Source organism: Pinus tabuliformis, chromosome 2_1, assembly GCF_031772625.1.
Source record: "Pinus tabuliformis cultivar Carrire ecotype Pingquan chromosome 2_1, CPIR1, whole genome shotgun sequence".
Classification (NCBI taxonomy): Eukaryota; Viridiplantae; Streptophyta; class Pinopsida; order Pinales; family Pinaceae; genus Pinus; species Pinus tabuliformis.
Window position 1 is genome coordinate 25,752,043 of NC_142299.1, and position 144,179 is coordinate 25,896,221.

A 144,179-nucleotide genomic window follows, 5' to 3' on the forward strand; every position below is an offset into this window, starting at 1 on the left:
ATCCTGTATCACCTCAGATTGAAGATGGACAAGCAAATGAAGCATCAGATAAAATCATAGATCAACAAGATCTACCTAGCAAAAGGGAGAGTGCCCTCAAAGAAGAAATTATCAACCTAAAAGCTCAGTTGGAATGTGCCTTCAAAGTTCGTCAAACGCTGCAGGAGCTGAATGAAGAGCAAGAAAAGGAGATTCTCAAACCAAGGCAACAAATGGAAGAAGGAATAAAGTCTGAAGAAATTTTGAAGAAGCAATGTCTGGAAAATGAAGAACAACATCAGGTTGAGGTAAATATCTTGAAAGGCAAATTAGAAGAAAATGATAAACTATCACAATTTCAAGACAGTACTAAGATTTTGGATGACATTCTTAGTAGTCAAAGGTCGCCTGCTATCAAAACTGGTCTTGGTTTTTATGAATCTGTTGAAGGTGAATCTAGCTCACAAGGTGAGATAAGGAACTCTAATGAGAAATATGAAATGCTCAACAAGGAGATGAGAAGACAACCCCGTCAACAGCCAAGGAAAGAAATTCCTCAAAGAATATCTTTTGATCCTAACTGTGGAAGTGATAGATGATTATTTCCTCCGATGAATAATGTTGAATGTTATGTATGTCATAATCTTGGACATGTTGCAGCTAGATGCAGAAGTAGAATGGTTCAAGACCATCACATAGAAAGATCATCACGTTCCAGGTACTTTAAGGGATATTGTTTTTCTTGCAATATGTTTGGTCACAAAGCTGTTGATTGCTACAGAAGGAATATGAAACATGTAAGATGTTATGCATGTAACAAGCTTGGACACATAGCAAAGGAATGCAGGAGAAGATTTTGGGCACCATACCAAAAGGAGAAAACATCATCACAGTTGAAGATATGGAAGAAAAAGGAAGTACAGCCAGAAAGATGTGGCATAGCAGAGTACACAGACATGACAGACTCAGAGGAAGCTGAAAGTGTGGAACATCAGTGTTCTAAATCTCATACGCAGGTATCATGAAGACAAGTCGCGTATATACGCGAGTTAGACGTTGCACAGTCGCGTATATGATGTTCTGAAGAAAAGCAGCAGTACAGAAGTCTGATATGGTTCAGTCACTGTTTGATGATGGCATGACACAGGTTCAGGGGGAGCATATACTTCAAATAATGCATTGTTGGCATTATGGTTAGAAGTCTTTGGTGATGATGCTTATGTGGCTAAATGATACATCTTGCTGGTTGGTCAAAAGAATGGTATTGCAGGTTACAGGGCTAGATGTTGATGCGTGCAGATCATATATGGTGTATGATAGTTGCTGATGACTATCATGGTCTTGATTAGATTGTTGGTCTTTGATTTGTAACCCCACTATACATGGGATGGATGATGTAATGGTTCTTGTTATTGAGTCATGTATAAACATTTGTGTATTCCCACTTGGTTGGGAGATTGATGTATGTATAGATTCATGTTATGCTTTTGCAAACCTTGCATGTGCTCAAGGGGAGCATGGACGGATTGGTACATCTTGGCATATACAAAGGGGGACCTTAATCAGAGATTTCAGCAGATACTCAGGGGGAGTATGGACAGCAGAAAGTATACTAAGGGAGAGAACTTCTTGGTCTGCCCTTTGCCCTTGATGTCAAAGGGGGAGAGTGACTTGGTGTGGTGGTTGCCATCAAGTCCAAAGGGGGAGATTGTTGGCATTATGATACAAGTGTTGTCCTTGATGGCAACTCACTCAGAGGTATGATACAGGTGTTGTCATTGGTGGCAACTCAATCAGATGACAGATCATAGTACAACAGGTCAAGAGAGAGGTATACGCAGGTTAACCTTGATTAAAGTGCGTATACACGCGGGTGAGTAGAACAAAAGGCACGTATACGTGCACACGCAGGTTCATAGAAGGAAAGGCGCGTACATGTTGGAAAACTAAGTTTTGGTCCATGGTATTTGGTCCATAGTATTTTGGTATTGGTCCATGGTATTTGGTCCGAAGTGTTGACCCCAGGTATTGGGTCCAAGGTATTGGTTCTACATGGTTTTGGACCATGGTATTGAGAGAGGCCTAAACCTATATAAGGAGAAGATCATTAGGCCAGGGTGCAAGTGCAAGGATTGAATATCTGATGAAGTGTGAGATCTAGTATGCTGGTTATGGGTTTGTGATGCTTAGCTTGATCTGAATCAAGGATGCACCTATGCGGTTGATGATGGATGATGGATCGGGATCATGAGGCTTGGAATGTATTATCATTATGTGGTTTGATCATGGATAGACTAGATCTGAATTATTGACGCATGTTTTATTGTATGAATGTTATGATTTGGGTATGACTGATGTCTGGAACAGCTGCAAAGTTATGAGTAAATATTTGCAGATCTGTACGCGGGTTGGCTTTGGTAAAAGCGCGTATGTACGCCGGTTTGGTTCATCATAGTAGCGTATACATTATGAGATATGATATTTGAAGTTGCAGTTGGATCTGGTTATTGTTGTAGAGTTCTGTTGTCTGTTCTGTGTTCTGGTGACTGTGTTGTTGACAGGGTTTCAGTGGTTCAGTATTGGGTGATTCAGAGATCGGTGATGCAGGTGTAGTTGATGGGTGTTTTGCAATGGTGATTGATTTTGTGCTTCAATGATATTGATGGGTCCAGTATGAAAATTGGATGAAACATGGCCTTCAGATTATGGTGTTGTGCTTTAGGAGTATCCAGTATGAAAATTTATGAAACGTGGTCCCTGGAGGAAGAAAGAAGATCGTAGCCTTCAGTAGGCCAGCGCCTACATACTGGTAAACATATCGGCTAGTACAAGAGCCAAGGGGTTGGAGCTCCCTTCCAGTAGCAGCTAGAAAACGAGTGAAGGTTGGAGCCTTCAGTAGGCCGGTGCCTACGTACTAGTAAATGGATCAGCTAGTACAAGAGCTAAGGGGGTTGTAGCTCCCTTCCAGTAGAAACTGGAAAACGAGAGAAGGTTGTAGCCTTCTGCAGGTAGAAGCCTGCGTACTGGTATAAGACTGCTCCAGTACAGAAATATTGTAAAAAGAAGTTTCTTATTAAAAGAAGATAGAGATGAATTGCAACAGGTGGTTTTCACCCACATTGGGTTTCCACCTTATATCATGGTGTTCATGTGTGCTTCTTATGTGTGATGATCTGTTCTGTATTTACTGCACCTGTTTACTGTTCATATGGTTAATAATGTTCTGATGCACTCATTGAAGATCAACTAACTGAATCATAAGTTTACTGGATATACGCTTGTTACATTACACACAGTTGCGTATACACACGGTTTGCCTTAACTGAAGTAGCGTATATGAATCTGAATATGGAAATGAAAAAGTTATATTGATTTGATAATACTGATTCACCCCCCCCCCCCTCTCAGTGTTATTTCCAACATTGATAACAGGTTGTTTTCCCATCGTTGCAAGTTGTTCATACTGCAGATGGATGAAACAGGTCACCGACTCGAAAATTGCCATGGTCAACATCATGAGGGTTATCACTTGCAGGTGATTGATTGAATGTATCGGTACATCGTTAGGTCAAGGTGAGAAGAGAGGGAGTTCTACCCTCATCGACTAATTGTTTAATCAAACTTTTGTGGTCCAAAATCTTTCAAGTGGAGAGGAATGATCCAGGAGGATTCTGTTGATTCAATTGCATAAGTGTTCAAGTGTTGTCATTAGTGTTCAGTGTCATCATCAATTCAGTTCAGCATTGACAGTTCAACAGTGTTGGTTATGGATCAGGTTGTTCAGGTAATGTTATGGTCTTCATGGCGTTCAGTTGACATGGGTTTAGCGCTTGGCTATCGACTTGTATTCATCAAGAGTTCCGCCAGAAATGGTCGATTACATGTGTCTTGTCGTATGACTTTGCAGGTTTTGGGTGTCGTCCGTGGCATAGGCTCGTCGTCAGGGTTGTTGTCGCAAAGGTAGCTAGTGTCGACGATGTGTGTGGTTTTATGCCACATTGTCGACGAGTTCGTCATTGCGACAAAAGTGTGGTAAAAGGGTGTTTTTACACCTAATGTAAAACCTAAACCCTAGTCTACATTTAAACACCTAATCAAGATCCTAATCCTAAATCTATGCGTCGTGCATTGATAAACAAATTCAAACCTATTGCAAATGCAAAAAACTCATGTAATAAACCAAACCTAAAGTCCTAAACCTATTTTCCGATGCTAAAAACCTAGCCCTAAAAGTCTAAGTTCCAACCTTGTAAACTCTCGGCCTATTCATTTTACAATGCAAAACATTATAATATAATACACAGTCAACCCTAACCGCGGAGGCAAATCGCGTCGTCGGAGAAGGCCAACAAGTAACAATGTAAACTTTGAAACGGGAACTATAAACTCAAAACGAAAACTCTGGCCAAAAAACCCCAAAAAAACATCAAAAACAGTGTTAAAAACGAAAAGTGTTGATACTCGAATAACACCTTTTTTTTTTTAGGTAAATTTTCAACATGTTTTAAAAATGGCAGTGAAAACCAATTTTTTAGGCAAAAATTATCCAAAAAACACCCTCAAAATGAAAAGTGTTAATGCTGGGAGCACTTTTTTTTCAAAAGTAAAATTTCAACATTTCGAAATAATGGCGTAAAATATCTTATCATGACCCTGAAAAACATTAAATATAAAAAGAAATAATGAAAACATAAAATAAAGTAAAAATTAAAACAATTGAAAAACACAAAACAAAAAAAAAGTTTTAAAAAAATAACAAAACATAAATTAAAAAAAAAAAAATCAATCATAAAAATGTAAAAAAAAAAATACAAAAACAAAAACAAAATTAATGATAAGAATTAAAAAACTAAAAAAATAAAATAAAAACTATAAACAAATAAAAATTAAATATATAAATATATATATATATATATATATATATATATAAAAAATGGAAAAAAAAAATAAAAATAAAAATTATCTTGTAAACCATAAAAGAAAATTGGCAAAAAAAAAAAAAAAAAAACATTTAAAATAAACTAAAAATTAAGTACGTAAAAATAGAAAAATTAAAAAAAAAAAAAAAAAAAAAAAAAATAAGAAAAAACAAAAAAATTAAATATAAAAATTAAAAACAATCTAGATTTAAAATATATATATATATATATATATTAACAAAAAAAAATTAAAAACTACTAAAATTAAGATTAAAATGCTAAGTACTTAAAAAAACAAATATAAAAATATATATAAGAGACAAAAATTAAAAATAAAAAATGTTAAGAGAAGTTATCTCACAAACCATAAAAGAATTTCGAAAAAAAAAAAAAAAACAAAAAAAAAAACAAAATTTAAAATATATATATATATATATATATATATATATATTTAAAAAAAAAAAAAAAAAAAAAAAAAAAACATTAGCAAAAATCGGGGGAAAAAAATTAAAAACAAACTAGTTAACAAAAAAAAAAAAAAAAAACTAGTAAAATTAAAAAAATAAAAAATTCAAGAAAAAAGAAAAAAAAAAATTCGTATTTTTTTATTAAAAAAAAAGAAATGTAGTTATTTTTTATTAAACCTACATTTTTTTATTTACAAAAAAAATATTAAAATTTAATTTATTTTTTTAAACCATCCTTTTTTTTTTAATTATAAATTTTTTTTTAATTTAAAAATATAAATCATTAAAAATATTTTTTTTTAACAAATTTAATTTTTTAATTTTAAATTTTAAACATTATTAAAATTTTAAAATTAATATTGGTTTTTTAACGTTTAAAATGAAATAAAATAAAATTTTCGTGGCCCTCCGCTTCTAGCCGCCCATGGTGGCGTGGCCGTGGGCAGAGGGCCTGTGTGGAATCGCCCGCCCGCCCCCAGGCCGCCAGTGGTGGCGTGGCCGTGAGCGGAGGGCCTGCGTGCAGGCCAGCCCTCCGCCCACAGCCACGCCACCACGGGCAGCCAAGGAGTGGAGGGCCATTGTAATTTTTTTTTTTTTTTTTTGTAAAACAACGTTAAAAAACCAATATTAATTTTAAATTTTTTGTTTTTTAATAAATTTTTAAATTAAAAAATTAAATTTGTTTTAAAAAAATTAAAATATTTTTAATGATTTGTATTTTTAAACTAAAAAAAATTGTTTTAAAAAAAAAATTATAATTAAAAAAAAAACAAAACAAAACAATTTAAATTTTAAATTTTTTTTTTAAATAAAAAATGTAGGTTTAATAAAAAATAATTATTTTTTTTTTAATCAAAAATACGCATTCTTTTGTTTTATTTTTTTAATTTGAATTTATTTTTTGGGTTCTTTTTTTTAATTTGAATCAATTTTTTTTTAAATCAAAAATAGGCATTTTTTTATACACTGTAAATGGCTTTTTATTTTTTATTTATTTTTTTCATTTGAAAAGACATTTTTTACGCCATTTTCATATATTTTTTGTTTTTTTTTTTTTTGTAATTCAAGTTTATTTTTTTTTTTTAATATTAATTTTACTAGTTTTTTAATTTTTTTTCGTTAATTTTCTGTGTTTTTTTTTAAACTAGTTTGTTTTAAATTTTTTTTCCTAGTTTTTGCTAATGTTTTTTTTTTATTTCTCTATTTTTACTTACTTAATACTTACTTAATTTTATATATGTATATTTTTTTAATTTTGTTTTGTTTTTTTTTTTTTTTTCCAAATTCTTTTATGGTTTATGAGATAATTTTTTTTAACATTTTTTATTTTTTATTTTTGTCATTTTTATATATTTTTATATTTGTTTTTTAGAGACAATTATTTCATGTGGATTGAAAATTTAATTAAGGATGTATAAATATGTAGAATATCGAAAATGCAAAATATCGACCTTCTTCTTTAAATATGCAAAACAATAAAAACCTCACTACAAAAGAAATAAAAATAAAAATAAAAATACAAAAAAAATAAAAATAAAAACAAAAACAAAAAAATATGAAGAAAAAGACCACTTTCAAAATTATTAAATTTACAAAATAATTATTTACATTTCATACATTAGAAAATTTAAAGTCAAAAAATAAGTCTTTTAAAAAAAGGGTCTGATGCAGAATAACCACTTTTTTAAATCAGCATGAAAATCATTACCATTCTAAAATGCAATGTACGTAAAAAAAAATTAAAGTGTCAAAAACTATGCTCTAAAAAAAACGTGTGTTCTGCATCACCCCTTTTCAAAATCGGGTCACTTTTTTGCTATCTCTACAAAACGGGTAACAGTATCAGTTCCCGTTTCAAAGTTTAATGTCTTAAGTGAACGTGCAACATAAATCGTCGAGGTATGTCCTAGCAGTTTTGGAGTTAACCGCCAAATAAACCATGTCGGGACTGTGTCATGTGAGCAGGTAGAGGAGAGGTTAGGTGGAGGTTAGCATTTGGAGGTAACCGCGCAGAGAAATCATAACCGTGAACATGTGAACGGTTTGCAGGCTAAGTCACAACCGTCGAAGTCAGCAAACCGTTCGATGAAACAAACTGGAACCGCCAGGGTAAGAACCTCTGTTCACATGCGCTGGCAGGAGCAACTCTGCCCGATCAGCTAACAGTTAGCGGTCAACGCTAAACCAAAGTTTATTTATGGGTTTTTTTTATATGGTTTGTTTGGAATTAATCTAAGGACCATGGCATTAACCCTAAGGTGGCACTAAACCATTAGACCAAACTTTTACACCTATCCAGATCCAACCAGATGCATCTACAAACCAACCAAAGAGGTTATCATGTACCTGTAGGCCTTTAAAAGGCGGATTTGCCTTCATTGAGAAAAGAGAGTGGTTTTTGACTTTTTGTATGCAGATTCTAGAGGTCATAGGCAGTTTTGTTTTCAGAGTTACGGGAGCATCCGGGGTCGGTTTTGGAAACCGTAAGAAGTGTTGGAAAGCTGGTTCAAAGGGCTATCCAATGACATTGATCAAATGTGTCTGCGTGCACATTCAGACTGATCAAATCTCTGTGTAATCAACACCTTCTTCTCATTCCTAATAAAAAACGGTCGCCCATCTTGAAAGCGGACCCAGAGACGTAGTCCATCAGGTACGAACTTTGTCATCAATCTTGTCGTCTAGTATCGTTGTGTTTTTATAGTTTGCACTTCTATTATGCATCATTTTATGTTTAATCAGTTGTCGTAAAGTATTCTTCTCAATCAGTTTACTTCGATTTCCATACTTTCAGTTATCTTCCAAATCATTAATGGCTAATCAATTCTACATCAGTTTTTAATGAATGATCATTTCAGATCACATAATTTGGTATCAGAGCAGGTTGCATTTGTAGAATTTGCCATTGAATGTTAACCAGGTCAAAGTCGCAACGAGGAGAAGGAATCCTTGAGCATATCGATCTAGAGATTGGAAAGCGACGACTCGTTCATAAATCGACCATGTCAGGGTCTGATGCAGGTGAAAACATTGAAACTAAGATGAGTGAAGAATAATTTCAGCAGGCATTCTTGACAATGCAGCAGATGTTGGGAGAATTGTATGAAGACAAGAAGGCGAGAGATGCAGCTTCTTCTTCAAAGCCATCGAAGAAGGACAAAGATAAAGGGAAGACTGATAAACCACCTTCACCTCCATCATCTCCATCATCCTCTTCTTCTTCTTCCAGTGCAGAATCTAAAACGGAAAAGAATCCTAAGAAAACATCTCTTTTGAAACTTGATGTTAAATATGAGTTACATGTTTATGATGGCGAAATGAATCCTGAAAAGCTAGATAACTGGATTAAGCAGTTAGAAGTGTATTGTCGCATTCAGAACATTTCTAGCAATAAAACTAAAATTTAGTTAGTTACACTTAGAATGGGGGGAACAACGTTAATCTGGTGGGAAAGTAAAACTCAACTAGATGTAAAGCATAAAGGAAAAGTCATCTCTTCATGGTCTAAATTTTGAAAAGCTCTTAGAAAACAGTTCTCTCCTTTAGAATACATGTAACAAGCTATTATTGAATTGGCAGCATCTGAGGCAAGGTAAAGGGCAAAGTGTTCAGGAGTTTAGAAAAAAAGCATTGGCGCTTGGTATTTCACTGGATATATGTGAAACTTTGTTAAAATACATCAGCAGTTTACATTCATATTTGCAGCATACTTTATTGATGTTTAATCCTGATGATTTTGATGAGGTGTGTGTTTAGGCCATACATATTGAATCAGGTGGCAGACCATTCAAGTTTTCATCTCAGTCATCCAAAGAGTTGGAAACCAAAGATTCCAGTGACAGTAAGGGGAAGAACAATTCAAAGAGAAAGAAATCAGCGATAGCTCAGAAGGAAAGACCTACTCATTCTCATTACTAGAGAATCGGTCATGATGAATCGAAGTGCTAGAAACTTCATCTAGAACTTACGCCCAAAATTTTCCTTAGGGAGAAGGATGAAAAGAAGGCCATTGCAGTAATCCAGCAAGCTCTAGGTTCAGATTCAGGTGATGAAAGAAGGATAATCGCCATGGTTACGACAGGGAAAACTTCTGACACTAGTTCAAGTTCGAAAACTATTGCATCTTCTCCAAACATAAATCCTTCACATGAGGATAAAAGAGTTGAATTGTTTAACATAAGGATAACTTCTAAGCATACAAAGATAGACACAATGTTTGACAGTGGATCACAGGCAAATTTAATCTCTGAATATTTAGTTAAAAGTTTGGGTTTGGAAACACAGAATCATCCAAGACCTTACCCATTAGGATGGCTAAATAAATCAACTTAGATAAAAGTCACCAAACAGTGTCGATTAAGAAGCCATAACAACGAATTACATTGATGAAGTGGAATTAGATGTAGTTCCAGTAGACATATGTGGAGTTGTCCTAGGAAGTCCTTATCTTTATGATCGTGATGCAATATTTTACAGGAGAGAACATAAATATCACCTTAAGAAAGATGGGGTTGAATTTATTGTCAGGGCACATCAAAACAAAAATCACTTGAATTCAAATAACGTTAATCAGATGAAGCGATTAATAAGTTCAAACAAGAGGTTTGTAATCATGTGTATAAAGGATCAACATAACAATCGACATGATTCTTGTTTAAGTCACAGGTTGTTTTATTTTCAGAGTTACGAGAGCATCCGGGGTCGGATTTAGAAACCGTAAGAAGCGCTAGAAAGTTGGTTCAGAGGGCTATCTGATGACAGTGATCAGAAGTGTCTACGTGCACATTCAGACTGATCAAATCTCTGTGTAATCAACACCTTCTTCTCATTCTTAATAAAAACAATCGCCCATCTTGAAAGCAGACCCAGAGACGTAGTCCATCAGGGACGAACTCTGTCATCAATCTTGTTGTCTGGTATCACTGTGTTTTTACTATTTACACTTTTGTTATGCATCGATTTTATGTTTAATCAGTTGTCGTAAAGTGTTCTTCTCAAACAGTTTACCTCGATTTTCGTGCTTTCAGTTATCATTCAAATCATTAATGGCTAATCAATTCTACATCAGTTTTTAATGAATGATCATTTCAAATCATCGTCAATCTTGAACTTGTGACAAGTTTGGTTCCAGCAGCATGTCATGTTCATGTGAGAAAAAATAAAAATTAGTAGTGTGTTTATGGTTATCTGCTTCGATCAAGATTTCTATGATTTCCGATCTTAATATTAAAATACATTGCATATTCCCACCATGTGGAATTGAGATTTTAAGATTATATTAAATTGTAAATTTGGTTTTCCTACATTATGGTTAGACCCATGGATGTTCAGAGAAGGTGTATCACTAACCCTAAGATTGATTGTGAATGGGGAAAACTGTGTAACCCTAAGATTGATTGTGAATGGGGATAACTGTGTTTAAGATGAGCCAAAACAAAAGCTAAGAAACCTCGGTAACTTTTTCATAAACCTAAGCTTTTTCCTTTTTTCAAAAGCATTTTTGGCTTTATTCCTTTTCATATATATATAAACAATTTAATAAAAAAAAACAATAAATTCAAATAAGAACATAGCACCATTAGTTTAACTAAGAATCTTATGAGAGCTTAGTGGGGACACAATGGCCATATCCACCCTATGTAAAAGTGAAAATTAGAATCAAAGCATCTTGACAATAAATTCAACTAAGAACATAGCACCATTAGTTTAACTAAGAATCTTATGAGAGCTTAGTGGGGACACAATTGCCATATCCACCCTATGTAAAAGTGAAAATTAGAATCAAAGCATCTTGACATATGGAACACATGGTCGTCAATCTTGAACTTGTGACAAGTTTGGTTCCAACAGCATGTCATGTTCATGTCAGGAAAAATTACAGGTGTGCTTATGGTTATCTGTTTCAATCAAGATTTCTATGATTTCTACTTTTTTTATAAATATGCATGTTGTTTTTTTCTGTTTTTTTAATTACTTTGTATTTAAACAATTTGACTTGGATGATGATTTTCTTGTTGAAATTAGGTCATTTTTTTTTCAAAAAATATGACTGATTGTTTCAGGTTTTTTTTATGGTGGAAATAGATTCAGTGCCTTCAAGAACAACTGAAGCACCAAAATTCTGAAACTTAATAGCTATAACCTGGATTTCCAAAAAATTCCATCGGATTTCGTCAAAATAAATGTCAAAAAAACCATTTTTTCCAAGCGAAATTTCTCCTGTTTAAACTATGCTTAGATGTACATTGGGATACTTTAATTCTATCGAAAGTGACTTCCATCCTCAATCCCTCCCTTGACGAAAGTGACTTGCATCCTCAACCCCTCCCTTGACGTCCTCAACCCCTCCCTTGACGTCCTAAAACCTAGAGATAACTAAACCCCACTCAAACCAACTGTTTTACACTACACCTCATAAATGGTGTATATTTTAATTTTATATTTCAATTTTATTTATTAATAAAATTACAAAAAGTTATATCAATGTGCATTGTATAATAACCTATATAACCTATAGACAGCGGGTGCTATTAGTTAGCAGAACAAATTTGGAAAAATACGTCGTGATAAAAACCCTTGAATTGAGAGTTGTTGAAATTATTGATAACAACATGCCTTTATCAAATATATTTTCTACATGCACAGGTAAAAACCAGATTCATTCACGATGGAGTAGCCGGGCAGCCATTCCCAGCAAAAGTGATGCTGTATAACACCCATTTGAAAGCACCCTAATGTCCACCCGATTGTTCGGACTCTCTGCATAGTGTTGATACAAGTGGTGAACAGAAGACGGAACCCCGTCCACGCCTACGGCATACAAGTGCCAAGGTAGACATCGAAGCAGCTTCAAGCCCCCGATTAATGATATTTAACCTCCGCTATAAACAAACGTAGCAGCCAAATGTACTATCTCGAGATTTTGTTTTTATGTTCGGAAGATCGGAACTGCTTGTGCTCATAATTCTCCCTTTAGATATAAATCTGCCAAATACTTTGAAATTCTTCAAGCTTCTCAAATCTCCCCGCTGTTCTGCAAGCCAGATATACTTCAAAGAGATTCTTTACCATGATAAACACATACTCCTACCTACCAAATCAAGACAATCCTTCAAACTTCCCATAAAATAGGGCATATCCTTTCAAGCCAGAGGAATGAGCTCCAGTGAATTCACATGCTTTATTTTTAATGCTTTGTCAAACTATTTGTTGTATGACTCGAACCTAGGTTTTGAAAGTTTGAAGCCAACTCAAAAAAGATTAGATTAGGCGAAGTAATATGAGAATTTAGACTTAATACCAATGAAGTTTATTTTTCGTGCCTTATCAAACTATTTGTTGCATAAGTCAAATCTAGGTTTTGAAAGTTTGGAGCCAACTTAAAAAATATTTAGGCAAGGTAATATGAGAATTAAAGGGAGAGCGAAATTAATTTAGGGGAAGCAATATGGGATTTCAGATTTAGGCCCATTGAATAAGGAGGTAGAGCTTGTGAGGCTCTCTTTATCTGTCCGAGCACAAAAATACCGACAATAAACTAAATTGCTTCCTCCTCAATATCTCGAGGATAAACTAAGCTTCTAGTTGTTAAAATAGTGTTTCAAACCATGCAAACTAGTGAAGTAGTTGCATGAGCAAATAAGATCTAGTCAAATAAGAAAATTTTGACTAGGAAAAAAAGAACGAGTTTCAAATAAGACCAGAATTTGATAAGCCAGTTGCAAAAATTTGGGAAAGAACAATTATTTTTCTAAAGCCTTACTGTTTCTCAAGCAAAATATGTTATATAATTACATTATAATTTTCACCACAATATACATTTCAGGAGTATTACTTGAGCCTCTCCATTCCTCCATTTCTACCACCTTGAAAATTTCCTCAACGCTAACAAAAGACGCGTCCATTCATTCATTTGGCAACTTGGGATTTCATCTTTTAGAATATCATACAATTATGGCCCATCTGGACTTTCTTTTAAGACCGATAAATTGGATTGTGGTCAATTCTGCACATTTGATAGAATATGATCAATGGTGCCAATCATACCAAAGATTTCAGTCTGAAAACTATTTTGTATTCCCTTCGACTTTTTATTGAGTAGACTTCGATAAAAACTTCTTTTATTCAGTAACTCCAGTGACAAAGGCCTTCGTAATTTGTGTTCGAGGATATCATCTTGTCATTCCTCTGCAAAGGCAAAGCATTCAGTTTATAAATATAAATTGCTAAACAAGAGCTAAGTTGTTAAAATTAACATAACCTCTCTTCCCCCTGCTGCAGCTGTATGTATCACTATTTGTTAGTAATCGTTACTTGACATGACTTACAATATGAGACAACTTGAGAGTATTGGAGGTTGCTGTAAGAAAAGTTATCAGAGCCAGTTACAGCTGAGGAGGAACCGAGGGGACAGACGGAACAGAAACCAAACTGGAACCGGCCTGTGAACCAGTCTATTACAAATACATAAAATATGTAAAAGTTAATAAAAATCCATGTACATCAATGTATGCCAAACCATTCCACACAAACATATGCAAGGCTTTCTCATGTATGTATCACGTATATAGCATGTACGGGTGGATATAGAAAAATAGCACCTAGTGCAATACGTATCTGAAACCAAATACATACATGACATATGCAAAGCTTGCTCACGTTATAGCTGAGCAGGTGGATATAGGAACTAGTGCGATACATATTTGAAACCAAATACGTAACATCAAGACTCTAAATGGCCTCTAGAGTCCAAAGGAACATGAAGCTTCCCATCACAATGGTTCCTTGTAGGGTCTTTCACGTTCTTGGGGGCCATGGTAATGACTCAAACTGAAATGAAATCTGCAAATGCAAAATTTAACTTATTCACTAAAATAAGAATCTGTTGCAATTTTATGAGAAACACAAGAGGGGTTTGAAACATTCTGGTCTCAAATCCCCTGCAACGTTTGATTATAAGTGGACCATTGATGTAGATGTCCAAAGAATGCAAGCCCAAGCCTTGCAAGCCATGTGATGTTATGTATAACGGTATCCTAGGCCTATTATGGTTAGCTATGCCCAATTCTTTTAGACTCCACTCTTAGATTCTTTTATGAGCCATGTGATGTTATGTATAACCTAGGTTACCAGAAACGAGAAACGAAATGAGAAACGAGAACGGTACGAGAAATGGAGTTTGGAGGTTTCACGTATAAGAAACGAGTGAGAAAAAATAAATAAAGGTGAACAATATAAAACAAAGCATTAATCATAAACATCCAATGTTTCCACTTGAGAAATTGTAAAGAAACATTCATAAATAGTGATTTAGTTTTAAGAAGTGATAATTTAGTTCAAAATAAAGTTGAACCTGGAATTGTATATTGATTAGATACCAGATCTGGGGAGAGAATTTGACATGGAAAACAATAAATCTGGCAAACGCTAAATCAATCCCCGTAGAATCAAATTTATTGCAGCAGAAATGAAGTTTGATGCTGCATTTTGGTGGGATAATCTACAACACTCAAGAAGAAGGCAGGGAAAAGAGAACATTAAATTTATATAAAACTGAAGATTTGAGGTAGCAACTGACTTTCTAAAAAAAAAACATCATGAGCTATTAAAACACTAAACATGGCTGTTTTCGATGTGAACAAAAGTTGCAATTCAAAGGCAACAGTCAAAGTCAAACAATGGAATAAAATTTTGGGTTGTCAATTGAGCTTTCAGAGGCAGGCACAATCTTTCTTTTCCTAGATTTCTCTTTCCTTCAACCAATCATCCACTGTATTCTTTGCCGCTGTATTTTTTGCCGAGGATATCTTGAGGCGCTCAATAAGAGATGTATATTGATCATAGGAGAGTGTAAGATATTATTGCAATTACTTATTTTTGTTTTGGTCCTGTTATGTGCCAAACAAAACTGATTATCGTTTTAAATCTATATATAAATATAGAATTATTCAAAATAAATAGTAAAAAAAATAAAATGGTAAATAATTGTTTTTATGTTGAAGAACTTGTTTATAAAAAATAATTTTACATTAAAAATCACAAAATAATTTTACATTAGAATTGTTGCAAAAGAAAACAAATTGTGGAAGACCTAGATAGTGGAAAGTCTTTGGGATCGGATGGATTCCAACCAATCCAATGAAATTTTATTTAAGTTTTAAAATCTTACTGGTAACGAGGTCTGGGAAGTAGAAGATTCCAAAAATCCAAGGGAATTTTAGAAGACCCGAATACAAATTCTCAACTCCCAAAACGTGCGTTCAGGACGACATTTCCCGTCTCGTCTCATTTCTACAGCCGTCCCATTTCTGGTAACAGTGTGTGTAACAGTATCCTAGGCCTATTATGGTTAGCTATGCCCAATTCTTTTAGACTCCACTCTTAAATTCTTTTGCTCTGTATAGGATAGGATTGGGGGCTTAGGATGGACCTACTTGGATGCACGGTTTAGAGGAACCATTGGTTTTGTAGGGGTGATTGCACTATGTAAGGCCATCCAGATTCCAGACCATGTACTGAACACACCTATGTCACATTCACATGGTCATGTGTCATAGAATCTGTATGCATTATTTGGCCATCGAGAATTATTAATTTTACAGTTCTCTTAATTTTAAAGTTCTCAACATGGCAGTCTCACATCTCATAAAATTTCATGTCTCAACTCCCAAAACGGGCGTTCAGGATGACATTTCCTGTCTCATCTCGTTTCTACAGCCGTCCCATTTCTGGTAACAGTGTGTAGAACGGTATCCTAGGCCTATTATGGTTAGCTGTGCCCAATTCTTTTAGACTCCACTCTTAAATTCTTTTGCTCTGTATATGATAGGATTGGGGGCTTTGGATGGACCTACTTGGATGTATGGTTTAGAGGAACCATTGGTTTTGTAGGGGTGATTGCACTATGTAAGGCCATCCAGATTCCAGACCATGTACTGCACGCATCTATGTCATATTCACATGGTCATGTGTCATAGAATCTGTATGCATTATTTGGCCATGGTGCATTATTAATTTTACAGCTCTCTTAATTTTAAAGTTCTCAACGTGGCAGTCTCACATCTCATAAAATTTCATGTTTCCCAAGACACTTCACGGATCCCAATGCACAAGGTCTCAAGGTCACAAAAACCAAGAAAGACTCATCATGCTCAGAAAAAGTGTGTAGTTGCCATGGAAATTTTGTCAAAATTAAATTTCTAGCATAAAATAGAAATCTAGGCTTTGACCCCTTGGAGATTTGACCCCTTTTAGTGAGTTACATTTTCCATATTGCAATATCTTCCAAATTACTCATGTTGGACTGTTTTTATTGACATATATTCATTGTCATATCGTTTCCACCCTTAGATCCAGCTTTAAAAGAATATTTATAGGCTTGTGGCTGGTCTCAAAGGGGGTTTAGCTTGCTGGTTTCTGCATTTTCCTGCAATTTTGCAGGTCTGAAGTTGCAAAACAACAAATTAATTGCCCATCTTCAGCCATTTACCAAAGTCTACAGCAAGGTATTCATCTCAAACTTGGTAAGGATTCCTAACACTCAAATTTTGTGCTATTTCAGGACTTATTTTCCAGTGTTAGTTTCTTGTTGGTCTGTATTTTCTGCAGTCAAATTTTCATCCTCAGAAAATCAAGATCTTTAAAATTATATCCTAGACTCCACCATCTAAGAAGTATTACTACGTACTAGTCTATCAGCCTATCTTGGAGGGTATTTTTGTAGAGAATCATCTCATGGCTATGTCGGGGTTGGCCTAAAGAGTGGGCACTTGTGCCAAGGTGACAATGGGCACTTGTCGTCTGTGGTGCCACCTTAGCATCTTGCAAAGAGCTTAGGGGGACCTGCGAATTTGGGCAGTAACACAGCCCACAAACAATGACAAATGAGCTCCAAGCGCACTCCAGCTAAAATTTCTTCACCACACTTACCTTTTCTTTGAATGTTCAATGAGAAAGGAGTATGAGAAATAGAGGGAGAATGGTCATATAAATTCCTTAAATATAGGATTTAAGAAGGGGGATGGTTTTTTTCCTTATTTTTTCATTTTTCCGCCCCTTGGAGCTGCAATGGTCCCACAGACAGTTCACTTTGGGAACCAGTTTGGAATGGTCGGTTTGAAACTGAACAAACCTCCCAGCCCAATTCAGCCACAGGTTCAGGGTCTAGCAGGTCTAGACCAGTGCAGGCCTGCCGGTCCTGAAAACACTTGCTGCAAGGGCTCCTTTGGACCAAATAATTATTGTTTAACGTAAAAGTAAGGTTATGAATCCCTCCTTCAAGATGGCCTAAATATTATGTTCTAATAACAGTACAACCACCCTTAATGTGCATAGGTAAAGGGCGAAAACATAGAATCTAGTTTATCAGCTATGTACAATCTAAATTATCAGATATGTCCCTCGAGGGTCTTCAAAACAGTGTATCACATACCCAATACGGATACATCCCAGATAGGGCTTGGATACCTAGCATGTACAAATATGGCTGGGATACATGGTGGATAAGGCTGTGGTATATGTCGAACACAGCTGGTAGGAAAATCCTAGTATAAAAGTTCAAACTGAAGTGGGACACACCTGGTAGGGAAATTCCAGTAAAAAATGAGGGAGAAGAAAATTAACAAACTGAAGTCTAAAAGTAACAATCCAATGCCTCAGTTCATAGCTGCAATGTGCAGCCTGTTTAGAGGAAAATTTGAGGGTTTGAATCAGTTTTTCATTATAGGTTCATTTCCATCATTGTGGACTGATTCCAAGGAGGTGGGTCTTTTAGCTGCAATGTGCAGCCTGTTTAGAGGACAATTTGAAGCTTTGAAATCAGTTTTCGATTATAGGCTCATTTTCATCATTGTGGACTGATTCCAAGGTGGTGGGCCTTGGAAAAACTATATCGCATATCTGATACGGATACAGCCCAGATACAGCTCCGATATCTATCATGTACAACAATGGCTGGGATACATACTGGATACAGATGATATAAATGTCAGTCACAGCTGGTTTGAAAATCCTAGTTGTATAAAAATTCAAACTAGGATACATGTTGGACACACCTGGTTGTGAAATCAGAGTGGTATAATAATTCTAAAAAACCAAGAGAAACAAGGAAAATAACAAATTGGAGCCTAAAAGTGACAATCTAATGGCTCATTTCACACCATTCACGCAAGTTTGGGCTGTAATTTACATCAATTATGGGCAGCATGTTTAAAGAATTTGGGAGTTTAAAGCATAGTTTGAGAGCATTTATGGGCTGATTTTCATCATTGTAAGTGTCGAGTCTTCCTTCAAAGTATCTTTGTTACATGAATAATGAACCACCTGAAATATACCCTCAAGAAAAAGCGAGATCAACATCATCAGGGACAAAAAACCATTAAAGTATCAAGGTGGACCATATTCAATGTTAGTGGCATAAAATTAGTTCACACAAGCTTTGCCTTCCAATGTCTTTATAGCTCAGTATTTGTAACCAAGTTACCATACTTGTGTTGGGCATGATTATACCTTCATCCCTATTAGGCATTTCCAACCCCAAGGGGGAGGACATTTCACAAGTAGACCCATCAATCGATATGTGCATGCCATAATGATGGTGAATTGATATGTGCATGTCATAATGATGGTGATGGAGTAGGCATGAGTTTGAGGAAAATGACCATAGCCATGGTACCAGCTAGAGGGGGTCCAACATCTCTGACAATTATAAGGAGAAGAGAGACCAATCATGGAGGCATGAGTTACTCCTTTCCTCAGCCTACTTTTACCACCCCCCTAGTGCACCTTTTACTTCAATGATTTATCTTTATTTCTTGCATAGCTTAGGAGACCAAGCTTGCTTTATGCTTTTCCAATAACCCTTAAAGATGTAGTTGTTGCTCACTCATCGGGGTTGGGACATTCAAGAGTTCCATTTAGATGTAGCATGACATGCTGAGAAAATGGGTGATGGTTGATGAGGGGGGTAGAGCTCATGCTAGGATTTTTCCCACGTGCTTACTATGTCCTAGCCATCTTTTGCATTTTTCTTTTCTTTAATTGTGGCTTCATATGGTTCTAGTATTCTTTCAACTGCATCAATCTCTTAGGGAACATTTATGGGCCCTGACTTAGAGATGAGGATATAAGGTACCAGTCACAGTGACAAATGGCAATCAACACAAAATGGATGTGGATAATAAGGGAAACATGGAATGTGGTATGGATTACTTTGGGCACACTACTTCAATCGCTGCCTCCTATTGGCGCCCCTCCTAAAAGGAGAACCTCAAGGGACATCACACTAGATTACAGACAAAGAATAACCTCCCAAGCGAAGCATGGGAACAAAGGTACAATCAAGAGCGGTCAAGCATCCATATTGGCTTGTGAACCATATCAATATGCCCCAAAACATTAAATGAAAGCATATGATTACAAAAATGGTTAATGTACCTTTCGATAGATGACCCACCCTCCTTCATGAACCATACCAGTTGGAAGAGAGCACTAACCGGAGCATAAGTGGAGAGCTCTGATGTAAAGCTATTTGTGGGCCATCATAGGGCTATTGGCTAGCTTGTTATCAAATGAGGAGAAAACTTTTCTCCCATGAGTTACTCACTTTTGTTGGGTAACAATCCTTAGCCCTTACAAAGTTACAAGCAACCTAAAACGCAATGTTATCAAAACTGAACTATTCATCAAACTAGTAGATCCCAAAAATGTGAACTGGACCAGAACCAAAAAAGGGATAAAATTCAAACCAGAAAATAAAATACATAAATATATACATTAAACCAAAAAAAAATCATATGTGCATCCATATAAATACAAACCATTACATACAAATATTCAAAGTTTCTCATATATATAGCAAGGAAGCATATAACCAAAATAACGTCAAGCGCAATCCATCTCTGAACCGGAAACCGATCAAACTGGCCGATTCATTGGCCAAACCAACCAAACCGGTCAAAAAACCCGGTAAACCGCCCTCATTCGCCCTTTTTTTAGACAAACCAGGCATAAACTAGCTAGTTCATTGCCTAGTCGGTGCAAACCCACCATACGCATTCTTGGAGGCTTGAGAGGTGGTTTGGAGGGAAAACAAGGGTTGTTTCCCTCCAAAAACAACCCCTCCAAGCCAATAAAAGGAGGTCTCCCCTCTCATTTGCCTCACACATCTCATTTGGATTTTTTGTGAGCTTCATTGTGAGCTTGGAGAGTGTTGAGTTTTTGTTGGAGTAGTGGAACAACAGAGAGTTTGAGCTAAGCAGTAGCCACTGTTATCTCTTAGAGGAAACCCTGAATGCGGGAAAACCTCTAAGGCAACCTCGAACCTCTTTGAGGTTGAAAGTTGGCCCTTCAACTTGCAAAGGGATCTCTCCCTAAAACTCAACTACTCAAGGTCATTGTAGTAGAAGGTTTGCAATTGAGTCCTATGGCCATATTTATCTAAAAAATGACTAAAATTTGGTTGGGCTATGTGAAAGTTCCACCATTGGTCATGGAGTCTAACCCAATTAAGTTTTATACAAACACAGTTTCTATATGAACACAAAAGCAGGGTAGCATTAAATCCTTTGACACTTAAGTGATTTAGAGGAAGATGAGGAAATTAGTGTAAAGGTTAAGTGAACTACAATTATTAATGCCTAAGAAACAGGAGCATAAAATATGAATCCCAATCTCATACACTCAGTTTTTCAGACATGAGGAAATATAAAACCAAGAAAAAGATAGACAAGGAATTACAACACAAGAATTTCTGTAAATGCTCATGAAGATTGTTTTCATTAAGATTTGCTCAAAAATACACAAGGATGTTATATCTCAAATAAACACCAACCCTTTTTCCTTCTACATTTCTTGCTTATATAACCATTACAATAACTGAAACAGGTTTGTAGCTCAAAAATAATTACAGGAATCTAAAAATAGAAGTATAAATACCTTAGGTACATGCATATGAAAATATCTTTTAAACATATCAAAAATCAAAAATAACTAGTTGAAAATGGCGCTGAGAAAATGTATCATGATTGTATTTCCCTCGTTGTAGATAAGCCTTGTCATCCTCCAAAACAGGTTTTTGTTTTGTTGTTGTCTTCTCGGTCACCCCTGCTGCAATACGCTGATACTGTCGTTGTCAGTCCTTTAGTTGCCTAAACTGATAGTTTTGTTGATGAGCCGACTGTCAGCACCTTTCTCAAATTTTTTCTTTCAGAATGTGCTGACAATGGAAATGCCAGCGCTTTTTGTGCAAAATTCGCTAACAATGGGAATGATAGCTCTCCTCTGTAATGTTCTGCACCTAAACACTAACAGGTGCATGATCAGTGATAGATCAACAAAATTCACTTTAACAATGAATAATCAAAAACCCAAAAAATGGTTATCAGCTTCCTAGCTGAGGGTACTAGCCGCCTCCAAAAGAACGTCCACCTTATCCATCCTCTGCCTCTTGCTTTGTCTGGTTTCCATAGGGATTTTCTTTTTAGTTGCCTTAGCCTTTGACTTTTTAGAACCTACAGTTTTCCCTTTATTTATTATCAGGTCCTTTAATGGGACATTGTCCACATCTATTACTTCCTTGGTGAGATCGGGATTTTGTTTTAACTTTATCTTCAGCCTTAATTTGTTTAAAGGCCTGGTGTGAGGTCTTTTACCCCCTTTGAACATTTGAAACAGGGAGGGTTCTTCTTCATCATGGGGTTCAGTTTCAATTTTCTTTCCCTTGCTCTGCTCTGCTCTGGTGGATGAGTTTCTGCAGGGGAACTCTTAGTGGGTGGCTTCTCAGCATGAGGGGAATTCACAGTAGGAGGAAGATTTTCAGTGGGAGGGTTTTCAGTAGTAGGCTGTCTTTTTAAGTCTGTCACTTCTTCTGGCATAAACCTTAGGAATTGTAGGATCAAAAGATGAGGGAATATCTTTCTCTTTTCAGCTTTGGGTTTGCTCAGTGGAGGTGCCCTGAGAGGAGGTTTCTACCTAAGTTTTCTTGCCCTGTTTGGTACCCTTCTGCCTCCCTCGTTTAGCCTTAGGAGGTTGGGGTTGAAACCCTCCCCAAAACAGGAAATGGCTCCAAGTTCTTCCAACTTTGGCCAATTGATTTTCAATTAACAACTTAATTAAGGCTTTGTGATAAACAAAATGAGGGGATGGGTCTGCCCTGGCCCGGAAACGAGCAACCATGTGCTTGAGACTCTCCAATAAATAAAAACAAGCATTCATTCTTACTTGTCCTACTATATGAGCTAAGAAATGAAAATGGTATAAATTTACCCAGTTAAAATTCCCTTCACACGTGAAATATGACTGGGTAATGCATAGCAGCCCATGCCATTTGTCCTCCAGCCAGGATCTTTGCACCCTTGCCTTCCAGTTTTTGTCTTTGAACTCGGCTTTCAAGAAAAATGGGACATCAATCCCAGCTAGAACGTGACTTCTGAAAACCTTTTCCCCATCCGTAGGCAAAGTTGTAACCTTTGCAATTAGTTCCTTTGTGACCATTAATGAAAGCCCGCCTACCTCCACGCAATGGCCATCAAACCCCTGGGTGAATGCTTGAACCACAACATCATGGTAATCAGTGCATCGCTAGAAAAAAACCTACCACCCAACCCGCTGGAATTGTTGTTGAATATCTGGGTAAATCTCCAGGAGGTCGAGACCTTTGGGTTCATTTTTGTTAAGCTTCCTGCTTTTCCCCATTATCTCTACGGTTTGGCGATTATGCAGATGATAGACCAGGATCCAATGTTGTATCTCCGCCAATTAATTTGAAACGAACAACTCCCCAGCGATTAACTAAGAAAACTTACTAATGACAATGGTGAAAACACTATGCGAGAAAAACAAATGAGGTTTTCAGGCGAAATAACTGATTGACAGATGAAATAATGTTTTTAACCCTTCGATAATTTCAAAAACACATCATATCTCTGTGATGACGGAAAACCTTCCACCTTCAGATTTATCGTGGCCGGGCAATGATTATTGTGTTGTTGACGTGGAATATGTCAGCACGATTCAAAAATCGAAATTCATTTTTTTATTTTAACGATGATACTCTTGTTATCAGTGAATACCTGATAATGCTGACACTCCTATTGTCAGCATATTCTTGCTAATAACTTTCTAAACTTAACAAGCGTTGATATTCCCATTATCAGCATTTCTCCTGTTTATTACAATTTTTTTCACTGACCTTGAAATTGTCAACGTTGCTTAAAAAATTTATAACTTAAAATAAAATGTGATAACAGCTGGGTCCACGGGGATATTGTCGATCATTGATGGCAGCAAGAACCCAACAAACCAGAGGCCTACTTATTATAGAAAAGTTTTAAAGCAATACTCTGACTAACTCTGAATAAAGAAAAAAACCATCTTTCTAAAATATGTTATTTTTACAGACTCTGGGATTTTGAAAACAAAAACATAATTGCTACAAAAAAAAGTATTCTCTGATAAACATTATCAAAACCTTAGGGCCTTCTCCTCGAGCTTCAAGTTCTTCAGAATGCTCATCCACACCTGCAAGTACTTTAAAAAATATGGATATTTACAATGAAATTTGAAACATTCTTTGTTCAGGAAATGTAATGTTTCAGGAAACGTCCATTGACTGGACCTCCTAGCAGCAACACTCCTTCCAGATCTTCTAAAATGAAATTGTTCTTACCACGGAAAGTTGTGATTCTGTATGGACCTTTCTAGATGTTTTCAAACTTCCCATGCTTACCTTTGTCCTCAATGCAAGCATCCCACTTCAAAACTAGGTCTAGGCACTTAAAATCATCTTCTTTTGTCTTTTTATCAAAAAATTTCTTGATTTGATTTTGAACTTCTTGAGACTTTTCATACACCTTCTCTCTATCCTCTTGTACCTCTATTAACTGATTTATCCTCCTTTGCAGATGATTCGATTCTTCTCCTAATTCTTGTAAATATCTCATAACAGGGATTCCAATTGAAACCGGGAATGTTGCATCAACACCGTATACTAACTGAAAAGGGGTAGTACCTATTGACCTTTTAGTACTAATCTTGTCTTCCCACAAAGCAAACTTAAGTTTTGTATGCCAAGCCTTCTTGTTGTCTTCTAACAACTTTTTGATAATTCTGATAAGACTTTTATTTGAGGACTTAGCTAGTCCATTACCTTGAGGGTAATAGGTTGTGGAATGACTAAGTTTAATATGGTACTCATCACAGAATTTTATTAATCTTTTGGATTTGAAACATTGTGCATTATCAATAATAATTCTTTTTGGACTACCAAACCTGGAAAGAATGTTTTCTAAAAATTGAATAACAACGAGATCAGTAGCTTGCCTGCTTGGAAGTGCCTCAATCCATTTGGTAAAGTAATCCGTTCTTGTTAAGATCCATCTGTGTTGTGTTGAGGATGTTGGATGAATTTCGCCTATGAAGTCAAGGCCCCATTGCTGAAATGGTGCTTCTACAGAAATGGGTTTCAAAGGTAGAGACATTAATTTGGCTTTGCCTTCAAACAACTGACATTTATGGCAGGCTACAACTTCCTTTCTGACATCAGAAAAAACCGTAGGCCAGTAGAATCCTGCTCTCAAAATCTTATCAACAGTAGCCTTCCAATAATGATGTCCTCCACAGGCTCCTTCATGAAATTCTTTGATCATTGCTTTGGCTTCATCTTCTAATAGGCAGTTCAATAAGATGCCTTACGGGTCTTTCCAAAATAGATAACCATCCAGAAGACAATATTTAACAGATTTGAGCCTTAAAAATCGAGCTCGAGCTTTATTTGTCCCCGATGGCACTTGTAGATTCTGCAGTATGTAAATGACATCAATATACCATGCACAATTTCTGAAACGGTCATCCACTTTAACCATTGACTCATCCTCTAGAAAATCTGATAATTCCATAATTGAATTCACATCAAAAGTATCAAGATTTGTTTCAGTCATTAGCCTAGCTAAACCCTGTCCTTTGATTAATTTGGTAGGCTTAATTTCCAAATCAAATTCTAACATCTTAGAAATCCACTTCCCCCTCCTGCCATCACTATCAGGCTGGATCATAATACTTTTTATTGCAGCGTCTGGTACATAGGCAATCACGTGAGAATGCAGTATAAAGACCCTGAAATCTTTGAGTGATTTAATCAACGCATATGCATGTTTGTCCATTATGTTGTATTTCAGTTCAACATCTCTCAATGCCCTACTAAAAAATGAAATGGGTTGTTCTTGACCTTCCCCATTCTTCTGAAGTAAAACACCAGAGATGGTGTGCTCAGAAGCAAATGAAAAAATTACAAAATCTTTAGAGAAATTTGGACTAGTGAGTAAAGGAGCTTGACCTAAAGCCTTTTTGATATCACTAAAGGATGCCTTAGCTTGTTCAGTCCATTTAATCTCATTTCCTTTCTTAAGCATGTTTGACATTACCTTCAAAATTTCTGCAAAATTTGGGATAAATCTTCACAGAAAATTTACCTTACCTAGAAATGACTGCACTTCTTTCTTGTTTCTTGGTTGTTCAATCTTTTGTATTGTTGTCACTCGGCTAAGATCTATCTAAATGCTCTCCTTTGATATTATGTGACCCAACAGCTTCCCCTACTTCATAGCGAAGTGGAATTTTTTTTGGATTTAAAGAAACTCCAAACTTCTTGCACTAAATATTTTAAATGAGCGAATTCGGATTTTGAAAAGACAGTTGTATCATCTAGATAAATTGCAACAAACTTATCTCTTTCATCAGCAAAAGTGATATCCATTTCTCTCTGGAAAGTGGCTCCGACATTCATGAGTATGAATGGGATTTTGAACAATGTTGCACTAATCGTTACCAGGATAATTTCGACACGGGGAAAAAATCGAAAAAAGTCGTAATAATCGGGAAAAAATCGTAACATACAAAAATATTCATTTTTTTCCAATTTTTTAATATCTAAACCATCTACAACATAAAATAAATACATTGACACATAAATATGATAAAAGAACTAATATATAAGATGTTTAATATCATTTCTAGTGCTCAAAGCACACATAACAGTGAATCATGTCCTGAATAGTAAGTCCTGACTCTTGAGTCCCAACTCAGCCTCAAAATATCAACAAAAAATATAATAATGTATCTCATGAGTCATAATGTCATATACAATGAAATGAACAAAATAACTAAAGTTTAATACTATTGATTTCCTCTGCCCCTCTTGCGAGAAAATGCCATAGCTTTCCCTTTCCCTCTAGATGTAGAGGTTGGTGCTGGTGGAGTTGGTAGTGGAGTCTGTTGTGCTCTAGACGCTGAAGAACTAGGAGTAGGAGCTATAGGAGGTAGACCACGTCCTCTACTGGTGGCAGGGGTAGCCCGGGCAGGTGGTGTCACCTCCTCCTCCTCCTCCTCCTCCTCCTCCACTACATCCTACACTAACCAATCATCAGCAGACTTCATGAGAGGCCTCTCGGCCTCAACCGTCCATGCAAGAGTGGTGTCAATCCCATCCAATGAGATGGCCTCCATATTAGGTGTCTTCTCAAGTTGCCTCACCCACAATCGAAGATTGTAGTAGACGTAGACCATGTCATTAAGTCGTTGGGACTCCAACCTGTACAAAGATCATGAAATAATAATTATAAAAAAAGTATTGTTTAATGAATTCAAAAATTTATTTGGAAATTTGCAATATTTTAAATTTTTAAGTGTTAACCTGTTGCGCTTCTTGTTGTGTATTCTTCCAAATACACTCCAGTTGCACTCACACCCTGAGGACCTACATGTTTGGTTGAGGATTCAAATGGAAAGCTTTTGCAGAAAGGGTACCCTGGCACCATACATTCTCCACCATGCATCTACAACAAAATTACAAATAAAATTTGAAATAAACATAAGAAAAAAATGGAATTTGAAGAGACAATGAAATTTGAAACAAACTAAAAAATACCTGGCATTTTAATTGTCCTATCAGTCACAACCATGTCAAAGCCAAATGTGCCACCTGCCATCCTATATGTCTCAATTTCTTTAGAGATTTATGTACGTTCTACTAGAGATCGCACCATCCTCTAGACACGGGTTAAGAATCCATCCATGATCTCAGCATCAAATACGAACCCACATGCGTAAGAAAATGCGGGGTTCAAGAAAATCCTAGCAGCATGAATGGGACGATGGAGTGTGTTGTTCCATCGTTCATCAATCACTCCCCATAGGAGGAGTTGTCTCTGAAACCCCTCATCTCCCTTATCATCATAGTAGGCCCGAATGGATTCTTTGGCCCTATCCATGGCCTCATACAAATAGCCCATTGCGGGCTTCTCACCATCAACTAACTGAAGAACCTTTACCAAAGGTTCAGTAACGGCGCACACCTCCTGCACTCCCGCCCAGAAGTCTTCCTAGTATGAAACTAGTCTGCATATGGCCTCTCCCTCTGGTTTGCGGCTCATTAGCAAAGCACACCACTCCTCTGAAAGAAACATTCTCTTTACATCCCACATAGAATTCAAGAGGGATTGAAGAGATATGAAACTGGTGGCAAACCGTGTAATGGCGAAGCGCACCAACTCTTTGTTGTTGGTGAATCTTCTCATCAAGCTAAGCACAGATGTGTGATTATATATAAATTTTGTAATGCTTTAGGATGACTCAACAATATCTTTGACAAAGGAAATTTTCTCTATGTCCTCCAACATCAAATCAATACAGTGTGCAGCACAAGGTGTCCAAAATAAAGTAGGATGCCTGTCCATAAGCATCCTGCCAACAGCAACATAATTTGCAGCATTGTCCGTTATGACTTGGACAACATTTTCTGCACCCACCTCCAAAATAAACACATCCAGCAAATCACATAAAGTTCTTGCATCTTTGAATTGTGCAGATGCATCAACAGATTTGATAAACATAGTCCTCTTGGGACAACTAACCAAGAAGTTTATAAGGGTTCTCCCCTTTTGGTCAATCCAACCATCTGACATCACAGTGCATCCTATTTGTGCCCATGATTCCCTAAAATTCTCCAATATTTTGGTGCAGTCAAGCTTTTCATTTTGAAGAATCCGGCCTCTCATGTCATGATAAGAAGGGATTTTGTACCCTGGACCAACAATTGCAATAGCATCGACAGCGAGCTGGAAAAATGGATTATTCCTTACAATGCTGAAAGGAATATCACTCCAAAGGAGAAATTTTGCCAGCAACTTGTCAGCATGTTCTTTCTCAGTTTTTTTAAGCATTGAACTGATAGATGGCTGTGAACCAGGTGTGGTTCGAGGAACAAAAAATGATGAGGCAGCTACCGGGTTGGTTGATGTTGCAGTAGAACCACTGCCACTTCCTTGTTCAGCTGACTTTTTTAGTTGCCTCTTCATTTCTACTTTGGCCTCTCTAGTGTGGTCTAAAGTTTCCAATGCTTTCATGGCTCTTCGGATGATTTCAGGATTTGTCTTTGTGCAAGGCCCTACATCAAATCCAAGGATTTGTGTAAGGTGATACTTCAATCTGTACACCCCCCGGACATATGGTGCCCACACAACTTGCAAGACAAGTTTATTCTATCATTCGAAGCATCAGGTTCACCAAATTCCCTGAAAGGGTCCAATTTTCTTGGCATGTTTGATTTTGAACTTTGAAGTTAAAAACTTGAACGGTGTTTCGGTGAACCTATGGGAAAATAAGGATTACAATTTAGTATATATATATATATATATATATATATATATATTTTTTTTTTTTCAAAAGGTGGAAAAACCTATCAAACTCAGTTTGTCAAACCAACAGTGAGGACAGCCATCTCTGGCTGCTATCCGCGAATGTCAGTTGACACATCACTGTTATCAAGGAAAACCACGCCACCTGAAATAACCCGCTGGTGGTCCGTAAGGGAGCAGGCTTTCACTCCTGCCAGATGCCTCTGGGTCTTGGGCCGTTAACCTGTTTCCTTACGTCCGAGGAAGACGAGCTCTTAGCCAAGCAGAAGCAGTTTTAGGGCATACTCCAGGCCCATACAATTTAGTATTTACAAGTTACAAACTTACAATTTAGTATTTTACTATTTACATTGTACAAAAACTAAAAAAAAAATTACATACAATTTAAGGAACCCCATTCCAAACCCAACCAAAAAAACCAGAAAAAAAAAATACATTGGACAAATGTCAAAAACCCCATTCCAAACCCAACCAAAAAAACTAAAAAAAAAAAATTACATTGGACAAATGTCAAAAACCACTTTCCAAACCCAACCAAAAACATAGAAAAAAAACAAAAACAAAGTTACAAAACAATGAAAACACAAAATGTTGGTGCCCATACCGGTTTTATGGAGATAATGTGTCTCCTCCTTAGCTCACTCTTTGATTTTCTCCTCCAGTTAATTGGTTCAGCTCCAACTCCAAGTCTGCAAGTCTCCAAACCCCAGCGCACCTTCTGCTGTCCAAATGACTAAAAAAAACGAGTTTTTCCCTTTAAAACACGCACTGTCCGACAGGCCCGCGATTTTTACCGAAAAAATCGGCTATGAAAAAAAATCCGATTTTATCGCCCAATTTTATCGTTGTTTTGAAAAAATCGCGATAAAACGATATTATCGTGATTTTTTCCCGATTAGTGCAACACTGATTTTGAATACATAAATGTGCCCCATGGCGTGGTGAAAGTAGTCTTGTCCTGATCTTTTGGATTAACCAGGATCTAATTATATCCAGAAAACTCATCCAACATGGAAATCCTTTCTGAGCCAACCACTTTTTGCAGAATGTGATCCATTTTTGGTAAAGGATAATTATCCTTCAATGAGACTTTATTTAAATTTCTGAAATCCACGCACAAGCGAATTTCCCCGCTCTTTTTCCTGACTAGTACCAAGTTTTCTATCCAATTTGAAAATCTCAATGGGATGATGATTTTTGCAACCAACAGTCTCTTCACCTCTTTTTCAATCAGCAGCAGCAGCTTTGGATTGATCCTCCTTAACTTCTGTTTGAAGGGCTTCTCATTCTCCTTGAGTGGTATAGTATGTTGGATGACAGTTTTGTCATAGACCTTTAAGTCCTCATATCTCCAAGCAAATACATCTACAAACTCCTTTAACAATTCTGCATACTTCAACTTTTGCTCTAGTTTCAAAGTGTTAGAAACTTTGACCATCTTTGGATTATCTTTAGTTCCCAAATTGTAGTCTTCCATCTCCCCATCACTTGGCAGGATTCTAGGCTTAACTGCCACATCATTTGAATCAAATAATCTCTCTAAAGGAACTAAACCTCTAGGGATTATATTATTACTTAACTGAATTATATCTTGTCCAGCAACAGTATTCAAGAAGACTGTTGTTTCAATATCTTTCTTTGTGGTCTCATCTTCATCTTTGTCAATTGGAGTGCTAAGAAATTCATCAGTTCTTTCAAGAAATCTTCTAATTTGTTGATCATCTTCAAACACCTTCCAGTGCCTAGTATTGTCCGGAATAGAAGGCATATGTCTCACATTGATCTCATATTTTTCATTAGGATAGATAGGAATTCTAAATGCACTAGCAGTTGTTGCTAAAGAGTTTGCAATTTTGTTTTCTTCTCTAGGAATGAGAGAGATTTCATGCTCAGAGAAAAAATTTGAAAACAAATCCCATACCTCATTCTAGTAGGCTCTCATCCTTGGGTGTCTGGTTTGATAAGTGCCTTTGACTTGGTTCACAATTAACTCCGAATCTCCAAAAATATGAATTTTCTTCGATTTCTGCTCTCTTAACATGTTCAGCCCATTAATCAGAGCTTCATATTCTGCCACGTTGTTTGTACAATCAAAATACAATTTGTATGAATGCAACTGACTAGTACAGTCTGGCAGAACAATCCAAATTCTTGCCCCAGAACCCTTCTCACAAGTGGAGCCATCAAAATACAAATTCCAGACTTCATCTAAAAAAGTTTGAATCTGTGTTTGTTGATCATTGACATCAACCTGTTATTATACTTCTCCATCAATACAGAAATCATTAAAGAAAATTTGTGATCCTACCTCTGTATCTACTACATAAATGGGATGATTATCTGGCTGAGTTCTACTGCTTACCATATAGGCCATTTGGACTTCCCTATATAATCTTTTCAACTCACCAAACAACAAGATTGATGCATAAGTCATGTCCATCTACAATGTTCCTCCTAATCTTGTTGCCCAAGACCGAGACAATAACATGTTGAATCTAGCTAGAATATCTGCTACCACTATGTCCATCATTACACTCTTGGCAGGTATTTGTGCCAAAGTTACAACTAGATCTTTTATCAGCCCTAAACATTTTACTTTTCTAGAATCAAATGAGAACAGGTCCTTGTAAGGTTTGGTAATCTGAAGTCCTAGATGGTCCATGACTGATTTTGGCATCAGGTTATGCGAAGCTCCAGAGTCTAACATAGCGTTATGAAGAATCATATCGTGTATGTTCAGACTTACATAGAATGGGGGAACATCATCATTTATGCTAATGACATGTGGACCAAAAACAAATTCAAGAGCATCATCATCTAAATTTAGGGAATCCTGTGAGTTTATATTAACCTAATCACTCTCTGAACTCTTAACCATTGTAAAGATTCTTTTTTTGTACTGTTCATTTCTTAAAAGTTCAGCAAAAGGAATGGATACTTTCAACTTACTAATTTCACTTTCTAGATTGAAAGCTGACTATGTTTTTTCCAATTCTTTAATCTCCTTCTTAGCTTCTTCCACTTTTCTCGCACTGTCCTTCTTAGGCTCCTCTGGTCTCTTCAGTATTTCCTTCCTTGAATCAGCGTATTGCACAGCTGTTGTCTTTTGTGGCGGAGTCTTAATAGGAAGAGTCCAGCCCCTAAGATTGTACTGTGTTTGAAAATATGCTACTGTATTGTTATAGTCTTGTTGTTGTCTTTTGTGGTGGAGTCTTAATAAGAACAGTCCAGCGCCTGAGATTGTATTGTCTTTGAAAATCTACTACTGCATTGTTATAGCCTTGTTGACCACTACGTGTCAACAACCCATAGCAGTACACTCCATTTTTTTCGCAAAAGGGATAGTGCCTGATCGATGTGTCCGTGTCGTCCAGCTATCATCATCAACCTGACTTCCAAGATGTTATGTAAACCCATTATGCATGTGTATAATGTAAATAATCTCAGCAAACCTATGTCAGTTATGTAACAACCTGGGTAAACCTACCTTTCTAGTGACGACCTCCATTCTATGACCTCCATTCTATGACGTTTTTCGTCTCACTGATTCATTTTCGAATAATTGGCAGAGTTTTTCCCTCCAATTTTATCTCAAAAAGCTGGAATGGATTTTGTTGCTAGGATCTTAGGCAAGTCCTAGTGTTCCAGATCGAGTCTATGTAAAAGTAAGTTAGCAATAATCCTAACTATTTGGTTAGATTATTTTATTACAAACTACTTGATTTGCTGGATTATAATTGTGCCGCAGAAATGGGTAATCTGTGCGGGTCTATTATAAATGGATTTTCCCCCTTATGATGTAAAAAATATGAGAATCATGATGTAAAGTGTCTTGAGGTTTAGAAAAATAATTTATCCCCTCATAGATTAATTAATTAAATTTTCTGGCCCAAAATTAATTAAAATCCTAAGCCAAAAATTTAATTAATTCTAAGTCCTAGGTAAATTTAAATTCTCCAAAGGCAAAATTTGTCGGTCCTAAATAATTAAATTTTAAGAGCTCCAAGGACTAAGGTAAATTAATTATTTTGATAGATTTTAAACCTTTGATCCCTAGGGTTAAGTCAAAGTCAAATTTTTGGGAAATTAACTCAAAAATTTAATTTTGTAGATAATTAAAATGCATTTAAATGAAAATTTCGAATTTCCTCAAAAATTAAATATTTCGCCAAATGAGATTAAAAGAAAATTTGATCTTCATCAATGGTCGAGATTACTTTGATGAGAATCACTCAAACTAACTGTTGGAGGATTTATCTTTAAATAGGAAGTCATTTGTTAGTCGACCCATCCGATCTTTGAGTCATGTGCTTAGCAAGAAGCTCTGGTGTAATCTTTTTTTTGAATAATAAAGAAAGACTTTGGAGTTAAATTCTCTGGTGTTACTCTTCATGAGAATGTTGTAAGATGTTTTATTTCATGCATGATTCTTTCTAAAGCCATTGATGATAGCTTTTGAAGAGTGATTTGAATACAGGTATCTTGCTCAATGGCTGGAGTTTGAATAATAATTTAAATTTTAAAAGTAATAGCAGGTATCTTTATTTGTCTAAATTTCATTATTATTTTCTCGCTTTATTTTTAATCGTTGGATCGAGTTTTGCAAGGAAATCTCGAGTTAGATCAACGGCTATTAGGGGAAGTTTTAAGTTGGACCAGCCAACTCCTGATCTGTATTTCTTGAAGAGCCCAGCTAAATTAGCTCCGAGTTTATCATAAGATTTTTTATTTTGCGATGCATGAGGGTTTTGAGCTAGCACCTCCTTTTGAAATTTAAAAAATTTTAATTTAGGTGCAGCAAAATGATAGATTTGGCTTCTTAGATGCTTCAAAGTGTAATTATTGTAATTATCCGACTGGGTTTTTGGGGTTTTTAATTTCATCATTGTATATATCATTAGGGTGTTTTCTTTTTGCAGCTGCAGATCTGAAGGAGAAATTTTATTTGAAGCCAAATCTAGGCCCTGGAGGGTTAGATCTGGCCTCAATATCAATTTGCAGGGACATTTTTTTCAGAAAATTTTACATTCTAAGGGTTTTAAAATTTAAATCTAGAAGTGTTTCAAGGACAAATCTGAAGCAAAAGTGTATTGGTTTGAAATTTGATTTTTCTAGGTTTGTTCTAGGTTTTTTCAGGCTACCATTTGTTGCCTGGAAGCCTCTCTTTTCTCTGTTGCTTGGGGTTCTCCATCCGTCTACTACAAATTTCGAAAATCCTCACTGCGTAACTTTCCCTACCCTCTCACTCCAAATTTTGCTCCGTTCTTTCTCCCTCTCGAGGTGCAAAACCCCTCTCCTCGAGCCCGTCGTCTCTCCCACATCCCTTCCTGCATGCTACCAGCTCTCCTCTCGACCTACAGACAAAACAAAGTTATCGCATTTTTCTTTTCCTTTGCTTGGTTAGGGTTAGGCCCTTTTTAATTAATTCAAGTTCTTTTGTATTGTTTTGGTTACCTCTTTATTTTTTTCCATTTTGATTTTATTTTTGTTTTAACTTTTTATTATAACTTATGACTTTTATTTTTTCTTTTATGTTGTGATTTCTTAGGTTTTGATTTTGTTTTCATTTAAAAATATTCAAAAACATTCAAAAGTTTAAAAGTTCAAAAAAAAATCATTTTTATGACTATGAGATTACTAAGGAATTAAATAAAAAGAGGACCTACACTTTCACATTTAAAAAATTAATCTTTTCAAGGTTGATTTTATTTTTGTTTTAACTTTTTATTATAATTTGTGACTTTTATTTTTTCTTTTATGTTGTGATTTCTTAGGTTTTCATTTTGTTTTCATTTAAAAATATTTAAAAACATTTAAAAGTTAAAAAGTTTTTAAAAAATCATTTTTGTGACTATGAAATTACTAAGGAATTAAATAAAAAGAGGACCTACACTTTCACGCTTAAAAAATTAACCTTTTTAAGGCCTACGGCCCATTAAAAATTTAAATTTAATTAAGCTCTTTTCATTTTTATCTTTGGTCACATTAAAAAATTTAATTAAATATTTGCCACATTAAATTTTTACATTAAAAATTTACCTAAGGGATAATTAAATTCTAATCTAAAGTTCCTTGGTGTCTTTTTGTGTTGTGTAAAATTTTAAAGGAAGATCTCTGTGGTATTAACTTCTCTATAGTCAAACTCGATTAATGTTTTAGAATCATATCTAAAGATTGACTATAGGAAAAAAGATAAATTCTAGATTTGGGTTATTGAAGAAAATCATTTTAAATCTAGAATCATTGCTTAGCAGTTAAATTTCATAGCTCTTCATGGTATTTAATTGCTAGAAAATCTTGCATGATAAAGTTTTGAGCATTTACATTTAATCGTTCATGATCATCACTTTCATCACATTTATAAATTGCTCTAGATAACTTGTTTTCATTTAGTTTATGGTTAATTGAATATTAAGGCACTGGTCTAAAATCATTTCTATCTTGAGGTTGTATTTGTCTTAATTGTTTGATCTATCCATCTCGGTTAACTAGGACTTGTTTCACATTCGTCAAGTTGTTCATCCTTAAGTCTCCTAGAGCTTGTGTTCCACAAGTTTCCTTTATTCATTTACCCCTACAGACTACCCCCTAGGGACTACCGCCCTTGACTTGTCTAGGAGAGAGTCTAAACGGAGTGACAACCCTTACTCTGAGCGTTATCGCGGTGCCTCGACACTTTGTGCGACAACAAGCCCTACAAATAAACTACAAAATTGCAAATGTGAATGTTGTCCTTTTTGCCTGAGCACCCTGCAGAAATGTCATGCTCCTCCTTGGTAGCACACACTTGCGTTTCTTTATCATCTAAGCATCCAATTTGTTGATCTTCTTCCTCAGTGACATCCTCATCAACAAATCCCTCTAGAAAAGGAGGTTGAATAACAGCTTGTTGATATTCAACACCCTTCTGCTCTCTTAAACGATTCTGAGCACCTTGAGGTCTCCTGAAGTTCAGATTTCTCACCTGAGGTTGATTTTCAGCCCTAGAAGGAGTTAGCTTATCAACCATCTTTTCCATCGTCTTCAACATCACATCAAATTTCAGATCAGGTGAAGAAGATGATTCTTCTTTGAACACCACTCTCTTCTCAATTTTCATTTTTGCCTTCTTGGCCAACAAATTGGCTTCTACTCCAATTGCATTACTTTGCATTGCTTCTAAAGTAACAGTGTTTCTCTCCCAAAGTTGATAAGCCATTTTGGCATTAAAATTGTCAAGATAATGCAACAAGGCTAATCCCAGAGGGGGTTTTATCTCAGCTAGAATTGAATTGTAAAATCTGTTAAATCTGGTTGTGAATTCTTGAACTGACTCCCCTAGATTCCTTTTTAAACCTTCATATTCAATTAAAATTTGTAAGGGATTTTTCTTCACCTCCCACCTGGTGAGAAATATTTGTTCAAACTGCTGGAAAGTATTGATACTTGTTGCAAGTAAGGATCTGAACCATTTCTTTACCTCTCTTGATAGACTTTGTGCAAAAAGTCTCAATTTGACGTCCTCACGGTCAACCTCCTCTAAATCTATAAAGTCATTAAGCTTATCTACATGCTGATGGGTTGTATAAAACCCGGTGCCATCAAACTAGATCAAGTGTTGTCCATAATTCAAGGGGAGGTCATGTATCAGACCTTGAAGGTTTAAAGGTGCATATCTAGCAGCCATAGGGTTGGGATATGAAATTACACTGACAGCAGGAGTTTGGACAGCAAATGTCAGAGGCATTGAGACTGTTGTGATAGCAGTTGATAAAATGGGCTTTTGAACATCCACAGAAGACAGAGGAGCCGTTGACGCAAATAAAGATGGAATAAAATAAGGAAAGGTTGAAGATTTAGCCGCAACTACCTGGAGTTCCTGGACTTTTTGTTCTAATTTTTTAAACTGAGACCAAATCTCGAACTCTTGTGGTAATAGCTCTAATTTTGGGATGGAAGAACCAGGGGTAAAGGTCTTTAGATTTGTTGGATCAAGGAAAGCGTCTGGAAGGCTACTTTAGGACTTATATCTGAGTAAATACCTTTCAAATTTAATATCTAGCAGCGAATCCTCAAGAGCTTCAACCTTTGTAGGTAGAGAATAAGAACTTTCCAAGTAGATTGTACTTGATTCCTTTGGAGTTTTCTTCCTGAAAAACTTTTTCGGGCTTGACAAAATCTAGGGTGGATTCGGACCAGGGTTCCTCCGAGTATGAACACCTTTGTGAGCCAAACCTTCATCAATAAGAACACTTCAAAATATAGTCTAGATTCGCCAAAGCAAGCATCTTGCAGCGAAGCTGATATACAAATCTCTATTTTCCCTCAGAGATCTGATCTTCAACAATAAAATCGTTTGGCGAAAATATGTCTTTCGCTCCCCGGCGACGGAACCAAAATGTTATCTCTTAGAGGAAACTCTGGCTGCGGGAAAACCTCTAAGGTAACCTTGAACCTCTTTGAGGTCGAACGCTGACCCTTCAACGTAGAGAGGGATCTCTCCCTAAAACTCAACTACTCAAGGTAACTGTAGTAGAAGATTTGCAATTGAGTCCAATGGCCAGATTTATCTAAAAAATGACTAAAATTTGGTTGGGCTATGTGAAAGTTCCACCATTGGGCATGGAGTCTAACCCAATCAAGTTTTATACAAACACAGTTTCGATGAGCAAAACACAAAAGCAGGGTAGCAGTAATTCCTTTGACACTTGAGTGATTTAGAGGAAGATGAAGGAAATTGTTGACACCTAATCCTCAACGGATGGGTGAACTGGAACGCGATCAGTCATCAAGAAGATGAACTGATCCGTCCTATTTCTGTATATAAATGATAGTTAGCTAATGAATTATATCATCAGTTTTTTCCCTGACCATTCTGGAGTTACCCTGGCCTGACATGGTATCAGAGCACAGGTCCCAGGTTCTAAAAATAGTTGTAACTCCTGCCTCTGTCCCGAGCGCTCCTCTGTCCTGAGCGCTGCTCAGTCCTGAGCGCTGCTCAGTCCTGAGCGCTGCTCTGCCCTGAGTGTCATTAATTCTCTGGCTCTGCAACAGATCAACAGATCATTGAGAACGTTGTAGATTCTTCCGTTGAGGAGATTTCAAAGGAAACCGACGCCGATTTGCAGCACGTTGCTCTCAGAAACATTCAGGTACATTCCCCTGGTATCATCGAAATTCCTAGGATCAATTTTACCCCAAAGAGACTCCGGTTCTCCTGTGGGCTCATGCGTATTTCTGGGTCTAGAGTCTGTAGTTAGAACTAAACTGGAATTTGCTCTGTATTCATACTGCTTGAAACGGGCGTGAGCCTCGGCTCCTCCCCCAAGATGTGCCATTGACTGCAAATTCGTAATTGCAATTCGAAGTCCGCCTTGGCTCTGGCCATTTTAATTCAAATCGTTTTGCAAAGTCCGTCTTCTCCATTGTGGCAGGATTTAGTTATCCTAAGCCTCGCACTGTAATCGATCGAGATAATCTCACACGCAACCTCCGCTTGCAGCGTCGCTCCTCTGCCTCCTCAAACCCTCACCAAACAGCTTTACATGTGATGGCCTTGCAGCTTTGTCCCCGGTGTGATACCTCCGGAGCTGGGGAAACTAGCAAAGTTACAGATTCTATTTGCTCGTTCTTGTAATCTAGTGGGTGATATTCCGGATTCTATTGGCAATCTGTCGTAGAACGAGGCTCATTCCTGTCTGCTACTATTTGGAAAGAGTATTTTTTTTAGTCTAATGTAAACTTCGCAGATGGATAACTTACAATCTCTACATACATGAGTCTGTACAATATCTTATTTCTGATTTTATATAAAAAGGGAACGATCATATCCCTTGACGAAGGATGCAAGATGGTATATTTCAAACTTGATAGCATATAATCTCTAAGATACCACTGAAAGGACATCTACATAGAACGAGGCTCATTCCTGTCTACTACTATGTCGTTTTCCATGCATTCTTGACACGAAGCTGCTGGGATAGTTGAAAGTGTTGAGTATTGTGCTGTATCATTCAAAACATTTATATCATTCAAAGCATTCAGTGTATTGCGCTGTTTTTCAAAGCGTTTATATATATATATATATATATATATATATATACATTAACCACAGAAAGCCGGAAGTGCTAGACAGATGGTGGCACCAGATATGGAAGTTAACTGCATCGCCCAGATCCAAATTATTTTCTTGGTGTGTCCTCCGCAATCGCATTCCCACTGATGAATACCTCAAGCGTAGGGCAGTATCGGGACCCTCGCGTTGTGTGCTGTGCAAAGCAGACACAGAGACCACTGAACACTTATTCTTAAGATGCCCCATTGTTATACAAATATGGCATAATATCAAATTTCACATACAGTACTTGGGAGACTGGTCTGGTACAGACCTTATCAGCGCTTGGATAGATTGGGGGAACAAACACAGTGGCTCGAAAATTGTAAACCTCCCTATCATTGTTAACTGGTCTATTTGGAAGTCCAGAAATAGAATGATATTTGATGGATGGGAGGCTAGGTGGCCTCTCGTTGAAGCTGGCATCATCTCAGCATACAACGAATTACCAAATCCTCCTCCCACAAAACAGCGACGGCCGACCCCTCCTCCCAATATAGACATGGGCTCGCCATGGGCTTATTTCGACGGGGCTGCAAACGAAAATGGCTGCGGAGGGGGTATCATTTTACACATATCCTCGAGGCACTTCTTTCATATCAAAGTAGGATTGGGGGCTGGCACAAACAATTATTCTGAGCTCATTTCTCTCCGACATCTGTTACATTTTGCACTCAGTCACCAATGCACCAGCATCAACATATTTGGCGATTCTCAGATTGTTATTAACTGGGTCAATAGAGATACCACATGTCACTCACACACTCTAAATGTATTGCTTGATGAAGTATTTATACTAAAGGATGCTTTTAACTTTTTTCACATCTCTCATATATACAGAGAACATAACCAGACTGCTGACAAGCTTTCCAAGGAGGCCGCGGTGATGGAGAATGGGTTATGGGAAATCACTGAATTTTTGGATCAGCAGGAGCAGAAATACTACCATCGGCCATATATAGACCCGACATATCCTACTGCGGGTCAACAGGCGACATAACAAAACAGTTTTATGAGGATTTGACTGCACAACTTGATATAATTTGAAATAGATTGAGGATTGCCAAAAATGGCACCAATTTTGCACAATTTTTGAAAATGTAACAGACAGATATACAGCACAGGTATGCAAATTTTTTGTGAAAATGTACAGAACAGTTGGCATATGCTTCAAAGCATCTACATATGTAATCTTTCATATTTATAATGAAATATTACGGATTTTTCCAGTGGAAAAAAAATATATATATATATATATATATATCATTCAAGGCAGTTTTCAAAGCATTCAAGTTATATCAGTCAGAGTGTTTTATATTTCAAAACATTTGTAGTGTTGCATAATAAATTGATATATTGAAGTGATATATTAATACATTAAAGTGATATATTGAAGTGATCCCTTGTGCATTTTTTCAAAACATAGTAGTGTTGCAGTGATATGTACAATGAAATGCTGATGCTTTTAGCAAATATCAGAAGGATTTGAAGGCTGTAACATAAGGATTTTTTATCAGCAGAAGTAATTTTTACAGAATGCATTCAATCATCTCTATGGTCGGAATAGTTCTCACTGGCAAGGAGAACTATTCTGAATGGTCTCGGATGGTAAAACACACCCTCATCTACAATGAGTTGTGGAAAGGAGTGTGTGTCAGAGAAGAAGACAAAGACCCCGTGCAGCCTACATCAGATAAAGAACTTGTCATTTGGGAAAACAAGAACAGCAAAGCCTATGCATTGATCGCAGCATCTGTAAATGAAGAAGTCGTCATATTTCATCCTATTCCACTGCCTTTGAAGCTTTACAAAAGCTGAAAGAACTCTATGATTCACATTCTGCACTTGAAGTTGTTCAGCTCATGATTAAACTCTTCACTCTTGAACTGAAAAATAATGATCCCCTTGCTCTTGCATCTGAAATAAAATCTATAATGCATGATATTAAATCCACTAAGGTTGAGCTGGATATCTCTCTTATTGCCTTTCTCAAAGCACTCTATCCTACCTACTCCAATTATCTTGAGTCTTTACAAGCAAATGGAAATCTTAAAGACATAACCTTCGAGTCTCTTGTGAAAAAGTTTGCTGAAAGAGAGAAAGCCTTTGGAAAGAAAACAGTCCCTGAATCTTCTGAAGAGACTGTTTGCCTTGCTCATAAAGAAAAGCATCCTGTTCAAGATTCTATAAGAGGAAGAGGTGGACGAAGAGGAAGAGGAAGATACTTCAGAGGCAGGGGGGGCAGACATTCTCAAGCAGAAAAGGCAGATCTGCATTGCATTCGCTGCAAACGAAATGGATCACATGATGCTTCTACATGCAAGCTACCATGGGACAAAATTGAGCAGAGAAGAAATCAGCAGAAAGGTAAAATTGATGACACAGACAAAGGTAAAGCACCTGAATCCGCTCACTATATTGAGGCACAATGTAACATTGGAGTAAATGAAGATTTGTTTAATGCTTCACTTGCTTCTTCGAAAAATGACTGGTTGTTTGATTCAGGAGCAACCTGTCATATGACTCATAGGAAAGATTTTTTTGAAGATTTCACTGACAATGTTGATGGAGCAGTATACTTTGCAGATCAGTCAAAAATCAAGCCATCAGGGCTTGGCACAATCAGGCTTAAACTGCCTGGTCTTCCAGACTTTCTTCTGGATCATGTTCTATATCTCCCACAGCTCAAGAGAAACTTGCTGTCCCTGGTCCACATCCGCCAGCAAGGTCACTCCATTCATATGTTTGATGGAAAGCTTGAGGTAAGAAAGGCATCTGACCACTCACTTGTCATGAGGGGTATAGAAGAAGAAAGACTTCTTAAACTGCAAGGAACTTCTGCTCACACACAACATTTCTCATATATTTCTCATCATGAAGAAGGTACACTTCCATCAAGTTTATTATGGCATGCTAGATTTGGACATTTAAACTATGACAGCCTCCGCTTATTAAAGAAAAATGGTGTTGCTGGTTTGCCTACAATTCCTAGAAAACATAAGCAATGTGATGCTTGCATTCTAGGAAAGCATAGCAAACAGTCTTTTCATGATTCACATTCAAGAGCACATAGGAAGCTTGAACTCATTCATTCAGATTTATGTGGTCCAATGCCTGTTCCTTCTGCAAATGGAAATAAATATATCATGACATTTATTGATGATTACACCAGAATGTGTTGAGTTTATTTATTGAAGAACAAATTTGATGCTTTTCAAACATTCAAGAATTTTCATAAGTGGATTGAAAATGATGCACAATCTCATATTGGGTCTATTCGCACTGATAATGGAAAAGAATATACATCAAATGAATTTGAACACTATCTTCGCCAACATGGGATTAAACATCAAACAACTGTGCCTTATAATCCTCAACAGAATGGTGTAGCTGAAAGAATGAACAGAACAATTTTGAATATGGTACGATCCATGCTTTTCTTCAAAAATGTAAAGATAATGTTTTGGGCTGATGCTGTTCTATGTGCTGCTTATATAAAGAATAGATGTCCATCTAGTGCTATAAGAAACAAGACTCCTTATGAATTGTGGTATGGACATGTTCCTTCGGTAAAACATCTCAGGATCTTTGGTTCCACCTGTTATGCTTTAATACCAAAGGTACATAGAAACAAACTTGGTGCTAGAAGTCGTAAGTGTATCTTCCTGGGGTATTCAAACACATCTAAAGCATACCGTCTCTATGATGAAGTAAATAAAAAGTTTGTTGTATCTAGAGATGTCATTTTTCTTGAATCATCCAAATCTGACAGTGTTGTTGAGCGACAACTTGATCGCTTGGATAGATTCACAAAACCGAAATCATTTCAAGAGTTTGATAATCAGATTCCACATCTTGAAGGGGGGATTCCTATACTAGATCAACATGTGGAATCTTCTTCTGAAGAACAATCTCCCCTGCATGACACTCCAACAACGAATGATGCTTTAAGTGATGTAATTGATAGAATTGGGAGACTCAATCTTGATTCAGACCCAACTCAATCAACAGAGCAGCCTGGACCATCTCAGAAAGGTCCCCCAAAATGGCTGACAAAGACACTTGAAAGTGTTCATCCTGATGAAATTGGAAAAACAGGAACCAGAAATACAAACCGACAAGATGGAGGTGATGTAGATAACTCTAATTCACCTGTTGATATGGATGTTACTTATGATTGTGAATTGAACTTGTCTACAGATTTTGAACCAACTTCCTTCAAAGAAGCTGCTTCTCATGATGAATGGAAAGAAGCGTTGCAGAAGGAGTATGATGCCCTCATAAAGAATGGCACTTGGAAGCTGGTTGATCCTCCATTTGGAACCAAACCAATTGGCTGCAAGTGGGTCTACAAGAACAAATACAAAGCTGATGGCTCACTTGACAAGCACAAAGCTAGGCTTGTGGCAAAAGGTTTTGCACAGAAGGAAGGGGTCGATTATGAGGAAACTTTTGCCCCCACAGCAAAATGGGCCACCATCCGGACACTCTTTGCACTAGCTGCTCAGAACGGTTGGAAAGTCCATCAAATGGATGTAAAAACTGCATTCTTGAATGGAGATCTAAAAGAGAATGTTTTTATGTCCCAGCCTGAAGGATTTGCTGTGAAAGGACATGAACATAAAGTATGCAAACTTGTGAAGTCCTTGTATGGCCTCAAACAAGCACCACGAGCCTGGTATGAAAAACTAACTGAGCATCTTCTGAAACTCAACTTCAATCATTTTGATCTTGATGATGCAACTTTATTTGTCAAGAAAGTTGGCAAAACAGTTGTATATCTTGTGGTATATGTAGATGATCTTTTAATGACAGGAACAATGAAAGCTATATTGCATCCATAAAGAAAGAATTAGGAAAAAAATTTGAAATGACTGATTTGGGCTATGTTCATTACTATCTTGGCATTGAAATAACCCAACATCCAAAATCCATATTTCTTTCTCAAAAGAAATACATTGGAGATTTGTTAAACAGATTTGGCATGACAGAGTGCAATCCTCTTTCTACTCCAATGGAACAAAACTTGAAGCTCACATCTATTGAAGGAAAGGAATTTGAGGATGCAACAAAGTATAGACAGCTTGTAGGAAGTCTCATCTACCTCACTACTACCAGACCAGACATTTCATTTGCTGTTGGAATCCTCTCCAGGTTTATGCAAAAGCCTTGTGAGGGACATTGGTCTGCTGCAAAAAGAGTTCTAAGGTACTTGAAGGGAACTCAAGACCTTGGAATCAAGTATAGGTGGACGACTTCAACTTGATTGGATACTCTGATTCAGACTTCGATGGAGACAAAGAAACTGGGGTATCTACTTCAGGATATGCTATGAGTCTTGGATCAGGAGCTGTCTCCTGGAGATCACGCAAACAATCAGTACCAGCAGATTCCACAACAGAAGCAGAATATGTGGCAGCAGCTGAAGCAACGAAAGAAATTGTGTGGCTCAGGAAAATTCTTGAAGATTTGCAGGTAAAACAAATACAATCCACTCCACTCATGATTGATAACACCTCTGCAATAAAGTTGGCCAAGAACCCAAAGTTCCATGATCGTACTAAGCACATCAATACTAAATATCATCTGATCCAACATCATGTTGAGGCCAAAACAATCCATCTCCGTCATTGTTCCACAAACGAACAAATTGCAGACATCTTCACCAAAGCGCTTGGAAGAGAAAAGCTTGAAAGATTCAGAACGATGCTTGGACTCACCAACATCCCTTCAGATTAAGGGGGGGAATGTTGACACCTAATCCTCAACGGATGGGTGAACTGGAACGCGATCAGTCATCAAGAAGATGAACTGATCCGTCCTATTTCTGTATATAAATGATAGTTAGCTAATGAATTATATCATCAGTTTTTTCCCTGACCATTCTGGAGTTACCCTGGCCTGACAGAAATTAGTGCAAGGGTTAAGTGAACAACAATTATTAATGCATGAGAAATAAAGACGCAGGAGCATAAAATATGAATCCCAATTTCATACACTCAGTTTTTCAGACCCAAGGAAATAAAACAAAGCAAAAGACAGACAGGGAATTATAGCACAAGAATTTCTATAAATGCTCATGAAGACTATTTTCATTAAGATCTGCTAAAAAATACACAAGGATGCTATATCTCAAATAAACACCAACCCTTTTTCCTTCTACATTTCTTTCTTATATAAGCATTACAATAACTGAAACATGTTTGTAGCTCAAAAATAATTACAGTAATCCAAAAATAGAAGTATAAATATCTTAGGTACATGCATATGAAAATATCTTTTAAACATATCAAAAATCAAAAATAACTTGCTGAAAATGGGGCTGAGAAAATGTATCATGATTGTGTTTCCCTCGTTGTAGATCAGCCTTGTCATCCTCCAAAAACGGGTTTTTGTTTTGTTATTGTCTTCTCGGTCATCCCTATTGGAGTACGTTGACACTACCGCTGTCAGTCCTTTAGCTGCCTAAACTGATAATTTTGTTGAAGGGTCGATTGTCAACACCTTCCTCAAACCGTTTCTTTCAGAATGCACTGACAATGGAAATGTCATCACTTTCTGTGCAAAATTCGCTGACAATGGGAATGTCAACTCTCCTCTGTGTCGTTTTATACCTAAACATTGACAAGTGCATGATCAGTGATAGATCAACAAAATTCACTTTAACAGTGAATAATCAAAACCCAAAAAATGGTTATCAGCTTCCTAGCTGAGGGTATTGGCCACCTCCAAAAGAACATCCACCTTGTCCATCCTCTACCTCTTGCTCTGTCTGGTTTCCATAGGGATTTTCTTTTTAGTTGCCTTAGCCTTTGACTTTTTAGAACTTGCAGTTTTCCCTTTGTTTATTATCAGGTCCTTTAATGGGACATTGTCCACATCTATTACTTCCTTGGCGAGGTCAGGATTTTGTTTTAACTTTATCTTCAACCTTAATTTGTTTAAAGGCCTGGTGTGAGGTCTTTTACCCCCTTTGAACATTTGAAATAGGGAGGGTTCTTCTTCATCATGGGGTTCAGTTTCAATTTTCTTTCCCTTGCTCTGCTCTGGTGGATGAGTTTCTACAGGAGAACTCTCTGTAGGTGGCTTCTCAGCATGAGGGGAATTCACAGTAGGAGGCAAATTTTCAGTTGGAGGGTCTTCAACAGTAGGCTGTCTTTTTAAGTCTGTCACTTCTTCCGACATAAACCTTAGGAATTGTAGGATCAGAAGATGAGGGAACATCTTTCTCTTTTCGGATTTGGGTTTGCTCAGTGGAGGTGCCCTGAGAGGAGGTTTTTGCCTGAGTTTTCTTGCCATGTTTGGTACCCTTATGCCTCCCTCATCTAGCCTTAGGAGGCTGGGGTTGAAACCCTCCCCAAAACAGGAAATGGCTCCAAGTTCTTCCAACTTTGGCCAATTGATATTCAATTAACAACTTAATTAAGGCTTTTTGATAAACAAAGTGAAGGGATGGATCTTCCCTGGCCCGGAAACGAGCAGCCATTTGCTTGAGACTCTCCAATAAATAAAAACAGGCATTCATTCTTACTTGTCCGGCTAGATGAGCTAAGAAATGAAAATGGAATAAATTTACCTGATTAAAACGCCCTTCACACGTGAAATATGACTAGGTAATGCATAACAACCCATGCCATTTGTCCTCCATCCAGGATCTCTGCACCCTTTCCTTCCAATTTTTGTCGTTGAACTTGGCTTTCAGGAAAAATAGGACATCAATCCCAACTAAAACGTGACTTCTGAAAACCCTTTCTCCATCCGTAGGTAGAGTTGTAACCTCCTACCTCCACACGGTGACAGTCAAACCCCTGTGTGAATGCTCAAGCCACAACGTCATGGTAATCGGTGCATCGCTGGAAAAATTCCTCCCACCCAACCCACTGGAATTGTTGCTGAATATCTGGGTAAATCTCCAAGAGATCGGGACTTTTGGGTTCATTTTTGTTAATCTTCCCGTTTTTCCCCATTATCTCTACGGTTTGGCGATTACACAGATGATAGACCGGGATCCAATGTTGTATCTCCACTTGACTAATTTGAAACAAATAGCTCTCCAGCGATAAAATAACAAAACTTACAAATGACAATGGTGAAAATATTATGCGGGAAAAACAAATTAGGTTTTCAGGCAAAATAAAGATTGACAGATGAAATAATGTTTTTAACACTTCAATAATTTCAAAATCACATCATACCTCTGCGGCGGCAGAAAACCTTCCTTTCAACACGTACCTTTCGCCTCCAAATTTATCGTGGCATGACCCGGCAATGATTATTGTGTCGCTGACGTGGAATGTGTCAACGCAATTCAAAAATCGAAATTCAAATTTTTATTTTGGAGTTGATACTCCCATTATCAGCGAATCTGATAATGTTGACTCTCTTGTTGTCAACGTATTCCTGCTAATAAATTTCTAAACTTAACAAGCGTTGATATTCCCATTATCAGCATTTCTCCTGTTTATTACAAAAAAAATTCGCTGACGCTGAAATTGTCAGCGTTTCTTAAAAAATTTACAACTCAAAATAAAATGTGATAACAGCCACCACGCCTCCAAAAGCCAAGGACACTGCATGGGCCCATTGTGATATGATTGATGGCAAAATTATCTACAAATATTGCCAAAAATCTATTGAATGAGGGGCTATTAACAGGTTCAAGCAACACTTGGTTGGGATAGGAGGCCATGTAAAGCCATGTGGAGCACCAAATGAAGTAATAGGGCATATTAGGGCAAAATACCTTCAAAAGTTTGAAATTCAAGTCACTGAACCAGTAGAGAAGTTTGTGACTCAAGCAGTTGCAAAGTTTGGGAGTCGAGACTCAACCAACTAAATTTGATCATGATGAGAAGTTTCAAGTGATAATGTTGATCACTAATATCATATATGTTGACTTGTATTAGACCAGTGGCCCCATAGCTTCTCGGCTTTGCTTTTGGACTCTAGAGGCCATTTAGAGCTCATTACTTATATATTTTGATGTTGATATGTATTGCACTTGGTGCCATTTTGATATATTCACCCTTACATGGTATATATATGAGCAAACTTTGCATATTTTGTGTCTATTGGTTTGGAATCATGGTTCTAAATCTTAAAAATAGTTTTTTCATTAAAAATTAATTATTTCGTGTTGTTTAAAACTAGTTCATTGAGATCTAATTAATCCTAGTTTGAAACCTGATTTATTAGGTGGACCGGTCCGGTCACCAGTTCCGGTTTTGAATACTATGTGACAAAGGAGTTCAAATATCAATGCCAACAACATCAAGGTGCATAGTCAGGTTGGTGCTCTTGATTAAATGCTAGTTCTATACCCTCATATATGACAAACTCTAATGCAAACATTGCAACTCCCACCAATCCTGAAATCTTGAAAATTGTTAATTCTACTAAAAGTTCTATTTTCTCCACATGAAATCCAATGAGGTTCGAACCACTCTCAAACATCCCAAAACAATTGATGGTAATGTTAAAAATTTATGTAAACAGATGAAAGGCCAGCCAATTTAGTACCGAACTGGTCTTTTCCAGTCTATGGCATTAATTCAGACCAGTTTTTGCTTGAAAACAATTAGACTAGCCAGTGCGGTTCAATCTAGTTCAGTTCTTATAAGACTTGGTAAGTTGGTACAATGAGCACTTGTAGGCCAATACATGTGAGACATTATACTATTTAAGGTCAAAAGTGTGATGTTGCTACTCGGATGAAATATCTCGTTCTTTTATTTCTATTCAATCATGTTCTTCCAATTCTTCCATCAGATACATGATGATCTAGCCTCACTTTACTCGTGAGTTCTTTCAAATGACTTAGCCATGGTATATCAACTCCAATGCCTTACATCCTATTTATGCACTCGCAAATGGTACTTCATGCATGATCTTTATTTCAGTTTTTTGTTATATTCTCATATGTGGGTTTCTTGGGTTTCTTGCTTAGACATGGTTTAATGGTTTCTTGCCTAGCTGTTAATGTATAAACATTGAGTGTGATCTAGTAACCCTTCTTAACAATAAATATTTTTATTATTTTGTCTCATTGTACCATGGAGGGACATAATTGTTGTGATATCCCCAATTTCCTAAATTGCTCAAGTGTAGCACAATTTTGACAGTTTTGGCATGGAGACTGTTTTTGGTGTTTGGGGCTTAGGAAAGAATGGGAAAATCACATCCTTAGTGGAATGTGGGGGCTACCAAAGGAGGCAATTCGATCCTCAAGGGAAAGGGGAGGCAAGTTGGTGTATTGTGGGAGCCACCAAGGGGCACACATAGGCTAAGAGTATATAAGGCAAAAAGGGAGGCATTTAGGGAATCTTTTAACTATCTCACTTACACAAGTCGATCTCTCTTGGAGTTGTTTAGCGCAGGAGTTGGAGTGTTGTTTAGCACAAGAATTTCAAGTGGAATTTCACCCATCCTTCAAAGAACTTCGATTGTCTCCCTAGTTGGGACAGAGAGGAGTCCACATATAGGCTCCTACAGGGCTACATTGCAGCAAAATATCCAGTTCTGCGCGCTTCCTAAGTGCAAACGCAGTTCATGTGGCACATTTTTGTTAAGCTTTAGTAGGTTGGAGGAGTCGATTATTTGCAGGAGAATTTTACTATTTGGTGTCGGAGTTTTGGTGGTGATTTTGCAGGGCTGGAGTGAGGCCATTTTGTGGGTCGAATATATCTTCTTTTGGCAGTGCGCAGAGGTTTCGGGGCAGAGTCTACGCAGGTGTAGGAGAAGGGGAGATTTGAAGAGCCAAGGGCTAAGAGAATCTAGGGTTTTTGGAGACAATTCCTCAATATAGAGTGGAGGCTTCAAAAGTGGTGGATTTGGGGGTATTTTTGGAGCAGTATTTCCCAACAGTGCATGTAGCCATCTAGAGAGCCACCTGCACCTCTTGGAAGGCTTTTCCATCACCCGAAATCAGCCCAAACCCTTTCTAGTTTTTTGTGGGTATTTGGAGGAGAAGCCAAAGCTGAAGATTTAGAATTTTTTGAGAAATAAAGAGGGCAGAAACTCCAGTTCTAGCTAGCATTCAACAACAAAATTTATGGGCAATGTGCATTGTTGTCGCACAAAGTGTCTAGGCACCGCGACAACGCTCAAAGTAAGGGTTGTCACTCTAATCCTTACTCATTTTGTTTAGACTCTCTCCTAGACAAGTCAAGAGGGGTAGTCCCAAACGTGAATGGATGGAGATAGCCTGTGGAACACAGGGTCTAGGAGATTTTAAGGATGAATAACTTGATGAACTTAGAACAAGTCTTCGTCAATTGAGATAGATAGATGAAAATAAGACACAACCATAAGATAAAATTGATTATAGACCAGTGCCTTTATATTGAGTTAACCATAGACTAAACAAAAACAAGTTACCCAGAGCAATTTATGATGTGGCAAAGAGACGATCATGAACAATTAAATGTAAAATGCTCAAAACTTTAGCGTACAGGATAATCTAGCAAAATAATCTTTCTCCAACAGTCAATGTGATTTTTCAAACATTTATCGCACCTTGACAATAGAGAAATTAGGAAAAATTAAGATTTTGCACTTAACACCAAGGAACTTTAGTTTAACAATTCAATTATTCCTTAGGCAATTAATTGAATGGTAAATGAAGCAATCAAAATCTTTAAATGTGGCTAAAAATTAAATCAAAAGAGCTTAGTCAAAATTCATTTTTTACGGGCCCCAGCTCAAGTCCCCCCTTTCGATTTATTTCTTTTGAGATTCTAAAGTCACATAAATGAAAAAAATAATTTTTACATTTTTTTAATTTTTTGACTATTTTTCTAAATATTTTTTAAATGAAAATCAAAATAAAAATAAAAGAAAGGAAATAGGATAGAAAAAAATTTAAAAAAAAAATTAGAAATTTAAAAAAAAAGAATTACAAGTTAAAATAAAATCAAAAAAGAAAAAGAAATCAAATCAAAAATGTAAAGCAAAATAAAACAAATTGAGAAGTCGAAAATAAAAAAATAAAACTTTAGCAATTTTCCTTTTTTAAATGAAACAAAACAAAAGATGAAAAGTTATAAAAAAAAATTAAGAGAAAAGCCAAAACAGAAATCGAATTTTAAAAAATGAATCTAATTAAAGTTTCATTTAAATGGAATCAAAATTTTTAAAAGGAAGAACTAAAGCTACAACCCTAATCGTGAATACAATAAAACAAAAAAAAAATGAAACCTAAAAATAAAAATCGAATGTGTTTTGAGTTGTTTGTGCGTGTGTACAGGTTGGACCGGCGGCAGCAAGGATGTTTGCAGGTAGAGGAGCCTAGGTGGAGGAGCAAGGACGGATGTTCGACAGACAGCGAGAATGGAGCAGCGGTAAAGGACGCGGGCAAGAATGGAGATGAAGGGTTACACAGCAAGGGAAGAGTGAAGGACTGTGTCTCCTACACGGATCTGCAAGGTCGCGTGGAAGGGAGAAGGCAATGGCTGCAGAGCAGGTGGAATGAATGTGTAGGGACATGGCAGGTTTGGAGGGATAAGGGAGGACAGCGAGGGCAGGTGAGAGAGAGAGAGAGAGGGTTTGAGGAAGAGGAGAAAAGGGTTGCGGCTGGTAGAGGAAATGAGGCAGAGAGCAGCGGAAATGGCAGCAGAGAGGAGGGTTTGGGCAGAGGATAAAGAAATCCAAAATTTCCAGAAAACCCCAAAATGCAGACAAAAAAAAATCGAAATTTTCTGGAGGGGAAAAATGCAGCAGACAGAAAGGAAAATGGTAGCCCAATAAAACCCTTAAAAATTTCCCAGAAATTTCTGATTAAGTTGATATATTCTGCTTCAGATTTATCAGTGAAACCCTTATAAAAAAAATCCAGATTTAAAAAAAAATAAAAAAATTCAAACCTTTGTATCGCAAACAAGGTGGATAAGATCTCTGCAAAAATGATTTTGAGGCCAGATCTTACCCTCCAGGGCCTAGATCTGGCTTCAAATCAAACTTCTCTTTCAAATCTGCAACATGTACTTAAAAACAAAATCACCCAGAACCCAGATATACAAAAAAAAAACCCCAGAAACCCAAGTCAGAAAACCAAAAGAATTAAAAATTTACAGATCTATGCACAAGAATGGTAGATCTATCACATCTGAAGAGTATGAGTCCAACTCTACTCCCAAATCTAATAATCTAAGGCTCTCAACAGCGAGATATATCAATTTCCCACAGAAAAATTAATTTTTTTAAATTTTAAAGGAGGTGCTTAACTCAAAACTCTTCGTATATCACACATAAAATCTTATGATAAGTCCAAAGCTAATCTGGTTGGGCTCCTCAAAAAACACAGGTTGGGAGTTGGCTGGTCCAACTCAAAACTTCCCCTAACGCCCAAAGATTTAAAAATCAAGATTTTCCTGCAAAACTCAATCCAACCATCAAAATAGAGCGAGAAAATGATAATAAAATTCAAATAAATAGAGATACTTGTTATTACATTCAAAATTTAAATTATCATTTAAACCCCAGCGACTGAGCAAGATACTTGTACTCAAATCACTCTTTAGAAGCTATCATCAATGGCTAAAAAAAATTATGCATGAAAACAACACATCTTACAGTATTTCCATGAAGAGTAACACCAGCGAAATTTAACCCCAAAGTCTTTCTTTATTATCCAATAAAAATTTACACGAGCTTTTTGCTACCCAAAGATCACATAGGTCAACTGACAAATGACTTCCTATTTAAAGATAAATCTTCCAACGGCTAGTTCAAGTTATCATCGTCAAAGCAATCTCAACCGTTGATGAGGATTAAAATTTATTTTAATCTCATTCATCAAAATATTAAATTTTTGAGGAAATTTGAATTTTTCAATTAAATGCATTTTAATTAACTCAAAAATAAAAAAAATTGAGTTAATTTCCCCAAAAATTTGACTTTGATTTAACCCCCAAGGACCAAAAGCTTAAAATTTAGCAAAATAATTAATTTACCTTAGTCTCGGGACCTTTTAAAATTTGATTTTTTAAGACAGACGAATTTTGCCTTTAGAGAATTTAAATTTACCTAGGACCTAGAATTAATTAAATTTTTGGCTTAATATTTTATTAATTTTTGGCCAGAAAATTTAATTAATTAACCTACGAGGGGATAATTTATTTTTCCAACCCTCAAGACACTTTACATCATAATTTTCATATTTTTTATATCATAAGGGGGAAAACCCATCTGTAATAGGCCCTCATGGACTATCCATTTCTGCGACACAAATATAATCCAGCAGACTAAGCAATTTGTAATAAAATAACCTAACCAAATAGTTAGGATTATTCCCAAATCACTTTTACATAAACTCGATCTAGAACACTAGGACTCGCCTAAGATCCTAATGACAAAATCCATTCCGGCTTTGGGGTAAGACTAAAGGAAAACTCTATCAACCATTCGAGAATGGATCGGTGACACAAAAAACCTCCCAAAATGTAGATCATCACCAAAAAAGTAGGTTGACCTAAGCCATAACATACATGACACGGATCTGCTGAGATTATTTGCATCATATACATGTAGAACAGGTTTACATTATAACATCATGTAGATCAGGCTGATGATGATAGTTGAATGACACAGACACTTAGATCAAGCGCTATCCTTTTTGCGAAAAAAAGTGGGTGTACTGCTATGGGTCGTTGACACATAATGGTCAACACGCAATACCAATTTGGAGTCGTTTCCACATTTGGGTCAGCGAAATTCCACCAAAGTTTTGCATAGCTTGCATAGCAAGCCCAGGTTCCATTGTTCTTACCCATTTATGTACCCAGAATTCCATTATTAATAAAATGGCTCAGTTGTTCCGCTTATTTTCATTTGTGTTCTGAATTATGCACTTGGTTTTTAAATTTATATTGTTTTTCGTAGTTCATTGTTCTTTTATTTACTGTAAATTTCCTAGTAGGAATATTATAGTGGTGTCAGAGCATGTTCTTGCTCAGTTGTGGCAATAGGAACTAGTGATGCCACCTTGTTTTGGGGTGTTGTCTTTCACGAAGGCAAGGGCCAAGGCAGAAGAGTATGTGGCAGAGACCAAGGGCTTGACCCTTTCTCAGTTTTGAAGTAGAATTCACCAGAAAGCATGAGAACTAGGAAGAAGAAAACCATGCAGAATGAAGAGCATCCTTAACAGGGGGCAAGGAACCGACAATTGCAGAGTTGGCCAAGCAGCAAAAACTCATGATGGATATGCTAGCGCAACTGGCTAGTGTGCAGTTGCAGAACCAGGGCAGGAAGGATAATAGTGGTGAGGGTGGGGGACCAAAACTAGTGAGGGGAGCCATACACATCCATGCAGAAACCAACAAGAGACCGCGCCTGTAACTGGTAATCGTCCCACTATGCCCCAGTTTGCCGATGGGCCAGCGGGAGAACTAGATTCATTCGCAACTCTATTAAGGTCCTTTTCAAAGGGGATTGATGAGTATGATGCGTTGGACCCCAAGATCAAAATGGCTATGTCTTTTGGGGAGTTTTGTCACCTAAAAGAGAAGCACAGAGGTGGAGTTGGGTCATCACACAGGGGAGGTCAGCAGAACTAGGATGTGCAGAGGACAGTGGAGAAAATAACTCTCCCCAGCTTTGATGGATCAACCAAGAGTTCGACAAGGGCATGGGTGCAGAAGTTGGACACCTACTTCCGACTTAACCCCATCAGGGAGGCAGATGTGATTAAGTTCACCACCTTGCACCTGGATGGTGATGTGCAAGAGTGGTGGTACCACAGACTAATCACTTTGGGTCATGCCGCCATTACCTCCTATACAAAGTTCACTTGGAGGCTCATAGAGCAGGATGATAGGAACGACCTAGAGTTTCACTTTCGGGAGTTGGCACATTTGAAGCAGAGAGGCAGCGCAGAGGTCTACATGGTGTAAGTTCTAGAGGGAGGTTGTGATGGTTTCAGATGTCTCATAGGTGAGGTTGATTATGTTGTTCGTTTAGCGACTCGAAAACCTATGGCGTGGATGGGTGAGGGATTATAAGCTCGTGACTTTGCAGGATGCTATTACCTGAACTAAGGGCATGTTACACGCAGTCCCCAAGACTAGAGCACCTCCCAGACCTACCTTTCCTTAGAAGGGTAAGGACACCAGACCTCCTCAGAGGGAGTTGACAAGATGGGGGCAGCTTGATGATGAGACCAGGAGGGATCTCCGAAGGAGGAAGCTTTGCTTCACCTGTCAGGAGCCATGGGCCCCAGGCCACAGATGTACTAAGGGCAAGGCCCATTACATAGAGGTATTTTCAGATAGTGAGCCAGAGGAGGAGATAGAGCATGAGGCCATTAGAGAGGAGGATGAGCCCCAGGACACAGGAGGAGACACGAGTTTCACAATGCCCACAGGAGGTGTCATTGCTTCGCTTATAGGGGTCCCAAGATACTTGAGATTGTGAATCAGAGGCACTATTCAAGGGCAGCAAGTATCTGTTTTTGTAGACAATGGGGCCACCCACAGCTTTATTGATGCACAATTGGTAGAGCGGAGAGGGCTACACACAATCCTTTGAGGGCTTCTCAGTATTGGTGTCAGGGAACCAGACCATGTAGTGTACCAGATATGTCCCCAAGCTGACCTTGACTATGGGGAATTATTCAGTCATCGACCATTTCTTTGTGATGAAAGTGCCAGACACCAATGTGGTGATGGGTGTCCAGTGGTTGTACTCTCTTGGGCGTGTCACTACAAATTATAGGGCACTGGAGATGGAGTTTATGGGGCCTGATGGGAAGAAGGTAGTGTTGAGGGGCATGCATTCCTATCCACCATAGGCAGTGTCAGCTAAGCGGATGGAGGCAGACTTGCAACATGGGGATATAGCATGGGAGTGGAGCTCAAGATTTCAGAGACAGGGGCCCAAGCACGTCAGCCACACCCGCACATTCAAGCAGTATTGGAGATGCACCAAGCAGTTTTTGGAGACATTTCTCCAGGTCGTCCTCGAGATAAGGGATTTGAGCGCACTATTGAGCTAGAGGAGGGGGTCCACGTTGTCATCACTAACCCCTACAAAGTTGCTAGCCTTGGGCCACATCAAGTCGAGTTCTAATCCCTTTGCCTCTTCTATGGTGTTGGTGAAGAAGGACGAGACTTAGCATATGTGCATTGACTATCGGGCCCTTAATAAGAAGACACTGAAGAATCAGTATCATATCCCATGCATAGTTGAGCTAATGGATGAGCTAAGAGGAGATAAGTATGTCTCTAAGATAGATTTGTGCTTGGGATACCACCAAATTCGGGTGAGGGAGTTGGACATCTTGAAGACTGCATTCTGGTGTCACTATGGCCACTTCAAGTTCCTGGTTATGCCCTTTGGGATATACAGCCAAACTTGGGAGGAGCATTTACAGCACTTGGAGGAGGTGTTACACATCTTGGAGGACCAGTTGTTGTACACAAATATGTCCATGTGCGAGTTTGGCCTGACAGAGATGTTGTACTTGGGCCATGTGATTGGAGAGGATGGGGTACAAGTTCACCAAGAGAAGATACAAGTTATTTTGGATTTGCCTACCCCTAGAGGCGTGACAGAGCTAAGAGGTTTTCTGGGTATACGTACATACTGCAGGCGATTTGTGAAAGGGTTTTACAATTTGTCGCACTCCTCACATATCTCACCAAAAAGGGGACGTTTGAGTGGTCTAATACAACACAGGAGGTTTTTGAGCGCCTCAAGGTAGTGATGAGTTCCTGCCCAATCTTAGCACTACCATATTTTTCACAACCCTTCATATTAGAGTGTGACACATCAAGAGAGGGCATTGGAGCAATTTTAATGCAGGGTGGTCATTTTATCGCCTATGAGAGCCGAAAGCTCCATGATTATGAGGGGTTATATTCTATATATGACAAGGAGATGCTGGCCATAATGCACGCATTGGCCAAATTCCAACAGTACTTGGTGGGTAACCAGTTCCACGTGAAGATTGATCACAATAGTTTGCAATATTTCTTGGAGCAGAAGGAGCTCAACGAGAGGCAACAGAAGTGGGTCAGTAAGATCCAAGCTTATGACTTTGAGATAGAGTATGTCAAGGGGAAGCACAATGTAGTGGTTGATGCACTCTATAGGACACCCTCAACACTCTCTCTCATGGATGTTGCGCAGGATTGGAAGGCATGACTCCTAGTAGAGTACTCTAAGAACCAGCAGGCATGTGAGATTTTGGATGGGACCTTTGGAGATGACAAGTGCAGGGTCATGGATGACATCATTTACTACAAGAACTGGATTTATCTAGTTCCTGGTTCTCAGCTTCGGGAGAAGATCTTAAAGGCAGCACATGATTCACCTTTAGCAGGGCATCCAGAATTCCTGAAGACTTATAGGATTGTCAGAGAGCGTTTTACTTAGAGGAGCCTCAAGAAAGATGCGCTACGATATGTGCAGGAGTGCAGCACGTGCCAGAGGAATAAGGTAGAGCACACACACTCGACAGGATTACTTCAGCCTCTACCTATTCTGGAGCAGAAGTGGGAGAGTATCTCCATGGATTTCATCACAAGGCTTCCAATTGTTCAAGGACGAGATTGCATATATGTGGTGGTGGGCCGATTGATGAAGTTTGCCCATTTCTTTGATATTCCAGCCCAGCATTTAGCTTCACAGGTAGCTGAGTTGTTCTTTAGGGAGGTGTTCAGACTCCATGGTCTCCCTAAGACCACTGTTAGTGACTGGGACAGCAAATTCATGGGGGCATTTTGGTAGCAACTCTTCAGGCTGGTGGGCACAAAACTCACTCCCAGCACTAACTACCACCCTCAAACAGACGGTTAGACAAAGGTGGTGAACAAATGGTTGGAGAGCTACTTGAGGAATTATGTGATAGGGCAACAATGAGCATGGCTGAAGTGGCTACATCTCGGGGAGTACTGTTACAACACCACCTATCATATGTCCATTGGTGTGTCCAATTTTCGAGCTCTTTACGGTTATGATGCTTTATCTTTCGCTGACATAGTGTTTGGAGACAGTATGGCCCTAGAGGCCAAAGATTGGATGCAAGAGAGCCGAGAGATACTAAAGGCTCTGAGGGACACTTTGCATACCACACAAAATCAACAAAAGTTTTATGCAGATTGCCACTGAGTTCAGAGGCAATGTGAGGTTGGGGACATGGTCTATTTGCACCTACAACCTTACATGCAATCAACTATCAAGAAGACGAGGGCTGAAAAACTCAAGCCTTGTTTCTATGGACCATACAACGTGACCAGGTGTGTAGGGGAGGTGGCATATGAGTTGGAGCTTCCAACAAGAAGCAAAGTGCATAATGTGTTCCACGTGTCTTGCCTGAAAAAGGCATTGGGACAACAGGTAACATCTTCAATAAAGCTACCACCCTTAGATGAGGAACATTTAGTACTGGTTCTTGAACCCATCTTAGAGGTGAGAGAGAGGAAGCTCAAGAACAAGGTCATCAGGGAATTCTTGGTCAACTGAAGGGACTTTCCTGAGGAGGATGCTACATGGGAGGGTGAACATGTATTGCAACACCCATCATTGCAATTGCTTGAGGACAAGCAATTTTTAGTGGGGAGGACTGCGATGTCCCCAATTTCCTAAATTGCTTAAGTGTAGCAAAATTTTGTTAGTTTTGGCGTGGAGACCATTTTTGGCGTTTGGGTCAGGAGAAAAAGAGAAAATCACATCCTTAGTGGAATGTGGGGGCCACCAAAGGAGGCAATTTGATCCTCAAGGGAAAAGGGAGGCAAGTTAGTGGATTGTGTGGGCCACCAAGGGGCACGCATGCGGCGAGAGTATATGAGACAAAAAGGGAGGCATTTGGGGGATCTTTTGACTATCTCACTTACAAATTTGGAGAGTTGTTTAGCACAAGAATTTCAGGCGGAATTCCACCCATCCTATAGAGAACTTCGAGTGTCTCCCTAATTGGGACAAAGGGGAGTCCATTTCCGGGCTCCTACAAGGCTACGTTGCAGTGGAATATCCAATGTTGCGCACTTCTTGGTCACAGAGGCAGTTCGCATGGCACATTTTTGTTCAACTTCAGTAGGTTGGAGGAGTTGGTTATTTGCGGGAGAATTTTCCTACATGGTGTCGAAGTTTTGGTACTGACTTTGCAAGGCTCGAGTGAGGCCATTTTGTGGGTCGAATTTATTTTTTTGGCAGTGCACAAAGGTTTCTAGGTAGAGACTACGCAAGTGTAGGAGAAGGGAAAGACTTGAAGGGGCCAAGGGCTCAGAGAATTTGGGGTTTCTGGAGACAATTCTTCAATATAGCATGGAGGCTTCAGTATTGGGGGGTTTGGAGGTATTTTTGGAGCAGTATTTCCTAGTCGTGCGTGTAGCCATCCAAAGAGTCACTTGCACCTCATGGAGGGCTTTTCCATCATCCAAAATCAGCCCAAACCCTCTCTGGGTTTTTGTGGGTATTTGAAGGAGAGGTCATAGCTGAAGTTTTAGAATTTTCTGAGCAGTATAGAGGGAAAAATCTCCAGTTCCAACTAGCAACCAGCAGCAAAATTTATGGGCAGTGCACATTACCAGTTTGGAGTCATTTCCACATCTGGGTCAGCGAGATTCCAAATGGGTTTTGCATAGCAAGACCAAGTTCCATTGTTCTTACCCATTTATGTACCAAAAATTCCATTATTAATAAAACGACTCAGTTGTTCTGCCTATTTTCATTGGTGTTCTGAACTATGCACTTGGTTTTTCAATTTACATTGTTGTTCCTAGTTCATTGTTCTGTTATTTATTGTTAATTTCCTAGTAGGAATACTACTAAAGATCAAGTTGAGTTAGCATACTATATATCTTAAACATACTTAAGAGTTTCCATTTCCATCCTTCCCTTTCCACTCCCATCTCATTACATAAAATGATATTATTCCCACTCATGTTTGATTTATCATGTGTCAGCCAACAAATTATAGTCAACTGAAGTGAAAAACAGTGTAAACCGAAGTTAAATAAAGCCAAAAAGGTTAGAGATAAAGAGCATGATTAGATATATTATGAAGCTAGAGCTATGCCAACTCATTAAAAACGCCCATCACTCAAGTCCTATGTTAAAAAATGCTATTTAAAGAAAGGACTAAGAAATCAAAGAAAAAATACAAAAATTAATAAATAAATAAAGTGTTGAGTGGATAACTCTAAGCAAATCCCCTTCTAAAAAGCTTGTGTGTGTAAAATAAAGATTTCTAACTCTTGAATGTTGAAATTTGGCAGCTCATGGAGAAATTTCCTCCTTGAGGAAGCCCTCCTCACTCTAAGGAGACCCTACTAGCCCTTGGAAGAATTTAATTTGCACAAGAAAAATATTATTTTTAATATGGAACCATGTCTACACAAAAAGTACAATTCGGCTTGGAAGAGGAAATTAGACCCCCAAGACCACATATAAAAAGACATCACTTGGAAGCATCATCACACATTCATCTCTTCATCTCTTGGTTTGATTTGACCTCAAAATTGCAAGTCCTAGTTCTCACACGTGCAAAGGAGAAAGAGGCACTTTTGTTGACCAACGCTGACTTTTTGTTTGGGACTGTTTTGACCAGTGTTGACTTGGAAGAGTTTGAATTGATTTGAGCAGGGTTTGACAGCAGGACTGCTAAGGTTTGACCACAAACTTTCTCTCTCCTTTGACCAAGAGTTTTAGTGCTACTTTCACTGGGTTTGACTGAAGGAAGAAGGCCACGCATTTTTACTGATTGGCCAAACTAACTGGGAGTTGATTTGACCATTGACCAGGTAGGGTTAGGGTTGTGTTGACTGCTATTGACTTTGACTGAAAATTGAAAAATTGAAGTTTGACCAAATTTGACTATTTTGCTCATCTTTGATAGGATATTGGATTATTGATTGGAAAAGTCAAGGCCTTGACCTTTCACTCATTGTTGATGTACTTGAACTATGCATCTCTCTGTTGAACATTTGATGATTGTTACCGCTCAAACTAGCAGGGTGCCTAAAAGGGACTCCTAAACGGACAACTGCTAGGTCAAGGGAAACAATGGAGACTTAGCCCACTGTCACCTCAGCTAAGACTCCATATTCTTTACAAACTTTCAACGTGTTGAGAAATCTAGGGCATGAATAGTCAAAAGATTTCTCATCTTGATAATTGTTGGTGATATAATTTTTCTTAGCTTATAGTATTTTCCTCATTATGTTATTATTGTGTTCTTTTCATCAAGACAATTACCAATATGCACAATAAAAGACAAGTGACACTGTATGTAGGCTTGTCAGCCAGCGCCACAACCTCTCACCTCTTGACAGGAAAACCCGATCAAAATTCTTCTTCTAGATCTTCAATTGATGAGTACCAAGACCATGACAAAGACCCTTGACTCTAGTATCCTCCCAAGTGTTGAAGAATCTAGAGCAAATAAGTGTAGTGTGATTCTTCGTTACTTGATAACAATTTGTGGAGTCTTTTTAATTTTTCTTGTTAGCTTAATCTTCTTCTTATTATTATTAATGCATGTGTGTGTACTTCATCAAATTGCTATCAAAATATAAGAGCAAGAACACAAGATGGTGGCTCTATGCCAAGGCCAAAATCTCTCTTCTCTTGAGAGGAAAACCCTTTAGTAAGTTTATCTTATCGAAGCTTCTTATTGATCAATACCAAACCCTAAACCCCTGATTTGAATATCCTCCAAGCACAAGTCAAGTCCTTCTGGCACTTTGTTTCTTCAACACTTTCTCCTTTCGACACTTCGACCTCCTTCTTCCCGCACTTCGTTCTTCTCTCAATTGTTGATAGACCTTGTTACACTTGCTCTAGAAGAGACATCTTTTGATAAGTCCCTTCACTTTTGCTGGCCAGCCATCAACTTTCAAGTCTACGGCCCCAACCCTATCTCTTTATCTGTGGTTCAATGCGCGCCATATGAGTGGAGTCTGCAGCTTCACGTCGTGAAAAAGATTTGGGTGAGCGACGTGACATAATGATAAGCCTATCTCTTCATCTGTGCGCCACATGGGTGGGGCCTGCAACTTCACATCGTGAAAAAGATTTGGGTGAACGAGTCGACAGATTGAATGAGAAAAATGTAGAGAAGGTATATGGAGTGCAATTTCACCACCATTCATTGAGAAAATAAGATGCTCACAGCCTGAGAATAGACAGCACTACGGACAAGATGCCCTATCATTTATATTCCACCGGCACGGCTTTGATATCTTCGACGACCCCATTTATTATTCCTTTGTTAATCATTAGTGATAAAAAAGTGAATGTTATTGTGTTAATTGTAAATCAACCTTTTTTTAATTTTTATCTTTTATTTATGATAAAAATAAAAAATAATGAGATAAATTTTATATATATATATATCTTGAAGGTACAAAAAATTATTATTATTTATTTGTTAATTATTAAAGAAGATGTTATTGGGAATGCTATTATTGATTGGTATTTGTGAATGTGCATTAACTTATTATTGCTATTTGAGAAAAAACGTATCACTTAAAATAACATAATGATGGTTCTAAAATCTGAAAAGTTCACTCCTATCACATGCCCTATTGATCTTGAGATGTTATTTAAATTTCATGAAGGCAAATTCTAGCCACTCTTTTTATTTTAGACCTTAATTTAGTTCAGGAAAATTTCAACTTAATTTCGACCTCCTTCTTCCCTCACTTCGTTCTTCTCTCAATTGTTGATAGACCTTGTTACACTTGCTCTAGAAGAGACATCTTTTGATAAGTCCCTTTTCTTGTGATGATCCCTTTCTTCTACTTGACCAAATGAGCTCTTTCTTCAAGGTGTAGGTGCAGACTTGATATCATTGTCCTGCTGCCCTAGATTTCCGCACGTGTGGTTATTTCCTTGATATGGTAAGCCCTTTTCTTCCTTCACTTGAGTGTCCTCCTTCGCTTGATTAGGAGACCTTATAGGTCTAGTTTCCTAGCCCAATTAGAGAGATATGCCAACTGTGGGATTTTGATGTTATGACCACAAGCAGCCTTCCCTGTCCTTGCACGTGTGACTGTAGATTGCCCTAGAAACAATCCTTTAAGATTCGGTGTTCTTCCTTCCTTCGATGGTGCACTAGAGGCTCCCTTTCTCATCTCTTTTTCACCCTTTACTTGCTCATTTGCTGCACTGATTTCAAAGGTAAGTGAGTGCATTTTGGTGGAGTGGACAACCTCTATATATAGAGGATTGTCCCTACTTTTAGGCTGACCTATTGTGCTTGCTTTGGATGGCTTCTTTGGTGGTGTAACATGCTTGAAGGAGCTTCTTTGATGGTGCCTTTGCATAGGAGGGGACTTGACTTTGCTTGGAGGTATTCTCTTGACCCTAATACATATTGTAACATGCCCTTAAGACCTTCAATATTTTCCTTTTGACTATTTGACTCACCTATAGCACTTGACATGTGTTAGACCTATTTCAATGAGCAAGAAATTCATTGACATATATCATAAAAATAATATTTTTTTCTTGAGTAAGTACAAATATCAAAAGTACCTTTATGAAGACCAAACCTAGTTACATTTCCTTCAACACTCCCTCTTAACTAGGGAGGTATTCATACAATATTACAAGGTGTTTGGCTATTATCAATCTTGAAGAACTCATATAATTGAAACCGAATTTGCAATCCATCTGTTATAGCATCATATCCATCAGCATTGTCACAGTGCAAGGCCTTGACTAACAGCTCCATCTCTTCATGAGATCATGAGCTACAATGCACGCGAGACCAATGATTTATAGACACCTTCATCATTGTCTCTCAAGGTACATACCCACCTGGGTGTTCTTTGAGTATGACCTTCTAGGATTATTCTTTTCTTAGGTTCCCAACCCTCAAAGAATATCGGTCCTCTTGCCTACTCTTGTCTTGGATGCCCTACACATCCTCAAAGAGTATCGAATGCCAGATGATTACCCAATCCTCCCATTCTTTCTTCCCAAGTGAAAACAAGAATGTTGTGTCTATCTTTTGTCTATATTTCCATTCATGGCCTTCATCTAGACTTACGGTTGTTAGTCCTGGTCTAGTGCATGACCCATGAGATGGAAAAAAAAAACACAAATGTCACTCCTTTGTAATCAGGGGTGCTCCAAAACTCCCTTTTGATCAGGGACTATCAAAGCTCCCTCTTAACTAGGGACTCTTTCATTCATCAACAACTTCTTCTTCGTGGGTCCTTCAGCGGCTGGATCTCCTTCCTTTCTTTGATGTCATGGAGTCTTCGTTCGAACTTCTTCTAAGTAGAGCACTACCCATCAATCACTTTCCTTCCTGGTTTGTCACGTCATTGCTTCCTTCGTGGAAAGTGGCTTTCTTGTCATACATTAGGTATTCTTGTCATCTGGCTACTCTTTGTCATCTGTCCATGCTTCGGAATACACTTCTCATGGATACAATGTTGTACTTGCTTGTTTACATGCTTCGACCTAGTAGCCCATCATGACTTCATCCTGATATTGCTTCAACATTAAATGGTGCTTTTGCTGGATGGTTTCTTCATCATGACATTTTCATAAGGTAGAATCAGTTATTTGCATCTTTCATATCTCCAAGGTCTTCATAGGTGTCAAGGGTCCTTCGTTCCTTTGTCAGAGTTGTTCTGCCTTCTTTCAGGAGATATATTCAATGGTTCTTTGTCAAATAGTGATTCTTTGTGATCATGGTGTTCTTCACATGCTTGATCTCTTTCTTCATTTGCTTCTTCTTGGATAGACTGGTCAACCACGTTATGCTTCGTGTGAGAGCACTTCTTCATTGCTTGCTTCCTGGACTAGTCAGCAATCTCATACTCATTATGTGAACATATCCTTTTGTTGACCTTCATTGCACTGTAGTAGATGCCTTCGAGCATGTCCTTGGTGAAAGAGATTCTTTCATACTTGATCATGCAATAGAACTATTCCCATGACTTAATAATATACATATGATAATATGACTAACCTTTGATGCATACATACCTCAACTTGATTCTCCTTTGATCTTCTTAGCTTCATTTGGTTGTCCTTGGTGTGGCCCTTCTTGCTTCATCTTAGCTTGCCTGGATATCATCCTTTTCTTGAATCCCATGAATAGGATTCCCAATGAGACATTTGATTTGGTTCATGAACCTTCTTTTGAAAATTCCATCATAGGATCTTAAAGACCCTTGCCTTGCAAATGTTTCTTTTCGTTTGATGATGGAGATCTTCTAAGATTCTTAATCATGATCAATTTTCATCGTGGATGAGGTCCTATACTAGATATGTTCCTTCTACATGAATATCTTGAGCTATATCTACCATGCTCCTATATTCTAGAAGATATTTCTAACCATGCATTTTGTTCTCATTATAAATGCTACTTCTTCATGAGTATCTAGAACTCTATGTACTTCATGCTTCTAGATTCTAGAAGATGTTTCTAATCATGCAATTTTATTTTTATTCCTACATGCTCCTATCCTACTCAAAACCTTGAAAGAAGACTTGAAGTAAAGAGTTTGACTTAGTCATAGTAGAGATCTGAAGGATCTTCCTTCTTTTGCTTATTTTCTTCTTCTCTCACCTCTTGAGTCATGTGAGCTTCCCTCTTTCTTTTGTTGTTGTTGTCCCTCTTAAGCTTAGGACAATTCCTTTTGTAGTGTTCATATTCTTGAGATCCATAGAATTGGATTTTGGACATGTCTTTGTTGTTTGTTCTTCGTGGACCAAATTTGCCAAATTTTCTCTTTCTCTTGGCCATGGTAGCAAATGCTTGCTCCTTTGATCCCACATATTCCTTTGCTTTAAGTGTAGTTTCCTTTGTCCTGCATAGAGACCACATTTCACTAAGTGTGGTTGTTTCCTTCTTGGCATATATGCTTGATGTGAAGTTGCCCCAATCCTCAGATAGAGCACATGACTTCCCCAAGCTCTTGAAGTTGATCTCTCATTTCAAAGATTTTCATGAAGTAGGGAGATATTCCTTTCTTTGTTATCTTTATCTTGTACAATTCATTCCTTAGAGATATTACTTCTCCGGTTGTGGATACCGAAAATAGCTCTACTAGCTTATTGTAAATTTCTTTTGATGTTTCAAATTTTGAGACATAAGGAATGTGAGTCTTTGATTGATTCTATTAGAATCTTTTGATCTCTTGTCTCATCCTTATTGTACTTAGCTAAGGCTTGGGATTGTTCCTTAGCAGGGATAGTGATATTCCCTTTGACATGTTCTAGGAGTTCATTCTCCTTGAGAAGTAAATTAGTCCTCTTCTTCCATGCAAGAAAGTTATCGGTACCTACCAATTTGTTGCTTTCCTTGCAAAAAGACATTGATGTATATTCAGAACGAGACATATACTTACTTGATAGATTTTGAGATGTAGTGGATTTGCTTTCTCCTTGAAGACTTGATGGCTTGCCTTCCTAGGAACTTGATGTTCTTCAAGTTGCCTTCTCCAAGTGGAATTGCTTGATGAAGAGATTTGCTTGATGACTTGTCGCTTGATGTAGGTCCTGCTTTGATCTACTCTTCTTTGTAGGTGCCTTTATGTGAGGCTCTTCTTCTTGCTATGTAGTCTTCCTTGATGAATGATAGGTGATAGGCCTTCTTTTCCTTGAGTAGATTTGGCTTGATGCTTCAACCATGTAGATGTCTTTCCTCGATGAGTGTTCTTGAGTTGCCCTTTCGTTAATGTGTCACCTTGCCTCTGATACCATGCTAAAGAATCTAGGGCAAATAAGTGTAGTGTGATTCTTCGTTACTTGATAACAATTTGTGGAGTCTTTTTACTTTTTCTTGTTAGCTTAATCTTCTTCTTATTATTATTAATGCATGTGTGTGTACTTCATCAAATTGCTATCAAGATTCAAAACATAAGAACAAGAACACAAGATGTTGGCTCTCTGCCAAGGCCAAAACCTCTCTTCTCTTGAGAGGAAAACCCTTTAGTAAGTTTCTCTTATTGAAGCTTCTTATTAATCAATGCCAAACCCTAGACCCCTGACTTGAATATCCTCTAAGCACAATTCAAGTCCTTCTGGCACTTTGTTTCTTCTACACTTCCTCCTTCCGGCACTTCGACCTCCTACCTGCACTTTGTTCTTCTCTCAACTATTGATAGACCTTGTTGCACTTGCTCTAGAAGAGACACCTTTTGATAAGTCCCTTTTCTTGTGATGATCTCTTTCTTCTACTTGACCAAATGAGCTCTTTCTTCAAGGTGTAGGTGCAGACTTGATATCATTGTCCTGTTGCCCTAGATTTCCACATGTGTGGTGATTTCCTTGATATGGTAAGCCCTTTTCTTCCTTCGCTTGAGTGTCCTTCTCCTTCGCTTGATTGGGAGACCTTATAAGTCTAGTTTCCTAGCCCAATTAGAGAGATATGTGTTGAAATTTCTAAGTATTACGCGTTAGAAATTTTATATGTATTCTCCTGGTTTATTTCTCCTACTTGTTAATTACAAACAAGTTATTTAAACATATAAACATCAAAATAAACACAATACAGTCTCAACCATATACAGATCAACAGTGGAAAGAAAACAAACACACAAGTGACACCATTATTTTTGGACAATCGTCTCCGAAAAAACCCAATGCAGGAAAACTGGTGCAACTATTCTAAGGTTTTATTATTATGCAGTATTTCCTTGAGTACAACTAGGTGTCAAACTGGCTCACCCGACAGAGAAAAACAACCAGCAGTAATACCTCTCTATTCGGAAACAGTTATTCAGAAAACCTGTCCCACAAAACCCTCTTCCGCAACTCTGAAGCGCTACGCTAGCCCTTTTGGCCTCTGCGTCAGCCCTCTGAGGCATGGCGCAGCCTCTGGGACCCTCTACGTTACTCCTACAACCCTCTGCGTGGATGACGCAGGCCCTCTGGCCTCTACGCTATCTCTGTTGGGCTCTGCGTGGCCTGCTTTGGCTGGTACATCTCGCTCTCTGCCTCTACGTTGGGTTCTTGGCACTATCTCTGCCTCTCTGTCCAATACTCACTGCCCCTCGCTGCTGATCACTTATTTGACTTTGCTTAGCAACCCCTCTCTAGAAAATTGAATGACTGATCACTCTGGTGTGTTCTCTAACTAACCCTCAAGCCTCCTCTTATATTATTTCTATTGGTCCTTCAATGGTCGAGATTACATCTCTAATCAACGACTAAGATTAGATTTGGCTTGATCCATGTCCTTTAGAACCTTCTAACCCAGTTTTACATTAATACCCATTAATATTTTATTTTTCCTAAGTTTAGACTTGGGAACTCCATTAAAAATATTAATTATTTTAATATCTCCTTAATCGGGTAGAACCTGCTCAAACCATTTCTGGGTCTTGGAGATCTCATGTGCTTTAGCCTCTCCACCAATTTTCATGGCTAGAGCACATTTGATGCTACCCCAAATCAACAATATGCCAACTATGGAGTTCTGTTGTTAAGACCGCAGGCAACCTTCCCTATCCTCGCACTAGATTGCCCTAGAAACAGTGCTTTAAGATTCAGTGTTCTTCCTTCCTTCGATGGTGCACTAGAGGCTCCCTTTCTCGTCTCTTTTTCACCCTTTACTTGCTCATTTGTTGCGTTGATTTCAAAGGTAAGTGAGTGCATTTTGGTGGAGTGGACAACCTCTATATATAGAGGATTGTCCCTCCTTTTAGGCCGACTAGAAGGCCGACTTGAGGACAGTTTGCAAGCCGACCTATTGTGCTTGTTTCGGATGGCTTCTTTGGTGGTGTAACATGCTTGAAGGAGCTTCTTTGATGGTGCCTTTGCATAGGAGGGAACCTGACTTTGCTTGGAGGTATTCTCTTGACCCTAATACATGGTATAACATGCCCTTAAAGTCTTCAACATTTTATTTTTTACTATTTGACTCACCTATAGCATTTAACATGTGCTAGACCTATTTCAATGAGAAAGAAACTCATTGACATATATTATAAAAATAATATTTCTTTTCTTGAATAAGTACAAATATCAAAAATATATTTATGAAGACCAAACCTAGTTACATTTCCTTCAACACTAAGAACCTTGTCACTAGCCTTGATGCTCTACCTCTTCCCTTTCTCGACTTTCTTCTTGATCTTGAACTACTCTCCTCAGCTCCTTCTAGAGAAACTCGGTCTCTATACTTCACACTGCTTCTTCTCAGCTTCTCTTAGAGAAACTCGGTCTCTATGATCTTACTGACTTCCTCTAGAGAATCTTGGTCTCTAGATCCCTATCTTGGTTACCCAGAAGAATCCTTCCTTTGTTGCCCCAGAAGAAACTCTCCTCCGCTTGCCTAGAAGAAACCTCTCCTTCACTTGCCCAAAAGAAACCTTTCCTTCATTGCCCCAGAAGAAACCTCTCCTTCACTGCCGCATAACAACCTCTCCTTTGCTTGCCCAGAAGAAACCTTCTTTACTTGCCCAGAAGAATCTCCTTATCACTTCTTCGCACTTCTTCTTGACCTCTTCTTCGAACTTTTGTTTCACCTCTTCTTTGTACTTTTGCTTGATCAAATGAAAGTCGAGTTGCTTGACTCTAAGTGAGGCCGACTGTGGCTATATATACACCTCCACACATGTCCTTTAGGCCGACATGTTCACTAGTGTTTAGGCCGACTTCTTCTAGCATGTTCTTCTATCGTTGTAGGCCGACTTGAAGAGGATAGGTGACAAGGTCTTCGAGGATACTTTACATTGACAAGATTGACCTTTTACAAAGTGTAATATGACTTCATTACATGACAATGACCCTATCATTTTATGACTAGATGACAAATAATTCTTAAAGACTCCCAATGGGAGTCTTGACTCAAAAATAAAATCTCTTGCTCATGAAAACCATGAAACAAGCAATACAATAAATTTATTTTTCTTCTTTACATCTCATTACATAAAATCATAATTACATTTCATTATGAAGACCGAACCTAGTTACACTTTTCAACACAACAATGGGAGGAGACTCGGTATATAGAAAGTCACTTGTGAAGGATGAGTCAACAAATAGATATGAAGTGACCTTAATGATCATGTTCCTAGAAGTGGGGTCAAGAATGCAGCTTACTCGCTCTTTAAGCAAGGTACAAAGCTTTCTAGGAGGAGGTGAGGATTTAAGGGTTGGGTTGATGGGATATGACTTGTGAAGTCCTAATCCCTAAAATCCTTATTGAAATTGGTATCCCAAGTGGTTCTTAAAGACTTAACTTTTCAAAGGCATGGGACCACACGAAACTAAGTGCACCCGACCTAGGTTAAGGGGAGAGAGTTTAGCAATCAATGATGTTCTTAACACAGACAAAGAAGGGGAAAGGATCAAACCAAGAATTTCCACTTAAAGGTGTCAAATTCATCCTATGAGGTACTAGCCTAGGGAACACCAGGGCAAAGTTTGATCTCAAAGCTAGAGCTCGGGATATCTCACAATCCCACCATCAGAATTTCTTCAAATTTGGACGAGACCTTGAAGACATACCAATACAGTAGAGGCTAAGAGATCAAACTTTTTTAATGGCCACTTTGTCGGAAAAATGATGCCCTAGGTGACCCAACTTGACTAGACCTAGAAGAGAAGGGGAGAAGGTGAAGAAAAATGTTCTTTAAGTGATCACCTATTGGTAGACCAGTGCCTAATCCCTTGAGGAGAATGGAGTCTAGGAGAATGATGAGAAAGCACTTCATTTCTCAATCAAGGAGACCTAAGGACTGCTTCATTTGGCCTTCAGGGCAAGAATAAGTGACCTAAAACCTTTTATACTTTTCTTTGCAAAAAAAGATGGCTTATCAAGATAAATTCAATGGTCAAATTATCTCTAGGATGTTATATAGAAACAATAATTCCACAATTTCTCAATTATGCAATGCAGCAATTAGCCCTAGTATAGAGAAAATCCCATTCAATGCATATGACAAAGTGAAAAAAGAATAGCATTAAATGCGTATACTTACATGTAAGAGAACATATCCAACCATCAACAATTTGACAATAAAGAAGCTCCAAGATAAGATACTCCAATCCAAAAATCAAAATTCATCCATGCTCCAATTCATCCTCCAAGAAAAAGTGTGAAATTCTCAAGAAAGAAGAATGATCCAATCCAAAGCTATGATACAAATGAATTCATGTCTCTCTTATTTATACACTCCTTGATACAAATGAATTCATGTCTCTCCTATTTATGCACTCCTTAGGAGTTCGAATAACCTAAATTTAGCTTACATTAGCCCATCAACTAAAATAATGTGCAAATAACTATCTATTGGTGACAAGCCCACCAAACTAGCTCATAAATAAAATAATAAGCCTCCCAAGAGGTCGAATAATCAATAATGCATGTCGTTGGGCTCTTTAAGAGACCTGATGATGTCCATAAGTGCCAAAATGATGAGTTGGTCTTCCAAAAGTAATGGATAAGGGGTTGGCCCCTTGTTCTCCACATAATAAACCTGTGGTGCTCCCAATGGTTGTGAGGGCACACAAGTGACCTCATGGGTCTCCAAGTAAGTCGAAGATGTATGTAGACCATATGTAAGGGCTCAGATGATGGTGTAAGTGATATCACATCAACATACAAGTCCTGGGTCATCTGCCAAGTGCATGGTACATTTGTGGAGTTAGCTGGGCAAAGGTGAACTACGTGCATCTTTCTCGTCCAATAGGTGAATCTCGAGCAATCTTTGAGCATCTTTGGGGATCCATGGAGTGTTGTCTACTATTGTGGAGGCCCATTGCTCTCAACACACACCCTACATGTGCCAATGCAACCCTTAGGAAGGTTCGAACGTCGTATAGGGAAACCAAACCCAAGATGGAGACCACCTGCAATCCTGCATAAGATCCAATGTGTCCCCTAGCCTTCTAGTACAAGTCATCAAAGAAATAGAGTAAAAGAGCTTACAAACCATGGACCACAAGTGGGGACTTCATAATGGCATGCCTTTCCATAATGGACTTTGGCATGTGCTAATGTCTCCAAGCTCCAAATGGGGTTAACCAAGTATCCTATTAGGTGGCTTCTACTTCTAAAGGGGATAATATGTCCAAGATATATCCTTAAAAAGGTGGTGGCATGTGATAGAGATGAATGGAGTAGGGAATTAAAAGGGGCAGCCCTGGGCCACATGCTGGGGTACAAGGGTAGTTACTAAGAGGGAAGCCCACACTTGGGTATATAATGTATAGGAGGAAGAAATCTGGTACATGAGGTGCTCTGGCCTATAGAACCTGTAGGAACCAGGGTGATGACCATGATGGTGGGGTAGAGCTCATGTATTGACTTTTGTCCACAAGGTAAATGTGTTTATCACGGCCACCTTTTGCATTTTGTGGTACATTTTCATGTTGAATGTGGCCAATTATGCTTTTGCTTTTCTTTTTAATTGCATCAACCTCTGAGGCATCATTCCAAGCCCGAACCAAGGTGTGGGCAAGGGGAAGGGAAGAGTTAGCCCTATGTGGACCCAGTGGAGGAATGTGGACCCAGGTGGGGGAAATGATCAATGGGTTTATAATCAGTGGAAAGGGGGGAATATATGTAGATGAAGGAGTGGGACCACACAACCAAAATCAGGGTTTCCCATGAAATATCGTCTCTAAATCACAATGGTCAGTAAAAGAGATCCCACAAGACTAGAATCCAAGTTTAATACCCAAAAGGGGTTTAGGAAACAAAAGCACAAACCCAGCTCATTCTTTCCGCCAAATCCCCCCATTAATCCATGCCCAGAAATGTCCATGATAAGTAAACTACAATACTCAACTACCAAATGACAAGGCATACATTTAGGTTCAAAAGGTCCGCCTTCAAACATACGATCATGATAGGTGAGTGAGGGACCACATGGCTGGCTCAAGTGGCGGAGAAATGGCACAATGAGTTAGTTGGTGGCTGCAAGAAGTTGTTGGCTTCCAGTTGAGGATCGTCTTGGAGAAAAAATTTCTCTTAGGGATATCACCCATAAAATGGTGGGTAACATTTGGCTCCAAGTAGGACGTGATCTCTCGAACGAGAGATCACGAGAACTCCATCAATTACAATAAATTAGAACCCCAACCCAAGTTAAAAAAATAAATTACAATTTTATTTACAAAATATACATGGGTTTTTAAATGGATTTTGAGAAAGCAATTTTTTCAATATTTTTTACTTGAAAGAATGGCTAAAACGCTTCAGAAAAATTAGTGATCACCATAGCCCAATTAAATCCACCATATAAAAACTAGAGATCCAAGCAATAGTGATTCTTGCCCAAGTTTGTGAACTTGAAGGCCAAAGATTGAAATACCTGCAAGCACTATGAATTTATCTCAAAATAATTTGTTAGATCACATGGGGAATCAAACCAACTAAGATTAGCCCAAAACTATCAATAGTAGGGTTCTATCTCCATCTAATGATAAAAACAAATCTTACCAATATTCAGCACAACATAGAGATGCCCGTAGTCAACACATACCACAAACCAATAAGAAAGAACACCTTGAATTGCACCCCAAAGTCTTTTATTATGGTAAAAAAATACTTCCCAGCGGGACAATAGTTTGCACAATGCTTCAACAGCTATTCTAGCCAGAGATCAAGATGACTAGAGAATCAAATGACTCTTTAATTTATAAATAAATCCTCCAAATGGAAAAATAAAAGCTAGTTTCTTTGATCCTTGTCAAAATAATCTTGGCCATTGATAAATACTTCAAGATCTATTAATCTTCGCCCTTGATTTCTTATTTTTGAGGAATTTTCGAATTTATCATTTAATTCCATTTTAATTAGTTCAAAATTAATTATTTAGAGCTAATTTCCTCAAAAAATGACTTTGACATAACCACCAAGGTCCAAGGGTCCAAATTTTCTTGAAAGAGACAATATTTCCTTGGTGGAGGACCTTTAAAAATGTATTATTTCAAGAGCCATGAATTTTTCCATTTGGAGAATTTATTTTCGTAGACAATTTAATTTTGACTCTAATTAATTAATTTGCTAGCTTAAGATTTAAATTTATTTTGCCAAAAGAATTAATTAATTTACACATGAGGGAATTAATTATTTTTCCAACCCTCTAATACATATGATTTTTCATTTACAAGACTCAAAGAGGGAATACAAATTCGTCTTAGACCCTCAAAACACACAACCCATCTACGACTCAATATGATCTAGTAAACCAAGTGATTTGTAATAAAATAATTTGGCCAATTAGCTTAAATTATTTCCAAACCACTTTCACATCAAACTTGACTAAGACACTAGGACTCACCTAATAATTCGACAATAAATTTCACCCTAAATTTGGGAGTTTACGCTAAAGGGGAAAACCTCTTCTGATTAGCCATGTCAAAAAACACAGGTAATCAGTGAAGTTAAAAAACCTCCTAGGATGGAATTCGTCATCAAATTATAGGCTTACCTAGGTTGTTACATAGACTCATGGTTTTACTAAGATCATTTACAATATATAACTTGAAGAATGGGATGACTATGACACATGAACGATTGATATGTGATCCGATCCTTGTTGAAAAATGTTGGTACTCCTGGTTCCCTGGAACTTTGACAATTTGAGTGCAATAGGTCCCAAGATGAGGTTATATTAAGGTTTCCAAGAAGCTGCAAGGACAAAGTTGTTGGATCAAAGTTGCAGGTCGAGTAGCAGTGGTGTCGCTGGCAGTTCAAAGTTGCAAGGAAGAAGCAGTTTTGTACAGAATCAAGAAAGGACTTGAGGAAAGGCTGACTTCGTACTGGGAGAAGGACTTGGTCTAGGGATTGGGTCTTTGTATCTCATTTGAAGCAGATTCTAAGAAGAGAAGAGTTTCTGGGTTTTTCCTTTGGAGGGTTTTTGCCCTAGCTGAAAGCCTATATTTGTGTCCTTTGTTGTTATTGTTTCTTGATATTTTTTGATGAAAAGATCTAACTAAAGAACATCAAGAAGATAACTAAGATTCACAAGCAAGTATCAAGGTTAAAGAAAATAAGTTTAATAGTTGCCACTTTACATTTTCTAACAATAAGCATGGTTGATAAATAAACTTCATCTGCATTAAAAACAAAACATTGCTAGGTTGCCTCTACATTTTAACTTTTCAGCTGATAGAAAATTTTAACAAGCATTCACACATAAAATGAGACACTTATTTTTGGTCAACTTTGACCCTAGAAAAACCCACAAGGTGAAAACTAGTGTGAAGGAGATTTTATTTTTTTCCTTTCTCAGAGAAATTTGTACAACATTAGCTACAAACTTAGAGTTACTTATCTCTCCCTGCATTGTCTCGATTTATGGGCCATTGTTTGACTTGGACTACTCAAAAATTCATGCCACTGACAGCACTTGACACCCACAAAAACAGAACCATAGTTCCAGCAACCTCTGCTTGGAAACATGTGCCACTAACAGCCTCCTTTAGCAAAAATCAGATTGTCATGCTCAGTGTTTTGCCTAGGAATGCGTGCAAGCTTCCTCTCTAAAATTTGGGCCTATTCTCCTCAATTTCAACTTGACACAGCGTTAAAAAATCATGAAATCTCCTTGAAAACAGTATTAAACTCTGCCCTCACTGTCTCAAAGTTCAAGCCTACTAAACAGCGTTCTCAGCCTCAATTTTTGTGCTAGTATCTCTACACACTAATTTTGGGAATGTGTCACTCCTTTCCAGCGTGAAATCTCGACCCTATCTTGAAGCTTGAGCTATTGTAGATCTAGTTCTCCTCAGCAAAATAGCTCTCACAGTCTTTGTCTCTCCTCAAATTTCTCTTAACCTCCTTGAAGCTCTCACAACCTCATTTCCCCTCTTCTCCAAGAATGCTCATGAAGAATGAATAACATCTCATGCCATTTTCCCTTTTTAGTTCTCATTAAGATGAGAGAACCCTAACCCTTTTGATCAAGGGTTGAGATTAGATCTCAGCCTTCTAGATCAATGGTGGAGATCTTTTCCTTCCCTAGTCACTTTATAACTTTAAGTTGTACCTTGTACCTTTTTTCACATAAAGTCACTTTAAAAACATAAAGTGACTTTAATATTATAAGGTACCATGTACTTTTTCTCATAAAGTCACTTTATAAAAATAAAGTGACTTTAATGATATAAAGTACATATTATTAGAGTACCTCATAAAGTGACTTTAATAACTCATAAAGTCACCTCACATGACTTTAATAACTCATAATGTCACTTGCAAAAAAGGTGTTCTCATGTGTTTTCCTAGGCAAAAGGCAAAAGCACTAGGAAACACTTCCTTGGTACCCTTTTTCTCAACAACGTTCGTGTATTGATTGCATACTGAGCAACAAGAACAAGAAGGAAATATCAAGATGGGTATGAGTCAAATATAAGAGGCTACCAAATAATTGATGGTACAAAGTGGTATCAACCCCATGTGTAGTGCAAGTGGCAAAAAGTTTGACTCCAAAATAAAAGGGAGAAGGGGATGGTTTGCAATCTTCCATGTGAAAAAGATGAAGAAGGTTGCATGCATACTTAGATTGGGAAACAGAAATTCCTTCCTTTGGTTTGGAATACTCAGAGGCCAAGGAAATAGTTATATGCATACATAGATTGGGAAATAGAAATTCCATCCTTTGGTTTGCAAAACTTGGAGGCCAAGGAAACAATGCAAATATCCTGAATCTATCATTTCAAACTTCTTCTTAAGGCTTGACGTCACATGGGTTAAAAATCTAGGGTCACTACGAAAGAGGATAAGGTCATCAACATAAAGAACAAGGATTATGAGATGGTTTTCAACTTTCTTGATGTAGAAAGTGTTGAAGAAAGTGACTAGTGTTGGTCTTCATAATTATATTTGATGAAAAGAAAGAAAAATAATTTTTTATCATAAAAGAAAATTATTTTGAAGCATGGGTTTCATACTCTTTTATTTATTTTCTAGGTCAATGCCTCCATTAAAGGCCTCTAGGTTTTGTCAAGAGTCAAAAGAGGTATTATCACAATTATTAGACCCTTCCTGGGCTTTTGTATCATGTAAAAGGAATTATTTTTGAGTCAAAATGTCATTTGTCACCTCCACTCCAAGTTGACACTGTCCTGATGAAGTCGGCTTGGATTAGGGCTACTCGACCCAACAAAAGCATTATAAATAAAAGTGCAACTTGACCTATTTGGCATCATCTCACTTACAAGATTGATCTACAACTTTAGGGCAAGAAAAGAAGAGCAAAGAGCAAGGAGAAGGAAGAAAGAAATTTTTGGGCATCTCTCTCCCACACGTTCGAACTTTCAAAAGTGTAAGCAGGCTGAAATTTCAGAAGTGCAGGCAAGCCGAAATTTCAAAACTGCAGGCAAGCCCGAACTTCTGAAGGTAGGGGCTGAAATTCTGTATTGAAGTTGTATTTTTCAAGCTGACACTTGAAGTCTTTGGCAGAGATCATCTACTTGAAGGAAAGGTCGACTTGGTGATTAGAGGAGGTCTTTGTCTAGGTCAAAAGGTTCTTGGATTGTCTCATTTTGATTTGAATCTACTAGTGGAAGAGTTGTACTGGGTTTTCCCATGAATAGGGGTTTTGCCTTGGTTGAATGCATATATCTTGTGTTCCTTGTTTTTGTGATCTTCATACATTCTAATTTGGTAATTGCTTGATGAAAGATAACATAATAAATAAGTAAAAGAAGCCAGCTAAGGTTTACATTGAAGGCAGCTAGAAAAATCACTAACTCATGGTCATTATCAAGATTGCATGGTCATCTAGAAACTACAGGGCCTATGATATGAGATTGAAGAATTCCAAATTGAGTACAGGAATTTGAGTTCAAGGTATAGTAATTCAAGTTCAAAGGTAAAGGAAAGGTACAAGTTCAAGAATCATGGTAATTTGAAGTTCAAACATAGAGACAAGGATAAGACAAAATAAGGACAAATACAAGAAGTTTGTTCATAATAGACAAGTCTAAAATTCTAAGAGTGTTACACAGGTCCGAAGGTATATCACTGTCACAGAGTGTAGTTAATATAAGGACCAAAAAGCGCCACCCGAAGCTACAGTGTTATGTTCATGTCATCCATTCGAAGCTACAGTTGAAGAGCCATCCGAAGTTATTGTTCATGTGTTCATCCGAAGAGATTTTTGTTCATCTGAATTTTGGTGTCACCTCAGAAGGAACGAAATAAAAGTTTATGTGCAAGTGATTAAAGGGTGACAAATCCAATATTTAAAAGACTAGTTACAATCCTAATCTCCAGCAAAGAGCCTCTTAAAGAGAGGAACCAAGACCAAGTTGTTGAAAAATGTAACTAGGTTCGGCCTTCATGAATGTATTTGAGTCATTATGTAATGTACTTGTCAAAAGAATGAAGAAGAAAAATTTTATTATTATCACAATGACTTATTAAAGCATGGCTTTCATGCTTGGGTCATCATTGTTTAGGTCAAAGTCCCCATTGAGGACTTCTAGGATTTATTCTGAGTCATTAGAGTCATTGTCCATTTAAAGAGACCCTTCTTAAGCTTTTGAATCATGTAAAAAGATTTATTATTGAGTCAAATTAGGTATTTGACACCTCCACACCAAGTCGGCCTCAAGAAGATCAAGTCGGCCTCAAACAAGGAAATTCGACCTCACCTCAAGCCTATATATACAAGGAGATCGAATTCATTTGGAGTACTCCCTCAATCACTCACAAGTTCGATATCCAGAAGAAAGAGCTAGAAAAGTGTGAAGGAGGAAGAGGAGGCTAGAAGAAGTGCGAAGTTAGATAAAGAGGAAGGAAAAGAGAAAATCGAAATTTTGGGCTATCTCTCTCTATCTAGTTTGGGTTTCTCTGGGAGATCGAATATTTTCTTGTCTGGTCAAAGTTGTTGTTGTTGCCATCTGCTGGGTCGAAGTGCTGTTACTTCAATGTCGAAATTTTGGATTGAAGTTGCTGACTTGCTGGTTGGAGGAGTGTTGTGTCTAGGTTGAAGAGTCTCAAGAAAACTATTGAAGGCAGAGATTTTGACTGCCTTTTCTCCTAGATAGGGGTTTTGCCATGGCAGAGTGCCTACATCTTGTGTCTTGTGTTTTTGTGATCTCCATGCACATATAATTTGGTAATTGCTTGATGAAAGATAGTATAACAAATAAGTAAAAGAAGCCCACATAATTCACAAGTAATTATCAAAAAAGAGAAATCTAACCCTAATTCTACTAGCATTGATTTCTCAACACAAGCAACATAAAGGCATTCTTAACAATCATTGGAAAACCTTACTACAAGCTACTATCATCATAAGGACTAGCGTCAATGTTGAAAAGGAAACCTATGCACAAGGGAAAGTCGAGCCTTCACAATATTATAATAATCAATCAGAATGAATCTCAAATATAGAGCTCGTTGAGCAAGCTTGGCATCTTTGTCTTAAGGAAAGTGTTAGAAAATTAGAAAGGCAGAAAGATTTCCTTATACTTAATAATTACTTGTGATGTTCTTAACTTCTTATTAAGTTTCTTTAGAGCTTCTTTTTTTTAGTTCATCAAGCAATTACCAAAGCAATAGCACATAAAACAATGGATATCAGATATAGGCTCACAACCAGGGCAAAACCGCTCTCTAAGGAAAAACCCAGTCAGTAATTCTTCCTTCAATAGTTTTCCAGAGATATTCCAAGACTCTATACCTTGAAACAAACTTTCCTCCACACCAAGTCAACATTCCTCTTCTCTTGCAGATGATACTACTTGATCTAGCAGCAGCAGCAGCACTTTCTTCAACCCAACAACTTCAACCTTGCTATGGAGACTTCAATTTTCACTGAAAGACTTCAATCTTCTCATAGGAACTTCGATTTTGGCCCGATATAGCTTCCTAATGCAGCAGCACCCACAACCAACAACTCCGACCTATACTTTGATCTGGCAGCAGCAACATACGACAACTGACTATGGCATCAATAAGAAAACTTTGTTCTTCCAATCCAGGGCACGAGAGAGAGATAGAAACACCAAATTTTCTTATTTCCTTCTTTCCTTCTCCTTGACCAAACTCACACTTCCTTTTCTTCCTCCCTCTATTTCGCATTTTTTCCAGCGTCAAGAGATATCGAACTAGCTTGTTTAGTGAGTGCTTCAAATGGAGTTCGAACTGCTTCATGTATAGTCCTTTAGTGAGGTTGAATAGCCCTCTTTGAGGTCGACTTGATCATCTTAAGGCCAACTTGGTGTGGAGGAAACATAATTCATATTTGACTCAATACTAAACATGTTTACATGATTCAAAAGCCCAAGAAGGGTCTCTTTAAAAGTACAATGACTTTATTAACTCAGAATAGATCCTAGAAGTCCTCAATGGGGACTTTGACCTAACACATGATGACCTAAGCATGAAACCCATGCTTTAATAAGTCATAATAATCATAATAATTATTATTTTCTTTATTCTTCTTTATTCTTTTGATAAGTACATTACAAGATGACTCAAATACATTTAATGAAGACCAAACCTAGTTACATTTTCCAACACTCCCTCTTAACTAGGGAGGTATTCATCATATACAAGTACAAGGAAGATCTCAACTATATGAACCATGAAGAACTATAGGCACGCAATGCCATGGACTAGATTCCTAGCCATGGCAATCTATCCATTGGTCTCTCAACAGTTTAGGCATCGCAATGCCATGGACTAGATTCCTGACCAAGGTAATCTATCCATAAGATGGACTCAAGCTTTCAGCCTCTCTAGGTACCATCAGGCTTACATGTTAACCATCAACCCAGGATCTAGGTGTATATCCAAAAACAGAGCTCTATAACCAACACCACCTTTCCAACTTTGGGACCTAGACATAAACATAGTGTCGGCCAAATGTCCTCCCAAGCAATGCTTCACTCACAAAGCCTCAACATTCCTTGATCCATAAAATCAAGGATAACCAATCTCTCTCAATCAAATTGATTGGTAACCAACATGCTATCAAAACCTTCGAGAGGATTCACTTGAACAAACACAACCCCAATCAATAATATACTTTCACATGTACATAATCAAATACAAACCTTTAGGGTTTTTTAGACAACAAATATTGCTCCTCAACATAGTAGGACTATCAATCGAATCTTTAACAGAAGATTCCTTAGTCATATGCTTTTCTTTCCTACTTTATATATAGCAACATATCTTTCAAAATGTATTCTCCAATCAAAACTATGTTATGCCCTCCCTCTCAACCAGGGAGCATCCCTTTATCCGGGCTCCCTCTTAACCCAAGAAGATCAACTTCTTTACTTTGACATCGGAGAACCTTTAGTGGCTTCCAACCATTTCATCAGAGTTATCATTGCCATCACTATTCACATCATGCTTATTGATGAACATCTTCACCATATTGAAGATTATGTACCTACACAACTTAGATAGCAAGCACAACCAAATCTCTAGAAGCATGAAGTTAGCCATATCAGAATTACGGAAGCACTTCAACCTTATATATATCAAATACCCAAACTTAATTTCAACATCTTGCTAGGGACTTTGTCATAAACCCTAGGCTACTTCATAACAACTTACATTATATCTAGGGTTTCAATGTTTCTTCCAAAGGTATGACATACCCTACTACAACATATAGAAAACCCTAGAAACAATTCAAATATATACAGATCTACAAAGCATCTAACAAATTTCAAAATTAACATGTTAGACTTCTCACTAGGGTTTCACACAAATCCTAGATTTCATACATGAGAATTAATCAATCAAAATCAATCACAGCTTAGTCATCAACATGACCAGCTTCCACTAGGGTTAGTTGCAAACCCTATATTTTTCAATCAAACATCAATCACAACTAAAACTCAGATAACAATCTTACACAAATCTCAAATTGTCACATATACATCAGAGATTTTTACTTCTACTAAGGTTTAATTCCAAAACTGTAGAATTTCACAAATATTATCATCCTAGAGAAACAAAACTTTGACTAGGGCTTAGTTCCAAACCCTAGGATTCATGATCATCGATAAACAGGTCAACTCATACATCTAAGACTTCATCATCAATCATAGGCATTTCATATTATGTGTTAGTCAAACCCAACTTCACAAATATCAATAAGAGTTAGACATACAACAAACTTGATTAGACTAGGGTTTGATCGAACAAACACACATTCCAAGGAAATTATTTCTAAGACATTATCATGGCCTTGCTTACACATTCCACCAAACCCTAATGAGTTAGGGTTTTGATATAAGAACATAGCAAACCCAAAATTACCAACACTTCAAAGGTTCGGATTTTAGACTTTATCATTCAACCCTAACAACTTAGGTTTTCCTGATCATACCAAAATCCCAAACATGACATCATTAATAAAACTTCAAATAGCATCACTGGAGTCATTTGTAGGCTTCTTTACTTTTCTTTTGACCAAGTCTAAAACCTTGTTCTTTTCAAGGATGAGGTCAATCCACTTCTTCCAAGACCTGTAGTTTGAGGCTCCTTCAAGTTTGTTCTCTCCTTTGATTGAGCTAGACATTGTCTTTGAATTCTTGTTTGGGTGATTAATCCTCAGGTTGAATCTATCCTTACCACACTATCTCTTGTTGTTTCCTCATTTTGGTGAAACCCTAACCTTTAGGGTTCATTGTAAAACCCTAACCTTTCGATGCTTAGGGTATGCTAATGATGAAACCATAGTCTTCTTAAGGTTTGGTTATAAAGTTCAGATCTCATAATGAAATCCTACTCTTTTGATGTTTAGAGTTTTGGTAATGTTATCGTAAAACCCTAGCCCTTTTAGGGTTGGATGAATTAGGGTTCAGAATTTATAAAAAAACCCTCATAATAGTTAAAGTAAGGTCCTAGGAATGAAACCCTAGGTGTCTGTGCTACCATATGATTTCCTAGCCTAATTAAATTTGTTGTATATCTAATTTTGGAATTTGATCTAGGGGTTTACGACAAAACCCTAGTAGAGATTGATATTCTAGGGCATGATAATGAAACCCTAGATGTAAAATGTTTTCATTGTGATTGAAGTCTTAACTTGTTTTAGTCGTTTAGTCTTGATGAAGAAATCTAGGGTTTGTAACAAAACCCTAGCTAAGATTGTTGTAAGAAGGCTAATGCATGAAGAGTATAACCTTTTTTTATTGTAAACCTAACTAGATTTAGGTTTTGAATATCTAAAGTTTAATTGTTTTGATGCTCTTATTATATGATGCTAACTTTTTATTAATAAAGTTGACTTCATGCTCTTGTACATACATATTTGTGTTTGGTTGTACTTGTTATTGAAGGTTTGCAGGTACATAGTCTTCAAGATGATGAAGATGCTTACCTCATATTTGATGATAATTTGATGATGATGTTGAGCATGATGGAAAGAGGGAGTTGTGAGAACCTCGATGACATTAAAGTTTACATTAAATTTCTATAGATGACCTTGTTGCCATGTGAAGGAATGATGAAGTTTTGGAAGGTCTAAATTCTCTGATGAATTGTTGAAACTTGACGCAAAAGGACGGGCCTGTGTGACTGGAAGAATAAGATAGTTGATGGACTTGTCCCCTAGTTACTTGGATAAAGGAAAGTGTATATCTCCCTAGTTGAGAGGGAGCTTGAAGAGAAGTGAATGACTTGATGAAAAGGCCATGAGGATGTTTGAGATCGGAGAATAGCTAAAGCACTATTGATGGTTATTCGTGATTGATAAAGTTGTGAACAAGACTTGGATGTTTTTGGAAGAAGTGTTGAGGCTGAGTTGGGTGTTGCTAAAGAAGTTAAAGAAGAAAGCTTCTGACGAAGATGTGTTTAATATGATGATGACCTAAGCAGCATCAGTATATTTGAGAAACCCTAAAGGTTTGAGCTAAACATACATAGATATATATATATATATATATATATATATATATATTGAAAATTTATTACTAATTAGGGTTGTGATTGTGCAGGATCTCTCCATAAAGAAGGTTGAATATTTTTGGAAGCATGCTTGGATTGGTGGATATATCTGATTTAGTTTATAGGGAGAGATGAAGCTTTTTGGGACAACAACACACTTGGGAGGACATTTGGATGACCTGTGATGATGTCCAGATCCCAAAGTAGGGAGGGTGGCATTGGTCTTAGAGCTTTGACCTCAGATACGCACCTATATCCCTGGGTTGGTGTTAGAGTGGAACTCTGATGGTACCTAGAGAGGTTGAACCTTGGAACACACCTTGATCCCACCCGATTAGATACCTTGGTCAAGTATCTAATTTGTCGCACTGCGTGTGTTGTGACTCTTCATAGAGCATATCTTCTTGAGATGTTCCATGTACCGATGTATATATGTAATTATGAATACCTCGTTAGTTAAGAGGGAATGTTGAAGAACGTAACTAGTGTGGGTCTTCATAATTATATTTGATGAAAAGAAAGAAAAAGAAATTTGTATTGTAAAAGAAAATTATTTTGAAGCATGGGTTTCATGCTCTTTTATTTATTTTCTAGGTCAAAGCCTCCATTGAAAGCTTCTAGGTTTTTTCAAGAGTCAAAAGAGTCATTATCACAATTATTAGACCCTTCTTGGGCTTTTGTATCATGTAAAAAGAATTATTTTTGAGTCAAAAAATGTCATTTGTCACCTCCACACCAAGTTGGCCCTGTCCTGATGAAATTGGCTTGGATTAGGGCTATTCGACCTAGCAAAAGCAATATAAATAAAAGTGCAACTCGACTTATTTGGCATCATCTCACTTACAAGTTCGATTTGCAACTTTAGGGCAAGGAAGAGAGCGAAGAGCAAGGAGAGGATGAAAGAAGTTTTTGGGCATCTCTCTCCCACACGTTCGAAATTCAAAAGTGCAGGCAAGCCAAATTTCAGAAGTGCAAGCAGGCCGAAATTTCAGAAGTGCAAGCATGCTGAAATTTTAAAAGTGCAAGCAGGTCCAAAATTTTGAAGTTGGTGATCGAAATTCTGGATTGAAGTTGTATTTGTGACGCTGACACTTAGAGACTTTGGTAGAGATCATCTACTTGAAGGAAGGCTGACTTGGTGATTGGAGGAGGTCTTTGTCTAGGTCAAAAGGGTCTTGGATTGTCTCATCTTGATTTGAATCTACTAGTGGAAGAGTTGGACTGGGTTTTCCCCTGGATAGGGGTTTTGCCTTGGCTGAGTGCCTATATCTTGTGTTCCTTGTTCTTGTGATCTTCATACATTTTAATTTGGTAATTTCTTGATGAAAGATAACATAATAAAGAAGTAAAAGAAGCCAACATAAATCACAAGTAATTATCAAGAAAAGAGGAATCAAACCCTAATACCTACATGCATTGATTTCTCAACAGAAAGTGAGGTCAAAAATTAAAATAACATATAGAGAAGTCGGTATTAAGAAGAAAACTATCCATTTTTGCTCACCAAGCTCGAGAAGCTTGTTTAAAACCATACAGAAATTTCTTAAGGCAGAAAACAAGCCTGGAGTCACTTTGAATGTAGCCAGGAGGTTGTTCCATGTAGATTTCTTCTTGTAGATCCCCATGCAAAAAAGTGGGTTTGACATTGATATGATGGACCTCCCATCCATGTGAGGGAGCAAAGGCTAGAACAAAGCAGATGGAATTCATTTTGGCAACAGGGACAAAGGTTTCATTGTAGTCAATTCCTTCAACTTGAGAGAATCAGTTCTATATACCTATTTACAAGTTTTCCTCCTTTTGGAACAGTTCTATATACCTATTTACAAGTTTTCCTCCTTTTGGAAAAGGTACAAGTTCCCAAGTATTGTTCATATTTGTGTGTTAACAGCACTATGAACTAAGCTACTAAACTTTTGCATTCAATAATATCTCACAAACATTTATTAGAATTTAGAAACAATGAGAACCAAAGCATTAGGATGACAAGATACCATAAGTCTATTTCAACAAAGAAATGTGTTAATAAAATTATGAAGGAAGTTTACATATCAAAAGCCTAGCCACCAAAACAGAAAAAGAAATGTTTAGATTGATGCATGAGAGAAGAAATGAATGAGAAAAACTTGCCTTTGCTCCCTTGATGGCCGACAAAAACAAGTCCATACTCCTCAGCCATCTTAAACGCCAGATTAATTTCATCATTGCTATATTCATGGAGCGCACTATCTGAAGTTGTTACCATTTTGGCAAATTCCAGGAAATATTTTTCAAAACCACCAGGAGCACATGAGCACAGCATGTATGCTGTTCTATTTGTATTATTTTCAAATGTATGTTGAACAAAACGAGGAATATGAAGAAATGAACCCTTAGTAGCACGAAGTTCTTGTTCTCCAATAATCCACATCAGTTCACCATCAAGCATGTAGTAAGTCTCATCTTCCTGCGTGCGAATATGTTTTGGAGCACCCCTCCCTGGAGGAACCATCACTTCATAGAGGGAATAAGAATCACCCGTTTCATTTCCTAGCGCTTTTAATGTAACCAGGATTCCAAAAAACCATAAATTGATCCCTTCACCTAGAAGCAGATTAAGGCATCACATAAGTTAAGGTGAAGTAATATCATTATTATCCAATCACTGACATATTATTAATAGAATGTGCAATTTCAGAAATATCTCTGCAAAATTGCAAATGTAAACAAATAGGATGTTTTTTTAGCAGCATAAATAGAGCAATTAAGGATGATAGCACAATTATGTTGTCATTTTAAAAACGTGTATTGTTATATTCCACCTATAACATGTGCTAATTGAAGCCATCATCCTCTCAGCATACCCCACACATAGGCATAATTTCAACCACGTGAACAACATTTCTTTGCAAACACCTCACACATTATGCCGTAACCAACAGAAACAAAAGTCGTGACATAAACATTATCAATGCTGAAAATCCCCCATTGCAGAGCTTCTTGATAAAGAATGAACTCAATTGAAAAGTGTAACATCATACGACACCTATGTCTATAAAAAGCAAAATAGTGCTCAGCAAAAGATTATATCCATATCAATTATCCATGTTGCTAAGCTTAGAAGCTGGAAATAGACAACTAAATTTAATGATCAGATGGGTTGTCAAGGTTCATGGGTGTGGGTCCAGAAATGGGTATGCCGTCTTTGAAATTCATGTTCTCGTGTGTGCAGGGGCATCTCGCATGTGTGCATATATTATCAAAGTTACAAGTATTTTGAAAAAGGAAAGACATGAGTGGCATTTTGTTCACATGATTGGCATTTCTCACGTTTCAAGATACAAGTAACTTTCATTTTCAAAGATTCCTTTTTCCTGCAGCCTGTTCCTCCCATAAATTTACCATGTACATTTCATTTCCATTGTACTGGCTTGAAAGGGCCTTATGCATTTGAAATTGGATCCAGAAAGAATTAAAGGGTTTAAAGAGATTACTCCACCCAAATGTCAGAAAGCACTTCAGCTGCATCCAGAAAAAATTAAAGGGAGTAAAGAGATTACTCCACCCAAACGTCAGAAATCACTTCAGTCCTCCACCAGCAAGATCAATTTCATCAGAAGATTCATCCCCAATTTTGCCAAAATGACCAAACCATTGAACAAATTATTAAGGAAGTCAATTATAAATGGGATGCAAGCAGCAGGGCAGCATTCGAAGACATCAAAGAAGCCATCGTAAAGTCTCCAATTTCATAAGCCCTGATTATTCTAAGATTTTTATTGTTTTCTCTTTTGCTTTTAATGATACCATTGCAAGTATACTTCTTCAATATAGTTAAAGAGGGTGAAGAGCAACCAATCACCTTTATGAGAAAGATACCTAGAGATGCACAATTGAAGCATGCAATCATGGAAAAGCAAGCCTATGCCTTAGGCAAATCACTCAAGCACTTCAAAACATATGTTGGCTACAACAAAGTGATTTGTTATGTTCCACATACTGCAGTAAGGACATATTGTCTCAACAGGATTTCCTGGGGACCAGAGGCACAGAGGCAAGTTGGTAGCAAAAATACAGGAGTGGGACATTGAAATCAAGCCAACCAAGCTCATCAAAGGGAAAGGTCTGGCTCAATTAATGGTAGAAGGAAATGAAGAGTCCCTTGGTTTAAAAGAAGAATCATGTGCTTTAGTCTGTGCAATAAGCAAAGAATTGGAAAGGATTGGAAAGGCATGATTAGTATAGAGACATCATTAGCAATTATGTAGAAAGAACAATAACATTAATATTGCAGCGGAACATAAAGGAACAACAGAAGAAAAGCATGCACAAAGGGGACACTGGGATTTAGGTCAGAGACTAGGGCGAAACCCTACAAGAGGGAAAACCCATCCAAATTCTTTTTCTATTAGATATTCATCAATAGTTCAACTGAGATACAAAGTACAATGAAAATGAAATACAATAATCACATCAAGCCTCCTAGGGCCAACCTAGTTCAGTTCACAACTCCGTTTGTGAACTGAACAATCTGACCATTGTCTAGTGTCTTCATTACTGTCATCGTGAATCATATAATCATAAGAGTAGGAAGACTGATGTAGAGCATATGCTTCACTGTCACCTTACACCATAGGTCATACATCAAGTATCATCATAATATCTGTCATATGAACTAGGGTTATTGTCAAATCTTAGAGTGCCATCAAGAGTATTGTAATCACTGTCATACCAGATGTCATGCCATATTAAATGATCACTGTGAAACTATCAATAGGATTATTCTCATACTTCATTATAGTCACGGACTGTTCATACATCTAGGTTAGATGCTACAAGACACAGTTACATATCCAGATCATATCAGCTTACTGCCAACTCAGCGATATCACAGATATATATTCATAGAGTCATTAATAACAAGTAGAACCTCATTTAGTCAACAATGCTATGCCGAAGGGTATACCATGCTACAGAGAACCAACTTACTGCAATGTTGAACCACAGAACATCTCATGCCACAGAGTATGACTTTCAAACTTACTGCAATGTCGATCCACAAAGTATAACATCTCATGCCACAGAGTATGACTTTCAAACTTACTGCAATGTCGATCCACAAAGTATGATTTGCCAATTCACTGTAATGTAGTGCGATGCTACAGGATAGTGTAATGTCTCTGGAATTGATAGCAAGCCATAATTTACATATACAGGCCACTGCATTATGAATGTGAGTTACAGACGTCACCAATGTTGCAGGAACCCCCCCCCCCGGATCTAACCCCCGAAGCGCGGTCTGTACGGATGCGTCCAGGAAGCACCTCCCTGGAACGCATTTCGGACTGATAATGACGCTTCCTGGAAATTCCGAAAGCGTCCCTCCGAAACACGTTTCGTACGGCGCTTCGAAGGCCGAATTGTACGGTTCTTGTACCATTCCGTACACGCTTCGGAAAAGTGCGCCGTGCGGCTTTTCTAAAATCAGTTTTTTTTTTTTTTTTTTTTGGTGAGTTTGCTTGTTAGGCATGGGTCCACCTTGGGTTAGGGTGAGGAATGAAGGCAAAAAAAATATAAATATAGCAGATGCTCCATCATGGATGAAAATGAAAAATAAAGGAGAATGTCACTTTTACTTAAATTTTTAACATTACCATGAAATGACTCATGATGTTTGAGAGTGGTTCCAACCTCATTGGACTTCATATGGAGAAAATAGAATTTCATATCCTATTCAAAATTCAGTAGACCAGTTTTTAGGAATTCAGAATCAATGGGATTGTGGCATTTCATTGGATTATATCAAGTATGAAGGTATGCGATTAGCATTTAATCAAGAGCACCAAGCCCTATATGTACCCTAGTGTTGGTGGTGTTAATTGTTGAACTCCTTTGTCACGCCCTTAGCAAAAAATTACCTTTCAATCAAGTCAAAATAATCGATCAAGCATGTTAAACTTTTTCTACCATATTTTAAGTCTTGGATTAGGTAGTTTGATCAAAATTGGGCAATGTTGACTAATATCCCTAGACAATCGAGGTAAAGACAAAGGCTAGAAAAGAAGAGAAGAATCTAGATTCTAGATGGTTGATGCATCTAAATGGTTGATGCTCGAATAATTAATCATTAATGTACAATGGATGTTATATCTATCTTGATTTATGCAAAAATATGCATGTTTTCATGTCTTCTACAACTAATTTGGTATTTGGGATGTTTGTTTTGAGTATAAATGCAAAAAAAAAAAAATATATATATATATATATATATATATACAGCAGACGCTTCGCTTCCTAGATTTTTGGAAAATGACGCTTCCGCGTCCCCACTTCCAAAAAACGTCCCCGTTTCGTCCCCGCTTCGTGCAACGTTAGACGTCACCCAACGAATGATTAGGGAATGCGAGATACAAACAGAATCGAGTCATTGTGAGCAAGCTTCAACAGAACCGAGCCTCTTATTTATGTGAAAGCATCAACAAAACTGAACCACTATTAATGTGTGATCATCAACAAGACATTGCAAGCCACGAGCCATAGTATAAATGTAGTCAACAGAAGTGTGGTGCTACAAAGCATAGTCAACAAAGAAACAATGTCGCTGGAAAAAACCACGAGCCATAGTATATATGATGTCTCTTGAGATAATATTAAAACCATTTTAATTGTAGAGCAACTGTGATCGTAGAGCCACTATAATCGTAGAGCCATTGTGATCATGGAGCCATTGTAATCGTAGATGAGAACCAATGTAGTATGTAAAGTGGGCCCCTCAGAGAAATGTGCATCACACAGAGTTAAGTGTGCAACTGAATAAAGTGAACCATAGAAGAGTACGTGAGCCACAACAGAATTCATTCAACAAACCCACGAACCATTTCAGAATTTAGTCAATGAGTCAATACGATTCATTTTATTCAAAGAGATATATGAGTGAATCTTCAAGGCTTGATAATTTATACAATTTGATGGGTTCCCCTTTTGTGGGGCAGACTTTGAATTTGGAGGGAGAATTTAAATTTCCCTTTTAAATATATTTTATTTAATGAATAATTTCCACATTAATAATAATTAGAAAAGTGCTCAATATATTAATATTTCTTTTTTATCCATTTGATTTCTTCTTTTGACCTATATAAATTCTCTTAAAGGTAGATCGGGCTTTCCTTGGGGTAGCTGGGTTTCCCTTTGGGAAATTTATCTCGGAGCTGCCCAAACTTCAATGCTCCCTCTCAGCTAGGGAGAAATTTCCATCTACATCTTAAATTTCATCTCGGATGTACAAGTCTCAATTTAAGCAAGCATTTGGACTCATCTAATAGAAGAAGAATTCACATCCAACAGCAGGGAAGATCGATCCTCCAAACCCTACTAGTCTCCAGGTCAAGTCCCGTGATCTTCATATCAACTACATCAATAAGACACCCATCTCATCTCATCTTGTCTCAACTTATCTATCCTTTGAAAATTAGCAAAACAATGATGTCTCTATCTAAAGAAGAAGAATCATCATAGGGAAGCTTCCGGCTACCACCCTATATCCAATCGACAATAGGTAGGATACAACTTACCATGGAAGGTAACGATCACAACTATCCTATCATCAAGACAATAGGCAAGATACTACTTACCATAGACGATAAGGATCACAACTACCCAATTGTATGTTAATCATCCCAACTTGACCCTCAAGGGTCAATGGTAGAACACCTGCATCCTTTCACTTGGGCAGGATAGCCCAACTTACTAGTGGTAAGAATCACATACACCCAAGTCTTCTCAACCATTGGCCAGATGGAAAGGATAATCCCAACAAGCCCATCTTGTGGGTAGGATGCCAACTACGGTATACTATGTCAATGGTAGGGGAAGATAGCCCAACTTGTCATAAATGGCAAGGATCACGTACACCCTACAATGATAATAAGCAGGATAGCCCAACTTGCCATGGAAGGCAAGGATCGCACATCCTATTGTCCAGAGATCCCTCAACCCCAGGACCTCTCTGGCTCAATTCCTCACCCTGGGAACTCAAACAAGGGGGAAGAGCATAGCTTAGTGTTCTCAATCAGCCATGACCCCTTCCTCTCATCAGTGCCTTCACTAGGCTTATGGTTGCTAGTCCTGGCCATAGTGCATGACACCTAGAGAATATCGTGTCAACCACAAGTTTACACGCTGCAACACAAGGATCCAATTGTCTGCCTACTCATCAATCAAAATTTGATGAAGTCTCATCACTCATTTCTGCACCATACCCTGGATATAGTGATATCTGATCTCAAAGTGCTTGGACCTGTCAAGGAACATAGGATTCTTTGCATGTCAAATCCCACAATATGTCATAGTATATCATAGTTGTGCCCAACATATGCTCAAACAACTCTTCAAAGAGTTTTCTCAACCATACTGTCTCGCAACCAGTCATGCTAGCAACAATGCACACTGTCTCTCAAAGCAACAAATTTCTATGCCAGGAAATCATCCAGGAAACCAGGGCAGACCAAAGGCAGCAGTTGGATGTGCTCTTCCAGTTAACAACATTCTCAGCATCAGTGTATCCATAAAGTCTCAAGTATTTGGCAGTGTGTCTCAGTTCATGAATGACTACATTGTCTAGGTATCCCAATACCAACTTTGCAACATTCCAATATACATATCCAGGCTCTATATGGCTCAAAGAACATACTGCAAATCAAAAATCCATCTAGTTGTTGGCTCATCGTGGAAATCCATCAAAATTGTATTTGAAGAGGAGGCTCTCTCAACTACTTAGTGTAAATCATCATGCCAAGTCTTTGACATCATACTTCCCTTAACAAGGAAGTCCTCATTATCTCTTTGTTACACTTCTAATCTCAAGAAGTGGATCATCTTGGTTTCAAGATTCAACTTCCTCTGGCACTGAATGCTGAGATAATCTTGATCCTATTAGTAGATAAAATCAAATATCAAGGACATCCCTCAATCATGAACAGAGATCAGAGGTTGCATCAAATGTCCATTATTTCAAGCATGCCAAGCCCAAGGGAACTGCTAGAGTCCATATGAAGTGTTGTCGTTCTGTATTTTTGAGGTTGAGGGAGTAAACACATTGGACAGCATCAAAACCACTTTGGAAGCTGGGATCCAGCCCTGCCAGCTTCAAAGAGGGATCTCTCTGTTTAATTTAGCTTTGTTTTTATATGAATTTTAGGCTAGTTATGACAGTACTTGTTTGTTTTGTTTGAAAGGTTTGGTTGATTTAAGTGTAATAATTCCATTGGGCTATGAAGTCTATAAACTAAACTGGATTTTGCATCAATTTTTGGAGGAGTTCTCAGAAGGCAAGCTAGGATGCACTAAATGGATCTTTTCAGAATTTAAATGAATGGTGGAAAAGCAAAAGTGAAAGGTTCAGTAGAGACCAAATAGAAATTAAGAATACTTTGACCTAATGTTGCACGAAGCGGGAGCGAAGCGGGAGCGAAGCGGAAGCGCGGAAGCGGAAGCGGAAGCGCGGAAGCGTCATTTTCCAAAATCTAGGAAGCGAAGCGTCCGCGGAAGCGTCTGCTATATATATATTTTTTTTTATATTTTTTTGCATTTATACTCAAAACAAACATCCCAAATACCAAATTAATTGTAGAAGACATGAAAACATGCATATTTTGCATAAATCAAGATAGATATGGCATCCATGATTCCATTGTAGTTACTAGTATGTACAACACTCATCTATATTCTAGCTATTACAAACATACATCAAATTTTTAAGCATATTATAAACATAAAACATAAGCATATTATAAAACATAAAACATAGAGCATATTATGATTTATCTAGCAAGTGAGCAACTGTCAACATTTGTCATGTCCAAAATTCAAATAATAATGTTTACAAAATATGTCACTTGGTCACCGCCAAGCCAAAAAGGTTCAAAATTCAAATTCACAAGTCTACAAGTCTAATGAGTAATCTATGACAAAAAGTAGTAGATTGTGAATATATCTACTAATCTCTCCTCCTTCCACCACGAATAGAATGTGGTGGCGGGCCTCCACGTGGTGGCAATGAAGAAGATGGTGCCTCTGGAAGTCGTGGCACTGAAACTGATGAAGAAGAACGCCTGCTGTTGGTGTTGAACCATGGAACCTAGGAACCAAGGGACCAGATGGGGGTGGGGTGTGGCATATCAACACGGTCATCATCATCCTAGAATCGCTCACCTTAACCTCACCCTAACCCACCCTAACCTCACCCTAACCCACCCCCTTAAGCTTGAGTTAACATAACTTTAAAAAAAAAATTCGTTTTTCTCCCTTGGGTGCGCCCCTTTCCGCCGAAGCGTACGGAAGCGTGCGTGAAGCGCACGCTTCCTGCTCCGAAGCGCCACGCTTCGGCGGCCCGAAGCGCCGTACGAAGCGCGCTTCGGAGCCGGCGCTTCGGAAATTCCAGGAAGCGCAAAAAAATTTACGAATCGCGCTTCCGAATTTCCGAAGCGCGCTTCGGAGGGCGCTTCGTACTGCGCTTCCGTACGGGGCGCGCTTCGGAGCTTCGGAGCGGGGGGGGGGGGGCGCTTCGTGCAACACTGCAGTTTGACCTGACTTCAGTGGAAAACATTAAAATTAACAACAGCCAAAATAGGGCGCTCTAGATTAATTCAATGGAAAACATTAAAATTAACGAATCCTATGTATCACAGTTTCTATTGATTAATTTAGATTCATAATAAAAAAGAAAAGAAAGCACAACATTTAAACAAATAAAGACAAGAAACACATCACCATTTAACACACCACATGAATCCTGTGAAAGGTCCCTGTATTATTGATGCTCCAGTACTTCAAAATTACAATATGTAGCATAAATTACATTCAGAAATCAACCCTTAATACTTCAAACAGTGAAGTATTTATAATAAAAATTACAATAATGTTTTACAAAATCATTGTCAAACTGACAGTGTATTATTAGCCTAATTACAAACTAATATCATCTAATCTTGGCAAAAGAATAGGCCACGTAGGCTATTGAGGAAAGCGGTGGCCCTATTTGGGTGGTTTCAGTTGCTGAGTCATCCAAAACAGAATGTGATGCTGAACTGAATCTTGCGCTGGAAAAATCTTTTACTGCTCTTGAGTTATTCCTTAGTCCAGTAAATCAAGTAACTCTTCCCATCTCTTTTCATCTGGCACTGTTAACTTTGTCACCCTGCGGTAGATTTCATCTACCTCTGTATATTTAGCAAAAGTTGGTTTCACGATAAAAATATGTTTTACCTCATTCTGCACATGGAAGTCGTTTGACATGGTCTCCAGAAATGCCTTTGCTATCATACTCCCTTTGATTCCACTGAACTTAATGCTGCTTTTGGCTACCTCTTTCATCTTCAGGATATAGTCCTCCTAAGTGATCAGCTTGTCATTGATGACATAGATATTGGGCAATCCCTTCTGCATTAAGGCTTCAATCCTGTTTGTAAATCTGTTCACCTGCAACTCCAAGGTTTCACACCTTTCCTCCAACTGGTCAATCAGATTTCTCTTAGTCAAGACTTTCTTGACTTCCAGAATGGTGGCAGTTCTGTCACTGACTCCCACTTCCTCCAACTCATATCTGGACTTTGAATTTAAGAACCTGATAATATTGGCAACTTTTGTTGGCATTTCTCCCAGTTTTTCCCTTCCTTGCACAATGGTCTCAGTGGCCTTCTCTATTTCTGTTCAAATATAATTTGGATAGAAGGCCAAATCTCATTCATTGAGTCAACTATGTTCACCCAAATTGTTTCCTTGGCTTGGGCCAAGGTCTGACCAATTGAAGTGTCTCTCTCTACCTGGCGCAGCTTTTCCAAAAGTCTCTGAGATTTGTCCAATTCAGCAATCTGAGCAGCTTCAGCTTTGGCCTTCTAGACTTCCAAAGCTTTGAGTTGGACCTACAAGGTCTCAATTTCCTTTGACTGCAATGACATGTTTTGCAGTGTTTGTGTTACTTGTTCAGCACTAGGTGTCTGAGTTGAAGTGGTAGGTGCAGTAGTTGCTCTTGTTGATGGCAGTTGAGAAAGAGGTACATCATCCAAGGGAACAATAGCCATCTTCAAGCTGTCTTCCTTCTCCTTTATCAGCTTTTCCAACTCTGCTTCCATCTGCCTGATCTGTATGTTTTGGTCAATAATCAGTTTCATCATGTTTGCTTTCTGAGCTTCCCCTTCTTCAATGTCCTTGGTCATTGGATCTTCTGTAGCTGGCAGCTTTAGTTGTTTCCTCAATGTTGTAATGTCCAAGTTCCTTTTCCTAATAATCTCCTCAACAGCATTGACATCTTTAGGGTCATACCCTATTTTGATCACCAAGTCTTCCAAAGACTTGATCCTGTTATCTTTGGCCAAGGAGGAGACCTTCTCCATCTTTAACTGTGACTATACATTTGCAAAAGAAACTTGCAATTTGGATAAGGACATGGCAATATTAGTCAGAGTGGAGGATATCATCTCACCAGTTTGTTTGTGCATCTCCATTTGATCAATGGGATGTATGTCCTTTGTACTGAACTCAAAGGTGGTGCTCTTGTAGTTAGTTGTTGATTTGGGCTGTGAAGTCTGGGCCTCAAGAAAGGCCATCTGCATTCTACCATGCTCAGTATCAAACACTGACAGAAGTCTACTTTGTGAGCTGGAAGTCTGCTTCCAGAATTGGTTGTAAGTGTTGTTCTTCAAGATTTCATTCTAAGCTTTATTTCTTTGTACCTATCAAACATTGTCTTCTCTTTTTCTGTTTGGACAGTGTGTGATTCTAACTTAGTCTCCTTATGACCCTGTGAAGATGAAGGTTCAGAAGGAGATGTAGTGAACTTGGTGGTTGTCGGTGGTGAATCTGTGATGATGATAGCTTCATGTTCTTCAATCTCTTTGTCTACTTCTAGTTTGTGAGTCACCTTGGGCCTCTTTCTGTAATTGAATCTAAATTCTTTGGCTTCACTCTCGGTTGTAGATGATGACCCTTCCTCCCTCCGCCTTTTGCTAGATTTTTCTTGAGGAACAGGAGTCTACAAACTGGAAGTGGACACAATCTGCGCTTCAGCTTCCTACAGGTATTTTCTACCCATTCCAACTGATTGGCATATTGTTCTATGTCTGGCCTAGAAGTATAAATGTAGGGAGTGCTCTTATTGTCCACTCTGAGTTTTGAGATGATGCTACATGGGTCATAAGACCATGTGAAGCTCAAGTTGAACTTCATTTCCTTCAGTATCTTATCTGCCTCCTCACTTGTTCTTGTGTTGCACACAAATGGGCCCACCTGTGTTTAATTCTGAATTGTGCCTTCTTCTTGGCCACTACAAAGTGTATATCATCTGAGTTCAACATCTGCCTGATATACTCCAATGCAAAGATCCTCATTGGGAGGTACTTGGGGAGTTTATAAGGGGCCAATTCACATCCATAGACTCTAATCTCTGTGTAGTTTTGGTACAGGTACCAATCTCCGGTCTTTGCTTGGTCTAATAGATGCAGTATTCGTTTGATCTCCTCACTGATCCTGGGCTGCACTGTACTGTGGAGAATGTTCATAGCTGGATGAACAAAGTCTTCTATAAATTGCTTGTAGGTGAATTCTTGTTGTTCTTTCATGACCAATGAGGTCCAAAAGATCATTGGTTGTTGGTCCCCTGCATCATCCAATTTCTGCAATGCAAAACTGAAATTTTTTGCTTGATAGTAGATGAACATGTAAATTAAAACAGAGGTGTAACTGAACACCTGCTCTGTAGGAAACTTGATGAACTGCTCATGGATATTGTCAGCCAAGAATTGACTAAAATTGAAAATTGTAGAGGGCTTGCTATTTGTGGAAAATGTGGAGAGGAATCCTAAAATGGGCTCATCTACCCACTGATCAAAATGATAGCCTAGAATGTGAGAAAGAATGGAAATAATCTGCTTGGCCTGATCAGGGAAAATGGAAGAAGGATAAGGAGGATTCTTCTTGGGCAATTGGGCATTCTCTGGCAAGAAAATCTCAAAAATTCTAGCTCTGGTGGCAAAATCCAGCTTCTAAGCAGAAAGGGGCAGCATTTTCCACAGAAGGGGCCAGCATCATTTGGTCAATAGATTTCGCTGTAATGGTGAACAAAATGTCACCTGTAGGGGCAATCATGGCTCTTTGGGCAGGGACATAACAAGCTTGGCATCTTCTAGTAAATTATGGGGCTTGAAATGTCACAAGAAAGATATAGTGGGGGAGGTTTAACTCCCAGAGTCCTATCTCATCAGTCTTATCAGTGTGCTTATCCTCTAACCAAAAATATAACTCCAGGAAATCACAGTCACACAAAGTTTCAGTTATCCTGTAATCCCTGTCTGCTAACGGGATGTGATCTAGGTCTATAGAAGATGGAATTTATGGATTAATGGCCTAGTCCTGAGTCTTAGTTTTAGGAGGCATGACTGTAGCAGTTTCTGAACAAAAAGAATACACAAAGGAGGCTTACCGGGCTCAGAAATGATAACAGTCTGTCAAGCGAAAAAGAACAGGCAGGTTAGTGAATGTCGGAATCCTAGTGGCGAAGAAGCTCTGATGGAGATCGCTGCAAGAAATTATGAATATCAGAAGAAAATGAGAAGTGAAAGATTGGCAATGATGGGCTCTAGATTTATTTAAACATTTTTTACAGAGTCCCGTTGGAAATGGCGCAAGACCATTACTGAACGGTTACCGGGAAAAATTAAATGAGAAACGAGTATTAAGCGAGAAGGCATTTAATTGGAGCAACGGTCTAGACAGTGGCAGGCGAAGAGTGGTGGAGGAGGAGTGGTGGGCATGGCAGGAACGGATACGCGATAGGCGGTTTCCAGACGGGATGATGGGCAGTAAGTGGTATCGGTGGGGGAGGGGTGCGAAATCATCACAACGTGCCCCGTAGGGGGTAGGGCTCGACGGGAGAAACCACCTTCCGAACCCCCCTCTCCCCCCGACGGTAAAGGGAGAATGCGAAGGGTGGCCCAAAAAAGGACAAGGGTCGTGGATGGAGTGTGGGATCGAATCCCAAGGCGCTGAAAGCCGCTGACCTTTAACCATAAACGACAAGCATTTTTTGTCCTTGTGCACTTTTTTATATTAGCTATGCAGACATAAGATAAGCACGAGTAATGAAGGTGGGAAATATTTCATACATATCGCACTTTGAGTTTTCAAACTTTGGATAAGGTAAATATAATTTCGAAATATATTATCCATAGTATGTACATTTGCCTTTTTGCTATACTCTCAAAATTGGGATAAAATTTTCATAGGCAAATTATTTACTCAATCACCTAGTCTACCTACCCTTAGCTAGACTAACATTTTTTATTTTTGTCTCCAGGTGCATTATACTAGCAAACCCTTTTTTATTTTCTTTTATGCAGAAAGAAAAACTATTTAATGTATCCCTTATTCCTCCTATTGACCCAGATTAAACAGTTGGACCAATGTCATTTTCTACCTAACTAATGATTTACCCAGATTGAACTGTTGGATAAACCTTTATTCTCTATCTAATTTACTAAAATTTAAAGAAGTCTAATCATGATTAAACAATATGATTAAACTAAAGCTAATGATTGTGGCATTTTGAACAAGCTACACACAACTTTATTTTACAGACATGAAGCAAAAATCTATGTATGAGTAGTGGCATTTAGACTTGCAACACTTTCAGTATTATTCTTTTTTTTCTTTCTTTTGGTGGGGTTCAATCTTTTCCTCTTTTTCAATATTTTTGTTTTTCTCTTTATTTTTCTTCTTTATACCCTCTTTTCATTTTTTATTCTATTTTTTTTTAATTGGAAATCATTAGCAGATTGACAAGTATTTACAAAATAGGATTCCTGAGATATAATACTCAATTTCCTTGAGATCCTATAAATTATAGGACCCTAACATGAAGCATTCTTCATTCTGCAATCATGGGTCTATTACAAATGCCACTCAAGATCTTGAGATAACTGCAAAAATGCTTCTTCCTTAAATACATCATAGAGGAAGCTCACTGATAATAATGTGTTTGCTAGGATCTCATCAGAGTATATTTCTTGTAATAGTTTGAATGATATCGTGGAAGCATCAAATACTACTACATCTCAATCATCTAGAATGGTCCTTTCATGAAGGACATATCACTCTTATGTTGTATTCCATCTACTCCCTCTGAATAGGAAGCCTCTTCAATCAACCAGTGAAATGGAAATCCTTCCTCTGAGGTCTTGAGCTCTTGTCCATTTTCAAGTGCCACTCTAATCATGGGACGGTTACACATCTTCCTCAATCTCGATATAGAGGAATTAATCCTCACATTCATCAGATAAACTTGTGACCACAGAACAAGAGCAAGAGCAATTGAAGTAAATAATCATAATGAAAATGTCCCTGGTGATGAGGCAAGGTTGTCTTTCTTTCCTAGATGTAAGAGTGGCTCCTTCATTTTCTTGCACCAGCTCCCTTTTGGAGCTAACCCTTCCTACATTGCTCTACATCTTGATGATTCTCATCCTCATCCAAGAAGTTAGTGAAACGATCAAAATACTCATGCAGGAAGAATCACCAATAATTGAAAAGAATAAATTAACAAGAATAGTAACACAAAGAAATGATATGAGTATTGAAAGTACTTATCTTTAATGTAGATTGGAGGAGGGTCACAGCTCCCTCTTGATCCTTTCTCCCTCTTAGCCAGGAGGTATCACTATCCATCGATCATATATCAATATCGTCTTAAGAAGAGATGCATTATCACGAATACCACCTGTATCCTTTATCTTCTTTCATCATCAACCAAGTCCAACCATCCTGTATACGATGACCACCGAGTCTGCAGCATGCCCTTCTCCTAGGGTTTCTTTGAATCTATTATGGGCTTCTCACTGATCAAGCCATATTAGGTTTTTTCTGAATCTCACAGGTACTTGAATAATTGAATGGCATCTTACAATTCATGTCATATCGTGAATAATTTTGAATCATACCAGGCCTATTTCATATTAAGGCCACTCCTAGAGTTTCTTCCAAACCCTAGCTTGTACTTACAAGAGCAAAAGGTCTCCCTAGGGTTTCCTTCAACAAACCCTAGCATTCTTTTAGGTCTCAACCATCTTCATTTACTTCCATCATTGGTGTCTTCAAGAGGGTGTTCTCAATGACTTTTCCTCAACCTAACTTTGGTTCCATGTTAATTTTTCTAGAGACTACATTATTCTTTGTTGTAGATAATTGTATTTTGAATTTTTTCATCATTTACATATCACATTCACCCCATAACATGTTGACATCATTAGCAATTATGTAGAAAGAACAATAACACTAATATTGCAGTGGAACATAGAGGAACTGTTGCCACACAATCTACCAGGGGTCCTATGAGGGGTACCTAAGGGACAACTACTAGACCAAATAACAACAATGGGACAAAGACCCATTGTCACCTTAGTCAGTGTCCCGTGCTCTTTACAGACTTTCACCGACGAGAGGAGTCCTGGTAGGAAGGAAATCACTAGAACTATAATGTCAATGATTAGGTACGATGTGATTTCTAAATCCCATTCAAAGGAGAGGTTCAGATAATGGTGTCTACTTTAAAAGCAAGGTAAGGGCTCTCCAAGAAAAGCTTATAGGGAGGAAGCCTGGACCTAGGGGGAAAACTTGAAAAGATAGTCAACACAAGGGATATACCTAGATCAGGATTCCTAGGGAAATAGAAGGACCTCTCTTAGGGTTTTGTGAGATGACAAGTGTACAACGGTTTGGGACCACAAGAGAGACCTAGGAGAATCCAAGCGAGGCCTAACGTTTGAGATGATCATCAACAATATGACTAGGTCAAGCAAGGATGAGAAGAAGGGTCAATGAGAGGTGAACTCTCATCGAGTTTTTAAGCGCAATAGACCCTTGATTCTACCATTACTAAGAAGGAACCTAGACAAATTTGGCCTTATAGCTAGGGCTTAGTATATCTCCCAGTCCAACAACGGGATTGGCCTCAAAACTTGAGGGCTTCTAGAAGACTCACCAGTGCAGTTGCTTGCCAATTTTCTCTAGAAGATGCTCACTCTAATCCATTTTGCAAGGAGGCCTAGGCAATTTCTATGGTTCGGGCAAAATTTAAAAAAAAAAGGTGAAAACGAAAAAAAAGTGAAGGTGATCCCCTGGGATTAAACTAGTGCCTACTCCTTGGGGAAAGATGGAGCCAAAATGACCTTGATGAGACAACTTCGATTTTTTAAGGCGACCTTTTACCGCTCAAACTAGCAGGGGTCCTAGGAGGGGATCCTATAGAGCAACTACTAGATCAAGATCGCTCCATTGTCACTTCAACTAAGGCTCCCTGCTCTTTACAGACTTTCATAGATGGAAGGAGACTCAGTATAAGGGAATCACTAGGAAGGATGGATCTATAAATGGATAGAGAGTGATTCCCAAGGCCTATTCACAAGAGAGGCTCAATTAGATAGCTTGCTTGCTTCAAAAGCAAGGTGGTAGGCTCTCTAGGAAGGGCTAAGAGGATTCTTGAGTCTAGGTTTGGAGGATATGCCTTAACAAGGGGCTTCCTAGACCTAAGGATCCTTATGGATAAAAGGCTTCTATGTAATCCTTGTGGGATTGGAGTTGCAAAATTGTGGGACCACACAGAGCCAAGTGGACCTAAAACTAGGTCAAGGATATGGAGTTGATCAACCAATGAGGGGCTTGACCTAATTAGGGTAGGGAATAGGATCAAAGGATTAATTTTCTTTTGAGATTTGAATGTAATGATCCTAATGAGGACACTAACCCAAGTCAATCTAGGCCAAGAATTGGGCTCGTGGTTAGGGCTTGCTATATCTCAGGATTCCACCGTTGAATTTGCTTCAAGCTTGGAGGACCTCTAATCAAAACCCCAGCACAGTAATGCACCAAAAATCGAGGAGATTGGATGGCTAGAATGGAGTTCGATTGATGCCCTAAGAGACCTATTAGGGCTAGGCCTAAAAAGAGAAGAGGAAGGTGAGAAAAATAATCTTTAAAAGTGATCACCAGTGATTGGACTAGTGCCTTGCCTTTTGGAGAGATGGAGTCAAGGTGAATTTGTGATTTGGAGAGACTACTCAATCAAGGAGACCTCTAGACAACTTCGCATGGCAATTAGGGCATGAGAGTTGCTGCCAAAAGATTTTACACTTCGATGCACAAGAGATAATGACTTATCAAGGTGAATTCAACAAAATTTAACCTCTAGAAACATTCATTCGTTATATGACACATGTAATATATTCAACACTACGATAGATCAAAAATTCCACAATTTCGCATAAATTAGAGGCAATTTTAGACCTAGATAGCGAAAATCCCAGCAACATTCATGTGAAAAGATAAAAGCAAAGAATAGACATGAAGAGCACATACATGTACAACAAGTATATCCAATCCAAATCAAGACAATTTTGAAGCTCCAAGACCAAGAAGATAGTATCCAAACATCAAAATTTGTCCATGAAACCAAACTAGTCCTCCAAAAGGGAATGTGAAATTCTCACAAGAGCTACTAAACTCGAACAAGTGATGATGAGAGGAATGAATGAGCCTCTCATCAATTTATACAAGCAGGAACGTTTTTTGGAAGCAGGGACGCAGAAGCGTCATTTTCCAAAAATTTAGGAAACGAATCGTCTACGAAAATGTCTGCTATATATATATATATATATAATTCTTTTGCATTTATACTCAAAACAAACATCCCAAACAGGCGGAAGTGTCCAAAACAGGCAGAAGCGCGCTTCCGAATTTTAGAAGCGTGCTTCTGGGGACGCTTACTGTACGAATCCGCACGGGACGTGCTTTGGGCCTTAGAACCGGGGGGGACGCTTCCTGCAACATTGGCCTAATTGGCCTAATTGAGTGCCAAATAATAAAATAATGTGCAACAATAACATTCCTTGGTGACAAGCCCACCAAGATAGCTCAAAATAGAAAAATATGCCTCACAAGAGGGAAAAATGGTAAACATGATTAGTTGTTGGGCCATTAAGAAGGCCTAATGGAGTCCAAAGTGTGCCAATGTGCAAGAATAGGCTCCAAACATACTGCAAAAGGTGGTTGGCCCCTTAGTATCCAAGCATGTCACATGTGGTGTCCCCAAGTGGGTGTGGGGGCACAGTGACATCCTCATGGGTCTCCAAGTGTGTTGATGATGCCTGTCAACCATCTGTAAGGGCTAGGATGATGACATAATCCCTCCCTTTGTCTCCTGCAATGAAACACATCCTCATCTGGACCCTGGAACTTCTGCCAAGTGTGTGGTACAAATGTGAAGCTGACTGGGCATGGTGATCGAGGTGCATCATCCTCATCCAAAAAGGTGGAACATGAGCAATAATTAAATAGTACTGGGGATCCATGAAGTGCTCTCTGCTATGATGGAGGCCCATGGATCTCTACGCTCACCCTACAAGTGCCAATGTGGCCTCTAGAGGGCTTGGACCTCGTATTGAGAGACCAAAGCCAAATGAAAACCCACCTGCAATCCTACATAAGATCCAATGCGTCCCCTTGCCTTCTAGTACTACAAATCATTAGAATAATAAAGTAAAAGAGTTTACAAATCATGGAATCAAGTGGGCACTTCATAGTGGTATGCCCTTCCATAGTGGGTTTTGGCATGTACAGATGTCTCCATGCTTAATAAGGGGGTTAACCAAGGACCCTATTAGGTGGTTTCAGCCTTTAAAGGGGGTGACATGTCCATGGTACATCCATCAATGGGTAGGTGGCATGTGATATAGTGATTGAACGAAGTGGGGATCAGGGGAAGGATCCAAGCCACATGTCATGGTACAAGCGTAGCTATAATGAGGAAAGCCCACACTAGAGTACATTAGTGTAGGAAGGAGGGAGCAAATTGTGGTACATAAGTTACCCTGACCTTTGTTTTTCCACCCTTCTTCATATGCCTTTTTCCTTTGATCGATTTTTCTTCATAACTGCCCAGGGCTCCAAGGGACGAGAGCATGATGTGTAGGATATAGTAGTAGGTACCCCCTTTTAAGGTGGGGCATTTCATTGCCCACCAGGGTTTGGGGCAATCATGGGTTTCTTAATGTGGAGGGGGCTCATCTAGGGCCTATAGGAACCAGGGCGATGGCCATAAATAAGGGGTAGAGCTCATGTTTGGCTTTTGCCAACGCGCTAAATTTGTACGTCCTGACCATATTTTGCATTTTGTGGTATATTTCCTGTTGAAAGTGGCCAAATTATGCTTTTTCTTCTCTTTTAAGCTGCATCAACCTCTGGAGCATCATTCCAAGCTCAACCCAAGGTGTGGGCAAGGGGAGGGGGAAGCTAACCCTATGTGGAACCAATGCACACGTGGACCCAGATGGGAAAAGTGATGAATGGGGTTAAAATGAGCAGAGGGGAGCGATGTAAATGGTGTCAGGAAACAGGACCATGCTACCAAAATCGAGATTTCCCATGTAGTGCTAGCCCTAGAGCTATTAGTCAGTGACGGAAATCCAACAGGAGTAGGATACAAAGCTCACCACCAAATCGGGAAGAGGAGACAAGAGTACAGACCTAGCCCACTCTTTCTGTCGAATCCCCCCACCAATCCATGCCCAAAAGTGTTCATGATAAGTAAGCAAAATCACTCAACCACACTAATGAAAAGCCATACCTTTGGGGTCGAGAGGCCCACATTCAAACATACGATCATAATAGATGGGCGAGGGATCACATGGTTGGCTCAGGTGGCAGAGTTAATGGCACATCGAGCTATCTAGTGGCTGCAAAGAGCTATCGACTACCAGATGAGGACCATCTAGGAGAAAACTTTCTCCTATGCATACTACCCACGAGTGGTGGGTAACATCTAGCTTCAATTGGGACATGAACTCACAAAAGAGTGCACAAACATACTCAAACAGGAGGTCATGAGAACACCAGCAATCTTTTGGGACCGCAGTCCTGTTACCTGCACATATCAACGACCAAGCACATGGGGCAGCATATTTTTGTGGTGTTTGATGATCACCCATGCTTATTATTAGGCCCTAAAATCAACCAGAAAATAAATTTATGCAATTTTAACCTAAATGCATCTAATTGTTAAACACACATGGGCAGCAACATAATCTGAAAGATAAAACATGAGAATACATTTTTATTAACAAGAGATATACATTTATAGTACATATTGTGACCGTTTGGTTCCACATCCCAAGGTATCTTGGACTCCTTTTGACTATTCGGCTTCCACACTAACCCATTGAGGATTAGGTGTCCAACATTCCCCCCTTAATTCGAAGGGTTATGTATGAGTCCAAGAAGAGAGCTGTAATACAAAATGTGCAAAAATGCATGGCAGCACTAGGCTGAATGTGCTCTCTGAAATGTTGGTATAAAGGGCGGTGGTTTAAGGATGACCACCAACACTGGAACGCTTAGTGCAATTCCTGGAACTCTTCCAAAATTGTCAAGACGCTGAAGTCTTCTGCTAGAGGAAGTGCTCCTATTGTTTTGAAGAGGGAAACCTTCAACCATGAAAGGGAGGTCTCACCCCACATAAAAGGGAGAACTTCAACCTGAAAAGGGAAGTCTCAAGCTGTGATGGTTTAAGGATGACCAACAACTCTGGAATGCTTAATGCAATTCCTGGAACTCTTCCAAAACTAGCGAGAAGATGAAGTCTTCTGCTAGAGGAAGCGTTCTCAATTTTGTTCCTGGAATTCTTTCGAAACTGGCGAGAAGCTGAAGTCTTCTGCTAGAGGAAGTGTCCCACATTACCAACTGAAGGCACGTTCAGGAGCATCTTTGTCTCTGGCTACAACTCTGAATCTGGTATGGCAGGTTATGGCTCAGGCTCGCTTGATGTGGCTTTCAAGCTTGTAGATGACCATCATTTCCCCCCTGTCAGATACAAAGTGAGATGATGGAGGAGGCTCAACTACAAGACTGTTCAATACTCTACAACAAGTTCTAACATGTGATTGGAATATCTTCTTGGTTGTTGATGCCCACTGCCAAGAAGCGATCCATCCAAGATGAATCTTTGTTCTTGCATGATGTTTGTTTCTGAAGCATCTGTTTGAAGAATGACTGGTTTTATGACAGTGCTTACATGGATGAAGATCAAAACAATGATCTTTCAGATGACCAACTCAGTCACAGTGTTGGCATTTGACAATCTGTTGTTGTTGTTGTTGCTATGGAAGAGGGGCAGAATTTGGAACAGCTGGAGGTGAATTGTCATGAATGAATCTAGCACTCTAAAACTGAATGGACTTTGAGTTGTCTGGAATATGAAAGGACAAGTCCTTGTCATATCCAAGACTAGTCTAGTGCTTGTTGTGGACAAGTTGTTCCCAAGGTTTGATGATGGGCTTGGGAAGTGCAGACTGAGTTTCTGCATCTGCATGTACAATTGCTACTTTATGGGAGTCTATTTCAATCTTCTGAATAGAAACAGGTTCAGAATGACTCCTCTGTTTTAATTCTTCTTGTTGTAGCTGAGATTCGAGCTGCAAAAAAATCAATTTTCTCTTGTGCATTTTGTAGACAGACCTGAATGTCTGTGAGAGAAACTTTGTTGACTTTTAATGTACCATGAGTAGTAGATAATATCAAAGTTTTGAGGAACTCTAGTACTTCATTGATTCTGGCCATTTTTTTTTTTGCTTCAATGTCAGATTTACACCTTAAAAACTGATCACAACTACTACTTAATGTAGAAAAGTAATACCCACTCACAGTACACAGCAATATCCTTTATAAATGTGCAGCAAATGATCAGTGTGCAACCAGCAAGCACCAATTACAATCCATATATAAATAAGAGTTTACTCATGACCAGCAGCTAAACTTTTCTCCACAAAAGATTACTTTTATTTGTCAAAACAATCACAGCGTTTATACAGCCCACCAAACTCTTTATGCAGCAGTCGAATCAAGGAATCAATGCACTATAATGAGTTTTAAATACAATGCCACAATTGGGGCAACAGCAACTACAAACTTGCTTGGATCCTTCAAATACTCCTTCACTTTCAAAGCAGAAATGAGGGCTATCAAACTTCAACAACTATGCTTTGACTAGGGTACGAACAAATATTCTCTGATCTTGCCACTTTCTTATCTGTATTAATTTTTTTTTTATTGGGAAGCCTTTGCAACAAATTTCTCAAAAAATCTGACACTCATGAATATGAATAATCACGAAGTTGAATAAGGGAAAATGTAAGTCATTAAAAACAAATGACCATTATCAATTTTTCACTTAAAAGCAGAGTAAATTTTGAAATTCCGGCACTGGCTGTGTTTATTGTTCCCCTAGCAATGAATGTTCTGCAGTCATAGAGCTAAAGATCGCCTTGTAGAATTCTCCTTTTGCACGATACTCTCTAAAAAGCATCTGTTTGTTTGTGGATGATTTTTAATTGCCAAGGCACACGATTTTCTGCTCTGCATATCAGAAAATCAGTTCGTTTTTCCTCTTTTTGCTAAGGCATAGGGAACGAAATATCACTTTGCTGCTGAGTTAGAGAGACAAGCACAGAATTTCAAAGATTCATCCTACTGTGTGCGCCCTAGCTCCCAAGTAGTGGCTCTATTATCTCCAGATCCGTGGCTACAAATTAAATTAGTAGTAGGAACTTGCTAGAAGAGCCACCAACGTCGTTGCTGGAAAAGCCATCCACAAAATGTTGAAGAATAAGGTCACGAATCTCGGAAACTGCCCAAAGGCCCATAGATTTTCCGCTCTCAGACCTACAATTTTTCAACTCTGAATCTCACAAATTTTGTAGCGCTAGAACCCTCGATTTTACAGCTCTAGAATACACGAATTTGATACTGACTCGATAAGCTACATAGGAAACTGCAAATATTTACACGATATGTGCCATCACTGTATTCGCACCATAGTTCGTCAAACCATAAGCAACATTCTTGAATGCATCATAGGTAGTGCATACACTTACCAAACGTAACCACACCAAACACACCAAGTGGCATAGGCCACCAATCAACGTGCATATACCAAACGACCTTAAAAAATAATTTAACACACAAGATACACACAGTATGAACGAGTGAGCAAGCTAATACGGTGGATGCATGTGTATAGAATGACCCTTACAATGTAGTAACCAACCGTTTTTTTAGCCACAACACCACTACACTGCACCAGCGTGCATTCAACATTTAACCAACGCATAAACAAAGGCTTGAACGCACTGCAACAGGTCTTGAGGTATATACCATGCGAAGTAAGGCGGACAGCGAGGTATGAGGCAATATGGAGAGTGGTATGATGAGTGGTATACCAGCATTCAATATACAACCATGCACTAGATGCCATATGCAACACACCAGTTCACAGTCATTGAAAATTGCAGGATTTGCTCACATCGGTCCACCACAATATCATTCAACGCAGAATACGTATCGACCTCCAAAAACAGTGTTTAAGGACACATACCTCCAGGAGGCAGTCTTTAAAGTCGTTAGATTTGCGTCGATACGCATGAACTATATGCTCACAAACACCCACTCAGTAGACAGAAGACAGAGCCTTATTTGAGCCTGTTTAAGGATGGGAATCACTGTTTCATGCTGCCAAAAATCGTCACTCAAGTCACAGGTTCAAAACAAGTTGCTCGGTATGGGTCCAAAATCCGTGGTCTAAAGTCTTTAAAACAGCTTCGACTTCGGCTTCGTATAAGATGCAAGACTGTAAGTCCAGTGGAGAAAGTTTGCCTAGAAAGAGCTGCCAGCAAAGAGCACCGAATTCTTCAATTATTCGCTCAGCCATTTCATCGACGTCCACCTTTAAGAACATCAGCGTTCCTACCACAGTGTTCAGCGTTTACTTAAAAAACGCACATGACAGAGGGCACAATCTAGATAGAAGGCACAGTCTTGACAGAAAAACGCATATATGACACTGCCACAGAAGGCGCAAACTTGACAAAGAAACGGTCAAAGGTGGTGGAAGCAGAATACGTTATAGCAGATGTGCATGAATTTCGATTAGGCACAACAGAGAGATAATCCAAGGAATCGACAGAGTAAAAGCAACAAATTTCTGACTGTCGCTGAATTAATGGAGTGTTATGGACAGTGAACAGAAATGTCATCACTGATATGCACATAGAGGCCACAAAACAAATGGCTCAAAATGGAGCAGGACCAGCAATCGCCTGCTCTGATACCATGTTAAACACACAAGGGCAGCAACATAATCTGAAAGATAAAACATGAGAATACATTTTTATTAACAAGAGATATACATTTATAGTACATATTGTGACCGCTGGGTTCCACATCCCAAGGTCTCTCGGACTCCTTTTGTCTATTCGACTTCCACACTAACCCATTGAGGATTAGGTGTCCAACACTAATATATCATGATAATATCATATGATGTTAGTTCTAATGAGAAAATCAGCATGCAATGCATCCTACCTAACATGCATATTACATCATACAAGTACTAAGTGTAATCATAGAGCCAATGCAACCAAGACATTACTAGATCAATATAAAAACATTTTGCCCAATGATTACTTATGTAGCAAATCTGAGAGCATGGACAGAAACAATCATATGGAGGGTCACCAGGGCAGGAGGTGGGAAAATAGAATGCCCATACATGGAGGATCATAGGAGAAGAGGGAACAAAGGGATGCAATCTACTCCACAAGATCCCCTTCTCTAACCAAAAGATAGAGATGTCAAAAATCAAGCTCATAAACTTTAGATGGATGGCAGCCTCGGCCATATCACTTCCATCATGGTCCTTATCATTTATGTCATGCTTTATTGCCACTATAGGTCATGATTAGTAGGAAAGGGAGACGGATGAGTTGGAAAGACACAACAAGCAGGTTGCCCATGATGTTCATACTTAGAGAGATGGAGGATTCCTCATTATTAGTGATAATGCAAGAGGGATTGAGGAAGGGGTCCACATAGGACTCAACTACAACCCCAGAATTGTGAGGAAAGACAAGGGTCCTATCGATATCATCGTCATCGGTGTCATAGATAGGGTCCTTGTCGAAATGATTTCCACAGACCTCCCATTTTCCTTCTTTAATATGTAAGTAATCGTTGATATCAATGTTTGAAGGGGCTATGGGATCACCTTCTCCAAGGTCTTCAAAGGGTGGATCATCAGAGATACTATCCTTGGAAAAGGTAGGATTAACCTTAACTTCATTCTTTATAGACTCACCCTCCCTATCACATGTGCTTTCAGAATTATCATCATGCCTGTTTTCGTCATGTGGACCTAGGGAGGACCCTCTTTCCTGCCCACCATCTAGATTCCCAAGGTCATGATGATTCTCAATGAAGCCTTCCTCTAGAATGTTTAATGCAGGGCATGCTTGAAAATGCCTAAGAAAGCCTTCAAAGAACTTTTCAATAGACGAGATGCTCCTAGGTTCGGGATTATGCAACCATGAGTTATGGCCATGGAGAAGAACTCATGAACAATAGCATAAGGACATCTTGGTGGACCACTTTCTCCTTTGAAGCATGCGCAATAAATCTTTCTACATGATCAACTGTGGACAGTGGATCACCAAACATGGGGACCCCGCATACCATTCTCCTTGTGACATGATCAGGGTGCCCAGGGATGCTAGTGTTGGTAATGTTGGCATTGATGTCAAATGGTCATGATAAGGAAACTTGTTGTCATTAAGTTGATTGATTAATGTTGATGAATGTTGTTGATGTAATTGCAAAGGCTAAAAGTGATGTGAAGTGCAAAGGCTATGATAATCAATGTGAAGGTTGAATATGGTCAAATGGAACATAAAATATTGAGACACAAGCTGAAAAATATATGCTTTCATTGAACAGAAAATGTATGATACAAGATAATACAAATATGATCTGTCTCTTGTAATCATTACTAATTGAGTTGTTTTATTTCAGCTCTATTTTATATTGCAATTTTTTTTTCAGAACTGAAAATGAAGAGATTGTTGATTTTTGAATAGCTTGGGAGGTACTCCAAGCCCTAAGGTTCAGGGTTTGGAGGGTGGAACACCACAAGAGTCACTTGTGGGCTTGGAGCCCAAGGTTGGCGTTTTGTACCCAAAGGAGTTGGGCCAAAACCATGAGACATATGAGCATGAATCCAACGCTTCAAAAATCACTCAAATAGGAGCTCTAGATCATGAGTTTTGAATTTTTTAATGTAATTGTTGAGTTTTGCACATGTATGGTCAAGTCAACGTAATGTTTAGAAGGCTAATGACAGTTGTACAAGCCCATGAAAAGACATTCAATAGAGCCCTCCTTTAGTGTATAAAAAGGAGGTGTATGTGAGATCATTTCTCACATCCAAAAGTGCAACATATAGCAAGAAGGGAGCTTGCATAAAGGGACTATACCTCTATTTGGTTGCCATAGATCAAAGGGCAGCTTCAGCGAAGATTAGAAGAGCACTTGAGTGTCTTCTTGCGAGTGTTGAAGGTCGTGAGGGTTTACGAGCAAATCCAAGTGAAATAAGGGGTGTTTCTATGACTACTTTGGAGTAAATCTTGTGTGGTAGCCTTTGTTATGCCTAGCCATAAATATTTGTTCCATTACAAGTGGTCGCAATGCTAGTTTGAGCATCTATTAAGGGAGTTGTGGTCCTATCTCAGGTTGGGAGCTAGGTTGTGTGTGTTGGAGAGGGTTGGAAGGCCTAATCCTAGGTTGATTTCTCTCTAGGAAGGCAATGTTAAGGAGCAGAAGGTGGACAGAGGTAGGCCGTAGCTATGGAGAGGGATTATGGGTAGTAAAAGAGGGTTGTATGTGACTGTGAACATGCCCTAACCATGTCATCTATGACAGCAGAGAAGCAAACCTAGAACAGTGAGCCAAAAGGTATGGTTGCTAGTGTTGGATCCTAGTTTGTGGATCAGTTTTGGATCGGTTTTAGTGCAGCCTGTGGAAGCCAAGGAGGGAGGGCTAACATGTTGGTTAGAAGCCCTGACCAAGGGGCAGTTTCCACAGTGAGGATCGGTGATTGGACAGAATTATATGCAGACTGTGGGAAACATGTGTTGGGGTTGTCATGAGTGTTAAGAAACGCCAACTAGGAGCAAATTTCACAGTGAAGTATTGGGTGCCATTAGACTGGTGGAGGGCAGCGTATTAGCGACCCAAAGTAGCCCTTGACAAGAAATCATAAAGTGACATTGACGGCAGAGGGCAGAAAGGGAAAACAAGGCAGCGGAGGGAGACAGAGACTCACTAGGCTTGCGGCCTAATCAAGGAAAGACCCTAAGAGTCTGTGGCAAAGGATAAGGGGCAGCAGCAAGGGACTAAAGCCGTAAAGGCTTAAAGGAAGAGCTAAGTTGCCGGAAACGGCTACCCTAACCCCCAAAACGGCGTTTTCCCGTTTCAGATCCGGATCCTGGAACGAAACGCCAGAAAAACGTTTTGGTGCCATTTTTTGTTTTTGGATACGGGACGTTTTTTTCAAATGGCGTTTTTGTAGAAAAAACGTGTCGTTTTAGAAATTTGAAAACGTTTTCTGAAATTCTGAAACGTATTTGGAAAAATTTTAAATGTTTTACAGCAAAAAAACGGTTTTGAAGTCTGCCCGCCGGGAACAGCAAACTTAAAATTGAAAATTGGCTGCACGACTAACTTATATAATATACGCATTACTAAACCTAACTTACCTAAGCTATTTGCTCATGCTGCTACCTTATTCATAAGTTATAACCCACCATTTACTTGCTGCTGCGTTGAGAACTTAAGTCGTCGTTGAGATAGGTTGTTGTTGCTTGCTGTTCAGTAACCAGTTTGGCCACCACGGAGAGTTGAAACTTGAAACTTGAGAGCCGAGTTGAGGACCCGAGACTCGAGAGCTGTCTGCGTGAGGTATCAAATATGCTATCTGTGCGAGGACCGTTTGAGTTTTCAATAATATGCAATATGCTCGGTTTCAAATTGTCAGTCGAACGTCCAGATTCCAGAAGGAAAACACCATGTTTAAGTTTAGTTTGCCATCGGCAAATACCAGATTTATTTCGTTTTATTTGAAGGCCGACCAAAAGCTGCAAAACCCATATTTTTGTCTCCCAACACGCTTTCTTGAATTGCATCACACAAACCTGTGTTTGATTATGCTTTTGCAACTTTACTATTGACTGCAACTCTTTCTAATATATGGTGCAAAGGATTTTGATTCTTCTAATGCAATTTTAACGTGAACTTATCTATTCTATGGCGTTAACATTAGCTGCTATCTTATCAATTCCCCTTTCCTGGCCACTAGTGTCTCCCTGGCCTCCTTCAACGTGTCACTCATCTCATAGTCTGACTCTATTTATAACAAGACTTTAGTAAGATTTCATTCCTTAGATAACCCCACAAATCTCCTGGGTTTACAGGCTCACAAAATCTATGTTAGTCCGAGTTCTCATTCCCTGCATTCTTCGTTGCCCTCTTTTCCAATTTAATTTTTTTCTTCCTTGAATTCTGGAGGAAGTGTATATTCTGAATTGAAAACTTTTTCACATGGCAATAAAGCCAAAAGAAGGAAAACTGCCTCGTTTGTTTATTTTTTTGCTTCAATGTCTTCTTATTGTCGAGGGCCAATGGGTTATTGTAGTTCTATTATGCAAGAAATCACTTAGTCTAAATTGTCTGATTGACAATTTCGAGTTATCCTTGTGTTACAGACCCTAGCACTACTTCCCAACTTGCGAAAAATAATGTTGGGATAACTCTTCTAGACATTAACACCATGGTTTCCTCAATCTCAACTCCAGGCCTGATAACAAAATTTCATCATTTCAAAACATGAACAAAGAAATGAAATCTGCTTATTGCTATGATATTTGGGCAGGGTTTCATTGGCTCTTCTAAAGCATGAAACAAATATTTTTCAAGATATTCACCACTGGGATGTGTCATGCAACTGAATTTGTCCTATCCTCTGTCATTTAGCTATTTCAGAAGACAGAAACTAAGAATCACGGAGCACTACAAAATAAATTAACTTGTTAACTTCCATTCGACTGTTGAAAAAGAATCAAGCATAGGCAACCTAGTTAGAGAAGTATAACAAATAACATTGGACTAGAAGTTCTTAATTATCAGTATCTCGCAATGAATTTTCTAGTGACCATGTTGTATGCAACCATGTTGTATTTTTAATATATGATATATTGATATTTGTCAATTTTCTTTTTCAGTTTCATTTACAGCATCATCATCATCATTCATGGCAACTTCAAGTTCAGCCATTCATGAGGCAGAGGAAGTGGCACATGAAATTGAATCCACCCCTGGGCCTAAAGTTGATCCAAAGTCACCACTTTGGAAATATGTATCTACTGTTGGGAAGATCCAAGGAGGTGGATCATTGGCATGGGTTTGCAGTGAGTGTAAAAAGGAGTATAAGGGATCATACACACGGGTTAAAGCACATTTGCTTGCGTTAAAAGGCAATGGGGTTCGAATATGCAGTGGCCCACCTAAAGAGAATGGGGCAGATGGAAATGGTTTAAGCAAGGTAAAAATTGCAAAATATCAGAGAGAACAAGATGAGGCAGATGCTAAAGCAAATGAGGCAAATCCTACCTCCCATTTAAAACACCCAACAAGGTTGGGAGCATCTTCATCAAAGCCTCCACTTCATTCTCATGGAATTGTTGGTTCAAAGCGGTCAAATTTGGGACCGCTTGAGAAGAGTTTTAATAATGATGCTCGAGAGATAGCAGATGCAACTGTAGCCCAATGCATTTATGCAAATGGCCTTCCCTTTAACCTTGTGCGATCTCCTTACTGGGCAAAGATGGTAAAAAGTTTGAATGAAGCCCCAAGAGGGTACAAGAGCCCTGGATATGAGAAGATATGCACCACATTGTTGAGTGCTCAAAAGTTAGATTTGGAGGCTAAATTAGCCCCCATTCGTGATTCATGGCTCAGTTCAAGGGTGTCCATCATTTCTGATGGATGGAAAGATCAAAGAAATAGGCCTTTGATCAATGTGATTGCTCAGAGCCCACATGGGTCAATGTTTTTGAACGCAGTGGATTGTAAGGGGCAGATGAAAGATTCTCAATTCATTGCTAACATCTTGATTGAAGCAATTGAATTGGTGGGGCCTAAAAATGTTGTCCAGGTAATAACTGACAATGCAACGGTGTGTAGAGCAGCAGGCCTAATTATTGAAGGCAAATATCAACATATCTTTTGGACCCCTTGTGTTATACATTCATTGAACCAATGTACCTCATGTTGAGCAAATTGGGGAAGCAATTTGAGTGAATTCGAGTTATTTTTGCAGAGGCAAAAGAAATTCAAGCCTTTATCACAAACCACCACATGTCCCAAGGCATCTACAGGGAATTTGTTAAGTTGAGCTCCTTAAAGTACCTTAAAGTTTAAACTTTAAAGTTTATTAAATATTTCATAAATTCTAATTTCTGACTCTAAATTCAAATATCTAAATTGGATTCTCAAATGTCATGATTCATGAATCATAATAGGTTATTCAATCAAATTATGATTTTTAATTTGTTGAAATTTGAAACATTGGCAATTTGACACTTGCAGGTTGCTAAGACTCGATTTGTTTCTCACATCATAGTCTTAACAAGGCTCATGCAGGTGAAAGATGCATTACAATCAATGGTATGCAGTTCTCTTTGGAATCAATGGAGGCAATCCCAATCTGATGTTGAAATTTGGTACCGGAGGACAGGTGGTTCCCTAAGGCTTTGATCTTTGGCCTAGGGAAAAGTGTCCAAAAGAATTTAATTTTTCTCCAAGTGACTTTATAATTTTTATAAAGTTAACTCTAATTTAAAAGTGATTTTAAGTGATAAAGTTACTAAAGTTTAATTTTAAAGTGACTTTAATAAAGTCAATGTAAAATTAGAAAGGAAAAGTGACTTTGGAAATAAATGACTAAGTGGGTCTTTATTAAAGTGGGGTGAATTAAAAAATAGAAAGTGAGATTTAAATGAGCATTTAATCTCAACCATAGATCTCAATCTATTTCAGCCATTGGATTTAGTGGTTACCCAAAAGTCACTTAGGGTTGGATTAAAGAAGGAAAAGGAGAAAAAGGTCATTCATTCTTTCATGAGCAGATTGAGAGAGAGAGAGCAAGAGAGCAAGGGAGATTTCTGGACAAGGAGGAGAAGGAGGCAGCAGCTTGGCACCCATTCCAAGGCAGCATTTGAGCAAATCTGTACAGCTGAGTTAGAGCACAGCGAGGGTAGATATTGGGCACGCAAATCTAGAAAGGCCGTACTGCATTTTTGGAGCAGGCCCTACAGCGTTTTAGCAGGCTGTACAACGATTTTCAACAGTCCGTACAGCAGTTTCCAGGCAGAACGTACAGCAAAATTTCTCACTGAAATTTGGCACGCTTTTCTAGGAGGTCGTACAACATTTATTGTTGTTCTGTTTTGTTGTAGCAAGTTTTTCAGCTCGCTGTAAGGCACGAATAACGAGATAAGTTGTAAAATTTGCTTGCTGATTTTTGCTGAAATATTTCTCATACTGTAAAAGCATTTTCCAGAAATAAAGAAAAGCTCTCGAACTGGTTTTCCCCAAGAGTTGTAGGGGGTTTTTCCAGGGTCACCTTGACCAAAAATCACTGTGTTTAAATGTGTTAAAATGGCTGTTTGCACCTGCTGATTTTTTTATTTCTGCACTTTCCATCATTCTGTAAAATTTCCAGAATTTGTGTTTTCAACAAAAAAAAATTATTTTTTCAGTTGTTGAATGTATGGATATGGAAAGGGCATTTAACTATATGGGAGAAATAAGGTGAAACTGAAAACCGGGGTGGGAAATGAGAAATTTTTACATGGTATCAGAGCTTGAGTGCTGAAGTGCAGTTTGGGACAGCAAGGAGGAAAATTACAGCCTGCTGATTTTTCACTCAGAAAATTCCAGCAAGCTGATTTTTTCAAAAACAGCAGTTTTATCTTTACTACAGCAGTGCTATTTTCAGTTTTAGGACAGCAGGATGTCATTGGGATTGAGGGTGAAGGATAGGCTGGATGGGCATAGAAATTACAGCGTTTGGAAGGAGAGAATGCAAAATATCTTTGAGAAGGCAGAAGTCTGGGACATCATGGTGCATACCACACAGAACCCTGTTGTTGTGCCTACTGATGCTACTCAGTTGGCTGAGTATAATAAAAAGAACAACAAGGGTAAGAGACTGATTCTAGACAGAGTCAAAGACCATTGCATTCCTCATGTGAGAGGAAAAAGAAATGCCCATGAGATGTGGACAGCATTGTCCAATCTCTACCAGAGAACCAATGAGAACCGAAAAATGGTCCTGAAAGAGAAGCTGAAGACTATTAAGATGGGTAATGATAGTGCAGCTGGATATCTCACAAAGATTACTAATGTGAGAGATGAGTTGGCAGCAATTGGAGAGGTCATTCCACCCACTGAGTTGGTGTGGATTGCAGTGAATGGCCTCCCCCGTTCATGGATGAACTTTGCTGATGGGGTTTGTGCACGTGAGACCCTTCCCACATGGGAGAGGTTTTGGGATGATTGCATTCAGACAAAGATCAGGAAAGGTCAGCTTGGGGCAGCCAAGCCAGTTGAGCTGGATGAGGATGTAGCACTGTCGGCAAGAGGCAAGAAAGGCAAAGGGTAGAAACAGGCTTCCACAAGCAATGGTGGAGGCAAAGGCAAAGGTAAAGGTAAACAGGGTAACACACAGAAGGACTATTCCAAGGTGAAGTGTTGGAATTGTCAAAAGATGGGACACTATGCAGTTGTGTGTCCGGAGAAGAAGAAGAAGAAGGGGAAGAACCAGAGCGTGGCAGCTTTAACAGAGGTTGAGGACTTTGCAGATCGTTTTGACCGGGAGTTTGGGTTCACTGCATGTGAGTCCTTTAGTGCAGGATCCCCTGCCACACAGGTTCAGAGAGAGCATGCTTTTCCCTCGATTAGCGGAGCATCTTCGGGTATCTGGTATGTGGACAGTGGGACTTCACGTCACATGACAGGTGTCCGTGAGTACTTCTCAAAGCTTTCAGAGAGTGACACTGATATGGAGATAGTACTCGATGATGACAGAGTTGTTAGAGCAGTCGGTGTGGGGACACTGACATTTCAGAGGGAGTCCAAACCTCCCTTGAAGGTGTCAGATGTTCTTTATGTGCCAGGGATGAGGAAGAACCTCATATCCGTCTCAGCTTTGGAGAACAGAGGATATGAGGTACTATTCAGAGGAGGACAGGTGTTGATGTATCCTAGGGGCACTCCAGCTGATTCAGCTAGAGTGATAGGTGTACGCCATGCAAAGGTGTACAAGTTTGCATTCCAATCCCTTTTGGCATTGAGCAGTAGTACCGACAGCAGAGCTAGCAGTTCTGAGCTGTGTGAGATTTGGCACCGCAGGATGGGACATATGTATCATGGAGCCTTGAGGACCTTGCGGGAGATCACTACAAGTGTGCCAGATTTCAGTACTGATCACTTTGATACTTGTAGAGGATGTGCGATGGGCAAGTTTGCCAAATCCCCTTTTCCCAGCAGTGACAGCAGAGCGACTAGGATACTTGATTTGATTCATTCCGATGTGAGCGGTCGGATGTCTCATGTTTCCTTGAGTGGATATGAGTACTATGTTTTATTCATTGATGATCACTCCAGGAGGACCTGGATTTATTTCTTGAAGACCAAGAGTGAGGTCTTCAAGCGGTTTCAGGAGTTTAGAGCTCTTGTGGAGACACAGACAGGTCGGAAGATCAAGACCCTGAAGTCGGACAATGGGGGAGAGTACACCCTTGGAGAGTTTGTTGACTATTGTGCGGAGGCGGGCATCAGGAGGGAGTTCACTGTTCCTTACAACCCCCAGCAGAACGGGGTTGCGGAGAGGAAGAACAGATCCATCGTAGGGGCTGCCAAAGCCATGTTACATGATCAGGGGTTGCCATTGTTTTTGTGGGCAGAAGCCTGCAACACAGCTGTTTATTTGCAGAACAGGAGTCTGCATCGTGCCTTGGGGCACATGACTCTGGAGGAGGCTTTTTCTGGGAAGAACCCTGATATTGGTCATCTTCGTATCTTTGGGTGCATTACATACTCCTACATACCCAAGGAGAAGAGGACCAAACTAGAGCCCACCGCAGAGAAGGGTATCTTTGTGGGCTACAGTGAGACCTCAAAGGCCTTTCGGATTTACATTCCTGCACAGAGGAAAGTTGTTGTCAGGCGGGATGTGAAGTTCGAGGAGGATAGGGCCTTTAGGAGGTCATGGGAGTTAGAGTATCTGGATCAGCCAGACCCTCAGCAGCAGTTGAGTCAGTCGCAGGGATCCAGTGGGCAGGGATCAGGAGGATCCGGAGGTACATCTATGATGATGCCAGGTCCGTCAATGAGCAGTGGCTCGACGAGCCAGAGGGGTGGTGCTCCGGGCAGCATGCAGAGCAGTTCACTAGGGAGTCCACTGATGGACAGTTCACACGGTACCTCAACTTCTACAGGTTCAGGTGCAGGCGGGAGGACAGCAGACAGACAGTGAGGAGTTCAGGCTCCTAATGGTGATGAGGAGGAGGAGTTTCATTCTCCAATGGGAGAAGCATGCCCAGGTGGCTTCAGGACACCTTGAGAGATGCCACATCTGTTGCTGAGACTAAGAGGCCGGTCAGAGAGAGTAGACCACCTGAGAGGTTTTATAGCTATATGGCAATGGCTACCAGCATCCTTGACTCTAAGCCTTCTAGCTATGAGGAGGCAGCCAGCCAGCAGGTCTGGAGAGAGGCCATGCAGGAGGAGTATTCTTCTATCATGAAGAATGATGTTTGGGAGGTGGTGTCGAGGCCTGAGGGCAAATCCGTGGTTACTTCCAGATGGCTTTACAAGGTAAAGCATGTTGCAGATGGCAGCATTGAGAAATTCAAAGCGAGGTTTGTGGCTAGAGGGTTCTCCCAGGTAGAGGGAGTTGATTATGAGGAGACCTTTGCTCTCGTGGCTCGATATACTTCGATCCGCTCCATTATATCGATAGCAACAGAGATGGGTTGTAAGATCCACCAGATGGATGTGAAGGTTGCATTTCTCAATGGCTTCATACAGGAGGAGGTGTACATTGAGCAGCCACAGGGCTTTGAGGTGCATGGGAAGGAGTCCCATGTGTGCAGACTGAAGAAGGCTCTTTATGGCCTGAAGCAAGCTCCCAGAGCTTGGTACTCCAAGATAGATACATACTTGCAGGGGATGGGTTTCACAAAGAGTGAGGCAGATCTGAACCTTTACTATATTGTGATAAGTGAGGAGCCTCTCATTCTAGTGTTGTATGTGGATGACTTGATCATTACAGGTGCAGAGAGACTCATAGAGCACTGCAAGAGAGATCTTGCGGCGGAGTTTGAGATGAAGGACATCGGCTTGATGCATTACTTTTCGGGTTTCGAGGTGTGGCAGGAGGAGGGGCATTTCTTCCTGAGGCAGGGGAAGTATATTGTGGACATCCTTGGCATATTCCACATGGAGGATTGTAGACCCATGTCGACACCGATGATCACCAACTAGAAGAAGCTTCATGCTTGGGATTCCGAGTTAGTGAATCCCACATTGTACAGGCAGCTAATTGGTTCCTTGATGTATTTGGTCAACACTAGACCAAATATTTGTTTTGCAGTCAACACGATGAGTCAGTGTATGTGTGAGCCTAGGAAGGTTCACTGGGTGGCTGAAAAACACATTTTGCGGTACTTGCGAGGGCAGTGGATTATGGTCTGGACTACAGGTAGGGGGATGGAGTGAGATTGGCAGGTTATACTGATTCTGATTGGGCAGGTTGTGCTTCTGATAGGAAGAGCACTTCAGGGTGCTGTTTTGGGTTGGGTTCAGCAGTAGTGTCATGGTTCAGCCGGAAGCAGCAGTCAGTAACATTGAGTTCAGCGGAAGCAGAGTATATGGCAGCCAGTCTAGCTAGTTGTGAGACCATCTGGCTTCGCAAGATGTTGTTTGGCTTATTTGGTCAATCGTTGAGACGTTCAGTGATTTACTGTGATAATCAGAGTTGCATTAAACTCACGGAGAATCCAGTATTTCATGACAGGTCAAAGCATATCGGGATCAAATATCATTTCATCAGAGACTATGTTCAGAAGGGAGCTATGAAACTTGAGTATATTCCCACTGATGAGCAGGTTGCAAATATTCTTACCAAAGCCTTACCACGGGGCAAGCATGTCTACTTCAGAGACAAGATGGGTGTGGTGAGGAACACCTTCCTCAGTAAGAGGGAGTCTTGAAATTTGGTACCGGAGGACAGATGGTTCCCTAAGGCTTTGATCTTTGGCCTAGGGAAAAGTGTCCAAAAGAATTTAATTTTTCTCCAAGTGACTTTATAATTTTTATAAGGTTAAATCTAATTTAAAAGTGACTTTAAGTGATAAAGTTACTAAAGTCTAATTTTAAAGTGACTTTAATAAAGTCAATGTAAAATTAGAAAGGAAAAGCGACTTTGGAAATAAATGACTAAGTGGGTCTTTATTAAAGTGGGGTGAATTAAAAAATAGAAAGTGAGATTTAAATGAGCATTTAATCTCGGCCATAGATCTCAATCTATTTCAGCCATTGGATTTAGTGGTTACCCAAAAGTCACTTAGGATTGGATTAAAGGAGGAAAAGGTCATTCATTCTTTCATGAGTAGATTGAGAGAGAGAGCAAGAGAGCAAGGAAGATTTCTTGACAGGGAGGAGAAGGAGGCAGCAGCTTGGCACTCATTCCAAGGCAGCATTTGAGCAAATCTGTACAGCTGAGTTAGAGCACAGCAAGGGCAAATATTGGGCACGCAAATCTAGAAAGGTCGTACAACGTTTTTGGAGCAGGCCGTACAACATTTTAGCAGGTCGTACAGCGATTTTCAGCAGTCCGTACAGCAGTTTCTAGGCAGGCCGTACAGCAGAATTTCTCACTGAAATTTGGCACGCTTTTCTAGGAGGCCGTACAGCATTTATTGCTGTTCTGTTTTGCTGTAGCAAGTTTTTCAGCTGGTTGTGAGGCACGAATAACGAGATAAGTTGTAAAATTTGCTTGCTGATTTTTGCTTAAATATTTCTCATACTGTAAAAGCATTTTCTAGAAATAAAGAAGAGCTCTCGAACTGGTTTTCCCCAAGAGTTGTAAGGGGTTTTTCCAGGGTCACCTTGACCAAAAATCACTGTGTTTAAATATGTTAAAATGGTTGTTTGTACCTGCTGATTTTTTTATTTCTGCATTTTCCAGCATTCTGTAAAATTTCCAGAATTTGTGTTTTCAGCAAAAAAATTATTTTTTCAGTTGTTGAATCTATGGATATCGGAAAGGGCATTTAACTATATGGGAAAAATAAGGTGAAACTGAAAACCGGGGTGGGAAATGAGAAATTTTTACATCTGATAGAGCACAAGCAATGAAACGGTTGGTTGTTGATGATGAATGGTGGGATAGGGTGGAGTACCTCTTGGCATTTACTAAGCCAATTGTGGATTTGCTCCGTATGTTTGACACAGATATGCCTAATCTGGGAGAGGTGTATGAGGGCATTGATTCCATGATAGAGAAGATAAGGTTGGTTATAAATGCCAAGGAGAATGACCCGGATGAAATCTTTTACAGAGAAGTAAAAGATATATTGACCAAAAGGTGGAACAAGATGACCACCCCATTGCACCTTTTAGCCTATGCAGTGAATCCAAAATATTATGCTGCAGAGTTGCTATGTGACCCAGAAAGAAGCGCACCAAATAAAGACCCAGAAGTCGCACAAGGATTTAAAAATGCTTTTAAAAAGCTTTTTGTAGATCCTGAAATTGGGCTTCGGATTCGTGCACAGTTTTCTCATTTTGTGGGATCAGAGGGTTGGGGTTGTGATATTGAATGTATGCGGGACAAGAGCAGATTAAGTCCAATTAAGTAGTGGAATTTCTATGGTGGGGCACTTCCACATATCCAAAAATTGGCAATCAAGATCTTGTCACAAGTTGCTAGTTCCTCTTCAGCAGAAAGGAACTGGAGTACATACGGCTTCACCCATTTAGTGAGGCGAAACAGATTGGGCTCTAAGAAGGTTGAGGAACTAGTGTATGTTCATTCAAACCTTCGCCTTCTGTCACACAGGAGAGATGAATACAAATTTGGGCCCACCAAATTATGGGACGTGGAACCAGAGTTAGCTGACTTGAATATGACATTGAATGCCATGTCTCATATGAATTTGTTTGATTCGGAGTCACCAATAGGTGGATCTTCAAGTGGACATGGCAGCAATGTTCCCAGTGCCACTTCTAGAGAGGATGTGGAAGTGGAACATTATAGTGGCATGAATGAAGACATATTTGATGATATGTAAATGTAATTTATGATGGTGTTTAAACTTTTAACTTTTAAACTTTTGAACAACCATATGAATTATAATTTATGAGTAATGATAGTAGACTGCCAGTCATAGTTCATTTTGTACTTTGTAGTATGTACTATGTAGTAATTAGTATGCATTATTAATTTTGGTAATGATGGTGTCCGTGTAACTTGTCATGTTGATAACTTGATGTTTGAAATTTGAAACAAAAACTTGATGATATGTTGAAACTTGAAACTTGAATCATGAATGTTTTAATAATCGTTAATGATGTTGACAATGTTGAATGCTTATGGCATATGTTGAATTGATGATGATGAATCATGATAAATCATAGATGATAATCTAGATTTTGAAATATGAATGGTAATATGAAATTTTTATTTTTAAAATATATATATATATATATATGCGCCGTTTCCTGCCGTATCGTATCCAGATTTTTTGAAAATTTGTCGTATCCGTTTCAAACCCCGTACCCGTATCTGTTCCCATATCCGTTTTCTGGTAACTTAGCGGAAGAGAGGAGGAGAGTTGTCATGGGGCAGCGGAGGAAAAACAAGGTTGTCGTGAGCGGGAAAAGGAAGATGCAAGGGAGAATAGGGAGCAGGCAGGGAAGTAGGGAGTAATAAGGAAAGAAGATGCAAGGGAAAAGGTTGCGGAGAGGGCTCGTGTGAAAATTTCTGAATCTTTACAAACAGAAATCCTACAGCAGTCACTGGTTTAGCATCTCCTACTTGTTGTTTCATTCAACAAGTTATTTAATTTATAAACAATGATGAAAAACATTACTGCAGGCTACACTGACATACAGATCATAAACTGAAATGATAAATGAGACAAACACATAAGGGACGTCGTTATTTTTGGACATGTCCCCGGAAAAACCCAATGCGGAAAACCGGTGCAACAGATAGAGTGTAGTATACCTAGGGGGATAATATGGGGTACAAAGGGAAGTACCCAAGGGAATAATGTAATAATGGGATGGGCCATAGTAATAAATAAGGTGGTTAATCCATATCATGTAAGGGACCACAAGTAGTTAACAATAATGTAATAAGCCCATGGTATTAGATAGATGGTATTGAGGGAACCATGGTAATGACCCATGGTATCGTATGTATGAGGCCTATATAGAGGTTAGAGACTCCCCATTTAGAGATGTCAAGGAATATTGTATGAACAGGGATATGACCTGTGGAGTGTTCTCCTTCCTTAAGGAGTGAATGTATGGTGTTGCCCTACCTTAAGGGTTTGATCAATAAAGAAGCATTTCTATCTATATTCAGATCTTGTTCTTTCTTGGGTTTATTTCTTCGCATATTTTGTATTATGGTATCTTCTCGCAGGTCAAGAGCATAACAAGTGGTATCAGAGCACTTTCTTGGGCAAAGTGGCAAAAAAAATTTATTTTTGCAGAAAATTTTTTGGCCGGCAAATTTGCAGATCAGATTTGTACGTTTTGGTGCAAAATCTGCAAAATCTAATTGCAGATCTGGATTGTTTGTGAAAAATACCCAAGTTCAAAAAAAAAATCAACCGAATCGGAGTCTGGATGAAGGAGATATCGCTAATCTAAAAATCAGTGGTGTTACAGACATTTTTCGGGGCAGCGAGTTTGAAAATCAGATCTGTATTATTTGGGGCAAAACCTGCAAAATCTAATTGCAGATCTGGGTTGTTGGTAAAAAAATACTCAATTTGAAAAAGAAAATCAGTCAAATCGGAGTCCGGATAAAGAAGATCTCGCTGATTTAAAAATCAATGTTGTTGCTGACATTTTTTGGGGCGGTGAGTTTGCGGAGCCGATCTGTACGTTCTGGTGCAAAATTCGCAAAATCTAATTGCAGATCTGGATTGTTTGTGAAAAAATACCCAAGTTCAAAAAAAAAAAAAATCTGTCGAATCGGACTCCGGATGAGGGAGATATCGCTAATTTAAAATCAGCTCTTTTTTCAAAAAAAAAATGGTGACGGCGGAACAGTTGCAGTGCGAATCGGAAATTCTAGTGCCTAGATCGGGATTTCTATCACAAGGGAAGATGCAGAATGGTCATTCCATTTCCGAAAACAAGTCATAATAAAGATTCTGAGCAATATTGACTAAACTGCGACCACTCTAAATTTTCGCCAAGTGAGTGATTTTTTTTTCGTGTCGTCTAGCAAGATGTTTTTTACAGGTACAGATAATGGCCCTACTATTGAAAAATTCATAGAAAGAGAAAAGTCATTATTTCAAAAAAATTGGAAAAGTTTCCTAGCGCTTAGTATGAAAGATGAGGCTACCAGATGGTGGTTCTCACTTGACCGCAAGAAGTTGTCCAAACTTTCAGATGAAGAATTTGAAAGTCATTTTAGACAAATGTCTCACGCTAGAAAACAGGAAAATGAGACATGTAAGGGCCTATTTTCTACTAGTATCTCCTTATTGCAGGTTCATGGATTGATTCAGAAGGAGAAGATGATTGTGTCTATAAATCCTAGCTGCAAGCATAATTTTATCAATGTTAATTTGGCAAAAAAATTGCAAGTTCCAACAAAACACATTGAAAACACACAAGTTGATGATGGGGATGTTCAAGTTTATAAGGATTTGAAGTTTTCTATGGATAAATATGTGTTGCATGGTGATTTTTATACTTCATATGGATAACATGGATGTTGTTTTGGGATATCCTTAGACGGAATCTGTGGGTACTATCAATATTAATGTGCAGAAGAAATTCCTGAAGCTCTGGTATAAAAGAAGAAAATTACATTACAGGATATTTTCATCAATAAACAGGTAGAGTCCATGGAGGCTGATGCAGAAGATGTTCCAGGGACTGACATATCAGGTGATGAGCCATTGATGGTCGACAACCAAACACAAACATCAAACCAGGTACCAAAAAAACAGGGAGAGGCTGAAGCAGAAAATGTTACACCAGATGAGGACTCAGTGGTTGAAGTAATATTGGAAGATAAGAAATAACAGCATGCATCATAACAGGTACCAGATACCCATCAGGATCCATTAGGTGGTGAATTAAAGAAAGATACATCATTGGTTAACACTTCAACATATCACCACCCATGTCACCCCGCAAGAAAACAACAAACAAGATGGCAACGAATTAGCCATAAGGACAACAACCCCCACATGACAAATAGAGAGGAGCGAAGATCCACCTGCTACACATCAACACAGAAAAGCTGCCAGGGTCAACTTCCATCTCAAGCGAGCAAGGCACCAGCTGGATCGAGGGCTCACCTTTCTCTTGGATGGCTAGATGCACGTGCATGGTACCAGTGGACTACTATTTTCAGTAGATCTTATTATTGGTGTTCTTCCCATGTTTCGGGGACAAAACATGTTAAGGGGGGTGGAATGTAGTATACCTAGGGGGGATAATATGGGGTACAAAGGGAGGTACCCAAGAGAATAATGTCATAATCGATGGGCCATAGTAATAAATAAGGTGGTTAACCCGTATCATGTAAGGGACCACAAGTAGTTAACAATAATGTAATAAGTCCATGGTATTAGATAGATGGTATTGAGGGAACCATGGTAATGACCTATGGTATTGTATGTATGAGGCCTATATAGAGGCTAGAGACTCTCCATTGAGAGATGTCAGGAAAGATTGTATGAACGGGCATATGGTTTGTGGAGTGTTCTCCTTCCTTAAGGAGTGAATGTATGGTGTTGCCCTACCTTAAGGGTTTGATCAATCAAGAAACATTTCTATCTATATTCAGATCTTGTTCTTTCTTGGGTTTATTTCTTCGCATATTTTGTATTTTGGTATCTTCTCGCAGGTCAAGAGCATAACATAGAGGGTTAGTACTATTAAGCAAGCAGAATCTGAGTACAACATGTTGCCTCTCACACCAGTTAACCTTTCAAAGAAATCACAGCAATGAGAAATACATTCGAGGGTTTACCTTGTTCCCCAAGTCACAGCTGATCCAATGAGTAATCTAACCCTCTAGAAAAACACTGCGAAGTCCCTACGCAATCACTGTGTGGGCCAACATATTGCCTCTAGAAGACAGCGTTACCCTTTCTGGTGGATCAATTTGCTGAGTGAAGTTTGTCGTTCAGCCCTCCCGGCTCAGAACCTTGCTTCCTCAGCGAAATCTCGAACTACTGACGAATACCCTGCAATGCCATTGCAAGAAACCCTCCTGGCCTGCGTCAGCACTGCATGAGCCCCTCCTGCGCTGTGTAGGCCTCTGCGCTGCCTCTCTGCCAACTCTTTGGCTCGGAACTCCTTTCCGATCCAAATATCTGCTTCTGCCCCTCTCACAATAACCTGGATCACTTGTTCAATTTTCTCAGCAAACCACGCCCTAGAATAATCGAACTGACTGATCAACTTAGTGTATCTCTGTTAAAATTGGCAACCAAGGCAAAACTTCATGTGGGTCATCTTATTCATGGCTAATAATATTTTTATTAGATTCCTCTCGTCGAGAGGTGTAGGATTGATATAAAGATCATCCGATTCCAATAAGTATTCATGGAGATATGAATTTATTTTGATTATGGAATTATTATCAAGCCGACCTACAACTCATGTAGGCTCAGAAGCCCAACAGTCGCATCTATTCACCCACCAACGTTGTGTATAAATATAAGAGGACTTTTCTCATTTGGACTCACTCATCTCATCACATCTCTCTCTCTCTACTACGCAGATATGAGTCTCTTCTCTACTGCGTTGAAATGGGTCTCTCTCTCTCACACATGTGAAGCCGGAAGCTATTGAAACTGAAGCTGCAACTGCAGAAGTAAAGATTGACTTGCGTGGCCTAGAAGATCTTCTCATCTGAACTGCGCTATAGGTTCATCTGAACCTCCTCTGGAAGCCGAAACTTTTGGTGGTGGAATGAAGTCAATCCGACTGTCGGTTTGTGAGATATGGTCTGCCCTAGTTTGATAATGAAGCCGCTAACGCTGATGCTACTGATCTAGGGTTTGCTACTGCTGATATGAATCAGATTTATTGTATTATTTCTCTCTGCTGAATTATTGAAGATAAAAGAAGATTTGATCAAAGGGTTTCCCCACGCATTGTGGGGTTTGTCCCTGGCTAGCCACCACATCTTGTGTCTCTTGTCTTGGCTTGTTTTCTGTCGATCGTTTAATGTTCTATCTGCACTTTACTTTATGTACATGTGATTGCTAATCGGTGGAATATAATAAGAAAAAGAAGTAAACTGTTATAAGCATAGAACATACCATAATTTAACATGGTATCGGAGCTGAGGTGAAGACAAAGCCCGAGCAAGAGCAAGAGCAATCATTGAAGAGAAGATTGGCAAGGCTATCCTAAAAGAACTATGGGGTCCTCAACACTCTTTCCTGCCGAAGACAAGCTCCGTGAGAAAGCTAACTATCACGGATGGAAGATGTCTATCAATCTAACCCTTGAAGATCACGGAGTGCTGGACCATGTAAGAGGCAATATTGTTAAGTCTTCATCAAATGCATCTGCTGCTGCCTGGAACAAATGGAAAAATGGAGAAGTCAAAACAAAGAAGATCATCCGGGACTCTATCGACAAGCGCTTGGTGGCCTACATCTCTGATCTAGACACCTCCAAGGAAATCTACGACAGACTAGTGAGTTTATTTAAAGTTAATGATGCAAATCAAGTTTTGTTTCTTAGAAATAAGTTGAGGGAAATCAAGAAGGGTAAAGATGAAAGTATGCAAGCATACTTCTTAAGAATCACCGAGATCAAGAATGATCTCCTATCTATTGGGGAAACCATTACTGACAGAGAAATGGCACTCACAACTCTCGGAGGATTACCATCTGAATGGTATGTGTTCAGGACTACTCTTCTGAACAATAATGTAATTCCTAGTTTCGAGGAATTAATGGCTAGATGCATTCAAAAGAAACAAGGGAAGAAGAGCAAGAAATGCCCATGCCTAAAGGTCCTCCTGCTGCCTTTTCTTCTCATGCTAAGAAAAGAAATAATTCCGGGACTAAATCAAAAGGAAATGCTGGACCTAAGGGTGGAAGAAAATGATGATGTTACATCTGCGATAAAGAAGGTCACTATGCTAGGGAGTGCCCTGATAGAAAGGACTCACACCGGGATGATGATCAAAATCCCTTTGATGGCAAATCAAAGGAATGACAAATTCAACAACAAAGGTAAGAGGAGAGCTGGGGATCGAGGAAGAGGACAACCATTCAAGAAGGCTAGAAAGTCCAGGATGTATTAAATGCACATGACCTCAAAAAGAACCTAGCGTCCATCTCGGTAATGGAAGACAAAGGCTATAAGGTAACCTTCAGCGATGGTAAGGTACGCATATGGAAAAATAATGTTAAAGATGCTTTCACTCCTGGGTTTCGAGTTGATTCTTTATATCAAGTCGGTGGAAGTCTGCTAGGTGTCATGTCTTCTGACACATCTCTTCAGTTCGAACTTTGGCATTAGAGGTTTGCCCCCCTTCATTATAAAGCTATACTCGGTGTAAGACAAATGGTGTCAGGGATGCCCGCATTTTGAGTAGAGAAAGGAGGTGTATGTCCAGGATGTGCCGAAAGAAAGCTCAAAAGGGGACCATTCCCCTCAAGCCAAAGCAAGACCTCCGATATATTACAATTGGTTCACTCAGGCATACCTGAGGTTGGCATTAAGAGGGAGACTACTACACTACATACTCTTGAGCAGAATGGTGTGGTGGGAAGGAAGAACCGCATGATGATGGAAGCTGTTCAGGCCATGCTACATGATCAAAGACTTCCGATGTTTCTATTGGCTGAAACTACAATCACCGCCGTATATGTACAAAATCGATGCCCTCATCAAGCATTGGGTTTTAAGACTCCTGAAGAAAAGTTCATCGCAAGGTGATCAATCTTCCGACTTTGAGGAGCTCTCAAGAAGCCGATACCAGGGAACCGAAAGAAAAGGATGATGAATCAATGCCTGATGTAGAAGAACCCATAGATCCGATTGATCCTCCTCCATATGAGCCTTCCTCTTCTAGGAAGAAGCCTTCATGGCTTAAGGAGTTACTTGATGATGCTGAAGGACATGCTGCACCCCGAGGAACCTTTCGTGAAAGTAAGAAACGTAACAGATATCAGGGATACCTGACCATCATGAGCACGATCATACAAAATGAACCTTCATCATTCTCAGATGTCATCAAGCATTAACTATGGAAGGATGCTATGACCATAGAATATGAGTCTATTATGGAGAATGATGTCTGGGAAGTAGTTCCCAGACCCTAGACAAGACAATTGTTACTTCAAAATGGCTTTACAAGATAAAGCATGCAGCAAATGGAAGTATGGAAATGTATAAGGTTCATTCTGTTGCTCGTGGTTTATCCCAGAAGGGAGGTATAGACTATGATATTTGCACCTATTGCCAGATATACGACCATCCGCTTGATCATAGCCCTTGTGGCTTCACAAGGATGGAACCTACATCAGATAGATGTTAAGACCGCGTTCTTGCATGGTTCTATCAAATAAGAGGTCTATGTGGAGCAACCTGAAGGATTTGAGATTTATGATTGAAAATCTCATGTATGCAGGTTGAAGAAGGCTCTCTATGGGCTGAAGCAAGCACCCTGAGCATGGTATGAGAGGATCGATAGCTACTTGATGAAGCTGGGATTCACTAGGAGTGAAGCTGATCCTAACCTTTACTTTAAGGTTGAAGATGACAAGCCTCTCATACTGGTGTTGTATGTGGATGACCTCTTTCTAACAGGCGCAAACCCTCTCATTCACAAATGTAAGAGGGAGATGGCTTCTGAATTTGAAATGAAGGACCAAGGACTTGAAGTGTGGCAGAAGCCAAGGGAAATTTTCCTATCTCAAGGAAAATATGTGGTAAATATATTGGAAAGATTCGGTATGATGGACTGCAAGCCTGTGACTACCTCGAGGATCTTAACTTTTAGAAGTTATATGGTAATGATGTCGGACCAGACTTGGGAAATGCCTCTGAGTTTCAAAAACTCATTTGCATTGATGTTCTTGGTGAACCTCCGTCTGAACATATGTTTTGCAGTTAGCATTGTGAGCTCATATTTGTTTGAGCCTCACTAGATTGATGCCAGGAATCTTCTGAAATGTCTTCAGGACACAATCTCTCATGGATTAAGATACAATGCCGGAGATGTGAGACTACTTGGATATACTGATGTTGATTGGGCAGGCAGTGTGGTGGACCGGAAGAGCACTTCCGGGTACTGTTTCACCTTGGGATCTGCTACGATATCCTGGATGAGCAGGAAGCAGAAGTCGGTGGCTTTGAGCACCGCTGAAGCAGGATATATTCTTGCTCGCATAACCTCGTGTGAGGCACTCTGGTTGCGAAAGCTCTTCAGTGAGCTATTTGGATTTACATTGGATACCACTGTGATTCTCTGTAACAACCAGAGGTGGGATTCGATTATTGAGGAATCCCTTATTCGTCAATTGCTCCAGCAGATAGACATCATCTGGGATATGGTAAGTTGATGAGCAAGGAAGCTCCATCACATTAAGATGATGTACAGGTTGATACACCTTGTTAAAGCCCCGAGGAAAGATCTAATCTGTGATTTTCCCAAACGACTTGGAGTCGGCAAGAAACCTTTGTACAAGGGTCCTGCATGTTGCATACATTGAGCTCTGGGAGCTCTAAGGGCTTGCGGTTCCTACTGGAGCAACATATGACCACAGGGTGACTCACCATCCCCTGGTGGTGCACACTGGAACAAGATGATTCGCTCTCTTATGGGACAAGATGATTCGCTCTCTTGTGGAACAGGATGATTCGCTCTCCTATGTAGCAGGATGATTAGTTCTCCTGTGAGGCCTGGATTGATGTGTTCTCCATGGCAATTGTAGCAGGATTGATTTGTTCTCCTGTGAGGCCTGGATTGATGTGTTCTCCATGGCAATTGTAGCAGGATTGATTTGTTCTCCTGTGAGGACAGGATTGATTAGTTCTCCTGTCGAGGCATCCTACCCATGCAGTCTGGGACTCATGGGAAGTACCTCTCATCTGATCAATGAGCAGGGAAATGAAGTTAGGGACCATAGTAGTACCAATGGACGCATCGTTGTAACTACCGTACTCCCTACGCTAGGATGACCTCCATTGATCTGGGATCAATGATACTGGTCTGGGACCAGTGGTAGGAGTTGTACCATACTATGACGCTGACTTCGGGTCGGTTGAGATTGGTCTGGGATCAGTGGTACATACTCTGAGACTGACTTTGACTCAGTGGAGGATGATATTGGTCTGGGACCATTGGAGTTGTACTCACTATGACGCTGACTTTGGGTTGGTTGAGACTGGTCTGGGACCAGTGGTACATACTCTGAGACTGACTTTGAGTCAGTATGATACATCCTCGATCATTTCTTCTTCTTCATAATTCGGACAAAAGCAGAGTAGAACAGAACAATGCAAGAGCAGAGCAGAACAGAACAAAACAGTACAAATCAGTGCAGGGCAGAACAAGACAAAGCAGAACAGGCAAAATAGAGCAGAGCAGGGCAAGGGTTAGGCTCAATGTTGCACGAAGCGGGAGCGAAGCGGAAGTGTTTTTTGGAAGCGGGGACGCCGAAGCGTCATTTTTCAAAAATCTAGGAAGCGAAGCGTCCGCAGAAGCGTCTGCTATATATATATATATATATATATATATATATATAAATATATATATATATATATATATTTGCATTTATACTCAAAACAAACATCCCAAATACCAAATTAATTGTAGAAGACATGAAAACATGCATATTTTTGCATAAATCAAGATAGATATGGCATCCATGATCCATTGTAGTTACTAGTATGTACAAAAATCATCTATATTCTAGCTATTACAAACATACATCAAATTTTTAAGCATATTATAAAACATAAAACATTTAAGCATATTATAAAACATAAAACATAGAGCATATTATGATTTATCTAGCAAGTGAGCAACTGTCAACATTTGTCATGTCCAAAATTCAAATAATAATGTTTACAAAATATGTCACTTGGTCACCGCCAAGCCAAAAAGGTTCAAAATTCAAATTCACAAGTCTACAAGTCTAATGAGTAATCTATGACAAAAAGTAGTAGATTGTGAATATATCTACTAATCTCTCCTCCTTCCACCACGAATAGAACGTGGTGGCGGGCCTCCACGTGGTGGCAATGAAGAAGATGGTGCCTGTGGAAGTCGTGGCACTGAAACTGATGAAGAAGAACCCCCTGCTGTTGGTGTTGAACCATGGAACCTAGGAACCAAGGGACCAGATGGGGGTGGGGGTGGCATATCAACACGGTCATCATCATCCTAGAATCGCTCAAAAAATTCATGCAAAAAAAAAACACTAGTTAACAAAAAAATTAAAAACATGAATTAGAGAAATGCTTTATAAGGGAAAATTGGAAAATTCATACCACAATGGACATACCTGGATAAGAGCATCCTCTAATTGCTCTAATCGCAACACTCCATCCTCCAAATTGGGCTCCTCTGGATTCTTGTCCCAAATCAACAAGTCTTTATTAGACTTTGCATCTTCACAGTAATGGGACAACAATCGCAAGTTGTAATGAACATAAACCAAGCTCTCTGCCCGGTCTAAATTCAACCTGTTCCTTTTAACACTGTGGATGAAAGAATAAGAGCTCCAACACCTCTCTGCAGAAGAAGTGTTTACCACCTGTGATAGCACCCGCAATGCCAAACTCTGTAGAAGTGGAGTACCCCCTCCATGCATGTTCACACTCAAGAGCAGAAAAAGTCTCTCGATCTTTAATTGCATGCATGCTCCCAAATGGACCAGTGTTGAGCGTATAGTTGCTCACCTGTCTCCGTACCAATGCAGCCTCCTCCTCATCAGGGATTAATTTACTCAATGCAGCCATATATTTTTGTGAACCTCTTGATCTTGGTGTGGTTTTCTCCTGCTTCCCCCCCCAGTGCTGGTGTTGAAAGCCATGATGGATGATAGTATTTAGGTGTCAAAACATATGCTAATGCATGCAATGGAACATTTAGCATTTCCCATCGGTTTTCCACCTCTACACGAATATAATTGTACAAGGTGGTATCTCTAGGCTCAACAATGTCTTTAATCTGCCCCAACATGCTATCCATTTGCTCATACACCTCCCCAATTACTGGTCGATCTGAATCTGCAAACTTGATCATGTAATAAATTGGTTTGGTGAATTGCAAAACATATTTAACCTATCCCCAAAAGTAACTGTCAAGAACAGTGTCCTTGACTGCATTAGCACCATCTATGTCAGTGTTAATTTCATCCCATGTTTCAGCACACACCAGATTAGTTAAAGCTTGTCTCACCTTCACTAGCCGCCTAAAGGTGAGGTAATAACTAGCAAATCTTGTCTTTGCAATTTTAAGCAATTGCAACTTGGAGTAAGTGCCATAGAAGTAGTTTACCCTTGTATGCCCTGTGATGAATTTAATGAGCTGCTTCCCTCTCCTGTAAACCTCAACAATCCACCCACATTCTTTGTGTTTCACAATATCATGCATCAAAAGGTTCAATGTGTGAACCAGGCACCCAAACCAAAAGATGTGTGGATGAGTACGCTCAATAATTTTTCCTGTTGCCTTACAATTTGCTGCATTATCTGTGATCACTTGAACCACATTATTCGGACCAACATCTTTGATTGATTTCAATAGGAGATCTGCAATGTTTTGTGCAGATGCAGTGATGGAGGAGGAGTCATGACATGCAATAAATACTGCACCACTAGAAGAAACACCAAGAACATTTATCAAATGTTGGTTTCTAATATTTGTCCACCCATCTGATACAATGGATACCGCAGAATCTACCCACTCATTTGTAAAACGTGTCAAAGCTCTTTGAACCTTAGCTTTTTCTCTTTCTAATAACACTGTTCTAGCTTTCTCATAGTTGGGGGCCTTGTATCCTTTTGGGGCTTCATTGATGGCCTTTACCATTTCATGCCAATAGGGAGAGCGAAGCACATTGAATGGTACACCGCAAGCACAAAGAAAACGGACTATCTTTCCATCCACATCATCCCTCCCAGCAACATTAAGGAAATCCCCTATTGTTCTTCTACCTCCAGAGCTTGCAGAAGTACCATGAGGAGATGAGCAACTACCAAATTTAGAGGTTGCACTTGATTCAGAATGAGTTTTTTGTTTCTTGTTTTTTTGTTGTGCAGCCATCTCTATTTGGATGTATTTTCTTCTTTCTTCAGTTGAAATGTTTGGGCAAATTTGTACCCCCAGGACCCTTTTTTTCATCACTGTCCAGCACCCCACAAAGATGCCTCCTCAGACGGGTATATGAACCACAATATGGTTTTCCTCCATGACAACCATGAGGGCACACAAATTTGTAAGATCCACCACCCTTTCCCCCATCAAGTTTGGTCACATAGTTCCACAAGGGTGTTGATGTAGCTTTCCCATCTTGTGTTTCAGTGTCCCCTTCAGGTTCATCCCCTTCCTCTTCAAACCCTTCCTCCTCATCATACATTGGGTCACTCCTATTAGGACCATCACCACTATCCTCTTCTGTTTCTTCCCTTCTATTCCTATTCACCTTTGCCATCATTAAAACCAAGAGTAGAATGATACATAGAAGCCAAAAAAACACCATCTTGGAATATGGATATAGGTGGTGGACAACCTGTAAATAAAGGAGCAAGTAGAAACAATGGGAAAGAGTAGGAGAGGGAGGAGAAAAATACAAAAAAATTGTCAAAAAAACAAGGGAGTTTGGGGTTTGAACTTACCTCTTTAGCTCTTGTAGATGAAGTCCTCCAAGCTCTTGCTCCAAGCTCCTCCTCCTCCTAGCTCCTCCTTCTTCACTCCTCCAAGCTCTCCTCTCTTCTCCTCTCCTTTCCTCTCTTCTCTTCTCCTCTCCTCTCTTCTCTTCTCCAACTCTCATAAACTCAAAGTGAGAAAATGAGGAATGAATGGGGGCTTTATTCTTTTCATTCCTCACCTTAACCTCACTCTAACCTCACCCTAACCCACCCCCTTAATGCTGAGTTAACATAACTTAAAAAAAAAATTTAAAAAGAGTGTCTTTTTCCCTTGCGCGCGCCCTGTTTGGCCGAAGCGTACGGAAGCGTGCGTGAAGCGTGCGCTTCCTGCTCCGAAGCGCCGCGCTTCTGAGGCCCGAAGCGCCGTACGAAGCGCGCTTCGGAGGCATGGAAGCGGCGCTTCCGTCCGGCGCTTCGGAAATTCCAGGAAGCGGCTTAAAAAGCCGAAGCGCCGCTTCCGATGAAGCTTCCTAGGCGCTTCCGTACGGGACGCGCTTCGGAGCTTCGAACCGGGGGGGCGCTTCGTGCAACACTGGTCAGGCTGTACAAGGCAGTGCATTTGATGGATGAATAGTAACGACCGATAGACAGATTGCAGATGAAGTTTTCCATGGTTGAGAGGGAGTGTTAAAATTGGCAACCAGGGCAAAACTTCATGTGGGTCATCTTATTCATGGCTAATAATATTTTTATTAGATTCCTCTCGTCGAGAGGTGTAGGATTGATATAAAGATCATCCGATTCCGATAAGTATTCATGGAGATATGAATTTATTTTGATTATGGAATTATTATCAAGCCGACCTACAACTCATGTAGGCTCAGAAGCCCAACAGTCGCATCTATTCACCCACCAACGTTGTGTATAAATATGAGAGGACTTTTCCTCATTTGGACTCACTCATCTCATCACATCTCTCTCTCTCTACTGCGCAGATATGAGTCTCTTCTCTACTGCGCTGAAATGGGTCTCTCCCTCTCACACATGTGAAGCCGGAAGCTATTGAAACTGAAGCTGCAACTGCAGAAGTAAAGATTGACTTGCGTGGCCTAGAAGATCTCCTCATCTGAACTGCGCTGTAGGTTCATCTGAACCTCCTCTGGAAGCCGAAACTTTTGGTGGTGGAATGAAGTCAATCCGACTGTCGGTTTGTGAGATATGGTCTGCCCTAGTTTGATAATGAAGCCGCTAACGCTGATGCTACTGATCTAGGGTTTGCTATTGCTGATATGAATCAGATTTATTGTACTATTTCTCTCTGCTGAATTATTGAAGATAAAAGAAGATTTGATCAAAGGGTTTCCCCACGCATTGTGGGGTTTGTCCCTGGCTAGCCGCCACATCTTGTGTCTCTTGTCTTGGCTTGTTTTCTGTCGATCGTTTAATGTTCTATCTGCACTTTACTTTATGTACATGTGATTGCTAATCGTGGAATATAATAAGAAAAAAAAGTAAACTGTTATAAGCATAGAACATACCATAATTTAACAATCTCCAACTGACCCTCAAGCCTCCTCTTATACTTTTCCTGTTGATGAATCAACGGTTGAGATTAACTCCCTAATCAACAAAAACAGATTTGGTCCTCGTCTCTTAGAAGCTTCTCACCCATATTTTTATTAATACTCGTTAATATTTTTATTTTCCTAAGTTTAGACTTAAGAGCCCCATTAAAAATATTTATTATTTAATAAAACACAAACCGGGTGGAATTTCACAAACGATTTCTAGGTTTTGGAGATCTCATGTATTCTAGCCCCTCCACAAAATTTTGGAGCTAGAGCACATCCGATGCTACCCAAAATCAACACTACCTCTTAGCGAGAAATGTGCTCTAGCAATACTCCCCAAATAGAAGTATCACACTGATCCACGGCATCGGTCCTCTGTGCTGCTGATGCTTGGCCTGATACCTTTCATCCACTGCACTGCTGCAACTTGTACTGCTGCCCATGACACTGCCACTGTCACTTTTGCATCGGTACTGCAACTCCCTCTCAATATGTTGCATCATGTTTCCCATAGCACTACCACCGCTAATTGTTGCACTACAACTCAGTTGCTGAGAAGTAAGCAACTGAAAAGTCACCCAAAAGCTAACATGTTGGTCAGTCGGGATACCCCATGATACTGAAGCTACCTCTGCTACTAATCTGTGCTGACCCTCTTATGCTACTGCACTATTGTTGCATCTGCACTGTGCCTCCCGCACTACTCAACATTCTACTGCGTTGCTTCAAACTTTGGCACTCTAGCTCTTCCACAGTCGCTCCATCATTCCTCGCACCAACTGACTCCCATCATTCTGCTTCTGTCATTAAGGGCTCCCGTAGCCGTATGTGATCCAAGAGTTTGGGCACCTCAAGGATCCAGCCCCTGTGTAGTCCTAGCGAATACAACTCAATGTCGCCCCACCTCTTCTCTAGAGGTGCATGAGCACTCATGGTGCAATCCTCATCATTGTCCTCCTTGTCATCTTTCGCTGGAGTAGCCTTTGAGTTAGACTTCTCTTCCTTGCCCTTCTTTTGAGAGCACTGAGTGGTGAAATGTCACAGTTCCCCACATCTAAAGCATCTGACTTTGGTTATGTCTTTCTTTTTCCTCATCTGTTGCCCTTGTTGTCCCGCTGATGCGAGAGTTGCATCCTCCTCTTCTTCCTTCTTGACTCTGATTCCTTTGCCGCTACTTCCCGCCTTAGTTAACCACCTGATCTCTTCATGTAGAAGAGTTGCCCACATCTCCTCCCAACTAGGAAGAGAAGCCCTGCCCAAGATGCTCTGGACAAAGGTCTCTCAATCCTCAGTGACTGCATTCAGGGCAATCCTGACCATGAACTCAGGATCTGCTATAGACCCCACGGACGTCAGCTGGTCTCGAATCCCTTACAACCTAAGAAGGAAGGGATCGATTTCTTCTCCCTTCTGCATTTGATATTGTCTCAGCTAGTTCTCAAGCAACATCTTTCGTTGAATAGTAGTTCCCTCATACAAGGTGGTCAAGGCCTCCAACATCTCCCTTGTTGTGTCCTTTTCAGCAATACGTGGGACCACATGATCCTCGACCCCGTCTAAGATCATGCACATCGCCTTTGCTTGAGCCTCCTCATATTTCTTGAGAGGATCAGCATCAACCAGAACAGCAACCACCTTCAAGGCATAATCCTTGATGCGATTCTTGTCCAAAACTGCCAAGATCCTAGACTTCCAAATGACAAAGTTGGATGCTCCATCCAATTTGTCCTGATCCCTCAGTCCATTAACTATCGTCTCTGCTCAAATGAGTATCGAACAGGTTCTCTTCTCCCTCTTTCGCTGATGCCCAGCAAAACTCGGATCTGGATTTCTTTGGCGCTAGAAATCCTCTAAGGAACAAGTTCCCTCTAGACTCCCTTTGAGTCCTGATTTCCTTCACGGAAATCCTTCTGCCAAACAATGTCGAATCACTCCTCTCCAATCCTCCTTTGTTGCTGCTCAGCAACCTGGACCTAGATTTCTTTGGCAAGAAATATGTTAAGGCAGTGACTCCCTCTACCTTGGTTCCAGTCTCCTCAAACATTGTTCTACACCAACAGCAACAGCGTCCCACCAACACCTCAGATCTGATCTGCACTGCTCCCTCTACCCCAGCAACTGAAGAATCTGAGCTCCTCGGGCTCTGCGCAGTCACTGCGTGAGCTAAACCAGCGCCTCCTGGCCACAGCCTGACTCCTTCTTGGTCCAGAAAGATGACGTGGCTCTTCATGAGCCTGATTTTCCCCTCTGTTTCTGCGCTGGCCTAGATAGCTGACACAGTTACTGCGTCACCCTCACCTGGCTCAAAATGATGACGCAGGCACTACGTGAGCCTCTGTGTCACCTCTTTTGCATTGCGTCACTCTCCCTCTACGTCTCTGGCTCTAAACAACGCTGTCACTTGGGACAGTTGACTCTATGTAGCAGATTTGTTGGATCTCCCAATGATGGCTTCAATATCTTATGATCTGCAATGCTCTGATACCATGTGAAAATTTTTGAATCTTTACAAACATAAATCCTACTACAATCACTGGTTTAGCATCTCCTATTTGTTATTTCATTCAACAAGTTATTTAATTTATAAACAATGATGAAAAACACTACTGCAGACTACACTGACATACAGATCATAAACTGAAATGATAAATGAGACAAACACACAAGGGACGCCATTATTTTTAGACAACACGTCCCCAGAAAAGCCCAATGCGGGAAAATCGGCGCAGCAGATAGAGGGTTAGTATTATTAGGCAAGCATAATCTGAGTACAACTGTTGCCTCTCACACCACCTAACCTTTCAAAGAAATCACGGCAACAAGAAATACATTCGAGGGTTTACCTCGTTCCCCAAGTCACAGTTGATCCAATGAGTGATCTGACCCTCCTGGCAAACACTGTGCAGTCCCTTGCGCAATCACTGTGTGGGCCAGCATCTTGCCTCTAGAAGACTGCGTCACCCTTTCTGTTGAATCGATTTGCTGAGTGAAGTCTGTCGTTCAACCCTCCCAGCTCAAAAACTTGCTTCCTCAGCGAAATCTCGAACTACTGACGAATACTCTACACTGCGACTACAAGAGACCCTCCTGACATGTGTCAGCACTGCGTGAGCTCCTCCTGGGCTGCATAGGCCTCTATGTTGCCTCTCTAATGCCACTGCTACCTCTCTGCCACGTACTCTTGGCTCAGAACCCCTTTCCGATCCAAATCATTGCTTTTGCCCCTCTCACTGCAACTCAGATCACTTGTTCGATTTTCTCAGGAACCATGCCCCAGAAAAATCGAACTGACTTATCAACTTGGTGTATCTCCAACTGACCCTCAGCCTCCGCTTATACTTTTCCTATTGATGAATCAATGGCCAAGATTAAGTCCCTAATCAACGGCTAAGATTAAAACAGACTTGATCCTCGTCTCTTAAAAGCTTCTCACCCATATTTTTATTAATACCCATTAATATTTTTATTTTCCTAAGTTTAGACTTAGGAACCCCATTAAAAATATTAATTATTTTAATAAATCACAAACCGGGTGGAATTTCACAAAACAATTTCTGGGTTTTGGATATCTCATGTATTCTAGCCCCTCCACAAAATTTTGGAGCTAGAGCACATCTGATGCTACCCAAAATCAATAGTTAGGAGGGATGACAAAGGAAAAGAGGCTCACGGCAAAGGCAAGCAAGGCCTTATGGCCTTCGGCAAGGGTAAGGGAGATGCCCTAGGCCTACAACTACTAGGAGAAAGCCCTAATAGGGTTGTTTAGGATTTTAGGCTTCAATAAGGTTGCAGCTTGATCAGAGAAGGGAAAAAGAGCTGCAACAAGGGCTACAGGAGGCTCAACTAGGCCTTGGAGGCCAAAAAAATTTATGCAACCCCTACAATCACTAAAGATGAGTTAGAAATACACAAAAATTTGTCTTGAAACCCCAAAATGTTACCTTGTATGGCCTGCAGCCTTCCTTTTGGGCTATGCATTGAGACTATAGGGGCTCAAAAGGCTAGATCAAGGTGTCCAAAGCTTGATTCAGCTTCTCCTTTGTTCAAGGACCTATCTAAAAGGGTAGACGTCCTGCCTGAAGGAACCCCTGAAACCCTAGCCCTAGGGCTAGTTCCTCCAAAATAAAATTTCGATCCCTTTGCCTGCACAAAATTTGAAAAAGAAATGCTTCCCAAAAAGAATCAATATATACAAAAGAATTGAAAATAAATCCCAAAACTCCAGCTACAAAATAAAAAGTTAGAAAAATAGAAAATATTTACACAAAATCTATTTTACAAAATTTACAAATATACCAAGGGTTTTGAAATAAATTTTGAAAAATAATTTTTATGGAGTTTTTTCTTTGATACATGGTTAAAAACACTTTAAAAAATTAATGCACGCTATAGCCTTAGCGAAATTTAAACCAACCACATAAATATTTGAAATCCAAACAAAGTTGGTTCATGCCCACAATGTGTGAACTTGGAGACCAAGGATTGGGGAACCTGCAAACACTGTATATATTTCTCAAGAAAATTTGTTAGACAATATGGCGAATCAAATCATCTAAGATAAACCCAAAATCTATCAATAGAATGACTTTATCCCCATCTAATGAAAAACAAATTTTAGCATTAATCAGCACAGTATATGAAAGCCCATACCCATCACATACCACAAATCAACGAACATTGAACACCTTGAACTACATCCCAAAGTCTTTATTATGATTCAAATAAATGTTCCCAGCAGGACAATAGTGTTACATCAATGCTTTAGCGGCAATTTCTTAGCCAGTTATCAGATGGCTTTTACACGCAAATAACTCTCTATATACAGACAAATCATCCAAGTTGAAAAATAACTAGTTGGCTTGATCCTCATCAAAGTAATCCTGGTCGTTGATAAAATCCTTGATGATCCTTTAATCCTAGCCATTGAAAATATTTATTTCGAGGAATTTTCGAATTTTTCATTAAATCATTTTTTTATTAACTAAAAATTAATTATTTTGAGCAAAATTTCCTCAAAAAATTGACTTTGACTTAACCACCAAGGTCCAAGGGCCCAATTTTTTCTCGAAATTTCAACTATTCACCTCCAAAAAATAATTCCTTTGAGATCCATGAATTTTTCTATTTGGAGAATTTAATTTCTCTAGACATTTTAATTTTGACCCTATTTAATTATTTTTTTTACTTAAGAATAAGTTTATTTTTGCCAGAAAAATTAATTAATTGACACTTGAGGGGATTAAATATTTTTTCCATCCTTTAATATTTTAACCATGGTGTCTAAGTATGATGGACCATGCACTAAAATATTTTTTACATGAGATTTTTACAAATTCAACCCTCAAAGGGGAAATACCCATTTGGCTTAAACCCTCAAATTAGATACCCAATTCTGCGACACAATATGATCTGGTAGTCCAAGTGATTTGTAATAAAATAATTTAGCCAATTAGCTTAAATTATTCCCAAATCACTTTTACATAAGACTCTACTAAAACACTAAGACTTACCTAAGACTTTGACGACAAATTCCACCCTAGCTTTAGAGTGAGGTTGGGGGGAAAACTCTACTGACCATCTGTGTTTAGAAACACATGAGTCA

At 39.0% G+C, this 144,179-nt stretch overlaps 1 protein-coding gene across 4 annotated transcripts; it reads right to left on the reverse strand.

Moving 5' to 3' along the window:
- Nucleotides 1-11,929: 11,929 nt before the first annotated feature.
- Nucleotides 11,930-86,535, reverse strand: LOC149198613 (uncharacterized). 4 transcript variants are annotated; one of them, XM_089402080.1, is made up of 3 exons: nt 86,061-86,535; nt 13,693-13,818; nt 13,130-13,552 (listed from the first exon to the last, which is right to left on the reverse strand). In XM_089402080.1, coding segments are annotated over exons 1-3 (489 nt in total). In that variant the 5' UTR covers nt 86,422-86,535; the 3' UTR covers nt 13,130-13,550. The 4 variants fall into 4 exon arrangements, with proteins under 4 accessions (XP_089258205.1, XP_089258207.1, XP_089258206.1 ...); XM_089402079.1 differs by lacking the exons at nt 13,130-13,552; nt 13,693-13,818 and adding an exon at nt 11,930-12,398; XM_089402081.1 differs by lacking the exons at nt 13,130-13,552; nt 13,693-13,818 and adding an exon at nt 12,260-12,393.
- Nucleotides 86,536-144,179: the final 57,644 nt, after the last annotated feature.

What these genes read in the sequence shown, in the direction of transcription:
- LOC149198613 (XM_089402079.1), bottom strand. Translation starts at nt 86,421, where the DNA reads ATGGTTCCTCCAGGGAGGGGTGCTCCAAAACATATTCGCACGCAGGAA. An exon ending in CGGCCATCAAGGGAGCAAAG is followed by an intron (nt 12,399 to 86,060) that starts GCAAGTTTTTCT and finishes TCTGGCTTGCAG; the next exon opens with AACAGCGGGGAGATTTGAGA.